The sequence below is a fragment of the Labeo rohita genome, chromosome 17 (assembly GCF_022985175.1).
Source record: "Labeo rohita strain BAU-BD-2019 chromosome 17, IGBB_LRoh.1.0, whole genome shotgun sequence".
NCBI lineage: Eukaryota > Metazoa > Chordata > Actinopteri > Cypriniformes > Cyprinidae > Labeo > Labeo rohita.
The window spans coordinates 8,291,757-8,435,935 of record NC_066885.1 but is presented as its reverse complement, the minus strand read 5'-3'; the positions used below and the strand labels follow the sequence as shown (position 1 = coordinate 8,435,935).

Sequence of the window (144,179 nt, the reverse complement as noted above, 5' to 3'; positions counted from 1 at the left end):
CTGTAGTCATGCAGAACTGTGTACCGAATCAGACTACCTTCACACTGAACCACTGGAGCGTGATTCCTTTAATCATTACTCTTAACCTGGACTGCTGTGAATGCGGAAATAAAACAGCAATGTATTGCCATCTAAAGCCGCTGTTCTATTCAGTGCTTTAATTATCAGAATAAAGTTTTTTGAGTTATGCTCACCAACCTGCTAATATAAACTTCATGAACTGCTGTTTAACACTTCACTTTCTATTACCCATGAGCCTCAGTGTGTGATTCTGCCCCGAAATGGTCTCCAAAAGACGAGGTGTTGGCACACACTTTTGAGGTGTTCTGGCTGAGCATTGTGCTTATACACCGTGAGATAGATTCAAGCTGTGATACTCATGTGCTGAGCAACAGAGCTGCGCAGGAACATTTCACTTGAAAAAAAGGTGCCGCCACACCTCACAGCTGAAACACATGGCAGCTCTCTACAGTAGCTCTTCACTTTCATTAGTTCAACTCACTTTCTGTTTCCCAAACAGATGGTGCCTCTGTCAACACAAGACAACTAATTTCTTGGGAAAGTTACCAATCGTCAGCCGTTTTTTATTCACTACAATAACCACGTTTTACAGACGTTTGATTCCCACCACAAGAGAAGCTGATATAAGCTGATATAGTGATAAAAGCCAACATACTAAAATGCTTTTTAAGCTGCTTCATCTTCTTGTGAGACAAAATTCTGACTTTATCTCCTCCAAGAGTGTTCAAGCTACACCCATCAAACTTGGGTCGGACCTTCAGACTGTTACTCGCTGTCTTTGCTAACTGACTCGGCTTGCGAGACTATCAAAACCATCAAAAAAAAAAAAAAAAAAAAACCTTCTTTCATTGAGGGGGTGAAAACTTTTGTACAGTAAGACTTACAAAGTGTCTAAGTTGTCTATCACTAGCAAAGCTCAGTGACTATTCTAGGAAACCATGCTAGGAACATACTAAAACATGCTAGAAACATGCTAGCAACATGTAAATTGTGTCAGAAATATGTTAGCAACATATTAATATGTTAATCATGTTAGAAACATGCTAATCATACTAGCAACATCCTAATCATGTTAAAAACATGCTGACAACATCTTAGCAACATGTCAGTTATGCTAGAAACATGTTAACAACATGGTAATTGTGCTAAAACATGCTACTCATGTTAAAAACATACTAGCAACGTTAAAAACATGCTAATCATACTAAAAACATACTAGTAACATGTTAATCATGTTAAAAACATGTGAGCAACATGTTAACAACGTTAAATAATGCTAAAACATGTAAGCAAAATGTTAACAGACTAATCATGCTAGAAACATACTAGCAACATGTCAACAACATGCTAACATGTTGACATCTTAGCAATGTTAATCATGTTTCATGTTTTCATGTTTCATGTAACATGTTAACAACATGCTAATCATGTTAGAAACATGCAAGCAACATGCTAATCATGCTAGAAACATGCTATCAACATGTCAACCCCCCTTAAAACATGCTAACAACATAGTAAGTATGCTAAAACATGTTAACATGCTGATCTTGTTAGAAACATGCAAACAAAATGCTAACAATGTTAATCATGCTAAAAACAAAATGTTACAGGCTAATCATGCTAGAAACAACTTAGCAAAATGACAACAACATGCTAATCATAGTAGTAACATGTTAATCATGCTAGAAACATGCTATCAACATGTCAATCCCCCTTAAAACATGTTGACAACATCTTTTGCAACATGTTAATCATGCTAGAAACATGTTAACAACATGGTAATTATGCTAAAACATGTTAACATGCTAATCATACTAGTAACATCCTAATCATGTTAAAAACATGCTGACAACATCTTAGCAACATGTCAGTTATGCTAGAAACATGTTAACAACATGGTAATTGTGCTAAAACATGCTACTCATGTTAAAAACATACTAGCAACGTTAAAAACATGCTAATCATACTAAAAACATACTAGTAACATGTTAGTCATGTTAAAAACATGTGAGCAACATGTTAAAAACGTTAAATAATGCTAAAATATGTAAGCAAAATGTTAACAGACTAATCATGCTAGAAACATACTAGCAACATGTCAACAACATGCTAACATTTTGACATCTTAGCAATGTTAATCATGTTTCATGTTTTCATGTTTCATGTAACATGTTAACAACATGCTAATCATGTTAGAAACATGCAAGCAACATGCTAATCATGCTAGAAACATGCTATCAACATGTCAACCCCCCTTAAAACATGCTAACAACATAGTAAGTATGCTAAAACATGTTAACATGCTGATCTTGTTAGAAACATGCAAACAAAATGCTAACAATGTTAATCATGCTAAAAACAAAATGTTACAGGCTAATCATGCTAGAAACAACTTAGCAAAATGACAACAACATGCTAATCATAGTAGTAACATGTTAATCATGCTAGAAACATGCTATCAACATGTCAATCCCCCTTAAAACATGTTGACAACATCTTTTGCAACATGTTAATCATGCTAGAAACATGTTAACAACATGGTAATTTTGCTAAAACATGTTAACATGCTAATCATACTAGTAACATGCTAATCATGCTAGAAACATGCTATCAACATGTCAATCCCCCCTAAAACATGCTAACAACATGTTAACAACATGCTAATCATGTTGGAAACACACTAGTAACATGCTGTCAATCATGCTATAAACATGCTTGCAACATACTAATCATGTAAGAAACATGTTAACAACATGGTAATCGTGCTAAGAACATGTAAAACATGCTGACAACTTATAAACATGCTAATCATGTTAAAACCATGTTAACAACATGGCAATTCTAAAACATGTTAACATGCTAGCCAAGTTAAAAACATGCTATAAAAACATGCTATCAAAATGCTGCTAACATGTTAACCATGCTAGAAACAGTAGCAACATGTTAATCATGCTTAAAACATGCTAGCCACATGCTCATCATGCCTAAAACACATGCTAGCAACATGTTAGTCGTGTTAAAAACATGTTAGCAACATGCTAATTATGCTTATAACATATTAATCAAGCTTAGACATGCTAGCAGTGTTAATCATGCTATCAAAATGTTAATAATATGCTAATCATGTTACAAACATACTAGGAACATGATAATCATGCTAGAAACATGCTAGCAACATGCTAATCATGTTAAAAACATGTTAAACATGCTAATGACATTAATCATGCTTAAAAACATGCTGACAACATGTTAAATCATTTTAGCAATGAGTTAAATCAAACAAGCAACATGCTATCAACATCTATTCTGTCTACATTTGCTTCAAACTTTCAAGCTAGGCTGTTTTCAAGCCAACTTTAAAGTTTGTTCTCAAACTTTACTTGTCTAGTTTAACTTGATGTACCGAAATAATTAAAAACTTATAGGCTAACTAAAATAAAATCACAATAAAAATATATAAAATTATATATTTAAAGGGGTCATCGGATGCAAACTTCACTTTTTCATGTTGTTTGAACATTAATGTGTGTTGGCAGTGTATGTACAAATCTACCCTATAATGATAAAAATCCATGCAGTGGTTTTTAATTCATCTGTAAAAATAATATCCCTTTTTCAAATCGAGCCATTCTCAGATGCCTGTCGGTGTGGCGTCACACACACAGAGGCCGCTCCCACCATAGTTGATTGACATGAGCGTCTTACCTCAGATCAGCTGTAACAGTCCGACCTCCATTGTTTCGATGCCGGAGCAGGGATGTAAGTTAGACAGGAATATCTCTGATAGAGGGATTGAGGTGTTGTGTTGCTGGATGTAATAATGAACATAGTGGTCGTCATTTACTCTCGACATCTGAGCCGCTGAAGATGCAGTGGATTACGTTTATTTGTGAAGGGAATGCACCTCCCGATCTACATAAATGCGTCTATGTTCACACAAATCATTCGTGATCCAGCTTCACCTACAGCAGGAGTGTAAGTTTTTTTTTTTTTTATGAATCTCTGCAATCACCTTTCCTAATAATGTGCTAGTTAGCAAGTTTTCCGGCTAAACGCACTTAATGCGGCTAAAGAAAACAGGCTCGTCACTCCAGAGAGAGAGGGGCAGGGCAAGCAGAGCTAATTTGCATTTAAAGGAACAATCCATCAGAATGGGATGATTTTTGCAGAACTCATTTTGACAAGATAAATAGGGTGTTGTTTTACACTACCATTGAAAATTTTTAACCAAAGTATATTATAGACTTTTAATTAAGACCCTAAAGAATCATATCAACCTGTGGAAAATGGGCATCCGATGACCCCTTTAAAAAATATATATGACAAATGAATATACTAAATATACTAAATTAACACTGGTAGTTACACCATCTATTTTTCCATCTTCATCCAATAGAAAGAAAGATACTAGCTCTGGTCTTCTTTATACTGTGACACATAATGTTACTGCGATTTAAATTACTCACACCACAATACACAATTTTGGTCCCATACCTGCCAGACTGTCTGTTTTCATTCTCACTAAACGGCATACAAAGCAAGTCAGACGCTCTTTTCTGAAACATGAAAGAAGCGATCAAGGTGTAATCATCTAATCAAAAAAAGCAGGCAATTATACACACAGCATCTTAAAATTACCTCTCTATAGACCAGCAGAAGTCAGCAGATGATCCCAGTAAGTCCAAGACCACGCTAATTAATGCAAGTGTGTGCTGGCAGTCTGATGATTGCAATTACTGGATAAATGGGCATTATTATGTGAGTAATTATGTAGCATTGTTAAGGAGTTTGACTGCTGTGACTGCTGTGAGCTCTGCGAGTTTGAGGGAAGCACGGAAAACACTTCAACCGAATATTCACAAGGGCTCTTTTCACAAACGCAAGACAGGCAGCAGAGACGGTTTATTGCTGAGACTGCATGTGTCCAATAGACGTGTACTGACACGCTTAAAACCTTCACAGTATGCATACAGCAATTAAACCCATTTTACCATGGTTAAGGGCATGATAGTCATGACTCATATGGTGCCCCAGGCCAAATCAAGTATGAGACTCTCAACAACCCGCAAATTGCCTCAAAACCAGCCCCAGGGAAAAAATAAAAGAAGACGACGCGATTACTAAAATAAAATAAATTCAAATAAATCAAAAATAAATTAAGTAAGTGGATGCATAAAGGAAGCTTTAAATTATTTATTTATTCATGATCCAAACTTTTATCCTGTTTCTGTGGTGAGGGAAGGAAAGGGAAGTATATCACTGGGAGCTGTTCAGAAAAGTTAGCCGCTAGGTCACAATTTATTTTCAGTGAGAGTGGCAGGTGGAACGGAGAGTGGGCGGAATCCCATGAAGCTGCTGCGATGAGCGATAGAGAGGCGGACCGCGTGTCTGAGAATTGTATGCTTGGGTGACGGCTGTCTGTATCACCTGTGCCAAAACTCACCAGTGGTTAAGCAGGGTGGTTAGGTAAGTAGAACCACCTTAAGCAAGGTAAAATCACTGTATACAAACCATCTGTTGGCTGACTGCCTCATACATGTTGAAAAGTGTCTCGTATGCTCACCAACTTGAATAAAAAAAAGGAAAAAAGAAAGATAATTATCATTTTAAATAACTGTTTTCTATTATAATATATTTTAAATACATAATTTCTTTCTGTGATGGCATAGCTGATTTTTTAGCAGCCATATTTAGATTATTTATTTTATATGCAGTCTTGAACACAAGATACGTCTTTCAAAAACACAAACTTTTTACCAGTAGTATGTAGATATGTATGATATTGTAAAATTCATGTTTGCATTTTAAATTTGGGTATTTTTAGTTTTAATTTTAAGGTTTCAGTAGTTTTTTGTTTCTATTTCTGTGTAGCTTTATTTTTAATTAAGTTTTAGTGATTTTACCACTTCAGCTTAAACCAGCTTTTCTCTAGTATTTGATATTATTGTTTTATTTTATTTTATTTTTAAATTGCAGTATTTATTTATTTAATTTAAATACAGTCTTGATGATCACAAGATGTAGATGTATGCAGATTATTTGCTTATGTTTATATTTTAAATGTGTATATTTTGTTTCAAATGTTTTGTAGTTTTCTATTTCTGCGTACCTTTGTTTATTTCAATTTTAGCAATTTTACCACTTCATCTTAAACCATGTTCTCTTCTGTTTAAATCTTACCTGTAATATTTTATTTTATTACTATTATTATTATTATTTTATTTCACTTTTAAAGGTATTTATTTATTTATTGCATTATTTGTATGCTATTGACAATTCATGTTTATATTTTAAATGTGTATATTTTTGGTTTTACTTTTAAGCTATACATTTTTTGTAGCTTTATTTTTATTTAAGTTTTAGTAATTTTACCACTTCAGCTTAAACCTATGCTCTTCAGTTTTTTACATTTTACCTCTAATTTGTCTTATTTATTTACACCAAATTTTATGTTTTCAGTGTCACATTTTAGTAGTTCTTCTTTTCTATTTCTGTGTAGCTTTATTTTTATTTCAGTTTCAGTAATTTTACCACTTAAACTGAAACCTATTCTTTTCAGTTTTTTAAATATTATATTTTATTTTCCCAAATTTTTAAGTTTCCTATTTCACATTTTAGTAGTTTTTCTTTTCTATTTCTGTGTAGCTTTATTTTTATTTAAGTTTTAGTAATTTTACCACTTCAGTTTAAACCTATTCTCTTCAGTTTTTTACATTTTACCTCTAATTTTTATTTTTTTATTTACCCATTTTGTTTTAAATGTCACATTTTAGTAGGGTTGGGTACCGAAACCCGGTGCCAATACGGCACCGGTACCCATGTGACCGGTATGTACCGGACCGAATCAGAACGCGAATTTCGGTGCCACTTAAATGCCTGAACTGTCGATTGAAATATTTGTCTTCTGGTGCTATGACACGGATGTAGAAGCATTGATTCATCAACATGCATGATCGCTAGTTAAATTTAAATACTGCATTCATGGGGTTTCAGAATGATCAGAACATTTTTTTACTGAATGAGAAAACTCGGGAAAGTCGGAAAGCTTTGATGATAGAAATCCAAGACATCTTTGTAGTTACTATCCATTTTCACATTTCGAATTAAAAGCACAAATCGTCTGGAAATGCATCCGAGAAGCGCGTGAATGCTGCAACTATCGTTACACTTGCTCTGACTGCAGCAGGTGGTTTGCCGTTAGCTTAGCTACATTAAACGCGTCGAACTTAAAATGCCAAAAACTAAACATTCTGAAGTGTGGCTATATTTCACGAGAAATGATTCAGACACTGCGACGTGCAGCAAATGTTTTACAGCAGTTGCTTGTGAAGGGGAAAACGCGTCAAACCTAATGAAACATTTGATGGTATGTGGAATAAACTTGAAAGCAGAGGGATGCACCGTGTTTGACAGTTTGCAGACATCAGCTGGAGAGGTGTCGTATTTTGCCAGAGACGGCAAATATGTGATGCGATCTAAGAAAACCCAACACATGGTGAAATTTTACCTTTTTTTAGGTTTTAACACCATATGAAAGCTGCGTTCAGGCCCCTTTCCAAAACTTTTATTTTTTACATAAGCTACGTTATGGCTATCTTAGGCTGGCTGATAGCGATGATTTTCAGGAATGGGATTTTGAGAAAAACGGCTTTAAAGTGAGACGGCTTTCACTTTCACTTTACGGGTTTAACGAGAGCTGTCTGTCAAGTTAGGAGCGCTACTGCATCATTAGACAAACAGACAACGTTTGTTTTCCGTTGATCACCCATTTTATGTTTAGTAAATAATGCAGCCTACTTTGTAGTAAAAGCGAGCGCAGCGCAACTGTTCGCGCACTGTGATAAAACAGACTGTCATCGGACGACTCCTCTTTAGTAACTTCATCATCCGATCCTTCATCTCTGGATGTGAAATAGCCCGTAACATCATTTAGGGCACTGACATCACCAAAACTGAGAAGACTGAGACGAGTAAGATCGGTTACGTGAGCAGCTGCAGTACTTTAGACGGCGTTGTTGTGCTCCGCCATCTCACGATATTAAAGTAAGTAAGTAAGTAAGTAAGTAAATAAATAAATAAATAAATTTGCTTGCCGTACTTTACACAGGACTGGTGGAGAATGTGAACTGATACGCCTTTACTAAATATGTTATGTGGTTTATTTTGATAGGTTAACCGTTTGGGAAAGCACCTCCGCAGCGCGTTCTTAACATAGGAGAAAGACAGTCATTTCTGCTTGCTGCAATAAATTGCAATAGATATTTTCAGAGATGATAGACAAGATGTTATAGAATAATAATTTAATGAAAAACGAATTTCCTGAAAACGTCCCACCGCTACATCCGACGGGTTTTCCCAGATCTCATCACATATAGTCATATTTCTGCAAAAGAATTTCTGAAATTTTAAGCTGTTAAATTATTGTAGTTGGGTTAGGTGGCTTAGGTTTTATTGTTGTTGCGTTTTGCATTGACTTAATAATGTATAGTACTACTTCTTTTTTTTTTTTTCTTTTTTTTTTTACTTTTAATACATTGTTCAATTTAAAGAACTTTTTTGTCCAATAAAAATATATTTTTGTGTCATCCACCACTTTGTGGCTTTTTTAAAAGTATCGGTTCAGGCACCGTTTTGGCACCGGTACCGTTTTAAAAGTATCGATTTGGCACCGGTATCGAAAAAACCCCAAACGATACCCAACCCTACATTTTAGTAGTTCTTCTTTTCTATTTCTGTGTAGCTATATTTTTATTTCAGTTTCAGTCATTTTACCACTTAAGATGAAACCTATTCTTTTCATTTTCTTTTATTATTTTACCTCTAATATTATATTTATTTTATTGTCCCAAAATTTTAAGTTTCAAATTTCACATTTTAGCAGTTTTTCTTTTCTACTTCTGTGTAGCTTTATTTTTATTTCAGTTCTCTTCAGTTTTTTAAATCTTAACTTTCTTTTTTTAGTTTATTTTATATTTCAGTTTCAGTTTTTTCTTTTCTATTTCTACCTTTATTTTTACTTCAGTTTTAATAATTTTACCACTTAAGCTGAAACCTATTCTCCACGCTTTTCTTTTTAAATCTTACCTCAAATATTCATTTTTTTGATTTTATTTTATTGTAAATATTTTTTATTTTATTTTTGTGTATTTTATTTCAGTTACCTAAATGTTTTATTTTCTTTTAACAATAACAACACTTACATGGTAGAATGTTATGGTTAATATTTTAATTATATTTAATTTGTTCATGTTTTCGATAAATTGAGAGCCCTAATAAATACACTGCAAGAAACCAAAACCGACATTTGGAAAGCATATCTAAAACACTTGGCTTATCCAAGCAAAAATGACTTCTAGTTAATCGCAGCAAAACATCATTCCCTGCCAAAGTTGTTGTTTATGCACTCTTTTTGGTGACATCTTTTCAACCTGTTACATCACACGCAAAGTGTGACTCAAACACGGCTTCTCACACCACACGGGGTGTCGTGTTTGCAGGCCGGGGTCCGGAAAGCACACGCCCATCAACGTACAACTTCCTCTCTGATGGAACCAGATCAATAAGGGCGTATCAAACATAATGCGACACTAACGCAGGGATTGACGGGCTGCTTTCTCACTGCTCTTTCCCAGTGGAAAGCATTGTCGCTGCTCCTTCCTCTCGGCGCGTCACATGTGTTGCCGGCGCTTTGGAAGCCGTGTGATTTAGACAGATGGCTCTTCTCATTTGAGCTGACTGACAGCTCACAACCTGTCAATCATGCCAGAGAAGATGAATGTGAGAGAAAGGAGGCCAGCGAAGTGAAAGGCATAAACACCTCCCACCTTCTCGCACACGCGGCATGCTGGGATAGATTGTTCCTCAATCTTATGCGTCAGGTATTCTCAAGAGTTTTTTAACCGGTGGACTTCGGTTAAACTGCGCCTCAAGCTTTCTGTAAATGTTTTTGATGAACACCGACTAGATTTTCGCTTGGCAATATGCTAATGGCGGTTGCTCTTACTGTTGTGTTGACCGCAATAAGTCCTGATTACTAATGAGGGAACTTTTTTCATTCACCCAGACCACCCACGTTCATAATGTTACATGTAAACACCGATCTGCCTACGACGGAGTACATTTATTCAGTTTGAGTGGGTTGAGGTGCTGTGAGGACAGGCAGGATGTGTGCCATTAGAGGGGTGTTTTATCCTCAGACAGTTTGGAAGAGTCTTATCGCTCAATCATTTACTCGCCAGTTTTTTCCAGCATGTGAAATAAGCAATCTGAGAATGAAAGAGGCCTCTTCAGGATTCAATATCTAGCTGTCTTCTTCCCTAATGATGTGTGCTTGCGTGTCTCAAGTAAACAATGGTGCTTCTGAGGAAGGCAGACAAACAACTTACCTCATCGATACAATTTTAAAATAACATAAACAAAAAGAATTGATTTGTTCCAGACTCAGGGAGCCCAACAGACTTGTTATATGGGTTGTTTAACATCAACATCACAGTTGACCCTATTTACTTACAGTAAATATGCTTTAGTGTGATATTTTCACTGTGCAATCGATTAACATTTCTTTAAATTCTATAGTTGAAATATAATACTAAAAAAAACTATAAAAACTTAATATAATAAATAGATGTATTTTTAATTTGCTTGTTTGAGTTTTTAATACTCATCATGCAATCCATAAAACATTTATTATTAATTGTATCATTGAAATATAATAACATTTTTAGTTGGTTTCCTTGTTAGTTTACCTATTTAATATTTCAGAAATATTTTTAGTCATGCATGGGAGCAAATGTATGAACATTAGTTATTTTTTGTATTTTATTTTGAATTATTAATATTATTATATTTTGATAATAATATTTTCAGTTCACTTCACCATTAATTTTGTTAATTAAAATAAACATTTTAAATATTTTGTGTTTTCATTTAAATTCCATTGTTTTGGGAGCAAATATATTAGCACTAGATTTTTCATTAGTTTTTTAAATTAATAATATATTTATATTTTGATAGAATTATTTTTTTTAGTTGTAGAGAGCATTATTAAATCTCTCCCTCTCTTTCTCTCTAATATTATATATATATGTATATGTATATATATTTAAGTTTTTAAAGTTTTTTTTAGTTTTTAATTGTACTTTCAATATTTTATAGACAGTTTTAGTCATGCACTGCATCATTTAAACAATAAATTGTTTTGGCAGCAAATGTATAAACATTTTTTTATTATTAATATTATTATATTTTGATAGAAATATTTTTTGTTGTGCATGCATGGCATCATTAAATCAGTACATCACTTTATATATATATATATTTATTTATTTATTTATTTATTTATTAATATTTAATATTTTTAATTTAATTTCATAGGAACATTTTTATTGTACTTTGTTAATTAAAATTAAAATAATTTTAAATATTTTGTGTTTTCATTTAAATCAATAAATTGATTTGGGAGCAAATTCATTAACATTGTTTTTTATTATTAATAGTTTTATTTTTGTATTTTCATTTATTTTTTAATTTTGTTAGCAAATTTATTGACATTTATTTAGTTTAATTTTATTTAAAATATATCACATTTCATAGACATGCAAATGATGCACTGCATCATTTAAATGATACATTTTTATTTTCTGAAAAAAAAAAAAAAGTCTGATTGTTTCGCTAGATAAGACCCTTCTTCCTCGGCTGGGATTGTTTAGAGCCCTTTGAAGCTGCACCAATGAAGTCCATTATATGGATAAAAATCCTGAAATGTTTGCCTCAAAAACCCTAATTTCTTTACGACTGAAGACAGAAAGACATGAACATCTTGGATGACAAGGGGGTGATTAAATTATTTGTAAATTGTTGTTCTGGAAGTGGATTTCTCCTTTAATGCATCTACAGTCACAAACCTTAGTGAGAACTTTAGTTAGTGACTGTTCCTCTATGGCAGACTGAGCATCCTCTGTTTCTGTCCAGTCTCCTCAAATTTTTATAAGTGAGCCTGACGAGTACAGACTTTAATGTGGCGTATGCAGAGATATAATGAGGGGGAGGCATAGAGCGTCAGAGCCCTTGGCATGTTATACTCTGAACTAAGAATGTACTCTGCCTTCACACTGGTTCACGCAGCGAGGTCTCTCTGCTTTCGCACGCACAGAGACGCTTGTTTGTCTCCTTCAAGTTCAGCGGTTTGCATCTACGTCTCCTGCCGGACGCCCACCTACTGAGGGCCACCGGAGGCTGCAGGGAAAATACTCCCGCCTCCACACAATTAAAAAGACACAATTAGAGTAAAGGGAGGTGATGGGGAAAGATACAAATATTTATGATGACAGTATTTCTTGAGATGTCCAAGTAGACCAACTGTCTGCTGTTTCGCCCATAAACATATCCTTATGAATAATATAAGAGTCTTGAACAATTAGGCAGTCAGAGCCGCCTATGCACCATATGCAGCATAAAACAGAAATCAGATAAAACATCAAGAAACGTTAAACGATGTTTCTTAAAAAGGTCATTGTATTCCATCTAGTTGCCTTTTGCTTCAAAGATTAGGTGATTCTGCAACAGAGTAAAGCTCATTTACAACATATAGCATAAAACATATGTATTATGCATGTAGGTTTTCGTAAAAGCATATATTTTATACATTATGTTATTATTATGTGTGTGTGTGTGTGTATATTAAATACATTATGTTACAAAGATTTATATTTCAAATAAATGCTATACCTTTGAGGTTTCTATTCAGCAAAGAATCCTAAAAAAAAAAGTATCAAGGGTTACACAAAAATATTAAGCAACTATAATAAACATTTTTGAGTCCCAAATCTAGTTCTTCATTTTTGTTAAAAAAAAATAAATAAATAAAAAAAGGAACTAAAATAACTAAAACTGAAATTCAACTAAGAATGAATAATAATAAAAAAAATATATGTGTAATTCTCTATTCTCTACATGTTTAAGTTCTCTCAACTATGAGATGTATAAAATAAAATAAAATAAAATAAAATATGAAAAACTCATAATTTCAGCTTTCACCAACATTTTTTTCAATCTAATTTATTTATTAATTTGTAATAGATGTCTATTCTCTACATGTTTAGGTTCTCTCAACTACAAGATAAAATAAAATAATAAAATTAAGTAAAATAAAATATGTTGCCAACATTTTTTCAATCTAATTTAGTTTAACTTGAAAAACTGAAATTAATTAATTAAACTAAAAATGATTTTTTTTTTTTTTAAAAAAAGTGTCATTCTCTATTCTCTACATGTTTAGGTTCTCTCAATTATGAGATAAAATAAAATAAAATAAGATATAGAAAACTCTTTATTTCAGCTTGCTGCCAACATTTCTTCAATCTAATCTAATTTAGTTTAACTTGATGTACTAAAATAACTAAAATTGAAATTGTTTAATTAAACTAAAAATGATTTTTTTTTAAAAAGTGTCATTCTCTATTCTCTACATGTTTAGGTTCTCTCAATTATGAGATAAAATAAAATAAAATAAAATAAAATAAGATATAGAAAACTCTTTATTTCAGCTTGTTGCCAACATTTCTTCAATCTAATTTAGTTTAACTTGATGTACTAAAATAATTAAAACTGAAATTAATTAATCTAAAAATGAACTTAAAAAATTAATTCTCTATTCTCTACATGTTTAGGTTCTCTCAATTACGACATAAAATAAAATAAAATAAAACATGGAAAACTCTTTATTTTAGCTTGTCATCAACATTTTTTCAATTCTAATTTAGTTTAACTAGATGTACTAAAATGACTAAAACTGAAATTAATTAATTAATTAATGAATTAAAAAAAAAAAGCATAATTCTCTATTCGCTACGTTTAGGTTCTCTCAATTACGGCATAAAATAAAATAAAATAAAATAAAATAAAATGAAAACTCTTTATTTCACCTTGCCAATTTTTTTTTTTAATCTAATTTAGTTTAACTTAATGTACTGCACTAAAAACTAAAATTATTACATAGCTAAACTAACTAAAAACATTACATAGCTGATAAATTCAGTCTTACTTAATCAAAGACCAGTGGAGGTTGGAAATAATTTCCTCTTTGTCAATACCTCATGAACATTTCACTCTTATAAATGTGCCCTCACCTGTGAAATGCCGTTATCGTTTTGGCTTCCTTCCTTCACTGTGTTTCATAACAAATTCATTATCTTAATTAAACAAACAAATGAAGGAAGATGCTGTAATAAGATATGGGGAAATATGACTGAGTTATATAAGAAATGTAGCAAACTAGGAGGTTTGCTGCATGCTGGATTGATCTTGTGTGGCGAGTAAGCGTGCAGCTTCTGTCCCAGAGGATTTTCACTACAACAGTGCTACATCACCAGACCAAAGAAACAGCAGGAAAGACTGTGGCGTGAGTGTCCAAAGTGACCCCAAGAGCACTGACGCTTCCTTCCTACTGTCTGCCAGAGCCTACAGGCCATAGGGACAGTCAGACACAAACACACACAACTTTTTCTTCTTTTCTTTACTCAGTCCAAAATAACAGTTTTGATCTAACTTCTCTTCAACGATCAACATCATGCAGCCCTGCATATTTACGCTGGTTAAGTAACATTTCAAGGGCACGTTTACAAGACTACGATTGTACTAAAAGCAGGAAAGCTCTTCCTTTGCGATCTTAAAAAGTTACGTGGCAGTGCACATGCATTCCTATAGACTGGACAGTAACATGCATGTGTTTAATTTGTGTTTTCACAAATTCACATTTTTGTAGATGACAATGATAAGACGGCAATGGTATCTTTTTAAAAAACTTGCACTTTGAAAATGACCATTTTTTAATAGTCCGTTGTCGTGTAAATAAATGGCCATTAAATGTAAATTTTAGTTGAAAACAGTGTTTTGTAAAGGCCCCTTATTGATGAAATGATAAAATACATTTTTGGGCAGTTGCATGACCAACAATATTTTTATACAATAAAATGAAAATATTAAATATTTAAAATTAAATTAAAATTTGAAAAAATGAATTAGTTTGCTCAAAATATGGAACCCCATTTACACCTCTGAAAAAAAATGTTATTGCAACTTTTTTCTCAGAATTGTGTGCTAAAAACTTGAAATTGTGTGAAAAAAAAAAAAGTGAGAACGTCGCAATTACCTTTTTTTTTTTTTCAGTGGTGGAAAAAGGATTCCATTTCCAAAACAAGTTATTGATTTAAATGAATCACACAAAAATATTTACAATTATTTTTATTTAAATTAATGGTGCAGTACATTAATAAAAATGTTTCTATAAAATAAAATTTTAAATATGAAATATTTAAAATACAATAAAATTAAACATTTTTTTTTAATTAAAAGAAATCATTTTTTAATAGTCCGTTGTTGTGCAAATTAATAACTAAAACAAACAAACAAAAAAAAGCTTTTAGTTGAAAACAGTGTTTTGCAAAGGCCCCTTATGATAAAATGATGAAATTAATTTTTTGGGTAGGTGCATGACCAAAAATATTTCTATACGATAAAATCCATAATATTAAATATTTAAAATTAAATGTAGAAAATTTTGCTCAGTTAATATGTTTAATAAAAGTTAATAAATTTGCTCTCTAAACCTGCAATTGCGTAAAAAAAAAAAGTCACAATTTTTTTTTTGTTATACAGTGGTAGAAACAGGCTTTCATACCCAAAACAAGTTATTGATTTAAAAAACACAAAATACTGTAAATTATTTTTATTTAAATGAATGGTGCAGTTCATGAATAAAACTGTTTCTGTAAAATAACACTTTAAACCTGAAATATTTAAAATAAAATAAAAAAGTAAATAAACCATTTTAATAGTCCATTGTGCTGCAAATGAATGGCCAAAAAAAAAAAAAAAAAAAAAAAACACACTTATAATAAAGGCCCCTTATGATGAAATGATTTAATTAATTTTTGGGCAGATGCATGACCAAAAATATTTCTATACAATAAAACAAAAATATAACATTTTTTAAATTAAATTTAAAAGATGGAAGCCCGTTTTTACCACTGAATGAAAAAAAAATGTTATTGCGACTTTTTATCTCACAATTCTATGTTTCCTCAGAATTGTGTGATACAAACTCACAATTCTAACTTTTTTTCTCAGAACTGCGTGATATAAATTCACAATTACAAAAGGTCACAATTACCATTTTTAATTTTTTATTCAGTGGTGGAAACGGAATTCCATACCCAAAACAAGTTACTGATTTAAATGTAAAAAAATTTGATTTAAAAAAAATATTTAAAATAATTTTTATTTGAAATTATCGGTGCAGTACATGAATAAAAATGTTTTAACTTTAACTTTGGGGGGTTACGATTTTTTTAAATCGAAATACAGCGAAAATATTATTACAATTAAAAAACAACTTATTTATAATTTTATAGAGTATAATGTATTTTATTCCCGTGATGAAAAGCAGAATTTTCAGCAGCCATTTCTCTAGAAATAATTCTTATATACTTCATACCTGTCAACACTCCTCTTTTTCCCGGGAGTCTCCCATATTTCACACTCATCTCCCGCCCACTCCTTTTTTGTTATTTCTCCCGGGAAACTCCCATAATTTGTAAGGCCCAAACCTTGTTATACGAAAAATCACATCAATATATTATTACAAGGTTGTCCAGTTGCCAGATCTTGTATAAAACAGATCCTCCTCACACAATCAATACATCATACAAATTTCAACCCATTTGTGACCTCAACCTTGCAACCTACAACCCAGTTGTTCTGTTGATATCTGCACAGGTAGTAGACGTGGGAAGTTAAATCAAGCATCACTTGTAGCATCACAAGCACCATTTACTGTTTATTAAGCATTTAGCCCGCCTCTGGCACCCCCCACTCAGAGGTCTCCTGCATTTTGGTACACACACGTTGACAAGTACAAAATACGGTTAAATAGGTAAATAGGAGGCGATCGCGATTCCCATACGGTTGTCTGATATAAAATCCGAATTCTGCTGTAACCTGTCACATATTACTGTCAGTGCTGTATTTGACAGCATATGCAGTCAGTAATCTTGCTTTCAATCTTTCGTCACTCTTGGACGACACTCTGCATCTTTGATTCCAGCTGGTCAGGCACTGCTTCCGAGAAAAAAAAAAAAAAAAAAAAAAAAAAAAAAAAAAAGAAAAAAAAGGTCGAAGTAGTGCTTCTATTTATTATTTAGTGTATGCTATTAGAAAACTTGCCCTAGTCCTCTCTGTAAATAATTGATGAACTGTTGTATAAGTTACAGTTAGCAGATTACCACCACTGGCATTGCACGGAGAAAGCCATAATGCTTTTATGAAGCTTAATTTCCACTGGATTATACATAAATAGCTTCTTTTTTCACGTAATTGAATTGAAGGATTTAACGGTAGCTCAAACTCCTCATTTCACACGAGTCACTATGCAGATCAGTTAATTGTGGCACAAAGGACAAACAGGGCAAAGCTTCCTTCTAGATTCATGCTCAATTTAATAGAGAATTTTTTCTGTAACTTAAATAAAAAACAAAATTCGCCCATGTCAATCTTGTTTAATTTTTAATGGTAATGTATTAAAAGTAGATTTCCTCCAGACTTACCTGCCCGAGGCGTATGAAATTTTAAATACGCTAATGCATTATGCTTCCAATATCTCCGCTCTCATTAATATCCATGATGCTCTATTGCACACGAACAAAGACGTCGACACTGCTTGGGAAAAGTTAGTCATAACTGAGCTGCAGTGTCACATGCAGAAAGTTAAATGGGAAATGTTACATTTAGAGCCACAGGCTTTGCCGTGAACATCGGAACAAACATCATATTACTCAGTAAATCTGTTATGTTTTGTCTTTACTTAGTAAAAGTGTGCTGATTTATCCTGCACCAACTGAACTCACAGCTGTCCATCAAGATAAATGAGCTTTTCTTTTGCTCTGTTAATAGCAGTTGCATATATATCACAAAATTCCTTGCTATACTCACATTTTAACCATTTACATTACATTTACCATTTATTTTGAATGATTCAAGACCTATGTAGTTTTGAAGGGAAATCTACAGTATTTGCAATGAGAATGGGACAAACAAGGCTTTTTTTGGAGCTCTAAAAAATAAGGCTGTGATGCACTAATTTAAATGTCATGAGTCTATTAACCCTGATGCTTCAGCCCTCCAGACTCGATGGGACATCGTCCCTCCCTGTGACATTTCATTGTCTGTTTGTGTCATGTGCAGGGTGAAATATCACCACCCAAAATAGCCCGAGTGAGAAGTGGACAGCTCTCAATAAGCATGCTCATTTCAAATTCAGCATGATTATCAATGTTTAGGAGGAAAATGCATTGGAAATGCAATTATTAATTGTATTAAAGGAATAGTTCACCCAAAAATGAACATTTGCTGAACATCACCCTCAGGCCATCTAAAATGTAGATGCAAATGTAGTTTGTTTCCTAATTAGAAATTTAGCATTACGTCATTTGCTCACCAATGGATCCTCTGCAGTGAATGGGTGCTGCCAGAATAAGAGTCCAAATGAAAGCTGATAAAAACATCACACAAGCAATCCACATGACTCCAGTCAATCAAGAAAAACAAAACCATTATCACCATGTTTTAAAACCATTCAAACCATTGCTTCTGACCAAAATACGAGTCCATTATCCATAATTACACTTTCTCCAGTGGAAAAAGTCCATCCACTTTTGTCCTCTCACATCCAAAACAAACAAAATCCACCAACATATCTGTTTAGAACTGTTTTGGACTGTAAACGGTGCCCAATCTGTGCATATTTCTCTCCTGATTCCAACAAGATGATTTTTTCACTGGAAAAAAGGTAATATTATGGATTATTGTGATGTTTTTACCAGGTGTTTGGACTCATTCACTGCAGATGATCTATGGAAGCCCATTTCTGCCACTGAATAAAAAATAAAAAAAGCTAATTGTGACTTTTTATCTCACAATTCCAACTTTTTTTTTCTTGCAATTGCAAGTTTACATTGGGTGCTTACATATCACAATTCTGACTTTTTTCTCAGAACTGTGTGATAAAAACTGACGAGTTATAAAGTTAGAATTGCAAGATATAAAAATCACAAATCTGACTTTTTTTCAGAATTTACCTCTCACAATTCTTTACAACATGCAATTCCAAGTTGAGGTCAAAAGCTTACATACACCGTGCAGAATTTGCAAAATGTTAATTGTTTTACCAAAGTAAGAGGGATCATACAAGATGTATGTTATTTTCTATTTAGTTCTGACCTGAATAAGATATTTCAAATAAAAAGACGTTTACAAGAGAAAATAATAGTTGCATTTATATTAGGGTAAACTTACCTTATTTCGTCTTCTGGAAAACATGTATCTTTTGTAGCTTCTGAAGGGCAGTACTAAATGAAAACAAAAAAAAACAAAAACAAAAACAAACAAACAAAAAAAAAATATTTAGGCAAAATAAGAAATATGTACACATCTTCATTCTGTTCAAAAGTTTACACCCCTGGCTCCTAATGCATCATTTTTCCTTCTGGAGCATCAGTGAGCGTTTGAACCTTCTGTAATAGTTGCATATGAGTCCCTCAGTTGCCCTCAGTGTGAAAAGATGGATCTCAAAATCACACAGTCATTGTTGGAAAGGTCTTCAAATACACAAAAATGCTGAAAAAACAATTTGTGGGACCTGAAGGATTTTTCTGAAGAACAGTGGGCGGTTTAACTGTTCGGGAAAAACAAGGAACTCCTGAACTATCAGTAAACAAACCCTCAAGTGTATGTAAACTTTTGAATGGGGTCATTTTTATAAATTCAGCTATTATTTTCTCTCATGGACTATATGTAAATGCATTTTATGTGAAATATCTTGTTCAGATCAGTACTAAATAAAAAATAACATGCATTTTGTATGACCCCTTATATTTTGGTAAAATACTAAAATACAAAATTTTTGAACTCAATAGCATATCTCACAATTCTGAGAAAAGTCAGAACTGCAAGTTTGTATCACACAATTCTGAGAAAAAAAGTCAGAATTGTAAGATTTTTTTTATTTAGTGGTGGAAACAGACTTTCATAGGATCCATTGTTGAGCAAATGATATAGGGCCCTATTTTAACAATCTAAGCTCATGGTCTAAAGCGCACGGTGCAGGTGTACTTGGGGCGTGTCCGAATCCACTCTTGCTATTTTAAGGATGGAAAACAGTCATGGTTTAAAAGGGTTGTCCCTATTCTCTTAATGATGGGCATTAAACCAAAGACTGATCGCTTCTCCAGAGAGCAGGGCCGGCACAAAGAGGGGGCATTCATGGTTTGAGCCCACTTAAATAAGTTACTCAACAATGCACCTGAACACACCTTGTTTTCTGACCAGCACCCCCATGGGCGCACAAACGGGTGCAAATGCTATTTGAACAAATGTGGCGCAGGACGTGAAAATGATAACTCGGGCTGAAACTAGCAAAAATCAATTGCGTTGTGCCTGGCACCGCATTGCACCGAGTGTATGATAGGGCCCAAATGTTAAATTTCTCCAAATCTGTTCTGATGAAGAAACAAACTCATCTTAGATGTCCTGACGGTGAGTACATTTCCAGCAAATTTTCATTTGCTATTCCTTTAAAGTTCTAACGATATGTATTAATTTAGGCCTGCATATAACCTAAGTCATTAGGTTGCCAAAAAATAGCAGATTTTAGTTTTTTAGTTAAGCATTTTCCAACTTCTAAGTTCTCAAAGTTACTTTTTCATGGTGTAATGGTCCTTTTTACCTTCATAGATGTGATATTCTTGTGATATGACCCGTTTCAATGAAGTTCAGTCATCTTATAACTTCCCAACATCATCTTATACAGTAAGTGCTAGGCTAGACACTTTTCTTGGCACAGATAGCTTAACAGTGCTGCCCACACACACACACACACACACACACACACACACACACACACACACAAACAAACTTTCCTCCTATGTTGCCTTTGTAAAGTTATCCGCTCATCGGGGACACAATATTCTCACACAAAGACTAAAATAACCCACTGGCATAACACTTTAGAGCTCGCTCATGGGAAGGACAGTCATGTGTTACTAATTCGGGGTCTTAATATGAGGTCTTGCTGATGATGCTGGAAGGAACTGAAAGCTATAGGGAAATGGTGCGAATGAAACGTTTCCAACTCACTAGCTGAGCAGAACTATAGCTCATTTGCAGTTCTCTGACTATAAGTGATGTGGCTTCAGTATTAGGTGTTTTGAGTAGACAGCTGGTGACTGGGAGAAATTCATGTGTCATGAAGGAAGGAAGAATGAAGAGAATTTATCCCACATGCTTTAGCGCAACAAAAATGTACCCTTATGCCTACATGCAAATGCACCATTGCAGTGAATCAGCACATGTGTGTAGGTTTGATCCTACAAAAGTAAGGTTAAAATACTCTTAAGTACTTCAGTCAATCATGTTCATTAAGTTGCGTACACAAACCGCACTAATCTGACAACTTAATTAAGAGACGTTATTAGCCAAGCATGCCTCTTCCATACAAATTTTACTACAGTGCAAAAACCAAAAGACCTTATCTCCATCCTTCAGACTGTTCTCATTCCCTTTGTGGCTTTCCTCTAATGGAGTATTGCTTGAAAGCTGTCCAAACTTGTACAAATTGATTTTGCTTCAAGTAAGTATAAATGTCTGTATTAAAGGTAGATTATGGAACTCTATGAAGAACTGCAGATGTGCACTATTCAAAGACGTCCTGTAAGTGAATTTAAATAGATTGCTAAAATTGCTGTATTAAACATAAAACCGAATATTATTTAGGTTAAAAACAGCATAGAGCCAGGGCAGCACTCATTTGGCAATAAATCTCACCGATAATGCATTTGGTTCAAACCCAAATGCTGTTCTAATCATTTTAACATACAGCCCTTGTTAGTGACTCCTTATAAGCAGATCCACACAGAATTTGCACCACAGACACTTCAGAGAACTGGAAAATCCATCATTAACAAATTTCTATATACTGTATTGTTGTTTTATTAGATAAAAGTCTACAGACTTCTTGTTAAAGGGGTCCTATTATGCTCTAAAATAAATCAAGTCTTGATTTTGTTTTGGGGGTGTACTAGAACATGCTTGGTGGTTCAAAAAATGCATTATTTTTAACATAATTTACATTATTACAATACATTTCTCCCAGCCTGGCACAAAAGGCTTGATTAGTTTGGGGTTTAATGAAGGCCCGCCTTCCAAAAAATGAAATGTGTTGTGATTGGTCAGCTCTCCCACTGTGTTGCGATTGGCGAACAGCTTAGACAGTGTTTAAGTACTACCACGACTCTTGTGAAAGAAGTAAGTACCGTGTACAACTGTTCAATCTAGATTAAAGTAATTTCTTTCGTTTTAAATATGGATATCTTTCTTACAAAAATGCATCAATTCGCAACAGGAGGCCTTTATTCACCCCTGGAGCCGTGTGAGGCACTTTTTATTATGGATGGATGCATATTATTGGACTTGTTTTGGACTGATGAGGAGAAACACCCGTCCTCACTGCATGCGAAAAACAAACGTTGTAGTCCAAAGGAGCATTCGCTGTAGTTCTTGAAAAGGGATTTTTTAAAAAACGAAATATCTCTTTTTGAAGTGGACTTTGAGATTTGTAACTTTGAAGATCTTTTTTATGCCCAAAGATACACGCCACACACTAAAGTTAAAAAAGTGAAAAAACATCACAGGCCCCCTTTAAAATAATATGATGACACTATCCTTTCTCTTTTCAGACTCAAGTGGCATGTCTACAGACTGTCTGTCTGGCAAGCTTTTTTAAATAAATCAGTCTGCCTGGAGACAAACTTCAGTTTATGCGTGGCCAGCATTTTGAAGAAGAACTGCTCACTGGATTAACCAAAGTTTGTCAGGTTAGTGGCAAATCAGATGGCTGCCCCTACAGTTTATCATAATCAACACTGTTTGCTATTCTCTGTTTCTTTTCAAGGCACCATCATTTATCTTCCCTTTTGTTATTCCTCATTCTGCTGGAGGTTGTCATGGAAATCGAAGCAGACAAAGCTGCCAGTCTGGGGTCCAGTGAGGGATTGTGGGAGTCTGAGGTTGAGCTCAAAGGAAATAAGCATCAGCAACATGTCTGTGAGAGATGAATCTAAGATTTATTCCGGGAATCCCGCTGATGACAGTTGTAATGGGCATAGGAGAAGGTGTGAAGTCTTTTTTTAATGGAAGTATCGATCATTCCAGCATAAATATATGAAATTAAAAAAGACAATAAAATATAGACATATTTACCGGAGTTAGCCTACATTTTTAAAGCAAATTTAGGAATTGGTTAAACGAGTGTGAATTTCAAAATGTTACTACATATATTTTTACATAATATATGTTATAGATCTTTATTCAGATTGTATGTCATATTGCACCTGGGTATGTTGTGATATACCAATACTCACAATAATCATAATATTTCAAAAATGAAATGGTGTTATCATGTTCATTTTTATACTAGTTAATATTTTTCAAGACTTCTTGATATATATTGCGAAATCATCTATTCTATTCAATTCAATTGATTCTATTAATTTCATTCATATTCATTCTATTCTGTTCAGTTCATTTCACTCATCTATCTATGTCTATCTACCTGTCTATCCATCATCTGTCTATCTTTGCATCCATCCATCCATCATCCATCATCTGTCTGCCCGTCCATCTATCTATCTATCTATCTGTCTGTCTATCCATCATCTGTCTATCGATGCATCCATCCATCCATCCATCATGTCTGTCCACCTGTCCATTCATTCAATTCATCTGTCCATTCATTCAATTATCGATCCATCCATCCATCCATCCATCCATCCATCCATCCATCCATCCACCTGTCTATCATCTGTCTGCCCGTCCATCGTCCACCCATCTATCATCTGTCTGTCCATCCCTCTATCTATCGATCTATCTAACGATCTATCTATCATCTGTCTGTCCACCCGTCCTTTCATTCAATTCATCTGTCTGTCCATCCGTCTGTCGATCTATCTACCATCTGTCTGTCCATCCATCCATCCATCCATCCATCCATCCAATTCATCATCTGTCTGTCTGTCCATTCATGAATCCATCTATCATCTGTCTCTCCATCCATCTATCTGTCTATCCATCCATCATCTGTCTGTCCTTCCATCCATCTGTCTATCTATCCATGTAATTATCCATCCATCCATCCGTCTATCAGTCATCCGTCTGCCTATATATCTATATGTCCATCCATCATCCATCTATCTATCCATCCATCCATCTTATCATGAATTATTTTGGCCAACATAACAGTGTAGTGTAAATTCTGATATTGTGACAGCCGTAATAGACATATATGGCACCGACTTGTCTTGAATTGCTAAATCGACTCACATATAAACACAAAGTAACCACATTTTCTGCATATAAAAATATCACATTTTTCATTGCACCACAGGCTACTGCAAATCACAAACAATATTCAGAAGCGGCACTAAAGTGCGTAATCTCCCTTAGATGCCTCAAATGGCTCGGTAAATGTATGGTGAAGCTTGTAATAACAATAATGAACATTTCGAGTCAAAGTGGTCTGGAGTTCTGGTGGATAATAGCACCAGCTGCAAACAGCAGGGATTCTTAGTACAAAGATGGCTGTGATGAGCTTTTTCTACTGCGTCTTGCCTGTATTAGTTGAGTTCTTAGTTGTAATGCAAAAAAGCAATCCATAAATAACTTTTAATTTGAGGAAAATCCAAATCAACACTTCATAACTTATAAAAAAGCTGATGAAGGAATTTAGTAGAACAATAGGGTGCTTAATGGAATTTATAAACAGCTGTCTGAACAAACATTCATAATCCTGTTCTAAACATAAAAAATCTGCAGGTTGAAAAGTGCATCCAAAGATGGCTCGATTGTGGTTACAATGATGTGAAAAACCTGTCCTGTGCTCATGAGGCATATTAAAAGGACTATCATCACAAGTCATTAAGCACTGTTCAGCCACTGCATTAATTTGATATCAATACAAAAACCACCTTTAAAGATCATGCGGTGTGACCCAGGAGTGCTTTTATTTCACTTTATATGAATGCAGATTTGTCCGGGGATGGAAAATTCCCTCACCAATCCATCTCGTTGATCCATGCACATTAATTAGGCACACTTGAGCGCTGACTCCATTCTTCTGCATCTCAACACCTTGTTTTGTAGACCATAACCATAGTGCTGTTCACGCAGCTCCTGAGAGGAAGTTAGTTATTCAAATAAATAATAAACCTTGCATTTAATGATTTACATAATGAAAGGCATTGGTCTTGGAGAAGTAAAAGCTTTGTAGTGCACTACAAGCTCATTTTACGTCACTTTACATCTTACTAAAGCATGTGAGTCTTTCTTTAAATATAAAGCCACATTAAAGAAAGAAGTTCAAATTATTCGCAGCAAAACACCTGTAGTCGTGCTGTTTAAGTCAATTTTAACTAGCCCCTCAGGGGTATGAATTATTTCTAACACTACATTTCTTACTCAGAATTGCACTTATGAACTTATTCATTTAGCAGTCATGGGGTTTAACAGACCTGCGTGATTTAAACTGCAGGTTTGCATACAGTATAAACCTTTCCGCAGGGGGGCTTGTCACAGTGCCAGGAGTACATTTTTAACCCTTTTTCTTTAAATCTGATATAGAAGAGGAATTATAAATATAAAGTTGCTTCCATCCAGTTACAGGTCCTTTCAGGACAACCTGACATACTGTACTTTAACATTCAGAATTATGTGGTTGTTTACAAGGAAATGACTGAAGATGTGGTTTGCATGTCTGCTCTTAACTGTAAGAGGCCTTGTCATTGTTAATCTGCTGTCATAAAGTAATATCATTAAAATTACATTAAGTCCCAGGTGCTTCTTTTAGATCTGTTGTGACATAATGTGATAGAACACAGTTACCATAATTGCTCCTGTATGTTTGATGTATTTTCTGTTTCATGTATTTTTCTTTTCCTAATATATATTTCTGTTCGCCCATCTGTCTGTCTATCATTCTATATCTATCGCTCTATCTATCTGTCTATCTATCATTCAATTAATCCATCCATCGTTCTCGGGCTATCATTCTATATAGTTCTATTTATTGTTCTATCGTTTTATCTGTCATTCTGTATCTATTGTTCTATCACTCTATCCATCCATCCATCCGTCATTCTATATCTATCATTCTATCTATCGTTCAATCGTTCTATCATTCTATTTATTGTTTTACATCATTCTATATCTATATATCTGTCCACTGTTCATTCTATCATTCTTTATCTATTATATATCTATCGTTCTATATCTATCTATTGTTCTATCGCTCTATCAATCTATCTATCCACCTATCAATCGTTCTATCCATTGTTCAGTCATTCTATCTATTGTTCTATCATTCTATTTATCATTTTATATCTAATTTTATATCTAATCTATCCATCCATTGTTCGTTCTATATCTGTCTATTGTTCTATCGCTCTATCATTCTATATCTATCGTTCAATCGTGCTATGTATTGTTCTGTCATTCTATTTATCATTATCTATCTATCTATCTATCATTCAATTAATCCATCCATTGTTCACTCTAACGTTCGCTATTTATCTGTCTATCGATCATTCTATATCGATTAATCATTCAATAGTTCTATCTATTGTTCTGTCATTCTATTTATCGTTATCTATCTATCTATATTATTCATTCTATCCATCCATCCATCGTTCACTATATCGTTCGCTATTTATCTGTCTATCATTCTATATCTATTATTCATTTTATCCTTCCATCCATTGTTCATCTATCTATCTATCTATCTATCTATCTATCTTATACCTATTGATCATTCTATCCATCCATCGATCGTTTAACATCTATCTTTCTATATCTATTATTCGTTCCATCCATCCATCCATCATTCACTATCTATCTACCTGTCTGTCTGTCTGTCATCTTAATGTCTATTACATGTTACACCAATGCTCTCCACCATTCTGAATATAAAACAGAATACAGACTAATTTTAAAACTCCTGCTGCGTTAAAAGACAAAATCAATGATGGGCATTTAAAGACACAGTTTGTTTGTTTTCCCATCTACACTGTAATTAATGTTATGCTCTGTGAATCTCTAATTACTGTGATTTTCTCTGGCAGTGAGGCAGAGAGCACAGAAAATGCTCTGACAGCTATCAGCATAATGCATTTTGGGAGGAAGGAACATTTCTGTCCCAAATCCACAGAACATATATTGCGTACAAAGTTAAAAAGACTGACAACCTCTTTGTCATTGAGTTTTTAATCTATGTGTAGTTCGGAGGGAATGCAGCTTGTTTATTTAAGTGTTACTGGAGTCCTGCTTTGAATGAGTTGTATTGACAGCTAAAGCAGCTGGTTAATTGCCCGTGGATTAGCAATGCCACTCATTCAAAGAACTGGCAGGAAATCTTAGGTATTGAACATAATTACTTACATGCTGCAATAAATCTGTTCTAAGTACTGAGAAATTAAGAAGTTGAGATTATAATATTTATCACATACATTGATAATGAGAAATGTTTCTTGAGCACCAAATCTGCAAATTAGAGTTATTTCTGAAGGATCGTGTGACACTGAAGCCTGGAGTAATGAAAATTCAGCTTTGCATCACATATCTTAAAATATATATTTAAACTGAAAACAGTTCAAACTGTTTAAATCTTAATAATATTTCACAATATTCCTGTTTTTCTGTATTTTTGATTAACTAAATGTGACTTGGGTAAGAAACATCTTAACTTCTGAACAGTTGAGTGCATTATAAAAATTAACAAGCATATATCCCTAAGCATAAATTATATAGGCCTACAGTTATTTTAAACTTCTTTTGAGAAATGTCATTGGGAAAACGGTGCACAGGGGTGAGCTAAACACTAAAAAATGTAGCTTACACATTGTACAATATTCAATCTCCTGTGTGCATTTTCTAATAACTTCCCATGCAGGTGTTACATGCTTTACCTGACAAATCGTCTCCATAACCAGAACATGCAACATGACCTACTTGTATGAGTGGGTCTTTATCAAAGTTAAAGATGTGAATAGGAACTGGATCAAGCCTCTAATGAGGAACCGTGTTTGTTTGCGCCGTCGAGTGGCAATTGTTCACCATCCATCCCAGCCATGTCTTCACCTGCAGTTTCTCCTGCCATTACAGGCCATTAATCTTCAGCAGGAGGTGCAGTGATCTTGAGCTAAATATAGCCGTGAGTCTGTGGGTTTGTGCAGAGCTGCTGAATGACTGATCATTGGTTGTAGGATTATTCCTCTGAAAGCTACACTTCTCTTCCTTTCATTTGGCCCATGGATCAGGCTTCTGTGCAGGGGTTTCCTTATTTTCAAGTACGACACATGGGAAGATACCCTTCATATCTTGTGGGGGGTGATTAAATTAGAATAGTGGGACGTGTGAACGCTTCAGACATGTTTTTATTGCTTTCTTCTAATAATAATATTATGTTTGGCTTTGGTTCGGCATTGAAGATCATCTCCTTTGGAGTTAAAATACGTTGTGATTCAAAGACCTGAGACCTGGAAAATACACATTTTTGGTGAATTTATTTCTATGCAATGCAAATAAAATGTAATGCAGAATTTTGCTATATCCTATACATTTATTTATTAAAAAAAGTTGTATTTAAATGTGACGCACTTTGAGCTGATTTTTTTTTCTATGAACAATGCAAAACATACAATCGCATTATTATAGCAATAGGTAATTAAGATTTTGATTAAGATAAGATTTAAAAATATTTTAAAATGTATTGTAGTATGCTCCTGTATATATTGATATAATTTACAAATTCATTAAATCATTCACTCATTCCTTTTTAGTTGGTTAGCCTTCTAGTTAGTTAATTTCTTTATCTAAAATATTTTTTAATGTTTACATGTGATGCACTGAGCTGAATTTTATCTGTAAGATGTGCAATGCAATGCAAAAAAAAAAGGTTTATTATAGTAATTTGAGACAAAAAGTAATTTTCCTTAAATACTTTTCAAAATATATATATAAAAAATGTAAAACAATTTAAAAATACATCAATCGTTTATGGAATTTTCAATCATCTAGCAAACGTCCTGAACCACCTCTAGCATGCCAGAATACACTGCAGGTCCTATTTTAGGCCCTATTTTAGTCAAGAGCAGTAGCTTGATTCAGTTATTGAAACGTTTGTACAGTTCTAGGAATTTCCACTGAGAGCTGCTTGCTTTTGAACAGACATACAATGTAAAGCTAATGGAAGGGCTATCGGATGTCAGAGGGTTTTAACCTGCCTGCTTCAGTCACCAGGGAACTGATTCTTATATTAATACAAAGCCGATTAAGTCTCCACCTCTGGCCCCTCATGTAAAAACCTGCCTGGATTCAATGGCACCCTGATGTGATAGTATTACAGATGTATGCTGACCAGACCAATGCTGTCTCACTCTCTGTCTCGTTCCTTCTCATTCTCCGTCTTCTGCCAAGGTCAGGCCTGTAGCTTGACACCTCTGCAGATCTTCCCGTCATCCACATGACATAACATGATACAGAAAATCTATTTTTTATGACTAAATCAAAGCACTAGAATATGGAACATGTAATCAGAGGAAAAGCTCTGCGTATAGCAACACTGAACAAACTGGCAAATATATGCATGTATCAGATATCACATAATCTCATTCATAGCATTTAGTTTTGGCACACAGGAAAAATGGCGGAGTAGTTTTTCCAGAGTTAATTTTTTTTCCCTCAAAAATAGTTGTTTTTGCTTTATTTTGAGTGTACAGAGTAAAATTTATCCGTAGAGTGGGAGCAAAATTACAGAGTAACTGTGTCTCCTCCCCAATTTACTCTCATCCCTTCGTTGATCCGCCATTACTGTTAATCACGGGCATCGACTGCTGCTGCTTTGGGTTTAGAAGACGGCACGCTTCTGCTGGATGGTAAAGTAAGTAAAGTTTCAAAGTCTTACTATTTATTTTAATTATATTCGCATTTGCTTTGAGCTCGGATCGTTTTGCCATGTGTTTTGAATGTTTAAGAGATCGCTTGCCTTCTCCTGTCAGCTTGAAAACTAGTTAATGTTAGCCAAAGTTTGAAATCAGATAGCTAACATATATATTTTAAACATTTATTTTGAACGTTAATTGAAATTAGCTAACGTTAGCTGCCTATCAATGTTTGTCCACTAAACTATTGTGATGATAGGCTCGAGTTGTGCACCACATGTACTTGACTCGGAAAAGAGTTAAATTAACGTTAGCCTTAACTGGATTGTTGAAGGCCATTTTGATGTGAATTAGTCCTATTTAGACAGTAAGTTAACTGTTTCTCATGAGAACGAAAGGTATTTTTAACATTTACGAGGGCTAGTCGGTGATTTTATTGCAGAATGTCAGTGTTTCAATTCAAAATTCAATTCGATTGAATCGTTTTTGACCACTGCGGAACACGTACAATAACTTTTGCACTTCATTGTAGTTTGCAAGCATTTTTAATATGTGAACTTTAATTACGGAAATAATGGGAAGAATTTATAAGAACAATATTTCATAAACGCTCCACCTCAGTGACAGAGAAAGAAGGAAAAAAAGTTGGAAATAGGACATACAACCGTGCAATGTTAATACTAGCCTACAATTAGGCCATATACATTAAAGATATAAACCAAGCAATTATTACAAATTAAAAACATATTAGTGAACAAAGATAACTCATGTTGTGTAGTGCACTAATGAATGTTTTTTCATCATCTGACTGAGTGTTATTGCCTTGTGTTTAACTTTGTAACTTTGTCTTTTTGGTTTCTTCAGGATGTAAACCAACAACATTGTCAGAATGAAGTTCAAAGAAATATATTTTTTTCTTCAAAACCTTTTACATTTCAAATGTTTTGGGAACGTGGTAAGAGAAACCTTTAACATTTTTAATATCTTTAATACTTTTCATTAATAATGGTGAAATGGTGAAAATCGTGGTAGCACATTTGACAAATGAACATGGGTAGGTTGTTTATACCGTACTTTGTTAATTGATGTTTATGATATTATTGGTTTTGGTTGCCCTTCCTGTAGTTTAAAGGAAGAATCTGCGAAGAGAATCATCTCCCTATTCCTATGCTTGGTTGACCCCAGGAGTAAGTTTCGTTATGTAAGTAGCTGTTGCAAATATTTTCAATTTATTTTCCAACACTTCTACCCTGATATTTTCGCAAGGGCCTAGTACAGGAGTTGCAGATTTACAGTTAGAAATTGTCTTCATTTAGGACTCTGAATAAAAAAAATAATGTATAAGTGTATGACTTCATTTCAATACTTGTAGAGGTTTCAGCTCAGTTCATCCACACATCTGTAGTCATCAAGACTTGGTTGTGATGAAAAACTAAAAACCTAAAAGAAATTTTTATTTTGTTTCTGTATCTCCAGGTTGGAACAGCAAATTGTCTTCCATTTTGATGCTGGTTCACCTTTTGCCACCCTCTCAAGTCACCGTCACGTAAGACCGGGAAAGATCTCAGCTAGGCAAACGTGATCGTCTTGTGAAATTCATCAAGGTGAAGCTACTAATGAAGCAGATCAAATGACACTAGTTGATAATATTGTATTACTGTATGATCTTGAACGTGCTTATTTCTCAGAAAGGCTCTTAAAGGAATAGTTCACCCCAAAATGAAAATTCTGTCATTTATTACTCACCCTCATGTTGTTTCAAACCCGTAAAACCTTTGTTTTCATCTTCGGAACACAAATGAAGATAATTTTGAAAAAATTTGAGAGATCTTTGAGCTTCATAGACAGCAAGAGTCCTACCACGATCAAGGCCAGAAACTTAGCAAGGACATTGTTAAAATAATCCATGTGACATCAGTGTTTCTACAATAATTTACAATGCTACAAGAATACTTTTTGTGTGCAAAGAAAAATAATATAATTATTCAACAATTCTTCTCTTTCAAGTCACCATCCTCCGCCATAATCGAGAGTACCCTGATGCATACGTGTGATGCTGCTGACACAGGAACACACATGCGCTGCGTTTGTTTACAAAGCATGCGCATACATCATGATACTGTCTTTAATGGTGGAGGACAGTGACTTGGGGGAGAAGAACTGTTGAATAAAGTAGTTATTTTGGTTTTATTGTGCACAAAAAGTATTCTTGTAGCTTTATAAAATTATGGTAGAATCACTGTCACATGGACTATTTTAACAATGTTCTTACTACATTTCTGGGCCTTGAATGTGGCAGTACCCTTGCTGTATATGCAGGGTCAGAAAGCTCTTAGATTTCTTGAAAAATATCTTAATTTGTGTTGCGAAGATGAACAAAGGTCTTACAGGTTTGGAACAACATGAGAGTAATTAATTAATAACAGAATTTTCATTTTTGGGAGAAATCTTTTTAATCACCTGTCCTCTAAATTATTGTTCTTGTGCTGCTATTTTCTACTTCACATATTTAGTAACAATCTGTTGGAATTATGTAAAACATAAACTTTGGTGGAAGACAGACATCTTTATTCATTTGTTTCTTTATTCATGCTGTATATTGACTAACTTTTAAGTCACATTGGCAATAATGTGTTTTCATTCTTTTACAGACTGTTACCAGTATCCAAGGGCAGTTGGATGGCATTCGAGAGAGTCTCCAGCTGTATCTACTTGTTGTTGGGCTGATGAGAAGTAGGGTCCAGTCTTGTTTTATTGTAATTGTCCAATATGCTCTACTCTGTAAGACCTGTCCATTGTGTATAGCTTTCTGCAAAACACTGTCTATGATATAGATGCAGAAACCACCAAATGATCATGATCACAAGTGTAATATTGTAAATGTAAGTGTATTATTTAAATAGGAGATTGAAAAAATAAAATTGTGAGACATGAGTATACAGTTTGTTGTAGACTCTTTTTTTTCAGATTGAAAAGCAAGTTTTTCATTTCTATTTTTAGGGGTTTTTGAGGATAGAATATGAATGATGTAATTTAAAAGATTAACTCTGGATAGAGTTATTTAGTCTTTAATGTTCACTCATAATTGATAAAAAACAACTCTGGAGGAGATGTAAATTTTGGCAGAGTAAATTTGACTTTCCTCTGAACAGAGTTAAAAAGTAGCAGAGTAAATTTCTTGTACCTCTGAACTGAGTAAAATAGTACAAGAGTTAATTTCAAAAAACACTATACAGAGTCAAATGTAACAGGAGAGAGTAAAATATTAACACCAAATTGAGCAAAATTAACTCTGGAAAAACAACTCTATCAAAAGAGTAACTTTTACTCTTTTCAGAGAGGGACCAAATGTTATCTGGCACAGAGTAAAATTTTCTTCAATTTGAGTAAATTTTACTCAGGCAAATTTACTGTGCAGGTGGAAAATTTGAATGCCAAATGTGACGCTTTGTGAACTTGATTCAATTTGACTAGTTACTCGATATAAAAAAAAAAAAAAAAAAAAAAAAAAAATCCTCAATTGCATTTTGCCCGTTTCAAGCAGCCGGCAAAATACTGGAAGTGTATACCACAAACAAGAATCCACGAAATGCATTATTATACCATTTTTAAGGCTGGATGATATATTAAACCCATTTAAAAATCATAAAGCATAATGCTATTGTGAATTCACAAATGCTATGATTCAATTAAATTAGTACTGTCAAACGATTAGCCATGAATAATCGCATCCAAACTAAATGTTTATGTTAACATAATACATGTGTGTGTGCTGTGCAAATGATGGATATGTAAATACACTCACATGCATGGATATATTTAAGAAAAATGTTATGTTTATATATTAATACATTTTCAAATTATATTCAGTATGTGTTTATTAATATATACACAATAAATATACACAGGACATCCACATATATTATGTAAACAAACTTTTATTTTTTAGATGTGATTAATCGATTGACAGCACTGAATTTAATAAATATATGCAATTTAATTATTTACATGCGTTACCTGCATGTCAGAGCTTGGATTTATTATAAGTTCATCTGGGAACGCAACGTGCGCCATTACATCATATTTGTGAGGCAAATCATTCATAAACGTACGCAAACACAGTACATCAGCATCTTTCTCAATATGCTTACTTTTCATTGCGATTTCAAAATAAAAGTTTAAACCCTCGCTCTGAGTTTATTCATAATCACATCCACATATTTAAAAAATGACAATGGGTGTAGCATTAAGATTAAGTGGACGTTTGAATTAAACATTGTTTAGTCAATATCAGAGGTTGCGCTAGACTTTGACATTGTCCGTCATTTTGACGGACAGGGTCATAAAAATTCCTTTTATTGCTTTTATTTTTGTTCACATTTTCATTTTTAATCATCAACCTACAAGACGACACCTTAGTGTTTAAAAACAACAAAATGAGCTCAGTAAAAAAATTAAAATTCAAAAAATAAAAGATTTCTCAAATAGATTCTCATTTTAATGAACCAATATTGATTCTTAAATCACAATCTATCTTTTGGTCTATGCTGTTTTCAGTTGATGAATGAACAGTACATTACATAGCACGTCTTCCTTCCAATAAATAGCAATAGGCTAGGCTTTGTGTCACTTTTGATATGAAACAAAGTGTCAAATTTTAAATTCTGTCAATTTCATCAGAAAAATCAGGCAATAAATACTGTTTTGGCACTCTTTAATGTGGCGTGATAGATCGCTGTAGCTTCTGCGTACTCTCCTGTGCATATGCAAACACATAGGAAAATTTTTATTTTGTATTTTGTGCTCTGGATCTATTTTTATTACCACAAAATAAAAAAAAAAAAAAAATGTTATTATCACCTGATTAATCATCAGAATAATCGACCGATTACTTGATTACCAAAATAATCATTAGTGACAGCCCTAGTGTGAATGCGTGGAAATAGTTTTGGAATGAAACGTTCAGTGAAAGCTAACATTTGAAAAGTAATATTGTAATATTTGCAATATTCTGTCTAGAGTATTCTATCGGTCTATCTATATGACCTATACAATGTCCCGGGCCTGATGACTACAACAACTACCTATTTTGAAAATGGTTGTATTCTTGCCATTGTACAAACTTTTAACCAAGGACCTATTTTGTTAAAACAGCACACAGGCAACTCATAAAGTTAACAGTTAAAGGTGATTTGAGAGACAGCCCACATGGGAAAGCATCTCTTTCCAAAACGCGCCCACTCGCTGGTATAGGACCTTCTTTCACAGTTCATTAACCTACTTTCATATGCACATTCATTCAGAAAAGCAATCTCAGGCCAAGATGGGAGAAAGAATAAAGGCGATTTCTTTGAAGGTCTGCTCTCAGTCTGAAGGTGGATGATTATGCACACGACGCACACATCTCTGTGCTCCAGTGCAGCTGAATTCAATTCTGGAATCAGATGTTTTTATTTGAAACGAGCCTGTGCCCTCTGAAGATAAGAATGGACTTTTTCTTTCTTTCTAGTTCACTAGTCATGTGCACAGAAGATTAAGCTTGGCTGTGTGAACACAATGTTTGTTGTTAAGTTAACATTTAGGGAGTTTGCAAAGAATCAATTAATTTGTTCATGCATTTTTTCTTTAATTTAGCACTTCATTTACGGAAGGAATTATGCAAACCATGCACCAACACAAACACACCCAGAAATTTAGAGCTGGATGCAATTTGCATGGTGCAATTCCCAATCTCACATGAGTTGAAGCATCCAGCAGACTATCACAATCTGCCAGAATGACTGCCAGCATCTCTCCAATGCACAAAAAGTGCACTCGAATACACCATACATCTGGATATATGCCTGGTTATGTTGTCTTCTCCGTCATTTGATCATCATTTGGTAAATGACTCTCACTATAATCACTAGAAAATGTACATAAACATCTCTTCAAAATAAAATCATGTTTACCGCCTGCTTTCCGTGTGCTGTAACAGCATGACATTAATTGCACCAGGACAAAAGCGATGAGTTTTGTGAGTAAGGCTCATTTTATAATGAGCCTAATTTACATATGAGGCGCGTTTGCGCTAAAAAATGACAGTAACTTAAATTAAATATGGTGAAGCAGTTTCAGGGCATTTAGCACCTGGTTAAGTTAGACTGCAGCAGGTTAGTAAACAAGACAAGATTTTTGTGCTAAAAACACTGCATATTAACACCATTTTCAAATAAAAATGGAAATCTTTTTAAACATTTTGGCCATTCATTTACATGGAAACAGAGTTTGGGGGCCTAAAAAAATACAAACTTTTGAAAATGGGTTTCAAAGTGAATGCATATTATGTGTTCAGTCTATAGGAATGTGTATATGTGCAGACAGTGTTTCTTTACAAGGTGACATTGCCAACTGTTGGCATGGCATGAACAATACAGTGCTTTTTAGACCTTTTTGCAGATCTGTGTGAACGTTATCGTCTGTGCGTGAAACTTTTTTTTAAAAGCGCAAAGAAAAAACGTTTCTGTTTTTAGTGCACTGCTGTCATGTATGTGTACACATAGTATTACTATGATATATTATTTAAGTTTTTCATCATTTTTTAAATCAGATTTTTACATTTTCTGTTTTCGTTTTACATTAAAATTTTAGTATTTGTATTATATATATATATATATATATATATATATATATATATATATATATATACACACACCCATTTAATTCATTTTGTTTAATTAATTAATTTCAGTTTTAGTTATTTTAGTACATCAAGTTAAACTAAATTAGACTGAAAATGCTGAAATAAGTGTTTTCCATATTATTATATTTCAGGTAATGCAGTTGGTTTAATTGTTTTAATTTTAGTTTCAGTTTTATTTTTAGTTAACTACAATACCTGGCACACAAATGTGGAGCAGCTGTTAATTTAAATTCATTTTTAGTTTCATTATTTCAGTTTTAGTTATTTCATTTTATTATTTCAGGCAGTGAAACTGTTTGTTAAATTGTTCTGATTTTAGTTGCAGTTTTATTTTTAGTTAACTACAATAAACCTGGCATGCAAATGTGGTGCAGCTGTTAATTTTAATTCATTTTTAGTTTAATTAATTATTTCAGTTTTAGTTATTTTAATTATTTTTTTTTTATTTCAGGTAGTAAAATTCATTTATTCATTATTTTAGTTTTAGTTATTTTAATTTATTTTATTTTATTATTTCAGTTAATGAAACGGTTTGTTTAATTGTTTTAATTTTAGTTTGTTTTATTTTTTAGTTAACTACAATAAACCTGACATGCAAATGTGGTGCAGCTGTTAACTTTAATTTTTAGTTTTAATTATAATTTAATTTAATTATAGTTTTAATAGTTTTAATTATTTCAGTTTTATTTTATTTTAAAATGTGGTGCAGGTGTTAATTTAATTAATAATTTCAGTTTTAGTTATTTTTAAATTTTATTTTATTACATAATAAAACTCTTTGCTTAATTGTTTTATTTTTAGTTTTAATTAACTATTTCAGTTTTAGTTATTTTAGTACATCAAGTTAAACTAAATTACATTGAGAAATGTTAACAAGAAGATGAAATAGTGTTATTTTTATTATTTTATTTTATTTCAGCTGACATTTGTTTTATTTCAGGTGATGAAACCATTGTGTTAATTTTAGTTTTAGTTAACTATAGAAAAATGCTGGGTTAAAAACAACCCAGTGCTGGGTAAATTATGGTCAAACCTAGCGACTGGGTTGTTTTGACCCAGTGGTTTGGTTAAATGTTTAACCCAACCTTCTGGGTAGTTTTATTTAACTCAACTATTGCTAAAAAATATTATATTTATTGCTTAAAATGTACCTAAAATAGGTTGTAAATTAGCAAGTATTAATATGTTCAATAAATGAACATATAATAATACTTTGAAGAAATAGTAATTAAATAATAATTAAACTTTTTTTTAAATTGCTTATTAATAAATACTCACCTTTTGATTAGTGCTGATGCCTCTAGTAATTGTCTGTTTTTTTTTTTGTTTGTTTGTTTGTTTGTTTTTTAATTAACAACCTATTTTAGGTTTATTTTAATTTTAAAACGATAGCTGGGTTAAATAAAACTCCCCCTGAAGGTTGGGTTAAACATTTAACCTAACCGCTGGGTTTGTCCATATATTTATATTAGCTTAATGGGCTTTAATTTAATTTTAAGTTTATTTTTTTACATTTCCGTTTCAGTAAATTTAGTTAAACTAAATTAGATTGAGAAATGTTGGCAACAAGCTGAAATAAAGAGTTTTCTATATTTTTATTTGATTATATTTCAGATGACATTTTTATTTTATTTCAGGTAATGAAACAGTTTGTTCACTTGTTTTAATCTTAGTTTCAGTTTTATTTGTAGTTAACTCCAATAACCCCGCCACACAAATGTGATGCAGCTGTTTCATTAACACATTAACGTTTCCATGTCCGCAAATTAAAGATTGACGACTTGGAAATGCAGTTTGTGCATCTACACAGACAAAAAAAACGTCTGTTTATAAAAGCATCTAAATGAAAGCAAGTAAACCAGAGCAGGTGTATTGATTACCTTTAATTTCTTAGTGTTAGTAGGAACATCTAGGGAAATAAGAAAATTCTTTAATGTGTTCCAGATCAATATGTTAATTATATTCCGTTTGACATTCTATTAGGCAGCAATCACAAGCCTTATGTAATGCACTCTACACTCCTCTAAATGACTGACCTTTCTTTTATGTCATTTATTGATCTCCACAGCTGCACGATGGCCAACAGAATCACATTTTCAGCTCATTTCATTCCCACTCCCACTTATGATGCCTTATTGACATGTTTTGGGTTGAAGAGCCTCAATCAAGTAGTTAGAAACCAGCGTATATTAACCTCAGCATTCACATAATGCACTGTAGCATATGAGCTATACGGCAAAAAAGGACTATTGACAAAGAATGAGAAGATGCAGTTGGTGGCTGAGAGGCCGTTGACAGATGCCATTGATTGATTCCAGCCCTTTATGGCCTCGCGATCAAGTATCCGACCGTGGGTGCGGTACTATGCCGTTAAGTGAGAGCTGCACACCCGATGCTGTTGGAAACGCGACCCTTCGATGGTGCAACACGACCAAAATGAACACAATACCTCTGCGTCCAACACGGCCCGGATCTTTAGAGATTCAATCATGTCTGCTAAAGGGCTGTGAGCGGAATGCACTAGATAAATCACAGAGAACATGATCCTGCAAAGACACACTCAAGGACAGCCGGCCACTTAATTCTGTGCATATCATTTTGTTTTAATGGTAGGCGGCAAAGTGTTTAAACTGTTTGCATTTTAATAGCGTCTGTGTTGGAAGAGAAGATGAGCTGGAATGAATATTAGAGCGGACTATTTTACAGCCCGTTCCTCGGGGGACATCCCCAGCCCAGCGGTATTTGTCACGCTCCGTATGGGAGTTAGGGACTTTAAAATATGGAGCCAACTTCATTTGGGAGGGTTTATCCTTCAGCTGAAATTGAATCATAGCTGCGCGAGGAACATCATGCAGTTCACAGGTGTAAGCAGTATCATCATGCACCAAGCCTGAACAAACAACCTTTTTTAGTAACACTTTATAATATTTGAAATATTCTAATGCTGAAGAGCTCAGAGTAGTCCACTGTTGTTTCCACAGTACTCTACATATCCAATATACATATGAAGCATAATGACATGCTAAACTTAAAAAAATTAGACCCTTGTTATTATTATTATTTCTTAGATTATTGAAACAATTAAGTGCTTATTTCATTCTTTAAAAATATTACTATGATGAAATGAAAATTGTAAATGTAAACCATTAAATTATAAAATATAATTATAAATAAAATAGACATTTTATTAAATTATATTTTATTTAAAAGAAATATTAGATTTTTATTGATTAAAAAATTAAAAACTATTTTTTTTCATACTATAAATAATTAAATTATTATTAGTAGTAGTATTCATTTCATATATTATTAAAGTGTTTATTTCATTCTTTAAAAATATTACCATGATGAAATGAAAATTATGACTATAAAACATAGAATTATTAAATATAATTATATATAAAATATACATTTTATTAAATTACATTTTAAGTAAAATACAATTTTCTTAGACTTTTATTGCTAAAAAAAATATTTTTATACCATCAATAATTATTATTTCATATTATTGAAACAATTATTTCATATTATTGAAACAATTAAGTTTTTATTTCATTCTTTAAAAATATTACCATGATGAAATAAAAATGCTAAATATAAAACAAAATTATATATAAAATATACATTTTATTAAATTATCAATAAATCAATAAATTATCAATAAATATGTTGTTATTATTATTATTATGATGATGATGAGATGAAATGAAATAATGAATATAAAACAGAATTATAAACAACTTTTATATAATAAATACATTTAATTAATTTACATTTAATTAAAATAAATTTTTATTAGATTTGTATTTCTAAAAATAAAACGTTTTTATACAATCAGTAATTAAATTATTATTACTGTCATTATTATATTATTATTATTTCATATAATATTAAAAAATAAATGTAAGTGTTTGAATATAAAAAATAAATATATTATTATTATTATTATTATTATTATTATTATTATTATTAACATTATTTCATATATTATTTAAATAATTATTCAAAGTATTTTATTCTTTAGAAAAAATACCATGATGAAATGAAAATGATAAATATAAAACAAAATTATAAAATGTATTTACGTATAAAATACATTTATTACATTTTATTTAAAGTAAAATTGCATTATATTTATATAGATAAAAATACAAAAGAATCATACTAATCAATAACATTATAATTGTGTTAACAAATGGTAATAAAAATCTATACAAATATTGTAATGCTGAACAGCTTTAAAAATGTTATCATGATTAAATACATTTCTTATTTTTATGAATTTTATTAATTTAATATTAAAAATAATTTTACTAAATATAAAAATTAACAATTTTTTAAATTATTATTCATTGTTCATACTACAGGATTGATAGTGTGAAAAATTAATAATAAAAAAATTATCAACATTATCACAGTGCAGTGTGCAGTGAAATGTGTGATTGGCCTTTGGAGACTTCAAAGATGCATGATAAGACAGAATGCAAATATACTATTAAACTTCATGCATTAAACATGCGGCGCTTTTCTTTAAAAGCTTTTAAAGCATGTCCAGATGATGCTGTGTAAAGAGCAATTACGTAACACTAACCATTAGAGACACCACACTGATATACAAACTGCAGTATGAATACTGCAAGGAGATCATGGCAAAAGTCATTTCAATAGAGCCCATCATTTCCATTATTCAAATACAACACAGCCTCTTCTCATTCACTGTTACATACGTGACCCGTTAGGAATACTGACCTTTATTTTTTCAAGCACTGAATGCAAACTCTTGAAGAATGAAGAAAGAAAGATGTCCTATATCTGATATTAGTATAAACACAAACAGTCTATAGTCAGGAGAAAGAACTATATTGCTTGCAAGTAATAATTTAAGAGGCTGCCGCATCCCAACTTGGTGTTACTGATCCTAGATGCTGCAATCTATCAGGTCAATGACAAATTGCAAATAATTTGCATCAACAACCTGTGCTGTAGAGCAAGAAGCTGGTTATAAGACAACTAAGCTACAGTCACCTATAATTAGGCACTGGCAGCTCCCTTTTTAATGCAGCTGAACTAGTGTTTTTTGAAACGGTGAATAAAAGAATAATTGGACATTGTATAATGAGTCTGTTGTGAAGTGAGTCTGTTAGTAGGTGGATGAGAGTGGGTGTGCAGGGCTTTTGGCTTCCTCTGTTTAAATTGAATAGCTCAACAAACGCAGCACATGGGATCGTTAGAATGAATGGTGCAGATTATATTCGGATTTTAATTGATTCTGGACTCAAATGAGCTGAGCTGTGAGACAAAGAGTCGAGACTGTGTTCACACTGAGGTCGCAATGGTCACATCAAGCTGGGTTTTTTATAGAATCGTTTATTTAGTAATCTGCAATTTGCAATCTATTAAACATGTTAGATAAACTGTTAACATTAACCGAACATGCAAAGTAGCTGGTATATAAACAGATCCTAAAAATAGTCATTTTGTCTTGTCCCACCTGGAAGGTCTTGACAACATTAAAGGGACTCAAAAATGACAATTTTGTCATTAATTACTCACTGAGTTCCAAACCTGTCAGACCTTGTTTATCTTCAGAACACAAATTAAGATATTTTTGATGAACTCCGAGAGCTTTCTGACCCTGCATAGACAGCAACGCAACTACCACGTTGAAAAGATGTTAATAAAGTTATTTTTGTTTTGCGCACAAAACGTATTCTAATAGTTTCGCAAACTTAAGGTTGAACCACCCTTATTGATAGAGTGTAAACATCATAAAAATATCAGTCTATGGACGAGTTTTCTATGTTAAAAAAGGGAAATAATCATGCATTATGGATGTGACAAAACAGGACACCGTTTTTGAGAGACTACATACTAGGATTTCTGCAAATTAAAATGCACAAACCAGACACAGTAATACCCAACAAATAGAGAAGTGATGGCTCTTCACAGAACATAAAACTGTTACTTTATTTTAATTTTGATGTGTCCATTTATGAGGAATATGTACTAATATGGATGTGACAAGCCTGAAAATAGCACTAAAATTTAAAAAAAGTGCTTTAAAGGAGAACTCCACTTCCAGAACAACAATTTACAAATAATTTACTCCCCAAACCCTCTTGTCATCCAAGATGTTCATGTCTTTCTGTCTTCAGTCGTAAAGAAAATATGGTTTTTGAGGAAAACATTTCAGGATTTTTCTTCATATAATGGACTTCAATTGTGTCCCTGATTTTCAACTTCAAAAGTGTAGACTCAAAATGCAGACTCAAAAGGCTCTAAACGATCCCAGCCGAGGAACAAGGGTCTCATCTAGCAAAACGATCTGTCATTTCTTTCGAAAAATAAAAATGTGTATACTTTATAAGCACAAAAGCTCGTGTAGCACAGGCTCTGGAATGCATGTTCTTGAATGATTCGTTCATTTTGAACGAATCTTTAATGTGACTCAGGAAGAACGAGTCGTCTCGGGGAGTGATTCGTTCAGTCGCGCATGTGCAACATCCTATTAGGTTCTGTACTGGAATTAGTTCACCTGTTTCGAGTCTTTGGGTTTTTTGAGTCGTTCGTTCATCTTATGGGGCTCTCACGTGATGAACGAACGACTCAAACCCCCAAAAAACTTGTCAGATAAGAGGTGAGTTGAACTCATCACAGACTAAAGAACCAGGTAAACAATAAATTAATCTTTTCTGTTTATTTATAGCATTATAGTTTTGTCTTGTTTGTAGTGTGATCAACGTTTGTGTAAGCAGTAGATGTGTTAGGGAAGTAACACGTAACATTTTAATCATATTTTCATTTTGCTGAACGAGACTCAAAAGTCAGAGTCGGTAAAATGATCCGAACTCCCCATCACTACTACGAATCACGTCTAAGTTCATCTAAGACCCTGCTTCCTCCAGTGGGATCATTTAGAGCCTTTTGAAGCTGCATTTAAACTACATTTTGGAAGTCCAAAATCGGGGCACCAATGAAGTCCATTATATGAAGAAAAATCCTGAAATGTTTTCCTCAAAAACCATAATTTCTTCACAACTGAAGACAAAAAGACATGAACATCTTGGATGAGAAGGGCGTGAGTAAATTATTTGTAAATTGTTGTTCTGGAAGTGGAGTTCACCTTTAAAAGCTTTAAGAGAGACCTCACATAGGAATTTGAACCACCAAATACTAACATCTAAAAACATTTGGTAAAAACTTTAATTCTTTCATGGTAAGGTTGACATTTGCATAGAATTACCCTAAAACAAAACATTATTAATAAATCAATACATTAAATCGTAAATCATGTACATTAAATATTATTAAATCAATTAAAATGAAATCATTATTTCTAAGATAGAAAATTACAACTTCACAAATAATGGTTTTAAACTATATTTTATAGCAAAATGTAAAAGAACAACTTTTAAAATTGCAAAACTCATAGAAAGTTATAAAGTACATAGAAAGATTAAAGCAGCTTATAAAACTTGTTTTATGAGCTTTTTTGTATGATGGACACTCAGAGTTTCCTAAAGGTTATGCACCTTTTTAACTGAAAATTTGTTGAAAAAGGGAAAATAATTGAAAATGTTTTATTATTTTTAAGAGCTGCAGGCCCAATATTGTTCCATATTCATGTAAAGTGCCAGCTGGCTTGACTGCATTGCTGTACATGTGCCAATCACTGACCGTTCTCCTCCCACACACACACACACACGCACGCACGCACACACTTCACTCACTCAGCTACTCTCACCATGTGCTTAAGTTGCTGACAGTGATAATTAGGCATTCAGAATGCCTACTTGCCAAGATAAAAGCTGTCCTTATTGTAAGAAATGTTATAAAAGAACTGTTTAGCCCCCAAAAAGCTGCTGTTGCTATTCATTATAAAATACTATTTGCATAGGACAGAATGACAAATTCTGAGTGATGATCATTGTTATATTAGTGTCCTTAATAAATCATTTGAACACAGGCTGTATTTTCAGACTGCATGTGATGGATTATGTCTTGAGACACAAATAAGATTATATATCACAGATCAATGCTATTATCTGAAATACAATGAATTAAGACCTGTGTACGGCCTGTTGTGTTCACAGAGCCAAAAACACAAGAGGTGCTATAAGCAATATTTGCTTTGCTACCGTCATTAATAATTCTTGTTTTGATGAAAGTTATTATTATTTCTCAGAGATAAATGTTTCAAAACTGACATATTCCTGCGACTCTGCTTAGTGTAGGTAAATAATCACAGAGGTGCTCTGTCAAATGTCATTGCAGCATTGAGAAGCAACACTGGATATCAATGAGGTGTTTCATCTAAAGGCCAACCATTACACTGTACAAGCTCCTTAAACGTGTCTATTGTTAGAAAGGCTTTGAAAGCAGGCACCATAGATGCTCTACCGAGGGTCACTAACCACATTTAGCCAAGCAGGAGATAGAATCTCCTGTAATATAGACCATGTATATTTATAAGCTCCATTAAGACTAATATATTCAAAACCAGGTTGATATTTTTAGAGCAGGACCCTGGAATTCAAACCCGGGTTATTGCACCGGAGAATGACACCTGTCAGAACGGCGTAATAAGGAAGAGCTTCAATAATTAACGGAGAAAGGTAAAATGTACTTACCCTTCACTGAATGAGTGATGAGCTCCTTTCTTGCCTGTCCTTTCCTGTAGGACAAAGGTATACACATCAATTCAAATATTGGCTTTAATAACATCATTTTGATCATTTTTGCCTCATTATTCTAGCTAACAGCCATGTCTCGTTTTCATGAATTCACAGTTTTATAAAACCATTCAGATTAGTGATGGGAGGTTTAGATCATTTTACCGACTCGGACCTTTGAGTCTCGTTCAGCAAAATGAACGAATCTTTTTGAGTCATTTCGTTCATTTTAGTAAAATATAATTAAAATATTATGTGTTACCTCCCGAACACATCTACTGCTTAAACGTTAATCACACTACAAACAAGACAAAACTATAATGCTTTAAGAAACAAAAAAGATTAATTCATTGTTTACCTGGGTCTTTAGTCTATGAATAGCTCACCTCACCTCTGATCTGACAAGTTTTCAGGTTTGAGTTGTTCGTTCATCTTGTGACAGCCCCATAAGCTTAACCTATGCAGGCTGAGCCAGAAAGAGAATTGATTAGTTTATCTCTCGAGTCTTCAGGTTCAAGTCATTCATTCAACACGTGACAGCCCCATAAGGTGAACGAACGACTCCACAAACCCGAAGACTCAAAACAGGTGAACTAATTCCAGTACAGAACCTAATAGGATGTTGCGCATACGCGACTGAACGAATCACTCCCCGAGATGACTCGTTCGTCCCGAGTCACATTAAAGATTTGTTCAAAATGAACAAATCGTTCAAGAACGACCCATCACTAGTTCAGATAAAGATATCCGCAATACATTTTAGCACTTTGTCATGTATTATGCAAAGACGAAAACAAAAGAGCTAAAATATGATTATAAGATCTAAGATACTAAGATTAAGAACATCATCAGTCAATAAATGTCTGTTTTGAGTTATGATCAATGTCTTCAGATGACAACTCAGAGATTAATGGTTCAGCTAGGGAGGTTTTATATTATTTCCTAATATTAGCACTGCACACAAACAGCTTCTTTCATTTATTGATGTATTTCACGTTCAGCTTGTTTCTGGACTAGTGGTTGGATATGACACTTCTGAACTCCTTTTGTCTCTCCTATAAATGCATTTGCATTTTTTTCTAAAGGAAGAAACAGAATGCATTTAAAACATGCAGAAATAGAATTTCATTCCATTTATTTATTATTTATCAAAACATTCCATTGAAATAAAACATATCATTCTTTTAGATTTTTATCCAGTGTACAGATACTTGCATGACAGCATCAATAGTTCAGTAAGTTTTAATATCATATGCAGTCAGTTCATTCAGAGAAAATGATTAATTAAAAGAACCAGCTCAAATAAGTTAATTAAATGAATTACTCTGCTCTCCTCGAGCTGTGTTTGTTTTTGCGACTACACAACATGCTTTTTTAATCTCATCACTTAAATTCCCAACTCAGGGAGAGTAAAATTTCTTATGCTGTATTGCTGGACACTCAGTGCCACTGGCATAATTGCGATATAAACTCAAAAAGCAGGTCTATATCGGCTAACATATTTCTTTTGGTTTATGCCATTACATCAGCCAACCCCTCAACGTGTAATTTTGATTAATGTTTTCCCTTCTTTTCCATACAACAACAGTTGATAGGGACCACATTTTTATAAAAAAATAAAATAAAAAAAATAAGCCAACAGAAAAGTTTCTGAGGCATTTCCTTCTTAATTCTGGAATCAGCATATAGTTATTGTTTGTTTATATGCATCTCTCTTTTTCCTCTCATATGATGCACTTCAATTATAGGCTGCCTATGACAGTGTTCAACCGAAAAGACTGAAGGTTGGCTCACATTTCACTACTGGTTTAAAAAACAAAATATGTATCACCTTTCTAGATTGAATTTGTATCCTGCAAAGAATCTATCATTTAACCTGAAAGCTTTGGCTGGTGGTGTAAAAGCGGCGCATTAGAATTCACGGCATATTTATTCTGTTTAAATGGATAGCTATTAAATGAACTGTCGGATTCTTCATTTTCGCTCCTCTCGAAAAGTGAATGGGGCCTCATTGTTGCGTTTTGTTTGGTGACAGAACACAAACCATCAAATATTAGCTTGCCAACACTTCTCTTCAGGTACTTTTATCACAAGCAGTAGCATTTAATGAGAGAGGAAAATTTGTTTCAACCGCATGGCAGACATGAGTGATTTAATTTCAGATACTACACAGCTGGGATGCTGCTGTAATCAACACCAAACGCAAACACGGCCAAAGAGCTCAGCATTTAACAGCATTCGAATTCATAGGGTCCCAACAAAGTGTTCACTGCTTCTCACATACTGAGCAGGGCATATCTGTAGACATTCACTTCACTTAAAGTTTGTTCATTTGGAGTGCTGGCAGCACGATAAAACAGACTTTGAGTCAACAGGAGCAATGCCTTTAATATATATATATATATATATATATATATATATATATATATGCTCATTAATGAAGTCATAAATCCCTGTTCTGAGTATAAACATCTATACATTTTTTTATAGATAAAAATTAACAGATTTGCTAGTAATGGGTTTGGGGTTGTTAAGATTTTTTTTTTTAAAGAACATGATTTTAAAGGAAGTTTCTTGTTTGCCTGCAAGTGTCATATTGCGTTTATACAACAGTTTAACGGCGCAAGTGTGTAAATACATCAGAAACAACAACGGAGTGTCTTTAAAAATACTCTTTTGTGCGAACTACTTCCTTCTGCCACGGATTCAAATCTCAAGTGGACAGTTTCAGCAGAGCCCAAGCCTTCATTACTATTTCGAAAATGTCACTTTAAAACTAGTAACGAAGGAAAGTTGAGTTGCTTCATTAAAAGCTTATTGTATTGCTGTATTAAAAGCTAATTTTATTATGTAACTTTAGAGTATTAGGAAAGAGATGGACTGCGAGTGTGATTACTTGAATGTGATAAAGCATTCATTCTTCCAAAATATCTTTGTGGTATCCTTTTATCGGTTAAGGGTGATTTCCGATGACAGAGCTGTTCGGTGCATTTCGTCAGATTGTTGTTAAACAACTTCCGTTTACAACAGCGTTTCCTCTCTTTCAATATAAAAGTCTTTACTGCTGACTCACTCATAAAAACAGTCTTTGTCGCCGTCTAATGGCGGAATAATATATCTTTTTTAAATAAATACTGTAATGAACTACTTTTATTTATATGAAATATTATTTATTAAATAATAATATTGCATAAACAACAACAACAGCCTTCATAAAAGTCCCTAAGCAATTCTGTCAGTACAAAGGCAGCGGTTTGACTTAAAGAATTAACTTAGTTAACGTTACCAAATACAAATAATAGATTAATGTGATCAAAGACTGCCTATTAGATGAATGAATGAATTATGTCTAATGTTTACCCACTGTAGAGACATCAGAGCCAGCGGAAAATTCCAGAAGATCTGGCCGCTGCACTCGGCGGCACATGTCGACGCAAAATTTCAAATACTCGATATCTTTATTAACAAACCTAATATTTAAAGTCTAAAAAGTACATTTTCAGTATTAAACAGTATTATTTATAAAACTATGGTGGATTTGGGCGTCCGCCATGACACTCGCTGTGAAGATTTCCGCACGCGGAGTGATACAAACGGTGAAACGGTTAGAGCTCCGTGATCACTAAAAATAACGCACTTATCTTAGCCAATCAGATTCGAGGACCAGAAAGAATTGTTGTATAAATAAATAAATGAATAATCTTACTGACCCCATGCATTTGAACGGTAGTTATGTGTTCTTTCTTTATATATATATAAAACCATACATGTTTAATTAAGGCAAACCTTGTGTTTTACTGAAAGGAGAAGTCCACTTCCAAAACAAAGACTCACATATAATGTACTCACCCCCTTGTCATCCAAGATGTTCATGTCTTTCTTTCTTCAGTCATAAAGAAACTATGTTTTTTCTCCATATAATGGACTGCTATGGTGCCCCGATTTTGAACTTTCTAAAATGCAGTTTAAATGCGGCTTCAAATGATCCCAAATGCGTTTGTAAACGATCCCAGCCGAGGGAGAAGGGTCTTATCTAGCAAAATGATTGGTTATTTTCATTTTTAAAAAAAATACAATTTTAATACTTTTTAATCTCAAACGCTCATTTTGCCTTTCTCTCCATGAACTCTGTGTATTCTGGCTCAAGACAGTTAGGGTATGTCAAAAAACTTCAATTGTATTTTCTCCCTCAACTTCAAAAATCAGTTCAAAATCATCCTACAGTGCTGCTGAAGTACTGACCCAGTGTTTGGAACGTGAACATGCAGAGATCAAACACCCTTAACAAAAAAGGTAAAACAGCGATAAAACAGCAATATAAACACGATTTTGAAGTTGAGGAAGAACATGAGATGGGAGTTTTTCGACAAACCCTAACTGTCATGAACTGGAACAAAAACAGTCCAAGCAGAGAAAGAAAAGACGAGCGTTTGACATTAAAAAGTATATAAATTGTATTTTTTAAAATGAAAATAACCGATCGCTTTGCTAGTAAGACCCTTCTTCCTCGGCTGGGATCGTTTATAACTGCATTTTGGATGTTCAAAATCGGGGCACCGTATCAGTCCATTATATGGAGAAAAATGCTGAAATGTTTTCCACAAAAAACATATTTTCTTTACGACTGAAGAAAGAAAGACATGAACATTTTGGATGACAAGGGGGTGAATACATTATATGTGAATCTTTGTTTTGGAAGTCGACTTTTTATTTCATTTTATACATTGACTTTTCACAACTTAAATCCTTTCGTTTCAAACCAAGCACACTTGCACAATCTGTCTTTTAGGACCACCTAAATCAACTCACTTTTCAATGACTCATTCATCTCACATATTCATCCACCCAAGAGTGGTTTTTAACTGTTGAATCAGTAAATCTCTATAAGGAGGGATCTTAGCAGCATTTACAAACATTGGCTGTATCTGAAATCTCATACTTATCCCATACTAATTAGTAGGTGAGAAACAGTATGTAAAAAGAGTTATATGTCTGAATTAACAAGGTGCGTCTCAATTCATGTAATTATGCACTATTCTAAGCCGTTTTGTAGTATACACTACCAGTCAAAAGATTTTTAATGTTTTTCACCAAGACTGCATTTATTTGATCCAAAATACAGCAAAAGCAGTAATATTGTAAAATATTTGTATTGTTTAAAATACCCGCTTTTTATTTTGAAGTGTATTTTATTCCTGTGATCAAAGCTAAATTTTCAGCATCATCACTCCAGTCTTCAGTGTCACATAATCCTTCAAAAATCATTCTAATATGCTTATTTCCTGTTCAAGAATCATTTATTATTATTATTACTATTATTATCACTTTTAAAACAGCTGAGTACATTTTTTCAGGATTCTTTGATGAATAGAGAGCTCCAAAGATCAGCAATAAAAAGCTTTTGTAACATTATACACTGTACCATTCAAAATCTTGGAGTCACTGTAATTTTATCTATTTAGTTTTAGAGAAATTAATACTTTTTTTTAGCAAGGATCCTTTAAATTGTTCAAAAGTGATATAAAGACATTTATAATGTTATTAGATAAATGCTGTTCTTCTGAACTTTCTATTCATTCAAGAAACCTGAAAAATTCTACTCAACTATTTTCAACATAATAATATTAAATGTTCTTTGAGCAGCAAATCAGAATATTAGAATGATTTCTGAGGGATCATGATACTGGAGTAATGAAATAAATGACGTTTTAAAATATATTCAAATAGAAAATTATTTTAAATAGTAAAAATATTTTGCTGTACTTTGGATCAAATAAATACAGGCTTGATGAGCAGAAGAGACGTCTAAAAAATCTTACAATTTTTTTTATTATTTGTAAATTGTAGTTCTTTAAGTGGATTTCTCCTTCAAACTTCACTGTCTAATTTTTAAGGCAATATATCAATGTTCACTTGTTCCTGATGCCATTTGAAAAACCTTGGGGCTGAGCGCACTCTCTCTCACTGAAGATGGCCAAACTCCGAAGTCCACAATACAGAACAGATCAGAACGTACCCTAGCCGCTCTTGTTGAATTTGATTTTCCTTTCTTACATTTTTGAAACCTTCCACTCAATAAATACTCATTAAAGTACCATGATGAACACATTTCCGCACATAAAAGTGCATGAGCTACAAGTGAAACACCCATGTGGTGATACATTCTCATTTAACTGGCTGCTAATGGAATATGCAGATGCCCAACTACAGAGAAAATAAAAAGCCTATGTTTGTGAATCGACACCTTTATGCTTTCATTTCAACATATCCTCTTTTAGACTTATTCATACAGCCTATTAAAGTCATTGTTAACGAGGAAGCCGTTTGATGGCAAAAAGTCACATTTAGGTTGGTTTTAGAACAGGACGAATGGACTATTATATTCTTTATAATGGACCTCTGGGGTTCCTTTGAAAGCCATTACACTGGCTGAAACAGCTCAGAGCTCCGAAAGCTTAAGAGAAGGAGTCATTTGCATAATGCACACCTGCAGATCTTTTTTAATGTGTTTCAAAGTGCTTACTAGCCCAAAAACTCAACTTTTTAAATGTAAAAGGGCCTTCCAAATACCTTTACATAAAAGTTTTCTCAGAGCCATTTGAAAGCCAATTATTTATTAATAAGGGTTTTTTTCACAGCATCGCTCTAATGTGAATGGGAGTTTTGGGTTCCCGTCACATCTGATGACGATGGTGTTTGCTACGCAGACACTCCCCTGTCCTTGAAGTTCAGAGAAACACAGAATAAATGATTTCAGGCCACTCAAAAGGATTGTATCTCAAAGACTGCGAGAGAAAGAGACAGATCTATCATAATGAGATGTCCCTCTACAGTAGACTACAGACCAAAATAGTATTCTTCCTGTCTTCTGAGAGCTTCTTTCAGAAAGATGATGGATAGACAAGCCTAATGAAATAAAGCAATTTAATTCATGTTTACGTCACTGAATCCTGCTATTGTTTAGCATGCATGTCATTTGTCCTGTTTTTGCAGTTGAAATGAGTGACTTCAGGACGTACTTCTTGATGAAATCTAATTCATTTTTGTGAACTGGTTCTTTGAAAACGTTTTAATATGCTCAAATGAATGATTCTTTGCTGTGCATGCATGCTGTGGCATATAAAAAAACCATTTGTGGTTAAAAAGTATATCAATTTCTCAGCTGGGATCGTGTAGAGCCCTTTGAAGCTGCATTAAACTGCTATTTCAACCTTCAAGCTTGGTCACCATTGAAGTTCACTATATGGAGAAAAACCTCTTTGTGACTGCAGAAAGACATGAACATCTTGGATGACATGGGGGTGAGTAAATTATCAGGAAATTTTTGTTTTGGAAGTGAACTAATCCTTTAAGGTCAGTTCAGTTTGGCTGTTCTGAACTGTTCAAAGTGAACCTTTTGTGAATCATTTCAACCGGTTTAGTATAAATGATCTTAATGATTCATTACTTAATCGTTCTTCTGCTAATGGACTTTATCAGGTACAAAAATGTCCTATTAAATGATACCTTGTCATATGATACCAGAAATGCCTACTAAAATATTAGATTTACAATGCTAATACTTCACCGGCATCTTCAAAACAAGCAGCCTTTCAACCTTTCATGCTTTAGCACACAAATAAGAGATGTTTAAATGTGCATATTAATCAAAGACTCTGAAACTTGCTTTTATGACTTTTTATTTTAAAACTCTCTAAAATGTACTGTATGCATTTGCATGCATTAGAAGTGCTCTGGGATAAGTATTTCAAAATAATTGATCTTACATAAAACTGATGACTACATCTCTCATAACATGGCACTGATACAGCAGATTAAGGATGGATATGGACTGCCAGAGAGTCATCTGTAACGTCTCCTGAGCTGCATGAGCTTGGGACAGATTGTGCTGAGACTAAACCAAAGTCCAAACCAAACCTCAAACTCAGCACTTAATCTCCATGACTGGAAACACAGCTGGCAGTGTTCAGGTCCTCATCCAGCACATCATGGGACAGCCTGATCTCCTCCCAAAACTGTCTGAGCCCTTTAGTCCTACAAAACAGAGAAGCATCACAAACATAGGACAAACTATATTTTGACCATATTGAAAAAAAAGTAGGTGTGTAGTATAGTTGAAGGCTTTTAACAATGATGAATATATTAGATTATTTAAATAAGCATATAATTATATTTTATTTATTTTATTTTATTTTATTTTATTTTATTATTTTATGTATTTTATTTTATTTTTTCCCAGTGCAACAGCAGTCGTACTAGCATATTACACATTCATTTTCAGTACATGTATATTGTGTTTTATTTTATTTTATTTTATTATTTTTATCCCAGTGTGGTGGCTAATGCACTAGTATTTTGCACATAGTTCACTTGTTTAAAATAATTTAATAATTTTTATGATTTCATGTCATTTCATTTTATTCATTCCAGTGTTGTGACAGCTGTGACCAGAACATTGGACATTTCACATTATTCAGTTATTTTTAATTATTATTTTATATTCCTCTTTTAATAACTATACTTACGTCCAATATTTATTTTATTTTATTTTATTTTATTTTGTTTTATTTTATCCCAGTGTGATGGATAATAATTATTCAATAATTTAATAATTATACTTTTTTATTTTATTTTATTTATCCCAGTGTGGTGGGCAGATGCACCAACTTTACATGTTCATTCATTTTAAATAAGCATATAATTTTTAATATTTAAATTAAATTAATTAAATTTAATTTCAGTGGTGTGGCAGATAGTTGTGAACGGAGCATAGCACAATTTACATTATTAATTTTTTATTAGTATTTTTTATTGTATATTTTTCAATAATACTTTTTAGTTTATTTTTTATTTTATAACTATATATATATATATATATATATAATTATTTTATTATTATTATTATTATTTTTTTTTTTTACATTTATCCCAGTGCAGGCAGGTGCACTAGCAAACTGCACATTATTCAATACATTTTAATATATCATTATTTTATTTTTTCATTCCATCGTGTTAGCTGCACTAGCAACATCCAGATCATGGGTTTAACATAAATAAAAACATTAAAAAGAAAAAAAAAATTGTAAAGCATCTGCCACAGGTGTAAATGCTGCTGGAATCAAAGAGGATATAAAGGAACCATAAATAACCAAGAAAATACTACATTATGCTTTTATCGATTTTTCGCACAGGGCTCAGGTTTTCATTTGGCTGACTTGACTAACATATGTAAGGACAAAGAAACAGCTTTCTTAAGAGTAATGGTCTCGCATTGATCTGTGTATTTGAATGGATTTATCATCTTTCGCTGGTCTCTGAGACGACGCGTTTCTAAAAGACGCGGCGTGTCCATGACGGGCCGTTCCTCTTCATCAAATGTGTATAACTCACAGATAAACCCTGACCCTCAATAAATGCATCTCTCCCCTGTTGAGTGAGAATTGTCTGACTAGAAAAAGGCTGGTGGCGTATGATCGATAGCAGAAGTGGGAAATCAGCGCTGCCTGACTGCATGCTCGAGCTGCATCTGGGGAAGCTGCAGTGACATTGATGGAGAGCGTTTGCTTTTGTAGCCACTCTGATGACTTGCATTGCTCTTCTTCGGCTCTGAGGGAACGTGGAGGAATCTTCACCGAGCGAGCCTTTGATCCGCTCTGGGGTTTGATAAGAGAGTTTGACATTCATTCATGTTGTATGTCTTTAAAGGGCAAGGATGAAACTCTTTCAGTCATGGTCTGTTGGGTTTTCTACAGCAGCTCGAAACATTCCTGTCAATACAGTATTTCATACTGGACCAGCAAACTGCTGTGAAATCAACATAGAAATCTGACCTACTGTATACATTGACGTTGACAAGACCGGACGACAGACACTGAACTAAAACCAACTTATAAAGATAGATGATTACAATGAACTTAATCAAGACACAGGTGATATCAGGTTAACTAATGATGATAAACACAGGAAACGTGAAAAACTAATAAAGGACAGGAAACAGGAACGACCAAATATGGGCAAAGAAGGGAGCAACCAACACAAACAGTCCAATGGGGGTGTGACATTCTTTTTTTTTTTTTTTTGTGGTTTTATATATATTTTTTATTTATTATATATTATATTATATTATATTATATTATATTATTTATTTTATTTTATTTTTATTTTTTTTAATTGCTGAAGTTTAAAGCCTTAACATCATCCAGTCCTTTCTAAATGCAAAATCACATCACAGTATTCAAAATCACAGTATTTCATACTGGATGGCAAACCTGACTTACTTTAAGCCTTTTATTTTATTTTATTTTATTTTATTTTATTTTATTTTATTTTATTTTATTTTATTTCATTTTATTTTATTTCTATTTCATCAAATTATTTGACTTTAAATTTTATTTGTTTTATAATTTTTATACATATATTTTCTTTACATATAATTTTTTGATTATGTGATTTATTTTTTTGTTTGTTTATTTTTATTTATTTTCACAAAATAACAAAATGATCAGCAATAAAAGCATGTAAGTACAGTATTTCAGTATACAGTATTTTCTTTTTTAAAAAATGACCTTTTTTATTATTTTATTTTATCGTATTTTATTTTATCAATTTATTTTATTTATTTTTTTCACATATATTTTCTTTACATATGATCCTACACATAATTAATTAATGAATTAATGAATTAATATTTTATTTTTATTTTGTAAATACAGTAATACATTTTATACTGGGTGGCCAAAAAAAGACTGACTTACTTGAAGTCTTTTTTAGTTCTTTATTTTTTTTATTTTATTTTATTTTATTTTATTTTATTTTATTTTATTTTATTTTATTTTATTTTATTTTTAATTAATTTGCAGAATTTGACAGGCTTGACCACATTCTAACCAGGAGCACCAGTACTAAAACCACATTAAGTAGTGCAGTGTCATTGACAGAAAAATAGCACTGCTCAACGCTGAATCTGCCTCTTCAGCACCTTTACTGAGAACTTCTAACGGCACTGATCAGGCATCTTGAAGTCAAGTAAACAAACAACTAAAGAAGTCTCCTCAGTGAGAGATGCAAATCCTTAAAGTTAACAAACTGCTCTAGTGGTCATAAAATATTAAATATAGTGATGTAATAACCCCAGAAGAGCACTACAGTCTTCGGCTGCATGTGTGTCAGGAGATTCCTCATCAGTTTCCTCACCAGCAGTGTTAATGCCAATCAGTGGGCGTCAGGCTTATGTCAGGATTATTGACAATGTCAATCAAGATTGACAGTATCCAGATGCACTGAAACGCTTCCCCTCCGTTAGACGTGCACATGCATTGTGAATAAAGAACAGTGGCATACTGATACAGTCCGACTCACCGTTGAGATTATGCACATATGATAATGTCACGTGCAGGAATATTAGTCTGCTGCATCTCAAAACATCTATGACTCACCACTCTTCAAGTGAAAGAGCTCAGCTCCCTCCACTTCAATAAAACTAATAACACAACATCAAAATAAACTGCAGGGATCAATATCATTGTTCTCATTTATCACCAGCAGATCCTTTCAGGATTTCAAGTTAAAGAACTTAAAAATGATTTAGTGCTGCTCATTTCTCTCATTTCAGCAGGAGTTTGTACCAAATACAGTCATGGATAGAAAATTGAGTTTGAAAAAGTTCATTCAAAGATATAAATTATTTTATCACAAAGGAGATATCTGGCAAAATATCCAATCCTTTGTTGTTGTTTTGTTGTTAGCTACTTTGTTCTAGTGATCATTTGGCAATGTTGAAATGATTATTATTATTATTATTTTTTTTTTTTCGTTTTCAGACAGGGTTATGATAGGTAATTAAAAGTATTAAAAAAAAAAAGAATGTTTGAATTTTTTACTTGAAATTAAATAGATTTTAGTTATTAATAATTATATAGTTATATATAAATTAGTTTAACTTGATGTACTAAAATAACTAAAATCAAAATGAACATTTGTATAAAAGCGTATATTAAAACAATAACAACAACAACAACAACAACATATTTCAAAAATTATTAAAAAATAGTAATACAAATAAAACAACAACAAACTTTTTTATATTTTAAAATTAAAATATAAAAATAAAAACTAATTAAAAATATTATTATTATTAATAATAATAATAATTATTATTATTATTAATAATAATAATTATTATTAATATTTTTTTCCACATTTACAGTGAGGCTTATAGTAATTAAAAGTAAATTTAAATGATTTTTATTTAATTTTTAACTTAAAATAAAATAAACATTATTATTAATAATTATGTAGTTTATACATTTATTTAATTTGATGTCTAAAATAACTAAAACCAAAATTAACATTTGTATAAAAGCATATATTAAAACAACAACAACAACAACAAACTTTAGCTAAAATTAAAATATAAAAATAAATTATTAAAAATATTAATTAATTAATTAATTAATTTATTTATTTATTAATAATTTCTTCCACATTTACAGTCAGGGTTATGATAGGTGAGTAAATATACATAAAAAAAAGATTTTTACTTGAATTTTGTACTTAAAATAAAAGGAACTTTAATTATTAATAATTATATAGTTATATATGAATTAGTTTGAATTGATGTACTACAGTAACTAAAACAAAATGAACATTTGTATAAAACCCTATATTAAAAAACAAAAAAATAAAAAAATAATAAAAACAACAAACTTTAACTAAAATTAAAATATAAAAATAAAAACAAATTTAATAATAAGAATAATAATAATAATAATTTTCATATATTTTATTTTAGATTTTTATATTGAATAATGCTATGGAATGAACATGGGCCTACCAGTTTTGTTGACTTAAAAAAAAGCATTTTTAAAATATTTTAAAATCTTTTTTTATTTTAAATAATGCTATAGATTGAACAAAGGCCTATTTGTATTTGACCTACTGTACTTTTTTATTTTTAGTAATATGTTTTAATATTTTTTATTTTACGTTCACTTTTTGACTCCCTGTGAACAGAAACTTGATTTGACAATTCCAATATTTCCCTTTACTTTTTGAACTTCCAAACTTTTTGGCCACGACTGCATTCCTGCATTGAGGAACTGCCAGCGCAACACCTCAGATGTCTGGCAGACTTAACGTGGATCCTGTGTGTTCACGCTGAAGGTCTCTTTGAAGCGCAGCGCTCGCTCGCCTTTGATCCTTCCCTGATGTTTGCATCCTCCATTCCCTCCACGCAAGACAGACTACGGCGGAGAAGAATGTGGTTAAATTACGCTCTCCTTAAAGTGCAAATCAATGCTAATGGAGAGGAATCAGACCGCCTACATGTATCCATTCTCATTAGTCTCCCGGTTCTTTGGACACGACACGCCAGACAAATACCAAACTACTTTGCTGAAGTGTGCAAGAGGGGGCTTTTAAACCTCTCAGCCAAAGCTTTAGGGAAAATCATCACACTGCAGCTTCTGGGTTTGAGCTGCACTAATTGAATGATGGCTAAATGGAAAACATTTTTGCCTTTTTCACTTTTTTTTTTCTTTGCTTTCCAAAATGAAGTTTGTTTTTAATCAGAGATTAAAACATGTAAATAACCTTGGCGTATTTGATAAGGTGCACTGGGAGTTTGGTTTGGGCTTCCCAAAAATTCATTAATACTTTTTTTTTCAAGAATTTAAGTTGCCTTTTTAACACAAATCTTGCTTTGTGTTAGTTTCCAGTACTTCATAAATGAAAATAATTAAGAACCAGGGACAAATAACGCTGGGTGTAAGAAATCACCAAGGACACCTTAATTGCTAGAGGTTTTTTTCCCTTCTTTATTAAAGTTAGCAATGCATTCATCCAAGTCTAATAGAAACCCTTTGTTGCTCTTACTAAGCATGTCATTAAAAACTCAAGGACCAGATTTACTAACAGTTGGCGTTAAAAAAACGACTGTCAAGATTTACTAAAGACACGCAGTGGAACATTAGTCATGCATTTAAAGGAGAAGTCTTTCTTTCTTCAGTCGTAAATAAATTATGTTTTTTTCCGAGAAATACATTTCAATGGAAAATATAATGGACTTCAATGGTGCCCCGAAGTTTGAACTTCCAAAATACAGTTTAAATTCAGCTTCAAAAGGCTCTAAATGATTCCTGCCGAGGAAGAAGGGTCTTATCTAGTGAAAAGACCGGTCATTTTCTAAACAAATTGACATTTTATATACTTTTTAACCTCATATGCTCCTCTTGTCTCGTCTCTGTGATGCGCATACGTAGTCTGTGTAATCTGGGTCAATACAGTTAGGGTATGTCGAAAAACTCCCGTCTCGTTTTCTTCTTCAATGTCAAAATCATCCTACATCACTGTTTTACCGTTTGATCTTCTTTGCATATTCACTTTGTAAACACTGCACTGTAAAAAATAAAAAACACAATTTGTTGAGTCATCTTAAAATAATTTGTTACCCTGCTGCCTTAAAATTTTAAGTTCAGTCAACTAAAATAAGTTTAGTCAACTTGAAATGTTAAGTTGTACTAAGTAACAACTTAGACATTTGTGTTTGTTAAACTTAACAGATGGGTAAGTAACCCAGCTGCCTTAAAATTTTAAGTTGATTCAACTCAAATATCTAAGTTGTCACTTAGTATAATTTAACATTTCAAATTGAATAAACTTTTTTGAGTTGACTGAACTTAAAATTTTAAGGCCGCCAGGTTACAAATTAACGTTGACTCAACAAATTGTTACAGTGTGGGTCGGTACTTCTGCAGCGACGAAGGACAGTTTTGAAGTTGGGGAAGAAATAGAGATGGGAGATTTTGGACCTGTCCAAACTGTCTTGACCATATTGAAAACGGAAAAAAAAACATTCACGCACACTAGACAAGACAAACATATGAGGTTAAAACGTATATAAATTGTCCCTTCTTCCTCGGCTGGGATTGTTAAGAGCCATTTGAAGCTGCTTTTAAACTGCATATTGGAAGTTCAAACTTCACTGTAAAAAACAAAAAACACAATTTGTAGAGTCAGCTTAAAATAATTTGTTACCCTGCTGCCTTAAAATTTTAAGTTCAGTCAACTCAAATAAGTTTAGTCAACTTGAAATGTTAAGTTGTACTAAGTGACAACTTAGATATTTATGTTTGTTAAACTTTAAGTTGAATCAACTCAAATATCTAAGTTGTCACTTAGTACAACTTAACATTTCAAGTTGGATAAACTTTTTCTGAGTTGATTAAACTTAAAATTTTAAGGCAGCCAGGTAACAAATTATTTTAAGTTGACTCAACAAATTGTTTTTTACAGTGTTGGGGGCACCATTGAAGTCCACTATATAGAGGATATTCCTGAATTTTTTTCTCAAGAAACATAGTTTCTTATCAGCTGAAGAAAGAAAGACACAAGGCGGTGAGTAAATTATCTGTAAATTTTTGTTCTGGAAATGAACTTCTCCTTTAAAGGCTCAATATTATGATTTATACAGTTTTATTAATAAACATGCGACTACTGGTCGACCAGAAAAATCTTTAGTCAAAGGCAGCCCTACTTTTTTCATAAGATAAGACAGTTAAGATATGACAGGAAGCGAGTGGTGGACAGGATTGGGAAAGGTCCACGAGGCAGGATTCCTGAAGCACAACTGTGCCATAAGTCAGTGCGCTGCCTACACTGTAAAAACAATTTGTTGAGTCAACTTAAAATAATTTGTAACCCATCTGCCTAAAAATTTTAAGTTCAGCCAACTCAAAAAAAAAGTTTATTCAGCTTGAAATGTTAAATTATACTAAGTGACAACTTAGATATTTGAGTTGAATCAACTTAAAAATTTAAGGCAGCTGGGTTACTTACCCATCTGTTGAGTTTAGAAAACAAATATCTAAGTTGTTACTTAGTACAACTTAACATTTCAAGTTGACTAAACTTATTTTAGTTGACTGCACTTAAAATTTTAAGGCAGCAGGGTAACAAATTATTTTAAGCTGACTCAACAAATTGTTTTTTATTTTTTACAGTGTACAAGGTTATTGGTGCCAACCAATTTGCAGTTTCAATGCAGCTTCAAAGGGCTCTACACAATCCCAGCCGAGGGTCTAATCTAGTAAAACGATTGGCTATTTTCTTTTAAAAAAAAAAACAAAAAAAACAAAATGATATGCTTTACCACAAACGCTTGTCTTGCACTAGCTGGACTTCACACATTAAGAAATCACATTTGAAAAGTCACGCTTGACAGATGTGGAAGTACTGACTCAGTGTTTAAAAAGTAAATGTGCAAAGAAAGTTAAATGCCCTCTACATAAAAAGGTAAAATAATGATGTTGGACGATTTTGAGAAGAAAATATGGAATTTTTCATCCTACCTTTTTGAACCAGGTACACAGACGAAGAACCACACGTGAACTTTCAAATGTAAATACACAACGGCAATAGTTACTGACTTCGAACATTTGTGGTTAAAATGTTTATACATTTTTTTTTTTTTTTTTTTAGAAAATTACCGATTGTTTCGCTAATTAATACTCTTCTTCCACGGCGGGGATTGTGTAGAGCCTTTAAAGTTGCATTGAAACCTCAGATTGGACCTTCAGCCTGCTGATTCCCATTGAAGTCCACTATATGGAGAAAAATCCTGGAATTTTTCCTCAAAAACCTTCATTTCTTTTCAACTGAAGAAAGGAAGACATGAACATCTTGGATGACAGGGGGGTGAGTAATTTATTGGGAAATTCTCTAACTGTCATGAAAATATAGTCACAAAGCAACCTTTATTGTTTCTAAAGCATTAAAAGTCAAACCTTCCAATACCACATTTAATGTGTGCATGTACACTTGCATGTGTATGTTTCATTATTCCCCTGTGCACAGATACAGATACAAAGCTCAGAGTGAAATAATATGCATGTGGATTTTAAGGATCCAGATGGCAGAGTTCATCTTCTGTTCAGCAATATAGGACAGATAGATTTAGAGGGTTTCAATCTAGCTCAGAATTTTGTCAATCATTTATCATAAGCCAGATCTCTCTCTCCTCCATTCCTGGTTTAATAAACCATGCTATATTATTTAAGAAACAAAGCAATCTGGCATTTTCCTCTGTATGATTAGACAATTATTTCAGCTTGGCATGTATGCATTAGTGTTTTTGCATGTAGCTGTCTATTTGCCATGTTAAGCCTGGCATATAGACAGAGAGACTGATTTAGATTGTGTTTTGATCCTGTGAAATCTCTAATTTGAGTTTTTTTTTTTTTTTTTTTTTTTGGTTGTGATAAAAAAAAAAAAAAAAAAAAAAAACGAATTGCAGTCTTGACAGAATTTTCAACCTAACATCTGTGATTGAACCAAAATATATATTTTAGTTTTTATGAAAAAAAAAAAGTTTGAAAGTATATGTTGACGTGAGCTAAAAAAAGGCTGCGTCTTGTACTTTTATTTATTTATTGCTTCTTGCTTTTCAAAATTGTGTAGTCAAAGATCAGCATGAAATGTTTTAATGTCGATCAAGCATTAGTTCAAAGACTTTCCATAAATAGGATATATATCAGAATCATACTACAGTATTTTATGTTTCATGCCATATTTTGCACCATAATAGTGGAAATGATTTATTTATAATGTTCCAAGTGCAAACGATTGAATATGTAAGATTATGCTCATCTGACATTGCAAAGCCAACAATAATCATGTCTGATTTCAGAGGAAATGTGAAATAAACAAGTTGTCAAAATTCCAAATCCAGATTTCCAAGCATTATTTCATAAACTCGACAAAAGAAATGAAACATCCCACATCTTCTCAAAACTACTCTGTGGATTATAAAGACATCTGTTGATTTTTAATCTTTGAAGAGCAATCCACATTCAGGATTTTCTTGGTTTAGTGAAATTTACATATTTACATATGCGACAGTGAAATGTGTATATATTTATATTACACATGCATTACATATAATATATAAACAATTTTATTTATTGATTTTTCCCAAAAGTTACATCTTGCGTGTAACACTGGTTATCAAAATGGCATTTTAAATCATATGGCCAAAATCCAAAATGTTTAATTTACAAACAGAAAGTGATATCTTGTGGTGTCCCCCGAGGCTCGATTCTAGGCCCTTTATGTATTTTTAAATCTGCGTTTACTTTCACTAGCTGGTGTAATTAATTGACATGCCATCTGTTACCAGTATGCAGATGATGTGCAGCTCTATTTTTAACTTTTCACTTACATTTACAGTATGTGCAATTTGTAAACAATTTTTTATATTAAGCTGAGTAGTAAAGGACTTATTTCGTATTGTATTCCACTATAAAACAGTGAATTGTACTCATTGTGCCAAAGTTAAGTAAGACATCCCTGTGATTAACGATTGTGCTTTAATTTCCCCCTGCAGACTAGCTGAAGTTCTCTGTGTTCGCCTTTCCTCCTCTCTCTAATGAGCTGACACATGCCGATTAAAGACTCGTGACAGAAAAGTGGAGTGAGGGTTGTAAATGTCAATGCCCTCGGCTAAATCTTGATGGCAGAGACACATGGGTGCTCTGACTTGTGAGACTCTCTATGAGACAATAAAGCTGAAGAAAGACGTAACACCGCTGGACCCGCCAGCCGGAAACCATATGTGGTCAAAGAGATCTTCCTAAAGCTACTTACAATTAAGAGTCTAGGGCTTAAGGGGACCATAGCAAGGGCAATTTTATTTATAGTTTATAGATAAGGGACTGTAACACTTTATATGAATGTGTAAGTTTTGTTTGAGCTTTAAAAAAACTAAACTCCCAGGACATTCATGCTGTTGGTATTCTGAAATTGGTGATTTTTCTATTACTGCTGGATCCAATAGCAGCTTAGGAAGTCTTCAATCTGATACATTTTTTAATCCACTTTGGCTGTAATTTTGAGACCTAAAGGATAACTCTTCATGCCTCATGATAAACTTTAAGATGTTACATTGTGAAAAAGACAAATTTATGATGTCATTGCAAGCATTTTTTTTGCACACGATCCTGACATGTCTATATGCCAGTGTGTAAATGATGTGATGCGTTGTCATTTTAATCATCTTATAATGCAGATGCTTTAATGAATGATGAACCATAGAGAATTAGATTCTGTTACCAAGGTGATTAGCTCACACTGAGAGGATAACAGACTGAAAGCAGCAGGCAGCAACGCTGTACTGTATACAATGTATATATTAATTTTAATGGATAACAATGCTTCAGAAAAATCCAGTTTGTTGGGTACTGTAAGATATCATACTGTACGATAACATAAAAACTACAAATTTAATTTACAGTTTTAAAAAATACTCTAAAAATGTATTTAAGAATGTGGACTTACAGTAAAAATTTTTGAAATATTATTATTGTACAGCAATATGACATTATCAGACATCTGTGTAAATATCTTTTATTTATATGTTTCTTATTTTTGTGATCAATTAAGTATGCAAGTATGTTACATCTGTTAGTTGTTTATGGCATTATTTATTATTTCAGAGGCATTTATTGCTTTTTTGTCTACTTTGTGGTTAATGCAAAGACCAATTTGTAATCATGTGACTTACTTGACCAACAATCAAGCAGGATGATGTCTTTGAATGTACATTACCAGTCAAAAGTTTTTGAACAGTACATTTTTTATTTAATCTAAAGTACAGCAAAAACAAAAAAATTCAGAAATATTTTTGCTATTTAAAATAACTGTTTTTAATTTGAATATATTTTAAAATGTAATTTATTCCTGTGATTTCAAAGCTGATTTTTTAGCATCATTACTCCAGTCACATAATCCTTCAGAAATATATTCTAATATTCTAATTCGCTGCTCAAAAAACATATATTATAATTATTATGTTGAAAACAGCTGAGTAGATTTTTTTCAGGTTTCTTTGATGAATAAAAAGTTTAGAACAACAGCATTTTTGTCTGAAATAGAAATGTTTGGGACATTATAAATGTCTTTATCATCACTCTTAATTAATTTCAGCTAAAGGCTGAAGACTGGAGTAATGATGCTGAAAATTTAGTTTTGATCACAGATAATAAATTACATTTTAAAATATATTTAAATAGAAAGCAGTTATTTTAAATAGTAAAATATTTCACAATTTTACTGCTATTTTTTAAATCAAGTAAATGCAGGCTTGGTGAGCAGAAGAGACTTCTTTAAAAAACATTACAGTTCAAAAACTTTTGACTGGTAGTAATATGACAATAAATATGACACTGAATATATCTGTGAATTGTACAGGTGCCATCCCATAAATTCTGAAACACATGGGCATTATGGGGATTTCAAAGCATTTGTAAATCATCTTTCAAGGCTACGTTCATTACTGTAATTTTTTTTTTAACGTTCATAACGACACAAACGGAATAGTTTTGTTTTTTTTATTATTTTACACAACATAAGAACACAGCAGATGTTGTCTTTCTGTACATGGATTTTCTGTGCCTTAAAACAAAGGCAAAATCAATGTTGTCACTGAAAAGAAAAAGCTTGATTTTTTAAAAAATATCAATTTAATAACAGGTCCCAGTATCAAGTCCTTATATAGTTGTTTTTTTTTTTTAGTAGAAGTTTCTCTATAATATGCAGGAAATGTCATTTCCTCGAATAGAAAGGCTTTTTTGTGAAATCTCTTATGTATCCTTCCATCCGTGTAACTGACACAAAGCTCGTATCCAGAAGGAGCCCCTGGTAAGAGGACACAGGAAGGCACCGATGCTTTCCTCTTACCGTGACGCTCGGCGTGTGCAGTGAAGATGGAGGCGTGTCTCTCTCGGGCGATGGATCTTGCTCAAAGCGGCTCTCACACCTCCCTCAAGGCAAATATCCACATTAATCCATGGGTTTCCAGAAAACATTAATAAAAAGACAGCAGAAAATATGATTTGCAGATGGAAACGAAAGAAATGGTGCAAAACGTGCACATTCATACGACCACACACATCTATATACTATGAGCGCCTATACACACCCATCCAGACACACACACATACACACACACACACACGTACACAATGAGATGCAGGCACTCCATCTAGTCTCCAGCAGTTGTACATTCACACGGTGCTTTCTAGAATCCACTCTGAACTGGAAAAAGCAGTTTTCTCACTGTCTAGATTAGAGTTCGCCATTTGGACTAGCATCCCGTTCACGGACATACTCCGCTTGCAAACCACGTTGCCCAGCTTCTGCGAGCCAATGTAGCAGTGATGTTTCGACAGGTTCTCGTTCAAAGAGTACCTGCGTTTAGCCCGCGCTCCTTCCACGGGCAGTGTCATATACTTGGACGAAGACGGACGAGCCCTCCTTAAAATTGGAGTGTCTTTGAAGCGGGATGGAGGGGGTGGGACGGCCTGCTGAAGAGCGGTGGAGTTGTTGCGGTTGGTGTTTTGCGTCTCTGCGTTGGGCAGCGCCTCTACTTTGGGCTCGGCGGTGGCGGCCGGGACGGGTTTTGGCGCTGGTTTGCGCTTTGGCTTTAGTGACCCTGAAGAGCCGGGAGTTGTCCAGCTTTGGCTAACCAGGGAAGTGGAGGTGGAGCAGTCTGGGATGGAGGTCTCTGAGGTGTGGGTTTGGGAATCTGGAGGCGGAGGAAGAGGTGCGGCGGAGCTCTTTTTACACCCCTCGCCCTCCTCCAAGCTCAAAGCACCTTGTTTGGACGCGGACGGCGTGACGGTACATCCTTGCGAGCCGTTGGTTTGCGAGTGCACGTCGGTGACCGAGGTCCCCTTGGCGGAGTCGCCGCTGTTGCACACCTTGTAGCGGATCATGAGGATGATGATGAAGACGAGGACGGAGGCGACGATTATGCCCCCGATGATGATTATCATGGTGCCGCCCAGAAACTGGGACTGCATGAAGTGGCAGCGCAGATATTCGGATTCGGTGGTGAACTGCACGCAGCCCACAACCCGCGTAGCCGTCAGGGAGGTAATGCCGTCGTCGTAAATGGCCAGCACGCAGAGGTCGTACTGCGTCCCGGCGGCCAGGTTATTCACCAGGAAGTTTTTACTCGTTGGGGGAATCATTCTGTTGGGTGAAGAAATGAAGAGTGTTAGAATAAAACATGACATGTTTCATTCATCATTCATTTATTAAATAGCCTTACACCTTTTTAACAACCTCAAGAGTGGTAGCAGTTCCTGCAAAATTTGAATTTACATCTACCGAGAGCATAATCTTCGCATATGTGCATAAAGAAGGGGGGGGCGCGCGTTTTAGGTAATGTAACTTATCTTTTTTTTTTTTTTTTTACAATATTTGGCTTTTTGTAGCAATTCATTTTTTTTTTAATTCATTCAAAATTCATTATTCAAAAGTGAATAAAAACAGCATGTTTTATATATCATAAAACATTTTGATGCTTTTTAAAAAAAGTGTAATGTTCACTAAAGCTGCATTTGTTTAATCAAAAATACTAAATATTATTCCATTATAAAAAAAACTTTTTATTTTTATTAATTTATGTTTTGCAAAGCTGAATTTTCAGCAGTTTTTTACTCCAGTCTTGAGTGGCACGATTTTTAAAAATTGTTTTGATTTGTTGCTCAAGTTGTTGATAAACTGTTGTGCTGCTTAATATTTCTGTAGAACCCGTGATATATATTTTTGTCAGAACACTATTTATTTTAAAATAAATATTTTTAACATTATAAATGTAATACATCCTTGCAAAAAAAGAAAAATGACCCCAAACTTTTGAACGGAAATGTATATTTAAGCACTTAATTGTATAAATATAGTAGAGATATTGTATAAAGCTACTACCAGCTGAGTGGTGGACACCACAACTGAACAAACAGAAAGAACTATTCAAACTGAACTAAACTAAAAAAAATAAATTATGACTCACGTGAAACAAATACAAATTAAGCAAAACATAATTTAGAAAAAATACTGACATTACTTCAAGGTGTTTAAAAATACATTTTAAAATAAAAAAACACACGCAAGTTTCTCGTGAGCACACCAGTTTCTCGTGAGCATGTGAAAGTTTCTCGTGAGCATGTGAGCTTCTAGTGAGCACGCCATAATTTCTTGTGAACATGTGAAAGTATCTCGTGAGCACGCCATTTTTTCTCGTGAAAATGTGAGTTTCTCATAAGCACACAATTGTTTTCGTGTGAAAATGCGAACGTTTCTCGTGAGCACATTCAAGTTTCTTGTGAGCATGTGAGTTTCTCATAAGCACACCATTGTTTCTCGTGAACATGCCATTGTTTCTTGTGAAATGCGAACATTTCTCGTGAGCATGTGAAAGTTTCTCGTGAGCGTGCCATTGTTTCTTGTAAAAATGCGAACGTTTCTTGTGAGCACAGCATAGTTTCTAATGAGCACATGCAAGTTTCTTGTGAGCATGTGAAAGTTTCTTGTGAGCACACCATTGTTTTCTAATGAGCACATGCAAGTTTCTTGTGAGCGCGTGAAAGTTTCTCGTGAGCACGCCATTGTTTCCTGTGAAAATGAGTTTCTTGTGAACGCATTGTTTATTGTGAAATTGCGAACATTTCTCGTGAGCATGAGAAATGTTTCTCGTGAGCACATGCAAGCTTCTTGTGAGCATGTGAAAGTTTCTCGTGAGCATGCCATTGTTTCTTGTGAAAATGCAAACGTTTCTCGTGAGCACAGCAGTTTCTTGTGAACACGTGAAAGTTTCATGTGAACACGTCATTGTTTCTTGTGAAAATGTTAATGTTTCTCGTGAGCACACCATTGTTTCTTGTGAAAACGCAAACATTTCTCGTGAGCATGTGAATGTTTCTCGTGAGGACAGGCAAGCTTCTTGTGAGCATGTAAAAGTTTCGTGAGCATGCCATAATTTCTCGTGAACACGTGAAAGTTTCTTGTGTTCTTTTTTGACATTACAGTACTTCAAGCGGGCCAGTGGTATGATTCTCATTTTGGTTTCTGTTCTGGAATCAAAACCCCACACCAATATATGATTTTCATAATCTAAGCAGAGAGCAGGATAGAGAAGATTGCACATCGGAGCGCTCTGTACAGGAGCGCACCGGTACTAAGCTATTGATAAATATGCTAATACTGGAGGATTTTTATTTGTGTAGCAGGCTCAGGCACAGAGCATGCAGAGTACGTCTTATACTATTCTGAGCATGTTACAATAAACACGTAAAACAAACTGTGATATCAGGGCTATCTCTTATCTCTACCATGTTTACTCTGCTGCAGGCATGTTTAATCACATAATCTAGAGCGTGTAAGTCTGAAGCGGCGGTAAATCTGCTTCGGTGCTGTATCTACAGGAAGTCCTGCTGTACCTGCAGGAGCCTGGGGTCTGCTATCACTCTCTGAACCGTTCACTTCAGACGTGAACAATGGCATCTCTTATCATCCTTCCCCACGCGCCCCACCTGTCTCCTCTGCAGCCTGGCAAACATTCAGCTCATTCAGCCTGCTGAAAGAAGCGCTCTGTGATTTCCCATGCAAACCGACTGGATTTGGAGCACAAAGGTTCTTAGTAGAAGCGGCCTCGCGCCCCAGCCGGTCAAAGCGTTTCAGTATGCTGGGTGAGTGCGTCCGCCGTCATACACACAAACGAATGAGCCCAGCATTTTAATTGCAGGGTTGTTTGGACTAACTAAAAATGTGTTTAATGGTGTCAAGAGGCTAGTCGCTAGGGTCACGTTTCACAAAATGGCTGAAAATATTTGCATGGTTCCACTGTTTGAGTAAGTACTAATTTTATGCAGTGAGGCTTGAATATATCCTCCTATTTCTGGATGCCTTATTGTTAAATGTAACATCTAATTAGCTCACTGCCTAGAATCTATTAGTGTCACTATGTCTGTGTAGCGTCACTTTCCTCTGTGGAGGAGTTTCTCGATACTAGCAGGCAGTTGGCGCTGTTAACGTGAAGAGGTTGAAAAGTTTACAATGCTTGGCAATGACAACAATTACTGGGTAAAGAAAAAAGAAGAGAGATATTTCTGGTAAGTATGGGTACTATATCAAAGTTGTACATAAAGTATTCAGCCAAATACGAAAGAAAAAGTTTCCCATTTAATTGTACTTAATATTTAATAGTAGCCTAAAGAGCACTGCTTGGCTCTTGAAAAGACTGATGAAATCAGTAGGAGATTTCTCATTAACTTCGATGCTCAAACTCTGCAGAACATTTCTTTTAATCACAGTTTTGTTGATGCTTTAGTTGTTCTTGGACTGATCAGTGATCATCTCAAGCTAGATTTGCTTAGGGTTAGCACCGTTTTAGATCAAAAACTCTACACTGAGGTGACTAAAAAAAAAAAAAAGAACATAAATGACCACAGCTGTAGCTAAATAAATTTTACACTGATTGTTTTTTAGCTTTAAGTTTAAGGAAATGAGATCGGACTTGCTAGCTCAGTAGAACAGACAAAAACATAGCTTATTTTTTAGATTTGTGGCATGATGAGCAGTGAAATGTGTACTCTGTCCTTTGAAGAGTGTACACATAATAAAATTACAAGGATTACAAAGTATTATTTTCTGCCTTTAAAATATAATTGAGTAACAGTCTTCACTTTCAACAGAACTTGAGTAATGTCAAAAGTTCCCATAAAATAATTGAGCACAACTAACTCAAGTATTTTACACCTCTGAGAAATGAACACACATTTTGATGAGTATTATGTGCTGAATTATGTGCTTTGTACTTTGAAGGTCTAAATGAAATTACATGGATTAAAAAGTATGATTTTCTGCCTGAGTAAAAATATTCACTTTCAATTATTCAAGTATTTGTTTTTACCTTTGAAAAATGAAAGCAAGTAAAAGAAAAATCATTTAAGTTTGTTTTTCTTTATTAGAGAAGATACTGGTATTGGTGAAATCAAAATAAACTGTATTTCCTTAGAGGGACAGTTCGCCCAAAAATGAAAATTACCTCATGACTGACTCACCCTCAAGTCAATCTAGGTGTATATGACTTTTTTCTTTCAAACAAACACAACTGGAGTTATATTAAAAATTTCCTGGCTCTTCCAAGCTTTATAATGGCAGTGAACGGGTGTTGAGATGTTGAAGTCCAATAAAGTGTATCCATCCATCATAAAAAGTGCTCCGTGTGGCTCCAGGGGGTTAATAAAGGCCTTCTGAAGTGAATCGATGCATTAGTGTATGAAAAATATCCAGTGTTTCCCCTAGGATTCCAGGTTTGGGGGGGATTACCAACAGTACGGTACTTTTTTCGATACATTACTCTCTGTGTAATAACAAAAACATTTATTTCAGTGAAAAAATAAGTTGAAAAATCTCAGTTTCAACATTTTGAACAATAGGGCCCTACAATCTTTTTCTTTCTTTTTTTCAGAAATTCTTGTGTTTTAATTTTTCTGATAATCAAATACAGGCATTAAATATTTATTTATTTTTAATGAAATGAAAATTAAACCTTTTTATTTGTTGCCAAACAAACAGAGTTTTTCTGTTATTTCTGTTATTATTATAATTTCTGCATTTAATTATTTAATTAAATTTGCCAGAAATAGGAATATTTAAACACCTACATTATACTGTACAAAAATAATACAAGACTAATACATTTCTGTTAAATGTTAACCGTAGTTTTATTTTGACAAGTTCCCGATTAGTTTTTGTGTGTATACACTACGGTATGATGCTAATTTTCATAAATGAAACGGTAAAATTTACATTAAGTGACTCTCACAGCAGCTCTGGAGATTACGTTTATGCGTTTATGTCGTCATATAATGAGACGCAGAGGCAGAAAAAAACCGCGAGCGTCACGTGTGCTTCATTATTTGTATAGTAAACAAAGCCGCATCTCTGCCATTCACTCATACAAGCCAAGTGGAACATGGAGGATTCATATTTAAACCGTCTTGTTGCGTTTTAATATTGTTGCGTTTAACACAGACACTAGTCCATATCATGATCTGAATTAAGTGAGAGACCTACTTTTGATTTCTTAAACCAAAAATTGACGAATTCTGCGGCATCCTGCACTATAGAGTAAATTCCGTTTTTAAGAATGGACTCCGCAATCCTGTCTACATTTTAACGGTGGAGAAATTGTAGACACGTGACCACGTAATGTTAGAGACAGAAATGACATGCCGTTGTGTAAATAAGATAAATCACATAATGCTATTTCACTACTTCGGGCCCTAATATAATGGCAGGGGAAACACTGATATCCATACATTTCTATCCAAAATCTCAACACCCATTCACAGCCATTATAAAGCTTGGAAGAGCCAGAACATGATTGTATTCGTCTAAAAGAACTTGACAGTGAGTAAATCATGGGGTCATTTTAATTTTTAGGTGAACTATCCCTAATGCACCTTCCTGGCCTTATTGTGCATGATCATTGGTGCACCTTATTCCAGAGCAAAAAGCTGTTAGTCCAAAATGTTTCCTCTGTAAAATGACCTTGCTTTTTGAGTCCCCTCATACACCAGACTACTTAACATCCACAATGCAAAATCCAATCAATTTCTCATTGAATATTCTGTATAAGTCAGAAATACATTGTGTTACGAAACTAAAATGTGAGTGACTTAAAGCTCAGGAGTGATAGTCAGAAGCTTTCAGAACTCAAAGAATCAAGATAACAGCCCTCATCACTGTGCCCATGGGCAAGACACTTAACCTAGGACAGGTTTAACAGAGGATTGTCTCCATTATAAGTTTATGCCACTTTTCTGCAGCTTTATTGCAGAAAAAAATTTCACTGGCCTTGTTTTTGTGGCGAAAATTCGATTATAGTCTATGTTTCACTGCGACCGCTCTGTTGCTAAATGTGTTAACTGAGAAGGGAGCACTTGATAACAACACGGGGTATCAGCCAGCTGGTTCTCTAGTAAAAAAAAATAGGTCGAGATGTATCTGTAGTCTTTCTGTGGGCTTCATTCTCAGCATTTGTGAAAAGAGCTTCCCACACAATGTGCTCTGTACACAAATGATGAGGTAATGGCTTTGCTACTGCAGTGTGTCTCATTGAACAAGAACGCTCATGGCCAGTGTGTGTTATTGTAATTAGCCGACTGTGGCTCATTTGCAGCAGCCCATTGAGATAAAGTAAGCCAAAAAATGAATCTCTTTTTGATTCCCCCAAGCGAGTCTGCAAAGAACGTAATTATGAGAATGTATTAACGAGTAGAGAGTATGTGAAAGGAAACACTGTTTGAGATTACACTAAAACAGATTGGCTAACACATACAATGCTTTCTGAATATTATCAACACCATAAACTATAGTGATTATTCAATTTTACACTTTAATTTACTCTAGGTAGACGGTCTTGCGAATTCTAATCAGAGAGGTTCATGGATTTTATTCAGTGTTTAGTCTCCCAAATGCCCAAAACCTCTTTAAACCATCAAACCAGACCAGCTTGGGCAGAAATAGCTGCAATATAGAACAAATGACAAAATATCTAAATAAACAATCCATGTGCCCAAGATTTGCAAACCCCTCCCCCTGTCCGCCATTGGCTAGTTAAACAGATAGTTCCGGTTAGTTCCGGTTGGTCAATGTTGCTATGTCAGAATGCTTAGATAAACAGAGCTGAGTTTTGATATTGCTATTTTGATTTACAAATCAGCCTACAAATATCTTACTAATAGTTGTTTCTGCATATCCTAGCAAAAGCTAATGTATTTTAAAACTGAAAAACTTTAGAAGTATAAAGTTATGTAATACAAACTAAAGGCTACACTTTGAAAAAAGATAAAAAAAAACTCACAGTCTAAAAGCCAGGCTACAAAAACTAATACACAGAAAAACACCAGCATTATTCATTTAAGAGAAAATTAGAAATGGATTTCTATTCTACCATTTCGCATGGACAGAAAGCGGCGCATTGATCCATCCATCCATTAGAACAACACAAACTGGTGATGGATTTTTGTGCTAATGTACTAAATATAAGGTCCTTTTTCTCAACCGGCCCCTTTAACACCTTGCTGTTGACTCAAAGGGCAAAAGTCAGTTCAATCATGCATCTAGACTGATTGTGTTTTTTCAACTGCCCTTTAAACCAAATCGTTCATTCTCCTCTTGCTGGCTAGTCTGAGTCTGTTGCTTCTTAAAATTAAATCAACAAATTACAATCTACAGCTAGTTTCAAACAACATGCTGAAATATCTGTCCATTTTCCAAATTTTTGGACTGTATTATTTACACAATAAAAATGACATCCAAAACTTTACATATTAAGTGGAACGCGATAGTGTTTACTTCACATTGCTATTCTATTCATTATGTACTAAAAGAATTTTCAATTTGAGAATTGTTAATTAGTTTCAATAGCCGTGGCCATTTTGTTTATAGATCTAAAACAACGCACATTCTAATTCAGATCAATTCTAAGTTTTACTCCTTTGTTGTTTAGCTTTCTTTCTAATCTAGTTGTCTAATAAACTTGGCATTATATATGACCCTAGACCACAAAACCAGTCGTAAGTAGCACAGGTATATTTTGTAGCAATAGCCAACAATACATTGTCTGGGTCAAAATTATCTATTTTTCTTTTATGCCAAAAATCATTATGATATTAAGGTTAGATCATGTTCCTTGAAGATATTTTGTACATTTCCTACCGTAAACATATCAAAACGTAATTTTTGATTAGTAATATGCATTGCTAAGAACTTCATTTGGACAACTTCAAAGGCAATTTTCTCAGTATTTAGATTTTTTTGCACCCTCAGATTCCAGCATCAATGGAAAGCTTATTTATTCAGCTTTCAGATTATGTAAAATTGACCCTTATGACTATTTTTGTTGTCCAGGGTCAAATATATTGCGAATATTGTTGGGTTTTTGACAAATTGCTCTTGGTCCTCTTTTGTACTTTTGTACTTTTAGGGGTACAACTGCTTGTCACTGGGTCAGTACCCTCAAAAGGACACAGTTGAATGTTCTTTACCCTTAAAGGTTGCACAGTGCAATAAGAGTATATATTACTATCTTAAAGAATTAGTACACTTTCTAGAATAAAAATTCCTGGTGATTTACTCACTCCATGTCAACTAAGATGATTATGCCTTTTTTCTTCAGTCGAAAAGAAATTAAGGTTTTTGAGGAAAGCATTACAGGATTTTTCGCCATGTAGTGGACTTCAATGGGAGCCAATGGGTTGAAGGTTCAAACTGCAGTTTTAATGCAGCTTCAAAGGGCTCTACACGATCCCAGCCAAGAAATAAGTGTCTTATCTATCTAAAACATAAAAATGTATATACTTTTTAACCACAAATGCTCATCTGGCACTAGCTCTGCACATCTACAACTTCACGCATTAACGTAATCACGTTGGAAAGGTCATGCGTGATTTCAAAATCAAAACCTCAACTTTAAAATCGTCCGACATTATTGTTTAACCTTTTTTGTAAAGGCCGCTTGACTTTCTTTGCACGTTCGCTTTGTAAACACTGGCTCGGTACTTCTGCCTACATTTCAACAGGATTTCATAATGGATGAAGTTGAGCTAGTGCAAGATAAGCATTTGTGGTTAAAAAGTATAAATGACCAATCATTTTGCTAGACAAGACCCTTATTCCTCAGCTGGGATCATGTAGGGCTCTTTAAAACTGCATTGAAACTGCGATTTGGACCTTCAACCTATTGATCCTGGAATGTTTTCCTCAAAAACCTTAATTTCTTTTCAACTGAAGAAAGAAAGACATGAACATCTTGGATGACATCGGGGTGAGTAAATGATCAGGAAATCGTTTTTCTGTAAGTGAACTAATCCTTTAAGAGTACATATTACTACTCTAAGGTACTAATATGCACCCTTTAAGGGTTTTGTAAATGCATAAATGTAAAAAGTAAATATTGCTCACCTGTAAACAAGAGAGTCATCGTAGGTTCCATTATACTGAATCTGAAACATGCGTATTCCAGGTATATTCCTCTGGAAGTTAAACTTGATGAGTGCTGTGGACGATGTGGCTTCTGCCATAACCACCTTCTTATCGGAGCTAGTCTTGGCATCACTTGTGTGGTTGCTGCCGTTTGCTCCCGCCCTTGTCGAAGTAGAGATGTCAGAAGAGCCCGGGTCAGGCTCCTGGATGTTATTGGTGCTGTTGCTAATGTGCGGGAGCTTGATGATGACCAGTTCCACGGTCTGGTGGGCCTCCCCCGGCAGGATTCGAGGAAATGCACGTGAAAGAGCCTGTGTCCTTTACTGTGCTTATCAGGATGTCCAACGTGCCGTTGTTGTAAACCAGTGTGCGTGACGTGTTTGAAACCAACTTCCCATCGGGAGATATCCAGTGGATGGCAGGTTCGGGATCTCCCCTGGCTTTGCATTTCAACGCTACCCGTTGGCCTTCAAGGACCCTCATCTCGTGAGAGTGGCGGGTGATGAGGGGCGGTTCGCAGAGGAACTCCTCCTCCGGGATGGACCAGAAATAGCGTCCAGAGAGGTGCACAGGTGTGGCGCAGGTCTCCAAGTCGTCCTCCCGATTGAGCCGCCGAAGCCACAGCAGCTCACAGTTGCAGTGTAAAGGATTTCCTCCAAAGCTCAGAGCGAAAGAGGAGGGATTCATTACGCCGGACGTGGCCAGAACCTGCGCCCGCTGGAAAAGCGGGTCTGGCGGAAGCTTCTGGAGCTTGTTGGAGGTTACGTCCAAGCGGTTGAGCTTCTGTAGGAGGGAAAAAGTCCCCTCAGGAATGTATTCGATCATGTTGTGGTCCAGACTAAGTGTGTGTAGGCTGGTCATCTTTTGAATGGCCTCCCAGGGGATGGTCTCCAGGTTGTTGTAGGATAAGTCCAGTTCTTCGAGGGCTAGTAGGTCATTAAAGGCTCCCATGTGGATGAGGGTCAGTTGGTTGTTGTTCAGAATCAGGTGATGCAGCTTAGACATGCCACTGAAGGTATCGTTGGCTATTCGCGTCAACCGGTTGTGGTCTAGATGCAAGGCTCGTAGGTTCTCCAAGTCCGCGAAAGCATGTGGAGTGATGTAGCTTATTGTATTCCTCGACAAAGTAAGATCCACCAGCTTGGTCATGTTGGCTAAGTCTTTCCGTTTGACGCTGGTGACAAAGTTATCAGCTAGCCGGAGCTCCACGGTGTGCCTGTCGATGTTGGGCGGTACAAAGAGCAGCCCTTTTTTGGCACAGAGTGTTGCGAGGTTGGGGGATAGAACTTGACAGACGCAGCGCTTCGGACAGATCTGGGCCTTCACTGCCATTCCGATAACCAACAAGCAGACAAGCAGTTTTTCCATTGTAAATCAGGTTTTTACACCTAGGGAAAAAAAGAGAAAAAAAAACATAGAGTGTGATTAATATGCTACTGTCCTATTGAACTACAATTTTCAGGCCTTTATTCAGTTAGAGCATAATTGCGTTTGTAGATGTTTATCAAACACCAGTGCTTAGCGCAGCCAGAATGCATGTGATAACAGCAGGCCATTGGTTATCCTGCAGTCATTTCAGGAAGTGTGATAAACAGTTCATCTTGCACAAACAAAACCCCATGTCAGATGTAAGAAATCAGCAGTTTTGTAACACAGCAGTAACATTCCCAAGCTCAAAAACAGTGTTGCCAGATCTCAAAAGAAAAACAAACAACCTGCTCTGATAAAACAAGTCCAAAATAAGTGACTCACTAAATATATGCAACCCATTTTTTTGGCCAGATCACTCTTTTGCCACATTAATTAACAGCATTTCCCATGCTTGGGACTCCACATCAATATTTTCACAGCTGTAATGTAGCTAAAATAAAATATGTATATATTATTCAATATTTTGACAGCTAGAAGAAGTTTTAGACAGCTGTTTCTGGGTTTTCAGAACAGTGTATCTAGAGTTTTTAGCTTGATTTAAAAGCAGCAACATATTTTCATATATGAAGGCCCACTTATACTGTGTGGATAAAACAAATAAATAAATAAAAGCATAATATAATTAAGGTAACATTTTCCCAAATTAAATTATGGACTTAGGTCATTGTGCTAAACCCAAAACAACTAATAACAATTATTACCTGAAAAATACTCTGTACTATTTTAAGTTATATTTTCTATTTCTTTCTACCCAATATTAGAACATAAAAGAAACATTTTGATGCACTTTTATACACTTGCTAGGTAGGACTGGGTGTCGTTCAAAAATGTTCAATATCAATATTGATACCTTGACTTCGAGACTCTGGTTGAACGATACTTTTTCAGATTCAGTTTTAACAAGATTACATTACACATTACTTCAAAAACATTTTTTCTTAGCTTGGTGATGTTTTTACAGATTGGACAACTCTTGAGCCACTACACAAAGGATCAAAATGTAACCAACATAATAACTAAAGTTCAAATAAAGTTCAAATAGTTTTCAGTTTCCACATCTTTTAGGCTAAAAGATGCGAAAAGATGTCATTTTAAAATGCATAGCTCGCATCATCATCATCATTGGAGGTACTACAGTGATCAAAAGTACAAAATCGCTCGTAACTCCTAAACTGCCAGTCGCAGGCTCAAGTGTCTTATGTCTTATTATCCTTGGCTCACGCCAGACAAAATGCATGGACCTCAGATTCGATTGTGAGCCTTTTCGGGTATTTCGCATTTTTTGAAAAACCTATTTTTGCGAACTAGTTCTAGGTTTCACCCGATTGGAACCAAACCAGTGCAGAAAGATTCTCTGGAGAGTGAATATCAACAATTATCCAAAAAAAGTCGAACTTTCGACTCACTGTTGCAGAGGACCAAAACATTCGAAAGGGGCGGGGCCACTTTTTAAAAAATGCCTATAAGTCCTGAACTGAATGAGATATATCCGCCAAACTCAGAACACTTATGTAATAGCTCAATCTAAGGTCACAGGGGAAAAAACACAGAGCGTGGGCATTTGGTGGTGCTATAAGGAGGAAAAAAACTTGGCTGTAAAAGTGGCTATAACTGCACAACCATTTGTTCTATCAACATGAAAATCGGTGCACGGTCTTGGTCTGAAGTGCCACAAGTGTCTACAAGGACATTTGCGTATCTCTAAAAACATGGCAGACAAAGTTTGGGAACCTGTTAGACAAGGTTAACAGAGGCCGTTTGGAAAGAAAATTGGTGGGCCTGTTCGACTCACAGCCATAAAGATCTGAGAGAAATTAGAAAGAAACTGGCAACTGGGGGGCAATATCATAGTTTTCAAGGGCATAAATGATTGCACGGTTTTCCGCTCATATGCACGAAATTCATATTGTACGATAGAACCTACTTTTGCAAACTAGTCCTAGGTTTTTCACTCAATCTGGAAAAAACACTGCAGTACAATTCTATGGACTCTCCAGGCCAATAATTATCAAACAAATACTGAAATTTACCCTTTGGGAAGCTATAACAGGGTTGTTTAGAAAAGGGGCCTCTCCAAATGTACCCAAAATCCTATTAAGCCTAAAGGAAAACCCAGGAAAACATATCTGATGAAACATGAAGCTAATAAACACAATTACGACAGGACATAATTTGTATACAATTTTCATGAGATTCTGCCTGTGTTCGTAACAGTACAGGGTGTTTACAAGAGAAGTACTAAGTAGGTGTAGTGATCGGCTTCATACAAAAGTCTTTTCTGAAATGCAGCGGAAATGGGAGTACTGAACTCGATACCCAGCCCATAAATACAAACTATTCTTGAATATATGCACACACATACAAAAAAAAAAAATAGGGATGAACATTTGGAAATAAATACGTCTTTCACAAAACTATATTCATATTTACTTTCTTCTTATTACTGTAAAAATATACATTAATTTCACAGATCACGCAGCACCACTTGAAGATCCCTGGGGGTCATAAAGTGCAGTTTGAACAGCAGGTGGGGAAATTTCACAGCTGTGATTAGTGGTTAGTCACGCTTTGTGATATGGCAGCTAATTACTAGCTAGTCCAAATACACAACTGGAAATAAGCCCAAAAATGCAACCACTTGCTCATATTTATAAGCAACTTTATGGAAAAAAAAACAGCTTAAAAAAAAGTAGCTTATAATAAGTGCTCATGGCAACACTGCTCAAAATAGATTGATGCAGTCTCTAAAGGAGTGTGGGTTTATTTCAGGCAAAACACATGGCTAACAAACGTCATGCACACTACAGGAACTATTTTAACACTTTAACAGTTTATTAGCAGCAAATTAAGAACAATATTAGTTCATTCTAAACCCAATATGTTCTTTTCATCTTCGATTTCAAGGGTTTTAACACAACACATTCATTGTCTCACTTTCTCACACTTCTCTCGAAGGTGTGACTCATTCTTTCCTACTGTAGAGTCCTTCAGTCTCCATTAGAAAAGTGTGGGTGCACAGAAGAGCTGTTTCATAATGACCATGTGTGTGAACAGGGAGCGCTTTTGCAAGACCCTGACCCAGTGGGGGCAACTGTATTATATTTAATTATATAATTATACTGAGTTGAGTATGTAATGACACAATACAGGGTCTAACAACTCTGCACTCATAGAGAGTACTGCATTAAAAACAGCCATCATTAAATGGTAAGAGAAGCTGACATCAGACTAGGAAATCATGAGGAGACGCACTGAGCATTAGACCTGAAATTACCCACAGAAGCATGATCACTGACTGATTATGTCATCTTGTTGATGGTGATGGTCCTAATAGGATAGTATACCTTAAATATTAGACTCATTCGCTACATTCATAGCCTCAAAGTCCCTCTTCCATCGAAATCAGGACATCTGGACATCAGGACATTTTAGGAAATCTGGACATCTGGACATTCAGGAAATCAGGACACTCAGGACATTTTAGTTTAACTTTCAATACTTGCTTTAGTAAACGTGCATTTGTCAATTTTATTCATTTTTTAACCTTTCTGTTTAGTGTTTACTTTTATTTTGGTTTTAGTCTCTAGTAATTTTAGTAACTTATTTTATATTAGTTATTTTGTGACTTTCTAGTTTCATTTCTACTTACATTTTTTTTAAGTTTAAGTTTTTCATCAATATTAATATTTTATGCCAGCTTTTCAGTTAACCAAAATTTTTTAATAGTTTCAGTTTTATATATAGCTGCAGGCAGCAATTAAGGGGCAAGCACAACAGAGGTATAATAAAGACCTAAGGAGCTGTCTTTAATTACTCACCAACCCTGCTTCTGGAGAGCTACCAACCTGCAAACTTAAATTCCAACCCTGCTTCAACACACCTGTCTGTAATTAAGTGGCCCTGAACACCTTGATTAGGTGGTTCAGGTCTGTTTGATCAGGGTTGAAACTGAACTATGGTAGCTCTCCTGGAGCAGGGTTGGAGAACCCTGTTTAAATACATTTGTTGATACAGAATTTTACTGCAAAACTCAAAATGGTCCACACCCAAAAAGGCCGACATAAGAAAATTAGGTATCTAACAAGACCAAATTATAAGCAGACATGTCCATTTTTTATATATATTTTGACCAGTAGGTGGTGCTGTGCCGAATTTTAGGAAGAGATTAATTCAGAACCGATCTGCTGCGTGGTTAGGCTAGATGTGTGCATTTGAACTGTCATAGCCTATTGATCCTGCAGGACACAAGTTAGCATACATTTGCTGCATGTCCCATTAAACGTTCAAAAATGTCAATATCTGGGATTAAGAGAAGAGCAGACATGGATAAATTTAAGGACGCAAGAGAGAACTCACTTCAGTCCGGTTTTCTGAGCGCCTTTCACACAGCACATGAGTATTCTTTCGCATCTCATGAACGGAGAAATACACAAAAAAATTATGTCGAATTGTCCGTTTTGACGAGTATTCATGAAAACACACTCGGTTACGTGTTGTGTCTATCATGATAAACCTTAATATGAAACCTATAAAATGAGTTTGGTAATTTTAGAGAAATGCTTAATTAATGCATTTAAACAAATAAACCTATTAGATTTTAAGGAACTACATGTACTGTAGAGTCTAGTAAAACTAGATTAAAAGATTAAAACTAAAAACAATTCAGATGACTAAAATAGCTAAAACTAAATGGCATTTTAGGCAAAAGACTATGATGAAAACTAAATCAAAATTTGCTGTCAAAATGAACACTGGTCAGAATGCCCTAAGGCATTGTGGAAATATAGCTTCATGTCCATTTTTGCACAAACTTAAATATTAAAATAAACATTAAATATATTAATGCGCTTTATGAAAATGGTATTGTATGTCAAAAAGCTTTTGATAACCTTTTGCCAGAATGCTCTGAAGATAATCTGAGTTCATTTTGGTTGAAATCAAACTGTCAGGATGAGTTAAAAAAAAAGTAGATTTTTTTCAGAAATTTTAAAATTGCGAAAATCTTGACTGTAGAAATCGAACTTCTGGTATGCATTCGACCCGATATGAGCCAAGGAATCAAAGGGAAAAAAGGCATTTTGCTTTTAGACCTTACAGTTCAAAAGTTATTAACAGAAACATGAGTGCAAATTTGACCTGTTGGTGGCGCTAGAGAGTTTGAGTTAGGAACTCAAATTTGCTGTGGTTAATAATGAGACTGTCCTCTATCTGTGGGCCAAATTTCATAACTTTCCCGCAAGCGATTCTATAAGATTCATAATAACTCACTAAAACGTTACAATGTAGTAAAATACAGCATTTTACTACAAAATCAGAAATGGTCCACACTCAAAATGACTGACATACGAAAGTGCCGATCACTCTTATGATTTTTGGTCAAACTGGTCAGAAATGATAAACAAAAATGACAAATCTTTTTACCAGTAGGTGGCACTGTTCCGAAACTACTCATGTGCCCTCAGGTCATGCTTGGTATGACACGTAACAAGTTGAATCCGCTAAAGTGGTACAAATATATAGCCTCATGTCAATTTTTGCGCAAATTTCATTCGTTAATGCACTTTACGAAAACAGTTTGGTATATTACAAAGCTTTTTATAAATTCTGACCAGCACTGTCTAAAAATGATCTGAGCCAATTTTGGTGAAAATCGGGCAAACCGTCTAGGACGAGTTCATAAAAGTAGACTCATAGACTCAAAAGTTGACCCACAGAAATGAAAATTTTGGTATGCATTCGACTTTGCATGAGGCAAAAAAAAATCAGAGGAAAAAAGCTGGTGAAATAAGTTCTCTGCTTCTAGACCTTACGGTTTTAAAGGTATTAGCAGAAATATGAGTGCAAATTTGGCCTATTAGTGGCACTAGAGAGTTTGAGACAGAGACTCTAAATTGAAAAATACAGCATTTTACTACAAAATTTGAGATCAAAATGCTGACATAGGAAAATTTTGTATCATTTGATTCAGGATGCTGATCAGTCTTACGATTTTTGGTCAAACTGGTCAGAAACTGGTCACAAGTGGTTCTATGAGCTGGCATAAAATCGCAAAGCAGAAGAAGAATAAGAAAACTAACGGATAAAAAAGGTACCTAAGCACTTTCGTTGCTAGGCCCCTAATTAACAATAACATCATTTTTTGTTTCTTGGAAGAAAGATAATCACCCAGATTAGAAACAACATGAGGGTGAGTCTATTTTTGACCATTCCTTTGAGTCAAAAAGATGATGGAAAGATGACTTTTGAACAAGGTTGGACAAGATCAAATTCTCCCTCTCATGTGGACGACTCATCCGGTGAAATCTTAAGCACAAACTCGCAAACTCACAAGAGTACCACAAACCCAATGCTGCCATCCAGTCACACAGCAAATGCAAAGATCATGTTCTTTCCCACACTGCAAGTCTTGACTATTGATTTTTATTCTACCCTGCGGACGGGACGGAGCAGCGAGATCTGAGTGAGCGAGAGAGAAAAGGAAGGAAAAAGGAAAGAGCGAGAGAGACAGAGAAATATGATGCCGTAATGGAGACTGATGTGTTGTGCATAAGAACAACAGGGAATAGTATGTAGAGTGTATGATTCATGCCAGTGGATCTGATTCACGAGCCCTGACTCTTCACCAGTGCAGTAAAGCATAAGAGGCCTTGGCAGATGTGCATTATGTTTTGCCTCGAGACGAACTGAATAATGTGTTCAAGCCACATGGTTATGCAAGGACCTAGTGGTGTACAAAGACTAATTTTTTTGTACTACTTTATGTTAAGTATGGTTTAAAAACTTAAACTAGGGTATCACAGATTGTATAGAAATCGAAAGCAAGGTTGGGAAGGTACATGCTTAGATAATTCCCAGTAGTTAACAGCAATTATCCAAGCCGCTGTTTCCCTCACTAAAGGTGACAATTCCGCTGTTTTTTCCGGCATTACCTGTGACAATGTCCTTATCGCGGATGTTGATTAAACCTGTTGCGAGAAATATGCATAAAGAACCCCACAGACTAGCTAAAATGTGTTCATTTTTGATCCAAGCATACAACACTCTTTCATCATCCTTCTTTATCATTTATGTATGCAAATTTGAGAATTACCAGATTTGCATTTCCCAATTCTTTTACAAACTTAAATAGAGACAAACTACTGAACAATAGGCCTAATTATTCTGCATATTTCATGCTTCATTAGGGGCATCTAAGTGATAAATATATTCAAAAAAAGCATTGTTTTCGACTAAATACTACCAAAAACACTACATTAAAGGAGAAGTCGACTTCCAAAACAAAGATTCACATATAATGTATTCACCCCCTTGTCATCCAAGATGTTCATGGAGTTTTTTGACATACCCTAACTGTCTTGAGTCAGAATACACAGAGTTTAGAGAGAGCAAGGCAAGACGAGCGTTTGATATTAAGAAGTATTTAAATTGTATTTTTTTAAATGAAAATAACCGATCGTATCGCTAGATAAGACCCTTCGCATTTGGGATTGTTTAAAGCCGCATTTTAACTGCCTTTTGGAAGTTCAAAATGGGGCACCATATCAGTCCATTATATGAAGAAAAATGCAGAAATGTTTTCCTCAAAAAACATAATTTCTTTACATCTTGGATGACAAGGGGGTGAGTACATTATATGCGAATCTTTGTTTTGGAAGTGGACTTCTCCTTTAATACTTGACTCTTCTTCCAGTCCAATTTGAATTCACGACGTTAGCATTTTCATTTTATACATTCTGACATTTCACAACTTAAATCCTTTCAATTTAAAAATTTGTTTCAAACCAAGCACACTTGCACAATCTGTCTTTTAGGACCACCTAAATCAACTCACTTTTCATTGACTCATTCATCTCACATATTCATCCACCCAAGAGTGGTTTTCAACTGTTGAATCAGTAAATCTCAATAAGGAGGGATCTTAGCAGCATTTACAAACATTGGATGTATCTGAAATCTCATACTTCCATACTAATTAGTAGGTGAGAAACAGTATGTGAAAAGAGTTACACGTCTGAATTAACAAGGTGCGTCCCAATTCATGTAATTATGCGCTATTCTAAGCCGTTTTGTAGTATACACTACCAGTCAAAAGTTTTTGAACAGTAAGATTTTTCACCAAGCCTGCATTTATTTGATCCAAAATACAGCAAAAGCAGTAATATTGTGAAATATTTGTATTATTTAAAATACCTGCTTTTTAAATATATTTTAAAGTGTATTTTATTCCTGTGATCAAAGCTGAATTTTTAGCATCATCACTCCAGTCTTCAGTGTCACATGATACTTCAAAAATCATTCTAATATGCTGATTTCCAGTTCAAGAATCATTTATTATTATTATTACTATTATTATCACTTTTTAAAACAGTTGATTACATTTTTTCAGGATTCTTTGATGAATAGAGAGCTCCAAAGATCAGCATTTATCTTAAATAAAAAGCTTTTGTAACATTATACACTATACCATTCAAATCTTGGAATCGCTAGAATTTCAACTATTTATTTTTAGAGAAATTAATACTTTTTTATTTAGCAAGGATCCTTTAAAATGTTCAAAAGTGATATAAAGACATTTATAATGTTATTAGATAAATGCTGTTATTCTGAACTTTCTATTCATCAAAGAAACCTGAAAAATTCTACTCAACTGTTTTCAACATATTAATAATATTAAATGTTTTTTGAGCAGCAAATCAGAATATTAGAATGATTTCTGAAGGATCATGTGACTGGAGTAATGATGCTAAAAATAAATGACATTTTAAAATATATTCAAATAGAAAACAATTATTTTAAATAGTAAAAATATTTCAAAATTTTACTGTATTGCTGTACTTTGGATCAAATAAATACAGGCTTGGTGAGCAGAAGAGACATCTTAAAAAAACATAAAAAATCTTACTGTTCAAAAACTTTTGACTGGTAGTGCAAATAGTGTTCACACTAAAAGTTCAGTAAGGGAAGCTACCTGTGCGATGCACTTAAATAACTGAAGAAAAAAAACACGAATTGATTAATGTTGCATTGATGTTGGTGCCAACTATAAGTAGTGCATACTGTATAGTGCGTCATTTGGGACACAGCAGTCATCATAAAACAGTACATGAAAAGTACCAGGATTACCTACTATTTCCAGTCAGATTCTGAAGTGTGCATCTGATGGACACTTTACTATTCTATGAGGACAGAAGAGGATTTGTGAATGGCAGTGAAGTGACGCATCTGACTGTAGCAGACTGACACTATGACGGATGTAGTATGTCCGGATTAAATTCATACTACACACACACACACATTCACTTTTATTAACGGTCACAAATGAATTACTGACTCAAAGGAAGTACCTTCACATCTTGTATAGACTGATGGCTTCTATTTAGGAATCGATTTCAGGCTTATAAACAGAATACTGCCATGCTGCATACCACTGCAATATGCATACTGTGCACAGTATGCACATTTTCTGTATGCATAGAATACCCAGGTGTCCCATTACATTTGCAACTGTGAGGAATACTGCATCCCACAATGCATCAGCGTAATGGATGAATCAGTGGTAATATCAGATGTGATGCATGTCTTTCTTGACTCATTCTATAAGACTGCCAAATGATAAGACATGTTTACTTAAAAATCAAAATGCAAATGAACTGTTTATCACTTACAAGAATTCAACATGAAACAGAGCTAACAATATAGAATTCTAAGAATATGGAATTGTAAGCTTGAACATTATTTGAAGATGTGAATTAATCTGTTTGAGCTTGTACATACAATCTTACATAATCTTCAATTTATTGAAACAACATCAGCAATTCCTTCCAAAACGCAAGCTTCTGACCCAACCACATAATGATGTAAAAATATCACTGCTCCTATTAAAACGCCCTCTAGTCTGTTTAAACACACCAGGCAAAAAAGCCACTTTGTATTATTATAAATGACAAGTGACCACAGTGAATATCAAGTAGATAATGCACAACAAACACTCATGAAAAGCATAATGATAGCTACTGTAACGAGGAAGCTGAGAAGTGCTGTCAGTCACTTTGACAGGAAGCAATTGCCGTGCACTTCACTGTGAAGAGCAGCCCCAAGACAAACACTCGCTAATCAAGCATGTCTGAAAGAGTATGGATGTTTCACCCCACCACAGACCTTAATGAAGTGAGGCGCTCGGTTAAACCATAACACGTACGCCATGCAGCTCCTCTGTGGTTCTTTAGGCAGGGGTGTGAATCCGCCTCAGCCCTGAGATGGGAAACTTCATAAATAATGTTTTCTGGATGTTATATAGCTAACTGCAGTCATTCATATTGCACATGAAGTCTAAATTATTCATGACTTAATAATTTAATTAGGGGTTTAAGTACATAGAGTTGAAAACCTATTGCAATTGTAAGGATTTTTATTATAATTTTTTCGCTGTAAAACTGATCATGCAGACCAAACCGTAAAGCCTAGAGACTGGAAACTTGACCAGATGGTAGAGCTCACTTTGGGAAGAGACTGGCAAAGACTTGCCCCAGTCGACCACTAGGGGGGCGCTACAGCGATCAGAAACGTGAAATATCTAATAACTCTTGAACCATTTGATTCAAGTGTCTTATATTATTGGATTCAATTTTATTTCCACAAAGAAAAAAATACATTTTCGAATTTTGTCCAAAACCTACTTTTGCAAACTAGTTGTAGGTCTTTCACCCAATCAAAACCAACCCAGTGCAGAAATATTTTCTGGACAGTGAATATAAATAATTATCAAAAAACTTTGAAATTTCGTCCAAAGTGGCACAAGGGTCTATAAGGAAATTTGTGTATCTCAAAAAACATGGCTGCCATTGACCAATGATTGTTGAAACTTGGCAGGCATGTTCGACTCATTGCCCTAAAGATCTGTAAGAATTTTGAAAGAAGTCAGCCACTGGGGGACAATATCGTATTTTTTAAGTGTATACATTATTCTACACTGCACGATTTTTTCACACATCCACACAATATTCATATAATTTGATAGATCTCCTCATACTGAGCACCATTAATTATTCTCAATTATATTAAAAACCTACTTGAAAAAAAAAAAAAAAAACACTTCGGTACAATTCTCTGGATGCTCTAGATCAATAATTATCAACAAAATGTTGAATTTTGTCCTTAGGGTAGCTATAACAGGGTTTTCTAGAAAAGGGGCGTGGTCAAGTGCATGCAAAAGCCTATATTTCCAAAATGAAAACTCAAAACTTCACGAAACTAGATGAGCACATGAAACGTGATTCTAATCAAGCATGCAAAGTTTCATAGAGACCATAGGTGGCGCTATAACAATTAAAAAGGTGTCAAAAACATAATATTTTTATTGTAAATGACCTTAAATTGCAATAAAATGTTCATATATTCACTCTAGGACCACTGCTGTCAATCAAACTGTTCTTTAAATATTTGAGATGATTTAAAAAAACAACTTTTGTGAACTAGTCCTAGGTTTTAAATAGAAACTTGGTAGGTTCATAAAAGTTCATAAAAGTTCACATGTGTCGTCCTATGATTGTAGACAAGCATGCAAAGTGCAAAATTTATGGAGCTCGGACATTAGTTGCCTCTATAACAGTTAAAATAGTGAAAAACAACACATTTAAATGTCAAAATCCCTGGAATTTCCATTATAACCACTAGATGGCAGCTGAGGACCACTAACTGGCTCACTCTGCTCATTAATATAGCTCTTTTTACATGTCTTCCATTTGTATTCATGTCTATAAATTAGTCACTATGATAACATCCAATATCACATTTTGTCAAAGTTTACCACTTAATTTACATTGAGAAATCACATTTTGCAATTATGCCACATTATGATTACAGGGAGACCTGAAAACAGCATTATAAAGAGAACAGCATTACAAAGCAGTAAGCATTTTGTTTCCCATCATTTACTTTCAATATCTATATCTACAACAAAATATGTGTTTGCATGTGTGTGTGTGTGTAAGCATGCTTACTTTTTATAAAGTATTATACTTAACCTCTTTCATTTCAGGTTGAGTATGTGTGTGTTGCAATATTCTTCATCATGGATGTGTTGTGATGTCAGTCCAACATGTCAGGTGGGCCTAGAACATAACAGCTTAGATGCAATAAAGGCCTTAAAGTGCTTGAACCCCATAATTGCTGCTTGCAGCTATATTTATATATTATAATTTCTATGTAATAAAAAAATAAAAAAAAACAAAATGTATTTAATTCATTTGTAAATTAAACATGCAAGGCTTCCAGTGTCATTGGCTTACAATTATTTTTAGCTGTACAAAAAATCATTATGTTGCTTAATGTGGTATTGAAGTGGTATTTCTTATCACAACATTTTAATGTATTGTTGAATTAAAAAAAAAAAAAATCAAAAAAAGGTAATTGTGACTCATCTTAAAATTCTGACCTTTTCTTTCAACTGTGAGTTTACGTCTCACATTTCAGACTTTTTTTTTTTTTGCACAATTGTGAGTTTATATTAAGGAAAAGCATATTTTAGCAGCTTACACATTAGAGCACAATTTAGCTCATTTTTCATAATTCTGCATTTATATCTCACGATTCTTAGTAAAAGTCTAAATTTAAAATCTAAAACTTAAAGTCAGATTGAGAAAAAAATGTCTGAATTATCAGATAAAAAGTCAAAATGACCTTATATACTGTATATATATACAGCATGGGAGAAATGAGCTTCCATACTATACAAAATGTCCAGCATACAGGGCATAAAATGTATTATGATAAAAACAAAAAAGTTTTTTTCATTTGTTTTTCACAATTCAATGACAGTATCTTTTAATAATACAAATTGTACAAATGTTTTTCAGATAAAAATATGGACCGTTTTAAAAAACTCTGATTTGAAGTGGATTGTATACTGACCAAAAAAAAAAAAAAATCCCACAGATGGCTACTCAGTATGTTCTTAATTGTGTAAAAACATCTAAAAGTTACCCTAACAACATAACTTCTTCCATGAAACTAAAAATGGTGGAGAATGCAGGATGTCGAATTGGTTACAAATGCATGTGTATTGTGTTTGTACCAACTGTGTGTTGACCTAAAAGAGAGACAGAAAGATTGAGAAAGAGATGATGTACAGAATTCTATGATTATCATGCATCATTTATATGATAAAAAAATAAAAACTGCTCCATTATTCACATTGGTCATATTTTACACACAATGCACACATGAATTTTTAAACGCCCTAAAAGGAGATGTTTTCCTCGCTGAAAATATTATCATAAATATTTAAGACATGTCAACACAGCAGAGATACGGAGCAGGATAAGGGGGGAAAAGGAGTGAGAAAAAGAGAAAGCAGTAAAAAATCATTTTGCAAAACTCACAGATTGACATTTGGTGCTATGAGGTTGTCAGGTTTTAACTAGTCATCTCTGACAGTGAATCCCTGCCGGCAGATGACATATCTGCAGTCAAGAAGCATGCTTCTTCACAGACAGCCATTCAAAAGTAATGTTTTTATAAAATGTTTCCATAAAGAACTTATGAATCACAAAAATTTCAGTGTCCATTTATTTCTCAATTAAGAAGGTCTTTAACATCTTCACAAAGGTATAATAGACCTCTTTGATTGAATCCAAAGCTACAGTGTGATTACGGATGGACTAATGGATGGTATCAAATTCTTACAATATATTTGTAGTTATCTGAATTGGTTTTTCAAAACACAGTAAAACCTAATTAAATGGACCATTCATTTAAAAATGAATCATTTACTCACCCTCAAGTTATTCTAAACCTGTAAAAGCTTCTTTCTTCTGTGGAACATAGTTCTAGAAGATATTTTGAAAAATGTGGGTAACAACAGTTGCTAGTCCCCATTGACTTCCATAGTGTTTTTCTCATAGTATGGAAGTCAATGGGTCCAGCAACTGTTTGGATGGAAATTCATATAGGTTTGGAACAACTTAAGGGATTTAGATTTTTAAGTGAACTAGGCTAACCCTTTAGATATCAGATTGTCTATTTAGAAGCAAATTGTCTATTAAGTGCAAATGGCCCACCTTGTTGGCAGAGGCTATTTACACTAACCCACCAACGTGCAAGGGCTAGTCAACATAAACCTAAGACAGGTGTCAGTCATCAGCTCCAGTGGCGTAGATGATAAAGCGTGACATTGTCTTTTTGAAGCGACTGACCCAAGTTCGAATCCTTTTAGAGAACTTATTTCTCCCTTTTCAAATCTCATATCACATCAGAAAAGCATTTATTTTCAATAAAAATGAAGGAAATAATCAAAAAGTTGAAAACAGAGTTAAGGTAGGTGTAGGGAGTGTTTTATTGTCCCAATAAGGTGGCATTCATTTAGTAATTTGAATTTAAATTATAATTTACACTCAATACGTTATTATTGCATACTGTTTTATAATGTACTACAATACTGAGGTGCAGATAACTGCCACTATTTGGAATAAGTAGTATAAATAGCAGAAAATCCTGCTATTTTAACAGTGTAAATAGAATCTGTAGCTATCTGCACTTAGTGTAAATAGCATATTGCTAAAAAAAAAAAAATACTGCTATTTTCACTTAGTGTAAATAGAATTGATTGCTTTTTACACTTAGAGTAAATAACATCTATCACTAAGAAAATATGCTATTTTCAAAACTTGTTTGTATACAATTAAATGATGTAAAACAGGCATTGTCAGGCATTACTGATCAACATCTTCCATATGTATTCTGCCACTTTTTCGTAGGTATAAAATGGTGTGACTGCTCATTCCAGCTATATTTATAGATTCACTTGCACAGGATGAAGATCTTAAAAAAAAACAAAAAAAAACAAAACTGAGCCATTTGGACATTTACTGTATTTCCAACACCACTAACCAAAATGTGGCACATTGTGAAATCCCATTTCTGGCCCATTTGCACTACGAACAGTGATGCACTGCAGATGTCAGCCTAAAGATGTTTTTGTAGAAAAATGTGCAGACTTTTGCTCTGACGGCTGGGAGGGAGACTGACTTGTTCTGGAGGATGTAGATTCAGACTTCAACAGGAAGAGAAATGGAGCTGCATTTTTTCCTCACGCTAAGTGATGGCAGCAGCATTTTTCAGGCTGCTTATTCGAGATTAATCAGCACCTAATGGCAAAACAGAGTGCTAAAATCTCCATAAAAGTGAGAGGGGTACAGACTAAGAGAGATGGATTGAAATACAGAAAGAGGGGGAAAAAAAGAAACATCAACACATTCGCAGTAGTTGCCTGGAGCAATGACCAGCCTCAGCATCACTCCCACTGACACACACGCACAGGAACACAATAAGACAGAATCCATACTAAACATCTCTCCTTACTGCATTTCCTCCATCCTATTCTACAATTTCCTTCTGTCTAGCCTTTTCCCCTCGGCTCATCTATTGCCTTCCCTAACTTTCTGCTTCCTCCCCCACAGGAAAACAAAAAACACAAATGAGATCTTTTGAATGTCTCAGGTATACACATCAAATAAAGGCTTTTGCTGATCTAGTACAACGCAGATCTTTTCTTTGACATAAAGACTCTAGTAATCTCTCTAAACTAGGAAGTCAGAATATATTTGAATAATCACACAGTAAGGAGAAATCATAATCATTTTCCTTATTTTCTCAATTAATTCTCCTAGATGGCAATAAGATAACTGAGATAACTCAGTAATGTCATGTCTCAAGAGTTTCAGAAAAGATCTCTACAATCCCACGCAAATCATAAATGATTTTAATATAGGAAGTTATCAATATCTACATTTTTCATTCCAGAAGTTATGGAAGCATGTTTCTGCCTCAAAATGAAAAATAAAATAAAATGAAATTAAATGAAATTAAAAAAAAAAAAAGCTATTTTTTATTTCAAAGGTTTTGTATTTATTTATTTATTAGAATTACAAGTTTGTATTTCACAATTCTGTTAATATCTAGAAATATTGACCCTTCTTCTCAGAACTTCAAGAAACTAAGTCTGAACTGAGAGATATAAACTCCAAATAGTAAGAAAATAGTCAGGATTGTAGGTAATTTCAGTAATCTCACATCTCAAGAATTTCAGAAAAGATCTCTACAATCCCAACGCAAATCACAAATGATTTTAATATAGAAAGTTATCAATATCTACATTTTTTATTCCAGAAGTTACGGAAGCATGTTTCTGCCTCAGAAAACTAAACTAAACTAAAATAAAATAAAATAGCTATTTTTATTTCACACTTCCTTGCCATTTCGATTTTTTTTCACAATTTGGAGTTTATATCTCTCAGTTTAGCTTTTGTTTTTTAAAGTTCTTAGAAAAAAACGGATCAAAATTGCTAGATATAAACAGAATTGTGAAATACAAACTTGTAATTCTAATAAATAAATAAATAAATACAAAACCTTTGAAGAATTCTAAAAAAAAAATGTTTTGCAATTCTAACGTTTCTTTATTAGAATTACAAGTTTGTATTTCACAATTCTGTTTATATCTAGAAAGTTTGACCATTCTTCTCGGAACTTCAAGAAACTAAGTCTGAACTGAGAGATATGAACTCCGAAATTTCAGAAAAAAGTTAGAATTGTGAGATAAAGTCACAAATTACCTATTTTTTTATTTCGAGGCGGAAATTTCAAAGGATTGCAATGAAATAACTCTTTTTCATTAATTTGCAATTTGGAACAAACTACATAGCTATTAAAAAGTTTAACAATTTTAGTCTACTTTACTACTAACAAAAAGAGCTCAGTAATTTCTGTAATTTTATAAATTGTGCTCATATTTAATCTAAGCCACTAATAACTTTAATTAACATTTCTCATTAAATTCTTCCACTTACAATTTCCACATACATTTTACAGGCAATACTCAGAAATACTACAAGTTAATGATTGTCTCATTTGTGTCTACTTTTCTCCCTTCTAAGAGTTACAGGAGAAAGATATGTATACTTCAACAAAACATAAGTCTACTGAGATACAAAGAGCATTCTCTAAGTAACAAAGTGCTCCTTTGAGTGATTTAGCAAGTGCCCCACTTTTTTTTTTACTTCCTCTTTTTCTCTCTTTTGCCATTGTATAAAAGGATGTCAAAATAAAGCAATATTTTACACCTCTTCCTGCTCTGCCAACTTTCCCCAATTTTCTGGAGTTACGCTTTAGAGGACCAGAGTGCAGCAATCATGTGAAATCTGTGCTCTGGAAAGATAACCTATTGTTCAGCACTGATCAAACCTGAGCGGGAAGAGACTGTGTGACTGTGTGTGCGCGTGTCTGAGACGGGAACAACAGCTCGACAGAAAGAGAGCTGGCACGCAGGTCACTTAATTGGATGAGAAAATGAATTCGGCGTTGCGTACGATGGGATGAATTTTAATAAAGCACATGAAGCTTGTGACACAGGACAGATCCTATCAGGCGAATCTCATTTCTCTTTTGGTTCCTGTGCAATCCCCGGCGTCTGAGCATGAGCAGATGCATCTATGCCCACTGAACCTTTTGATGCCGCTTTAGCAGTTCATTATAAATAGGTGTCAATACCAGCAGACAGTATGAACAGAAATACTTTATGTCTGTCAGAGGCATTGTGGCTATATAATGATGGCCACAGCAACATAACAATGTTCTGTGATTTAAATATTCTATTAAAAATAACAATTACAAAACATTCTTAAAAGTAATTTAGCTTTCCGTTATAAGAAACAAATGAAATGCTACAAATATGAAGAAAAACTCACCAATGACTCACAGATTAGAAATACTGCTCCTAATTTTACATTCCTGTGATATAATTATGTAGTTCATTAGCCAAACTGTAGGATGTTTATGGTTGCTGAGCAACAAACCAGCTTGGCTCTTTTCTACAGAAATTAACTGATGTGCAGTCACAGGTGTGCATACTGTATATCAGCTAATGAAAACAGCTTCAAACCTGGCTGATTCAATCAAAATTTAGAGCCAGAACTATAATAAAATGGTTTTCTGTTATAATATTATAAAATGTGAATAGCTATGAAGCTGTAAGGACCAAACAATGAGAAATATTGGATTACTAGGGAAGTATTTTCACATTAGTGTATCCTATTTATTGGAAATAAAAACCACGAGTGATATCTTGTTCATATATAATCATCATACTGAAAAAAAGACCCTCACATGTCTCCTCTAGAGTTCTCAGATGAGATCTCAACAGTATCAAAAGCTGTTAAGATCTGCAAAGATGCCAAAGTCTACAGTCTAAAGAAAGAAAGAAAGAAATGTGTGTTTTGCACATTTAGTTTCAAATGGGTTTTCATAGTGATGCAATAGAAAAAGCAGTGAAGAACTTTTCAGTGAACAGCTATTGAAAGCAACTTGCAATGGAAAGAAAGAATGGAATGGAAAGAAACTGCAATGGAAGGTTCCAAAATCTTAAAAACAAGGTTCTAAAAGAAGGTTTTCACAGTGATGCCATAGAAGAACAATTTTTGGTTCCTTAAAGAACGTTCCATTTTTTCTTACCATAAAAAAACATATTACGATCTAACAAACCTCTTTGTGGAATTTTTGTGGAATGAAAATGTTTTCGGATACATTTAAAGAATTAGTTCACTTCCAGAATCAAATTTCCTGATAATTTATTCATCCCCATGTCATGCAAGATGTTCATGCCTTTCTGTCCTCAGTCGAAAAGAAATTAAGGTTTTTGATAAAAACGTTCCAGGATTTTTTCTTCATATAGTGGACTTTAAAGGGATCATCGGATGCCCATTTTCCACAAGTTGATATGATTCTTTAGGGTCTTAATGAAAAGTCTCTAATATACTTTGATGAAAAACTATCAATGGTTTTGTAAAACAACACCTTGCCAAAATCAGCTCTGCAAAAATCATCTCATTCTAAGGGTCTGTTCCTTTAAATGCAAATGAGCTCTGCTCACCCCACCCCTCTCTTCTCTCTGTGGAAAGACGGTCTTGTTTACATTAGCCGCATTTAGCCGCGTTTAGCCGCTAAACTTCCTAACTACCACGTTATAAGGAAAGGCGATCGCAAAGATTCATGAAAAAACGCTTATACTCACTTCTGCTGTAAGTGAAGCTGGATCATGAATGATTCGCGCGAACATAGACGGATATATGTAGATCGGGAGGCACATTCCATTCACAAACAAAGGTAATCTACTGCATCTTCAGCAGCTCAGATGTCGGGGGTAAATGACGACCACTATGTTCATTATTACATCCAGCAACACAACACCTCAATTGCTCAATCTGAGATATTCTTGTCTAACTTACATCCCTGCTCTGGCATCAAAACATGGAAAGTTACTGGACTGTGACAGTTGGTCTAAGGTAAGAGCTCATGTCAATCAACTATTGTGGGAGCGGCCTCTGTCGGTGTGACGCCACAACGGCAGGCATCTGAGAACAGCTCGATTTGAAAAAGGGGATATTATTTTTACAGATTAATTAAAAACCACTGCATGGATCTTTATCATTATAGGGTAGATTTGTACATACACTGCCAACATTAATGTTCAAACAACATGAAAAAGTGAACTTAGCATCCGATGACCCCTTTAATGGAAGCCAACAGGTTGAAGGTCCAAATTGCAGTTTCAGTGCAGCTTCAAAGGGCTCTACACAATCCCAGCTGAGGAATAAATGTCTTATCTAGTGAAACGACTGGTCATTTTCTACAAAAAATAAAGATTTTATACTTTTGAACCACAAATGCTAATCTTGCAATAACTTTGAGATGCGCACCTGTGACTTCAGGGATTACGTAACCTCGTTGGAAAGGTAACGATCGATTAGTGCTTTGTCTGTGTACTCCGGTTCAAAAAAGTAGGGTAGGGTGAAAAACTCCATCTCATTTTCTCCTCCAACTTCAAATTCGTTGTTTTACCTTTTTTTGTAAAGGACGGGTTTGACTTTTTGCATGTATGTTTTGTAAACGCTGGGTCAATACTTTTGCCTGCATTTGATTTTTTTTGGAAATGAGCGAGCGTTCCACTAGATAAGTCTCTTATTCCTCAAACTGGATTACTTGTGATGTATTTTCACATTAGTAAAAACCGCAAGAGATTTCTCATTCAAATATAATCATCACACTGAGAAAAAGACACTCACATGTCTCCTCTAAAGTTCTTAGAAGAGATCTCAAAAGTATCTAAAACTTAAGATCTGCCAAGATGCCAAAGTCTACAATCTAAAATCAAAAAGAATAAAAAAGAAAAAAAGAAAGAAAGAGAACAAATTTTCCCATTAGTTTTATAGTTAAGTATTATGTTTGTCAGACATTACGTAATCTAGTTGGAAAGGTAAGGAGCGATAAGTGCTTTTTCTGTGTACTCCGGTTCAAAAAGGTAGGGTAGGGTAAAAAAAAAAATCTAATTTTCTTCTCCAACTTTAAAATCGTTGTTTTACCGTTTTTTTTTTGTAAAGGGCATTTGACTTTTTTATGTTTGCTTTGTAAACACTGGGTCGATACTTCTGCCTACATTTTTTTTGTTGTTTGTTTTAGGAAACAACCGATCGTTCCACTAGATAAGACCCTTATTCCTCAGATGGGACCATGTAGAGCCCTTTGAAGCCTGCAATTTGGACTTTAAACTGTTGGCTCCCATTGAAGTCCACTATTACCCCTTTTCAACCAACACAGTCTGAGTGCTGGTTTGGAGCCAGAGCTTAGTTTCAAATTGTTTTTTTTTGTCTGTCAACAACCAAAGCACCAGCTCTGAACCAGGAAAAGTGGTTCATAAGTAGCACCAAAACATTGCTGGTCTAGAAGTAGGGATCGCTTGCATTTGAAGGTGGGGTTACTGTGACCAATAAGATGAACAGAAACTTTTAACAGCCATTTTTGAAATAGCAGCTATACACAAACGTGTTTGGATGCCAATGTAGGTTCGCAAAGTAATGAACATCAATAGCAATGCAATGTCCGCCATTGTTTGTAGTAGGCTTGTTTGGGATGTGTCGGTGCTGTGCAGACCGGACAATGGGTAGCACTGAAGTACCTCCAAACCGGCAATAGCACTGGCTCTGAACTAGCCCCCGGTTCATGCTGGTGGAAAAGGGGTATATATAAGAAAAATCCTGGAATGTTTTCCTTAAAAACCTTCAACTTGAAACTGTAGAAAGAAAGATGTGAACACCTTGGATGACATGGGGGTCAGTAAATTATCAGGAAATGTTTATTCTGGAAGTAAACTAATCCTTTAAAGGTTCTTTATGGAACCATAGATGCCAATAAAGGACATTTATTTTTTAAATATGTATGAGAAACAAAGTTGATACCTCAATTAAACTTAATGAAGATGGCAACCAAATCTCCTAAGCTTTGAAAGAGCGACTTCACAGCAGTTGATTTAAATTGGAAATTGCATCTAACCACTTAGAAGCAAACAAGATTTGAGCCAACACTGTATGCCAAGCAACCTGAGACTCATCTTGACATGACGACAAGCGTGTGCATGTGCACGCTGGCATATGTTAATAAGGTCTCCATGTGGGATCATGTGTCTGATGACTGAAACTCAGCGGGAGCTGTTCTGTTCTGTCTGGCTGTCAGTGTGTTTGACCCAGTGCATCCGCACACACTCACAAACACACACAACCCGAGCCCTTTTCTGGTGACTCTCACGGCCCCCCGTAGCCTGCCTCTCACAGCTCGTTAGAAGATCCTTCACCTCCCGCTGGGCTTCCGCCCACCTTGGCCGCCGATCACAACCGATGGAGAAAGCCAGCATCATCGGCTCAAGCTGGGAGACGGGAGAGTAGTCGGCGTGTGTGGACAGAGAGAAAGGCCTCCAGATACTTATGCTGGACTGCCACCACAACCTCATCGCTTTTGAAGCAGAGGACCCAGAACTCTTTGATCTGTAACAGAGCATCTGTAGCACCTCTGCTGGGAAATGAGTGTGAAAAGATTGGTAACCAGAAGGTGATAGGTTGAAATCCCTCTTCACCTTATTACCGTGACACTAGACTCAGCCTCACTGACCGCCCACAGTCTGTTCACTGACCGCCTGATGCATATTGCACACATAAATGGCAAAATCTCAAGCTCACTATTAATTGGCTGGCTTCCGTAAACAGTCATGTTTACAAAACACAAAACTCACTTTTGAGGAAAAACTATCCACCGGATTTGCCAAAGTTTTAGTGGTTCCAAATTTTGTAGACTACATACCCATGAACAGAATTGATCTTTCACAAAGACCTGCCTCCTTCGTAGTCTAACAAGCCAAAACGCTCTCAAGCAACACATCTGTGAACAATACATTGCGGAGTAAAGCGGAAACAAGACAGAGGTTACTTTCAGTATGAAAAAAAGTTTCAGCTATCAAATTTTGTCATTTTTAAATGACATCTTTAATGTGATGTGACAGATCGCTGTCAATCATATTCAATCACGGGCTCAATAAATTATGCTCTTGGGCACAATAAGCAAGCTAACATGCAGTAAAATCTTTATCTTTCACTTGATCTAAATATAAATGCATTTTAATCTATGTTTTTTTCCGCCGTTTTTAAATAGTGCGCATAAATGCCTAAGGGAACCCCGGAGTATCAAACCTGATGAATCAAACATCAAATAGAGTGAAAAGTTAGGGAACAAAAATGAGTAAATTAGTCAACAGGTGCCAAGTTCAATATAGCTGCATTTTAGGGATCTCTAATCAGTTAAATAACATAAGTTATTACTCGGTGACGTCATTAACAATGGCCCTACATTGTTGAACTAATGTGGTTTAAACGACGGAGATGCCACCATGTTCGGGAAACTGTTGGACTAGCTAGTTCGTTTCCACAACAATGCATCGTACTATGGAGGTTAATCAGCGATTTACATCGTTGTATGGGAAACGCACCCCTGTCTGATTTGTTTGACAGACTAAAATAGCAGATTCGGCGTTATGATTGGTTAGATCACCTGTCAATCAAACTTGCTGCGAAGAGTCAATTGTATCCTTTTCTCTATCTCTATTTGTCTATCTATCTACACACAGTGGTCCCAAAAACTACCTGAACACTAATTAAAAGTAAACGTATTTGCAGTTAATTACAAAATATCAACACAAGTGACATTTAAAGAAATCTAGCAGACTTCTAAATGAAAATATTTGTTAGGTGTCAAAATATGAAACAATACATTGTTCAAAATGAAGATCAAAAGTCATCAAAATTCATGGAAAATGTTTATCAATAACCAACTTGTTGAAATTATTTATTATTTATTAAGCAGCTCAAAAAAATGAGAAAAGCTCTAGCATCATATGTTTGCAAATATGTTTTTCCACTTTGGTTTATTTTTTTTTGTCTAATGCAATGAAATGAAATTCAGATGTTTTTGGGTGTGAACTTAAGACCTATATATCTATACATACAACAATATATATTATAAGCTTAAACAGCATGTAAACTGGTTGGTTGCTTTACAGTGGGGGAAAAAAATGTAGTGTAGAAACAATTTTTACTGAGAAATTGCTAGTAAATTTCACAAATAATTCCTGGGGCCCTATGAAATCCGTCGTATTTTTTTTCCCAAATTCTTTTTCCCAAATATGTTTCATAAATACTATGTTGTGTATTTACATAAATTCTGGTAAATAATGTCTCTGGTAAATATTCCTTAAAAAAAAAAAAATGTTTTAATAATAATTTTATTGGTAGTAGTAGTAGTATTATCATTACATTTAGTAATATATTTCTGTCACAGTTTCTTCAAGTTTTTTTTTTTTTTTTTTACTTTTATTTTGATGGGTTGCTGTGAAGTCCTTTATGATGTTTTTATTAGTTTTTCTCAAAAGAACTGGTAAAATTTTTTGAGATTGAAAAGTATTTAAATTGTATTTTTTTTAATGAAAATAACCATCGTTACCCTAGATAAGACCCTTCTTCCTTGGCTGGGATCGTTTACAACTGCATTTGGGATCGTTTGAAGCCGCATTTAAACTGCATTTTGAAAGTTCAAAATCGGGGCACCATACCAGTCCATTATACGAAGAAAAATGCAGAAATGTTTTCCTCAAAAAACATAATTTCTTTACGACTGAAGAAAGAAAGACATGGACATCTTGGATGACAAGGGGGTGAGTACATCATATGTGAATCTTTGTTTTGGAAGTCGACTTCTCACATCTCACAACATAAATGCTAATCGTTTAGTGTTATTAGTGTTATTCAGATACTTTCACTAGTTCTTCAGATACTTTCACTATTAACAAAGTAGCTATAATAAGTAAACCGCTGGATCTCCTGTGCTCATACGCAGTACAATCAGATATACGGCAGCCCTCACCATCATCAAAGGCAAAACGGAAATGGTAGATAAGATGAAAAGCGTTTGTGATGTGCGCTTTCCAACATACCGCCCAGGGCTGAAATACTCTCTCTGCCATTCGGTGTGTGATTACGGGGTGAGGCCTTCATTCTTTCCACCTGAGCTGTCCATCAGAAGCATGGCACCAGGGCTTAGCAGCGTGGATATCTCTCTTTCCCAGAACTCAAAGTAATTGATCCAGATTTGGGTCTTTATATATTTATTTTTTTACAGACAATTCTTTTTTGAGAGCTTTAAGCCATGAGCGCACCAGATACCGTTCAATGTTATAATGCACAATGGCTTAAATTTTCATCTATCTGTACACGTCATTGTGTCGCAACAGTGATTTTATGTAAAGGTTTCTGCTAATGTTATATAAATGACTAATACACAAAGAGCACTCGCTATTGAAAACGCTTTGTGTCACCATAACCTCTGTTAAACCTGTCAAGCAGATGTATTTCAAATCCATTATAGGTATACTCACAACTAAGAACCAAAATAGGCTCAGTGCCAATGAACCAAAAGGCCTATAAAACGTCATAACTGTCTAAGTAAATGAGTCAAAAAATAAAATCCTGTGGAACTGAGAAAAAAAAGTCAACATTGTAAAGTGTGTCAGAAATACACTTCTAGGTCTTTCTATATCCAAACAAGCTTTGCTTTTGTAATGTTTACGGGTGGGTGTGCTTGTTTGGTGTTTCGCTTGAATGTACTTGCCATTAAAGTGTCTCTAAGTATGTAAAGTGAAGCAAGCATCTTATCTCTGAGCTGAGAGCTGGCATTCACAGCTGGGAAAGCTAGGCTTTATGAAGATCAATAGTCCTCTCCCTTTCTCGCTCTCTCTCTTTGGCTTTACTCAGTCTCAAAGTGAAGAAAAAGAAAACACACCCTGTGAGGTGATTACCTCATGCATGAAGTTCACATCACCCTTTCAGCCAAGCAAAGCTTTATGGGATTACAGGAAAATACCAGTGGAAAACAGGAGGATGAGTACAGGATAACTGTCTGTGCACCTCAAAGGAGAGGTTAAAGATGAGGGAATCGTCTTATGTCGCCGGTGACATTTGAGTTAATGCCGTCACGAGCATCCTTGCAAATATTTGTAAATATTATACCTTGGTCCAATCCATCTGAGAATGTGGGAACTCTAACAAGCCATTGCAAAAGGTTAAGAATCAGGATACAAATGCTTAAAGCGGTTTATTTAAAGAGGGATATCAAAGTAACTGCTCAGCTGGAGTAATGGTGAACAGGTCAAAAGGGTGATCTGGTTATGTGATATTACAAAAAAGTACTAATGTGGTGCAGTAGGGCTTAGTTTTTGCAAGGCACCCATATCTACAGACTGCCCACAGACTGTACGATGCAAAGTGTGCACAAAAATAGCAAAAGGTTATGAAAAAAAATCAATTGGCTGGCTCCTATACAACTTTTGAAGAGTATGTGTACACCCTGAATGCAGGGGAGTTTCCTCTGGAGGCAAGGGAGGCAGAGCCTCCTCAAAATATTGAATGAGAAAAAACTGTAGTACAAAAATAAAACAGTATTACAAAATACAACATTAGAAAGTGTATAAATCAATTGTTTTTCTAAAGAAACACTGCCCAACAGCGACACCAGGAAAACGCTATGTCTGTGATCAATATTTACCGAGTTTTGATGACTGACAATCTGAAAAATGTAAAAAAAAATAAAATAAAAAATTATAAAAGAATAGCTGACCATAAGTTTACAAATAAAATATATATGACCCTGGGTCACAAAACCAGTCATAAGTCGCACGGGTATATTTGTATTATTGTAAATGATCAATTTTTCTTTTATCCCAAAAATCATTTGGATATTTAATAAATATCATGTTCCATGAAGATATTTTGTAAATTTCCTACCGTAGATATATCAAAACTTAATTTTTGATTAGTAATATGCATTGCTAAGAACTTCATTTGGACAACTTTAAAGGTGCTTTTCTCAATATTTTGATTTTTTTGCACCCTCAGATTCCAGATTTTTAAATAGTTGTATCTCAGACAGATATTGTCCTATCCTAACAAACCATACATCAATGGTCATATTTATTCTCAGTTAAAAAAAAAAAGACCCATATGGCTGGTTTTGTCATCCAGGGTCACATATTGTTTTTAAATTGTTACTGCCTTGAGTTATTGTTTTGGAATAAATGTAAAATGCTTAAAAACACACAGTTTATGAGATTTATACTTGGCTTTAATAAATAGAATATTGATTACATTGCATATATGTATGTAACTAAATATTGCATGAGACCACTTTTATTATTTTTTTATTATTATTTCCATTGGATTTCAGATTTAACTAGCCAGTGATTAGGTTAGAAGCTAACATTAAATGAAGCACATATATGGCTGTCAAACGATTAATCACGATTAACTGCATGCAAAATAAAAGTCTGTGTTTACATAAAATATGTGTGTGAACTGTGTATATTTATTATGTACATATAAAAACACACACATGCATGGATATATTAAAGAACAATATGTTATGTTTAGATATTAAATATAGTAATATATAACATTAATTATATCAATAAAAACATACATGCAAATACATGCAAATATTTTTAAAAATGTATTTATATATACATAATAAATATACACAGTACACACACATATATTATGTAAACAAAAACTTATTTTGGATGCGATTAATCACAATTAATCATTGAACAACACTAATATTTAAGAAAAATATGTTATATTTGTATACAAAATATTTATACGTACATATAATCTTATATATAAATATAAATATATATATACATACACATATTTAAAAAAACATTCCTGTATGTGTATTAATATAAACATAATTAATATACACAGTATACACACATATTTTATGTAAACACAAACTCTTATTTTGCACACGATTAATCACGATTAATCATTTGACAGCCCTAACAACAATATTTACTGAAAGAAATTGAAAATAAATGCAACAGAATGAAAGATTAAGTATATTTAAATAAATACATTTAGAATGCAATGAAATTTATTTGTTTACTGAGAAATCTAACAAAATGCTTAAAAATTGCAATGGGCTAGGAAAAAATTTGCTTAATATCATTTTGTAAACGTAAAATAGGACAAAAACGCATATACACTGCAATCCTGTACATACTTAGCAATTTATAATAAGTGATTCTGTGGAAAAACTAGCTGACAGAATTTCATAAAGATATTAATGAGTTTTGTTTCATTCTGACCACAAAGTCTACACACAATTTCCACTTGCTGATTGTACATTACTCTGTTATTGCGGTATCATTGATTTTAGATTTACTTGTCCCTAAATCTCAAAGCAAACAGTAGTTGGTCATTTCCAGCAATCATCTGTGCGTACGCTGTGTTTATCTTGGCCCAGATAAGCCACAATGTGGAGCAGACTTCATGTCAACAGTCAAAAGTCTGGCTTTGGCTAGATCAAGCAGCTCTGTACTCTCTAATTGTTTCTCCTGACCTTCACCCTTTGAAATGTAAATAAGCAGGATCCTAATCATAATCCGAACCCAAAGGAACTTCTCAAGATGTGCCAGACCTCAAAAAACAAACAAAACCTTACACGCCTTACATAGACACACTACGAGCTACTAAACCAGACCAAATGCTCATGCTGCACAACATTAAAGAAATAAATGAGTCAAATCCAAAAAAGCAACCACAAGTGAAAGTAGTACTTGGTGGGATTTTATATTTCCTTAAGTATAAATAAATTACACTGCTGAGAATGCAAAGAGGCAGGTGTTTACATCGTTACGCACATGCATAGACACAGGTGCACTGTGAATAAATCTGGTTTCACAGTATGAAGCAGATGAGGATAGCTAAATGTTAACAGACCAACATTTTTCCCGTCGTGCATTTGTTTGTTTGTTTGATTTGAGTTTGATCTCTAAATCCTCCTGTCTCACAAATGAGCGTTTGCAATGCAGGGGTCACACGGTTCCTCGCGGATATGAGGGCAGCTTAACCCTAAATGTCTCCGTGGAGTTGATCATTGCCATCTGTGTGAGAGCTGGCGGTTTGATGCACACCCTTCGGCTATCCGCACCAGCCGCGAATAGACATTAAAACCACAACAGATGGACACGCCGCAGCTCTGTCAAACAGAGGACAAACACACACACACACAAACTCACGGCTCGGAGATATAAGCGTAAATAAGCGCATAATGCAGCACGCAACGTATGACAACACCGGCGTCTTTCTGCGAGCTCATTACTTCTTGATACGCCTCGGTGACTTGTCCTGCAATTGAAAATCACACAAGTCTACAAAGCTATTGTCCTATACTCTCAATACTCATTTGTATTTACGACAGTATAAAAAGGCTCTCAAGCAGTCTGTCTCGGAAGACGTCTTTAGATGTCTCCTTGTTTTCTCTGAAGAGGCTAGAACAGAACTTGGGGGAGAAAATGAACGAATATCTGGTGGGATCATGACTGGCACCGGCGTGTGTTTTTTCAGTGACTGTTCCTCCCTATCCTTCTCTCCAGCAGGGCTCTGATCTCATTTGCCTCTCGGTATTGATTTTGCATTTAAGGATTAATGCAGAGTCTAATGGACAATCAGTCGGAATAGCACCCCACCTCCCTCTCAGTCTTCTCGGCATCAGGAGGAAGGGACCGCCGAGATCTATAATCAATTTGTTTTGCAGCAATGCTCGCTGTTGTTTTTGGCAAATTATTGGCTTGTCTTTATTGCTTAAGAGCTGAAATTTAAAGATGCTCCTCAAGCACATCATTCTCATCTGAACTGGTGCCTGGAAGCAAAATAACATCTTGAAATATCAGAGCAATACTATATACAATAAGGCAGAGGTCAACCATAAATAAACCTTCTGCCCAATGTTATTTTCAGTTTTCGTTTTGGTTTTAGTAAGTTTTTTATTAATTTTGTTATGCACTTTTGTCATTTTTATTGATAATTCTATATAGCTTTGTTAATCTTTATTTCAGTTTTAGTCATTTTAGCACTTAGACAACATTTCTAATTTAAAAGAATCTTGTTTAAATGAAATCTAATTATATATTTTTAAATTTAAATTGATCTAATATTTATATTTTATTTCAGCTTTATTTAAATGACCAAAAACAATTTTAAGTTTGAATACAAAGAAATGGGTCATGCGTTGTATAAAACCCTCGATTAAGATATTTTTTAAAAATATTTATTTAACTAATTTTAATCTTCTTAATTTAATAGTTTCCAAGACAACATTTCTACTTTTATAAAAATCTAATATATATAAAAGTCTTTTTTTTTTGTTTAAATTGATCTAATATTTATATTTTATTTCAGCTTTTTTTTTTTCTTTAAGTTAAAAATAACAGCACTGGTTCTGTCATTATTTACTGCATTCCATGATTCTTTCTTCTAATTATTATTTTTATCCATTGGATAAACTGTCAGATTTCACTTTCTAGTGATAAAGTTAGAAGTTAAAATTTAATTTATTAATTTAACAGATATATAAACTATATTCACGGAAATAAATAAATGTTTAAATACAGTGAAATGGATCATGCACTGTATAAAAACCTTGATTATATTTATTTATTTAATTTTAATTAAATTTAATTAAATTTAATAAAATCTAATTTAAAAGAAATCTACTTTAAATAAAACTTTTTTTAAGGTTAAATTCTAATATCCATATTTTAATTCAGCTTTATTTAAATGATCAAAAACTATTTAAAAATTAATTAAGTTAAAAATAACAGCACTGGTTCTGTCAGTATTTACTTTATTTTCTTTTTTTTCTACAGAAGAAAAACAGAGATGCAAAATGGCCAAAATTCATTTATATATGTATGTATATATATATATATATATATATATATATATATATATAAATATATATATATAAAATTATTTTTTTATTGTACATTTTTACATTTTTGTTAAAGTTTTAATAAGTTTTTGTTATATTTCTTAGTTAAATACATCTCTATAGTTTTTAATTTTAATTAGTTTTTACTTTTTAATTATTTTTCATTTTAATTTCAGCTTAAATGTAGTTATAATGAAACTGATTTTTATAGTTTTATTTTAGTTTTAGGTCACCATAATTGCATTATGTTTTATATATGTGGTAAACAGATAGTTGTAGTCCATAATTTAATTTAATTTAATTTAATTTAATTTTAGTTTAGTTTAGTTTAGTTTAGTTTAGTTTAGTGTATTTTGCCCTTCAGTAGGAAAGTCATCCACTTGCACAGATGTAAGATTTTTGCATTTTGGTCAGTTATTCTCACCACAGGTATTGTATAAGATATTGTAATCTCCAAATTAAATTTTGCATGACACATTTGCATTGTTTTTTGCAAAGTCTAGGAGCTTGACAATCCAGTTTCTTCGTACAAAAGCCGAAGCTTGAACATACTGCCTAAGATCTCTTATTGTGTTTCCGTGAGGAATGATGTGGGAATGACGTGAGCAAACGGTGACAAAATGTTCATTTTTGTCTGTCTATTCCCGGAGAGATCCAGGAAATGTTTAGCTCAATACTCGCTAAAAAGAGAGCATTATAAATGGATTTAGGGAGAAGCATAAAAACGATCCACTCTGCACTTTGGAGCTGATGATTTTGTCCATGCAGCTTTGCACTTGTCATTTGTGCATTGTGGGTTTTTTGATTTCTTTTTTTTTTTTTAGACACAGGTCTGGTTGAGCCGGCTGTCTCAGCTCCTCTGGGTTCTCCAGCACCTGTGTCTGCTGCACCTGGGGTCTTTGCAGATGGAGTTTCTCTCTCCTCTCCCTGGTGGGGCTTCATCCTTGCGACTCTCCAGCTTGAATCTAAATCGCACTGCCCGTGGCTATGTCTGGCTCCTGTGACTCAAACATTCCCCACTGTTTCCCCTCTAGTTCCTCATCAGCAAAGTTTGGCTTCGAGGCACAAGGTCGAGGCCTCTCTTATCAATGCTGCACGGAATGAGGGCGCTATTTCACTTTAAACCTGCCTGTGGCGTTCACACATACATGCACTAACACACACACACCTAACGCCAACTGTGCCGGTGGTGCAGCTCAGGTCGTGCTCCCTCCTGCGATCCAAACTAAATGATGCATATCCCATTATTCAGAGAAGTAGGTCACAGTTTATATACCACTGGCTCGCACAATATCGCCCATATCTGGGACATCGAGAGAGACAAAAACTATTTGTTTAGGATTTCAAGCTTACATTTGGCCTCTCAGAAGATTGAGAGGTCTGGCCAGGACAGGTCTCTAAGATGTCGCTCTCAATTATGTCACAATGTCTGTCTCAGTGGTCCTGTTGTGAGAGCCACCAGTCACCATCCCACACATTGACTAAGGGCTCGTTCAGATCACTTGTAAGGCCCATTAGGGCCACTTGCCAAAAGCAAATTCACTGGCTGATTGTTCACCTAGCGGTCTGAAAGCTCTAACACATTCAAGGAGTGCATCTCTGCCTACAAATGGCTAGCTTTCTTGAAAGAGAAGGGCAGAATGCAACAGCATTAGTCCACAACAACAAGAATTCATGCTGACTCACCACGCTCTCAGAATAAAAAGTACAAAAGCTGTTACTGAGGTAATACCTTTTTAAAAGCTACACATTTGCACCTTATTTACCCCTAAAGGCTGCATATTAGAACCTTAAAGATACATATTAGCTCCTAAAGTGTACATATTACTGCCTAAATGGTACATTTACTACCTTTTGAAAGGGTATAGCCACAGTGAACACTGTCGTACCTTTTTTCTAAGGGCCCTGATACACTTCCATTTCCATAATCAGTCCTTTAAGTGTGAATTGTTCATAGTCTGAAAACTTTAGCATGATGTGAGGTAATAGCTACCTTATATCTTTACTCTTTCCTTTCATTCTTTTCATGGCTTTTGAAAGCTTGTCTCAGGTGTTTCTCTACGTCGCTTTTTGCATAACCCCGGGTCGTCGACACCAAGCTTCGTTGCAGTTTCTTTCTAGGAATTGAATACCTTCTTTGAATCTTTAAAGTCTCTCCGTTAGCAATCATACAGGTGTTGATACATTTGTACCAGCTCAGCTATTCGACACTACAGTGTATTCACGTTGCTAATGAATTGGTGATGTTGTTCTCCTGCCTGACCTCCGTTGAATGAGAAACGAACCGGGAAAAACAAAAAATGGCACGTCGAAGAAGCTGGAGTTTCAGAACCCACAGATTTCATAATTACCACGGATCAATGGTAGCTCAAAGGTGTTTAGGATGCAAAACAAACTCCCCCAGAAAGTTCGCTTTGGTGAGCAAAACTTAGTTTCAGCCTGATTTTGTTCAAAATTATGTCATATCAGTTTGTTCGTCAATTTTGTTTGAAGCATATCGGGGTCTTTAGAGTACAACTGCTTGATTCTGCTCTTTATATGTTTATATGTTTATATGTTATCTGCTCTTTGCTTGTTGTCTTGATAAGTGTTTTTTTTTTTTTTGTTCGCTTGCTTTGTTTTGTTTTTTGATGCCAAGCACACCATTCCTAAAAGAAAAAAATCGAGATAGTATTATAGTTTTGATTTTTGAAATAGCTTTCATTTTTGCTATTTTTTATATATTTCCATATACATTATATGCATTTTTATTTCAGTTTTAGTTTTTGTTAAATAAAATTTAACTAAACGTCTTATTTTATATATATATATATATATATATATATATATATATATATATGTATACACACAAATAAGAAAAAAATCAATCATAATTAATATAGTAAAACCAAAGCTAATGAATAAATAAATTAATTAATGTATATATCTTATGGCTGATAAAACTATAAAAAAAAAAAAGTGTTTTTGCTTCTTATTATATTACTTGGGCCTATATCCAAATTTCCAGTTTTGGTTTTTGTTAAATTAAATTATTTCAAAACATTTATTTGTTTAATTATTATTATTATTATTATTAAGCTTTGGTTAACTTTAATAATCCTGATTTGAGCTGCCAAAACTACACAAAATGTGTTTTACTTCTTGTTATATTACTTGGGCCTATATCTAAATTCTATTTTATATTTTTACATTAACAATGTAATCAATATTCTATTTATTAAAGTCAAGTATGAATCTCATTAAGTAAGTGTTTTTAAGCATTTTACATTTATTCCAAAATATTAACTAAAGGCAATAACAATTTAAATAATATATTTTATTTGTATATTTTATTTACGTTCAGCTTTTTAAAAGTTAAAAGCTTGGTAAATATTGGTCACAGACACAGATTTACTACACATTTTTACCAAGCCCACTAAAAACTCCCACAGATCATGTTTTCGTGCCATTTTAAGTCTTATTTTGATGTAACCAAGTGGTTATATCTAAGTGTGGGAGTTGTTTACTAGGTTTTTTTAAATTAGTCTTCCCACTAACACCATTATGTTTGGTTATTCAGACTGATTTGCGAACACAGAACGCGCACAAGCACAAGAGGTGGGATTTAATCACATGAACCAATCACAGCTGAACATAACTAGTCATGTCCAATCATATCGCGATGGAGGCATTGCCTTCTCTCACATGACTTACAGGAGAAGTCCACTTCCAGAACAATAATTTACAGATAATGTACTCACCCCCTTGTCATCCAAGATGTTCATGTCTCATTTACAGCCACATTTGGGACTGTTTGAAGCCACATTTAAACTGTATTTTGAAAGTTCAAACTTGGGGCACCATAATATCAGTCTATTATATGGAGAAAAATCCTGAAATGTTTTCCTCAAAAAGCATAATTTCTTTACGACTGAAGAAAGAAAGACATGAACATCTTGGATGACAAGAGGGTGAGTACATTATTTGTAAATTGTTGTTCTGAAAGTGGGCTTCTGTTTTAAGTTTACCTCCATTCATCCATTCATTCTCCTTAGCAAACTCAACACACGCTTTAGGGGGTCTGTTAAAACTCAGTGAGCTCAGGAGAGGCGAGAAAGATATATATATACAAAATGAATCATAAAATAAATGAAATGTAAAAATAAAAATTTCCACCAGCACTCTACCACCTTTATGTGGACTCCAGTTTGAAAAGCCCTGGTCTTGATTCTTTCACTGAAGAGTTACAATAACAATAAAGTAGCTGCTAGCCTAGACCTAGCACCTCAAAACTCATTTCAAATAGTGACCGTAAAGAAAAACCAGGACAAGTCGCTCAAAAATCACACGGTGTACCGATCAGGCTCATAGCGCACTCATCCAAGCACTGTTCTCAGCCTTTCCACGGTCGTATTTTTGACTCTGAATAGGCCACTCTGCTATGAAGTGCTGTCCATGATTAATACTGAAACTGTATTAAATAGCCCCTGGTCTGAGATGATGAACGACGCACATTCAGCTCACTTACCGTCCCTGAATATGTATGAAAAGCCATAAAATTTAATGACGCTTTACCTTTCCCAAATGCAGTACACACTGGGATGCCTGTCTGAGAGACTACAACAATCCGCCCCTTTGTAAATCCTATAAAACATAGATTATGCTATGCATACTGACCACATGTGGACAGTATTGCGGCTGTATTTCATGAAGAATGGGTCCGTGTGGATTTCAGCCACTGCGTGCGGAAATGCTGACGACCCGAAAAGCTAGAACCATTAGACGGAGCAAATCACAGAGGTATGTTTTTAAGAAGGCAAAACAAACAAATGCTGCTTAAGGGGCTTCCTCCTGTCGCTTTGTGCATTGCGGCTTCTTGATTATCACAGTCTCTGAGTTTCTTGTGTAAAAGCTGACGGCTTACAGGGTAGACACATCTCAGTAATTATATGCATTGGTGTAGGTGTTTGTGTGTGTTGTGTGGGTGTCCCGTCTGAAGAAAAGCTCTGTCACTCTGGTAAGTCATGCATAACAGTCAGGCAGACATGAAGAGCTAAAAGCATTCGCTCCCACTGTGATGTTTTCCATCATAGCATGTAACAAGCGCTCTAGTTTCGAATCATCACACATATACATGTATGTACACACATGTGGGACAAGGAAGGTGTCAAAGGACACAGAATAAAGAAAAGCCTTGATCATCAATACACTGTAGCATCGTAATGATTTGCTTCCTCTGAAGGTCAAGACAACAAGCTGCAAATTAGGGGTGATTGAGCCAACAACGCACAATATGGAGAGCGAATGGAGATGAATGCACTCTAGGTTTATCCAATAAATGCAAGGAGATAATTACAGGGTCATTAGGATTTAATGATAATGATGATTTCGCCTGTACTCGTGCATGATAAAACACATGGGGCCAGGAGAGATGACACTGTGGTGTATCGCTGACCTAGGAACAATTCTGGTAAAAATAATAAATAAAATAAAATAAAATAAAATAATAAAAATTACTAAAATAAAATAATGCAAAATAAAAAATTTTTAGAACTTAAAAAAAGATTTTAAAATAGAATTAAAAATTAAAAGAAAAAAATTGTTTAATAAAACATGAAAAAGTGACATATATAAACCAAAAAAAAAAATTAAATGTACAAATAGGCAGCATATATTTTACAAAAACAGATTTAAATAAAAAAAGGTAATAAATTAAGAAATAAAAATAGTTATATATTTGGAAAATGTATTTGGATACTTAAGCCAAATACAAAATGTATGAATATCACTGTACTGTAAAAAGTCCTAGGAACAAATTTGGTGAAAAAATAAAATAAAATTTTGATTTGATTTAAGCTATACTGATGTGCAGTGATGCCAACACTTTAGTGACAACTAAATATGAAAAAAGGTTTATTTTAAAGAAAAAGTACACTTTAAAAAAAATGCAAAAAATAATTTTGTTTGAACAGATTAAAACAATACAGATTAAAATACATAAATGGTAATAAATGAATACATAAAAATTGATATATATTTGGAAAATGAATTAATGCAAAATGAATATTCGCTGTATTGAATAAAATGTCAAAGTAGTCAAATTAAAAGGCATTTATTTTTAGGAAAAATAGCACACTTTTCAAAATTTCACAAAAAGATTGATAAAAAGCAAAGGACAAAACTAGATATAGTTTTTTTTTTGTACGTTTAAATAAATAAGACATTTGTTTAAAAAAAGGTATACTTTTCATTCTGAATTAAAAAAAAAAAAAAAGAATTAAAATGCAATTAATCCATTCCATGTCATGCAATCCAAATGCATTGCAATTTGCTTAATTTATGAACAACACACGTTTCCATTTTAGATAAACAGGCATGTGTGATTGTGCGTGTGTTTTACTGAAACATCTGAAGTGGGCAGACGTTCTGTGATTTTCAAGACAGTTTCCACAGTAACCATGGCAGTAGCCATGAAGAGCAAAACCTTGAGAGGATTTCAATGAAACTTAACACTGCTTTTGCACAGATGAAAGTCTTTGCTGCTTCTATTATGACAGAATCGTTCTAACCTTGATTTTATTCTCCAAAGGTGAAGTCACACAGCAGTCCACTATCTTTATCAATAACTTATTTAAATCAGCTATAAAACACAGCGTAAAATCTGTATGTAAAGTATCTGAAGCTGACGGAAAAGAAAAAGTTGTATAAGCCTATGAGGCAATACAAGCACTATAATAAAGCAATCAAGAAATAAGGTAATCAGCTGAGCAATGTGGAAAGTGGATCAAAGAGAGAATAAAAATGCAGAGAGAGTAAAATATAAGAGAGAAAGAAAGCCTGGGAAGAGACGAGAAAAGAACCAGGAGCCTTAAAACAATGAATACATTATGGCACACCTCAGACGGGAAGTGTGACATCAAAGCTATGCTAATGCACATAAACAGCTCAAAGTAATGAGACCGTCACATGCGATCTCTGTCACATACCACCAGAAAACACAGCAATCAAAAGCAAACACTTCAGTACCTGGCTGCCATATTGCACCGAGATATTTCACATGTTTAGCTAAACATTTGGATACGTCTTGACTTAATTCTCAATACAATATCGAACCGCTCGATACGACATCCACGGTTCAATACGCTCTTGTGGACTGCAGCTTTTTGGTTTTGCATTTAAATAACTTCCTTGTTTTATTTCTCTCGGAATTAGCTGTATGTGTGCCTGCAATTTCACGTGCTGAAATGAGGAAACGCTTCCCCATTTATATTTGAAAAAGCAACACACGCAGAGCATCTTCCCTTCTACTGACATGCAATGATAAGCCTTTCTAAACCTGCTGTCCAACAAAAGAGTTATGAAAATAAAAGTTATAAAAAACATTATAACTTGTGTTCAAGTCACAACATCAGTCGACTGTTTGAAATAACTTCCTTATGTGATCTGATGTGGATTCTTATCACAGAATGAGAGAGACAATAAATTTTATACTCATATTCTATGTATGTCGATTAGCAATTTCTTATGAAAATACACAAGATGCTTGAAGAACACTGATAAACCATATGTTATTGCAGACAAGTCCTTGTCCTTACATTTCATCATTTTTTTTATTTCATCATCTTGTTTTTATTCAGCAATTTCGATGTCTTTATTATTATTTATTTATTTATTTATTTTTTTTTTAGCAAAGCCTTTATCCATATTAGAGAAGATGGAACGGAATGTCATCACTGATACTTCTTTGACCCATATGTGGATTTTCTGCACGAGGGCGCCCTCTGGTGTCCAGTATGAATGAAACCCAAAAATAATACCTTTCTCAACAGAAGAATTAAGCAGACATATACTAAACCATGCTTTTCCAGTGTACAGAGGTTTACGGGAGTATTTTGTTAAATTGTTGCAAAAAAACACACTGAAGTGGCAAGATATCAGAACCAAACTGAAAACCGTGATTAAAAACCGAGGTACGTATTGAACCGTGGACTAACTGTATTGTTGCATCCCTAATCTTGACATCTAAGAAAAATGCAGAAACCAAGCAAATAAAATGTTTTTAGCTCTGGGGGGAGAAATAAACCGCAACACACAGTTGCCACTCACTACTCCTCACCTCAATGGTTTCTGGTATGATTCGTGCATAATAAACAGCACATCTTCATGCGTGAAAGTAATTACGATGCTTTGAATTCTTCGCTTCTTTTTAATTGTTATTTCACAGTTACTGGACCAAGATTAATCACTAGTCTCAGGACCGCCTACAGCGCGTCTTATGCTTATTGCACACAAAACAATGGCATGATATGTAAACAATAGCCAGATCTGATCTGATTGGCTGGCTTTATGCAATTTCAGGTAATCACAGGAAACAAATTAGTGTTTAGAAAGGCACCAGGTTGCAATGCTTATGGTGTGTGTAAATGTACGAATATCATTAGTTTAACAAAATATGAAAAAGTGGCATTACTAATTGGCATTTTATAGAAAACAGTACAGTTTGCAATAAAAAAAATTGTAAATATAAAAATAAATTTTAGTATATCTGATACTCTGCACATCACTGATATAGATTATAAACAGTTTTGGACCCAAGACCGATCCTTGTGGTACACCACAAGTTATATTCATGCATGTAGATCTATGTTCACCAATTTCTACAAATTCTTGCCTGTTGCTTAGATAAACAAACCAATCGAACCCCTCTTACACTCTTAAAAAGGGATATTTTTGTACCAGTGTCACAAAAGAAACATTTACGGTTCCCCAAAGAACCTTTCAGTGAACAGTTCTTAAATAACCCATTTTGAAGAACATTTTAAAAAATCTATAGACCCTTTTTCCACTAAAAATAACATTTTACTCATCTGAAAGGTTCCATGGATGTTCAAAGTACTTCATGGAACCATCAATGCTAATAAAGAATCTTTTTTTAAGAGTGTAATGCCATACCTTTCTAGTTAGTGTAATAAAATATAGTGATTCATGGTGTCAAATGCAATATTTAAATCTCTGAAAATTCCCATTACATTGTCGCCTTAGAATTCTAAGGTTCTGTCTGCATTCTGAGCAGTTTTGAGACATTAAGCTTAAAAGTTTTTGCATTTCATAGACTTCTGTAGATAAAACCATTTTTATTTTCTAATAAAAGGCCAAAAATGTACACAGCTTACAAAAGAAACATCACATAATGCAAATAAGTTGTCACCGAATAAGAATATGTGAATAACTCAATTTTGACAAAAATGTCAGATAGAACCTTATAATTCTAATACATGTTTTTTCTTATCTATACCATTTGTAATGTCCTCAATTAATTCTATTAGTGCTAAAGTTGTTGATCTGTTTGTCCGATATCAATATTGACTATTAACTAGACGGTTGTGTGTTTCATTGAAATGATCTTTTTGTAAAAAGTGTTTCAAAGATTTTAGATAACTAAGGGAGTATAGAAACAGGCCTATAATTTGTAAAATGGTGTCTGAATGAATGAATGAATACATAAATACATAAAAATTGTTCTATCGTAGTTGTATAATAGTATCATCACAGTATTATAGTATTGTATTGTAGATGCAACTTAAATAGGTTTATTGGAAATAGGGCTGGGCGATATGGCAAAAATTTAAGACGTCAATTTTTTTTTTCAGAATGTTTGACAGATTCTCAATTTTTTACGATTTTTAACTGGTCAGCTTGAAAATTTAACTACTACATGATTCAAGTAACTTTTTCTTTATTAACTCTCTAGTTAAAAAAAACTCTATTTCAAGTGCACCCCACAACATGATGTAAATGTTAAACAAATCACTTGTTAAATATCTTTGCAGAAAAGATGCATGAACTACAACTACATCTTGTACTAACTTGACTGAACATATGCAGAAAATGCTTTTTAAAAAATATCAAAAATCAAGGTAATTCAAATTCAAATACTATCAAAGTGTCTAATTCTAACGATTGGTAATATTTGTATTCTAACTCGTGATTCCTCGATTTCTAAAAAAATAAAATCATGGCAAAACATTACATTCGAAAAGATAAATTTGGAAAAATCGCTCAGCCCATATTTCTCAAAGACGTACTCAACTCTCAAAGAAAGTAATTATGACTTTATGGTAGGATTCACATGCGTTCAACACATAAATACGATGTTTCATGACCTGAATGCACCATTATGACTTCTATGAGTTCTAACCACAAAGTTAAACTTTTCCAGACTTGTACAACTATTCATGGAGACATTATTGAATGAGTTACAACTCAAGTAGCAAGTTGATCTACTAGAGTAGAATCAGGTTTAGATTTTCCACATAAAATACAAACTACGACTTCACATCACTCCGTCAGCGTGTACCAGTTTAAATGTATGATTCTTTTCCCAAATAAGCTGCAAACTAACCCAGACTTTATGCATATAGTCAGAAATCTGTCTCTGTACGATCAATCATTACTCAGTTACTGTCTAATCAATTGTCATTAGCGATCAAGGTGCTGATGGGAAAAATGAGGCCCTCAATCTATAAGTGCTGTAGGGTCTTTTAATTCACACCTGCTTGGTTGATTAGAAATTCCCCCTCACTCATATTCCCTGAGCCCTAACAAAAAGCCTCGTTAGCAGGGTTTAATTAGTGCCAGAACAAACTGGGTTCGGATCTGGCACCTTTCTTTTCAGATTTCTCTGGAAAAAAGTATGCTACTACTGTTATTACTGCTTGCAGTGTCAATTGGGTTTTAATAGCAGATCCATCAGCAGTCTTTATTCTACAACCTCATCATTTACAAATTAAGCACAGCTCGTTAGCATGCGATAGCTATTTTATCTTCTAACAGAGCCTGGCTAACCTCTGCTTGTGCTTTGACAGACACATTTTAGGATCTCAAAATCCTCCCAGGTGCTCATTGTGCTCTGCGGCATCTCTAGAGACGGTGAGTGGCACCTCTGGAGTGACAGACGGCCTTTGCTCAGCTCATGAGTCTGCCTGCGCTGGGACATAAACTCACGGTGACAGCCTCCATTCAGGCCTCCCAGGTGTTTCCTCTAAAACAGCTATTCAACCTTTCAGCTTCTTAATGAGAATCAACAAAGCATCAAAGCCTTTCTAAACTCCTGCTTCCTGTCTTTCACGAAATGTTTCTCTCTTTTTGCTGTACAAAGGGAATAAACGTCACACAACGCAAACCATTCACTCTTTATTGTGTTTGTGTAGTAACTTGTCATTTCAAGTGTCCTGCAGTGTGACTTGTTATACTTTCCTAAAATGATTAGGCTTGTCACAATATCATAATTCTCACACTGCTGCAGTATTTGCATTCAAAATGACTACACTAGTAATACCACTAGTAGGTGGTGCTATAAAGTAACTGTTGTTGCGCAATAACGCAAAGTAGTTTGAATATTATTTCTTAATCCAGTGGTTCTCAAAGTGTGGTTCCAGTACCACTAGTGGTACTCAGGCTCCCTCAAGTGGTACACAGAGGAATCACTAAATTAAATATAAATTAATGTTAAAACACAATTTAATTTAATTTCTATTTGAGTAAAGTTTTTATTTTTTACACATTTTTTTTTACATTTACACGTACAGTAAAGTTTTTATTGAAATTTTAGGTACAACACATTTTCATTTAATCATTATTTAAGTTTTTTTATTCACCTGTTTGTAAGCATTGTGCAGTGTTAATGTTTAAACTGTGTATTTACAATGATAAAGTGGCTGAGAACAATAAATATTCCTATTAGGAATAAAACTGCCTCGCTTTTGAACTGTGTAAAGCTGTAGTTGAATAGTTAGGCCTACTACGCTATTGTATTTCAATGCTGGTCATTATGGTGGTACTTGGAGAGCCAAATATTTTCTGAGGTGGTACTTGATATGAAAAGTTTTAGAACCACTTTTTCTTAAATTTTAAATTTTATTATATAGCATTTTAAGTAGGTCATGTTGGTGTAAGTTTCTTGTACCAAAATGTATTTTTATATGTAGTTTCATTTTATTTTCACACTTTATTAAATAAATAAATAAATAAATGTAAATACAATAATAGAAAATGAAAATTCTAGTATTTTTTTTTCTATACAAATGACCAAACCTGTTTTACTGACCTGAATAAATTTACCCCAAAATTTAAATTCTGTCACTTTTTTTATTCTTGTGGTGCTCCAAACCAAATGTGGTTTTCTTTCAAGAAACGAAAAAAGAGAATTTTTACACGGTTATTACAATAGGAACCAAAGCTTTCAGGCTTCAAAAAGGACAAAAAAGCAGTATAAATTTGTTATTAGCCGGGTTTCCATCCAAAGTTGCAAATTTAACTTGTGTGCAAAATTGGAATATCACAATGGAATATAAAACATTTGCAAATAAGCACTGTTTCCATCCAACAAGACAAAGAGATCAAAATCAGCACTTCCTGATAAACTGACACTATATATTACTAAGAAAAGTAGGAGAAGCCACTGAATATAGTAATTTTTATATATAATAAATTACTTGTGCCTCAGAACGAGCAGATGAAACGCAATAAATGTGTTGTTTTGGGATCGCAGTCGTGTAAGACAGTTCTGTGAGGCGATTATACAGAAATACTTTGACAACAGGTCTTGCTCAGGCATTTCAGAATGACCATAACAACATTTCAGATGCTGTGGAATGAGATTCGTCCACTGGTTAGATAGCACAAAATCACATGACTTTTTGATGCGTATGGAGGAATTTATTCGGCAAATGCATTTCCATCTCCCATTATTCACATTAACCCTTTTTTTCACAAGTCAAAAACCACCTCAAGTAAGCGTAAAAAAAAATTTGCAAATAAAGGGATTTTTATTCTAAATGTGGCGTGTTTCCATCACTTGTTTCTGATGAGATTCTTCAAAATGTGCATGAAAACAGGGTGATGGAAACATAGCTATTGACAGAAAATCTTAGAATTAACTTTAAAATCAACCAAGGCCAAATTAGCTCTTCTCAGACATTTAGGAAACATATATCATTAGCTGTTGTCTCATGCCATGGTTCCTATTCCCTAGCTTGCACTTTGACCAATAGTTTGTATTTTTTTTTCAGATAAATAAGTAAGTAAAAGTCCCTGATCCACACAGGTCACAACAACAGTGCTGTCGCCCCCATTAAACACGAGCCTGAAATAGTTTGTGGTGTGTGATAAATCACTGGCTAATGAGAGAGAGCGGGGTGGTAGTGCATTTGTATTCCGCCCAGCTGTTGGCAGACTTCTATCTGCTTTGAGCCTCTCATGGCCATAGAGGGAGGGAGAGAGACTGCATTAAGCCATTATAGTCTGCCGTTCACCCTGAATACAGATGTGCGCGCAGCCATTTCAGTCCATCATTTAGTGTCAATATGCACAGGAGACAGAGGCCAGAGGAGGTAATCATATACGCAATAAACGCACCTACCGAATCTTTATCTTCATCAGCCGGGCCAAGTGAAGTGCAATTAGGGTCTCCTGGCGTAGGACACATCGCCTAGCTGCTCTTTACAGTTTGTGCTTGTGTATGCCTGTAGATAAGCAGCCATTTCCATTACCAGAAACCGGTGCAAGGATACAGCAAGAGCTTTAATGTGCTCTTTACCACTTAAGCGAGTATATCAAGCATGCCGGGTGGCACTGTCTCATTTTATAGCTGCTGCAGTCCTCTTTTATGACTCAATATCTGCTTACTTTGGTAAGATCTGCTTACTGCAAGCCAAACCTGGCCAGCCATGTTTGCAGCAGGGGAGCTGTATCAGATGCCACCTACTGTATCAGAAGGTTTGCTCAGCTTTACTCTCTCAGATCAGCTCATCAAAGTCACTGAAGTGGTCTGCAGTTTCAAAAGGCAAGGAAACTTTATCAGGCGGTGAGCACGAATAGTAATAAACTGGAACGAGAGTAGTAGGGCTAGTGATGGGCGCTTTACAAACACTGCTTTGTGAAGCTTTGAAACCTTTGTGAATCATCTGTTTTGAACTAGTGACTCAACACGTATCAAACGGCCAAAGTCGCATGATTTCAGCAAACGAGGCTTTGTTATGTCACAACTGTTTCAAAATGTTTCCAAATTCAATGGTTCAATCTTTGTAAACCCATGAATCGCTGTCTGTATGGTTTTTATCAGATCTAGGATCAAATTTGTAGGCATTCAATGACACATTTGTATAATAAAATGAAAGATTTGTAGTTATTAGTATCTTACTGGACTGATAAACCAAGTGATACTTTATATTCAATGGCATTAGAGGATTTGTTAATTGCATTTAACATATTTTCAATAAAACATTTGCAACTGGTTTGTTAAAAGGTGTTTTTATGCATTTTTGAGCTGAGTTTTCATTGCATGTATACCGTTTTTGACTAGAATTTCCCACCAGCATATGGTGTTTTGAGCGCTTCGAAAAAGTGAATCATTCTGTGACACAAAGTTTTGAAAACCTTAATTTCTCCTATCAGTAGGGCCCCATGATCATTTGTATTTTAATAATGATCACAATTTATGCTATAAGTTTTATACGCAATTTCACCCGCTGATTATTTACCATGAAAACCTTTTTTTGACATTTTGCATTATTAGTAACAAGCCTTCACAAGCTACCATGTAAGCGGTTGCCAGATATCAAGAGTTTAAATCCCCCAATCAGAACTTTTCTTTTTAATGGATACCTATCTGCCCAGTGTTTACATAATCTTCTCAACCTGGCAACAATGCAACTTTTAATAGTAACAAGCCTTCACAAGCTATCATGCAAGCGGTTGCCATATATCAAAAGTTAAAATCGCCTAATCAGGACATAGAAAAAGTGAATCATTCTGTGACACAATTTGTTCAAAGTTTTGAAAACCTTAATTTCTCCTATCAGTAGGGCCACATGAACATTTGAAATTTATTAATGATCACAATTTATGCTATGAGTTTCATCTGCAATTTCGCCCACTGATTATTTATCCTGAAAACTTTTCTCTTTTTTTTTTTGACATTTGCGTTATTAGTAACAAGCCTTCACAAGCTGTCATGCAAGGGGTTGCCATATATCAAGATTTTAAATCCCCCTAATCAGAACTTTCCTTTTAAATTTATACCTATCTGCCCAGTGTTTACATAATCTTCTCAACCTGGCAACAATGTGACTTTTATTAGCAACAAGCCTTCACAAGCTATCATGCAAGTGGTTGCCAGATATCAAGAATTACAATCGCCTAGTCAGGACTTCGAAAAAGTGAATCATTCTGTGACACAATTGGTTCAAAGTTTTGAACACCTTAATTTTTTACATCAGTAGGGCCACATGCTCTACTGATGTGATGACAATTTATGCTTTGAGCTTCATGTGCAATTTCGACCACTAACTATTAATTCTGAGTACTTTTTTTTATTTAACACTTCCGTTATTGGCAAGCAAGCCTTCAACATGTTATCACATGCCCACTGATTATTTATTAGTAACAAGCCTTCATGTAACTGGTTGCCAGATATCAGAGAGTTAAAATCCTCTAATCATAACTTTTCTTTTAAATGGATACCTATCTGCCCAGTGTTTACATACCTGGCAACAACTTGTGCACTCTCTGCACTAAGGCAAAAAATGCTGATGATATGAAAACTCCAGCAAACAAGTTGGAGCTTAGTGATCTAGATCTACACTGCAATATTATGCCCAAACTAAACTGTAATACAGCCAGTCTGTTTTCTTTCACACAGCCATTTGTGCTGTTTGCTAACCTGAAATGTAATAAATCGTAACATTATTCTGGCCTATATTGTTTGACTGTGAAATAAATGCCCTTACGTTGTTTTTTTTTATAGAAAAATATTACTGATATAGATTTTGAGAGAAGCTTCTTATTTTACCACTTTTCATGAAAAGTTTATTTTTATAATAAACATAATACATTATTAATATACATTAACATAATACACACTAGATGAGGTTTGAGTTGACATTCTCTTGATTTGTGCTTAGGTAAAAGGGCAATAATTCCGATGAAGTCTAAAAAAAAACACTAAAATGACAATTGATCAGTAATCATGATTATAGTTTTTGAATAAAATAATCATGATAATCAGTTCTGTGCAGCCCTATTGAGTAGTATCAAATACACACTGATACTGAGTAACGTTGTTTTGCTTATATATGCAGAGCCGAGTAAACACCTAGGATGTGATAGTAGGGCTTACACTGCTTTGTCATGTGAACCTAAGCATTCATTTGATAGATTGCATAAGCATGCGGCACCCTGGACCAGATTAAGGCCATCCGTGTTGTGAAGGCTCTTCCTCTATGTCTGTAATCTGATCAGTTCAGATAAAATCAGGCCTAACGCTCTGATGCACTCACCAAAACAAAACACTTCCTTTCTCTCAACACAACACAAATATTTATCCCATTTTCACCTTGCGAATACAAGACTAATATTTGCAAACCGATTAGACAGGGATTGGCACTGCTGAAAGACCCTGTAATAGAGATCAGAAAAAACAAATACGAAATGTTTTAATATGCATGTGTATATAAATCATTCCGAGTTAGTTCTGTTGAGATGATGAGGCTTAAATAAGTGCAGTATGGATGCATGGGCTACTTTAAAGAGATAACTTTGGTTTGCTAAGCTCTATTAATCTTGTTATGGATGACACAGGCTTTACTCCATACAGAGGAAAGCAGAAGGTAGTGGTGATATGCTAATGCAGATGACAGCTAATGCACGTTGATGATTTATTTCTAGATCAGAGGGGCCTGATGAAGCTTCAGTCACCACAGAATTTCAGCGGCACTGCAGTAAGAAACAACTGCACAGAATATCAACGCTCCTATAATCTTCTATGACTCCATCAGAGTTTTGAGTCACAATGCTCATTTTATGGTCTACTCCACCACATTCATTAGAAGTGTTAACTGAGTCCAAAAACGTGGGCGAAAATCACAAAATTGTCAAGAATATGCCGAAAGATAATATTTTACAGCATCTTTAAAATATTACACTCCTATATAAAAGCAAAAACAATATTAATAATTAATAATTAGTTAATATTACTTACCTACATTAGTTAACATTAACAAAGAACAACCAATACAGCTACAGCATTATTAATCTTAATATTAATTTCAGCATTTACTAATGCATTATTAAAATCACAAGTCATGTTTGTGAACATTAGTTTATGCACTGTGAACTAACATGAACTAACAATGAATGACTGTATTTTTATTAACTTTATTAATTATCTAATGTTAACAAATACCTTATTGTAAAGTGTTACCCATATTTACATTTTGCATAAAAAGATTCTATTTTAAGAGAAACTGCATTGAAGTTATAATGCACAAATATTTGCAAAGCAGTTAAACCCACCACACTCATTAATGCAATGTGAAAAAATAATGAAACATTAAATAAAATTATTTTGTACGGTGGCCGGCGAATACCACGTGGGAAAATATATATATATATATTGTGGCTACAAATTAAGAATTTGCTTTCTTAATTTTTTAGTAAATAGTGGCAATTTGTTTCCTCGTTTTAGTAAACCGTGGCCACATTGTACTAATTTGTTGTTCCTTTGTTTGACTTAATTCAACAAATTAGTACAAAATAGCCATGATTTATTGAAATGAGGGATCTAAATTAATATTTCATGGTAAGTTTCATGATTTAGGTTAAATAATGATGAAACGATTTCTTAATTTGTGAAAACATTATTTTTAATTTATGGCCACAATAAATATATTATTTATATAGTATTGTATCACATTATTATATTAATATAATGTCATATTATTACATAACATTCACGTATAATATATTGTTTTTTTTTTTTTTATTTATTCTAATTTTATTTATTATTATTATTATTATTATTATTATTTTACAGTAATGAAATTTAAAGAATAATGTGTTTAACTGTTAAAAATGTCAAAGTGCAAAATAAATAAATAAATTAATTAATTAAAAATATTCAAATTTGGTCATCATATAGTCATCCTTATACATATAGTTCCAAACCTGTATCACTTTCTTCTGTGGAACATAAAAGAATGCTGTTTAAAAAATAAAAAGTAATACAGGTTTGTAATTGATAAATATATAATGACAAAATTGGTATTTTTGGTTAACTTTAATGTTCCTAAAAATAGCAAGGTTTCCTAATATATGCACTGTTACTGTATATTCACATAATTTGGGAGTGAAATTTGACACAATTTTCTTACACATGTAGGCATGGTGCATGTTTTTAAAATTGAATATATTACCAAATGCTCTTGAACATCATTAAAATTATGCTTTGATAAAGTCCGTATGTTACATTGGATCTGGAGCGCTTGGAAATGGTAGGGAATTCACTAGAGTATTGATAGTGCTATTATGATGTTATTAGATTATATAACTCATCTTTTGTCAGTTCCTCTTTCTTCAAGTGATTTATTCCCTATTTTTACCCTTGATGGCCTCTAATTCATGATCATTTTTCTATGTTCAAGTCTCAGTAGACCACATCAACCACCATCCGGTACAACAGTGCTGCAGACACATTCACTGTGAACACAGAAGAAAGCCTCCATTCCCCGACACATACACATAACTAATGGAATTATAGCCTCATTGGCCTTTGTACACAGAATCTATTTCTATTCACAGCTGTCAGTTTTCTCTTGCTTAAAGCAGCAGGGTGGCAAGATCAAAACAAGGCACCGGTGCCTCAGTGACAGCTCATTATCACAGACAAACACCCCCTAAAGTGACTCCCACTCGAACCTCTGCCATTTTACCTCGCCGCCTCTCCTGTCACTCTGACAACAACCGCACTCTCCCCGTCTCCGAACGCCAGCACTCCCGAAACATTCAGAACATTTAGAGCTGATCATGACCTCACCGTGGCTGTGTTGTGATTTTATGCAGCTTCAAAATCTGGCTGTTTGGACTGGAATTGTTTCAGTTTACGTCTCTCGCCAAATGTTTTCTGAACGGCTGCCCGAAAGCTTTTTACATCCCAGTGACTCTGTCCTCAGCGACTCAAAAATAGCTTCCAGAACATTCAGGTGGTGCCTCACAGCATCTGCAGAAACACTGCAGGGTTGTTTTAACCTGTGTGGATCTGTGACAAAAGAGAAACCTGGGGGGTCTGAGGTGTAACTTTTTAGCGACAGCATTGGCAAACATCTTGAGTGGTCATCTGCTATGCATCTCAAAGTTGGATATAAGGTCAAAAAGTGCACTGAAGGTTGAGTTTGGACCTCATATCCAGTATCTAATCTATTTTGGGTTTAATTCTATTGTTTTAGCTGACTGGACAAGCCAGGCAACAGCTGGCCATCCAGGCCTGCAAATGCTCCATACAGAGCAGATATAAAGTACAAATCTTCCACAGAAAATAACATGGATGATAGACTGATAGAGATGATTTAACCTTGTAGTTCATGACATCAGTCACAAAAGCTAAAAGAAATAAATATAGGATTGTTTTTTACTCAACCAAACACATATACACTACCAGTTTGGAATAAATATATTTTTTTTTATATATATATATTTTCTTATGCTCACCAAGGCTGCATTTATTTGATTAGAAATGCAGTAAAAACAGTTATATTGTGACAAGTTATTACAATTTAAAATAACTGCTTTCTATTTAAAAATCTTTTAAAATGCAACTTATTAATGTGATGCAACACTCAATTTTCAGCATCCATTACTCCAGTCTTCAATGTCACATGATTCTTCTAATATGCTGATTTGGTGCTCAATTATTATCAATTATTTCTGCATCAGAACAGCATTTATTTGAAATAGAAATGGTTTATAATATTATAGATTTGCTGTAACATCATCCTTGCAAGTTATTTATTTTCAAAAGAAAAAAAAAACATACTTACACTATACTTCTTAATGGTACTGTATTACAGTTTACACAAATATATTAAGCAGCAAAAACTGTTTTCAACAAAATATAATAATAAGAAATGTTTCCAAATCAGCATAAGTGACCCTTTTTCTTTTATGACAAAAATAATTAGGATATTAGGTAAAGATCATGTTCCATGAAGACGTTTACTACTGTAAATATATTCAAACTCAATTTTTGATTAGTAATTAACATTTCTAAGAACTTCATTTGGACAACTTTAAAGGCGATTTTTTCAATATTTTGAAAAAATATTATACCCTCAGACTTTTTTTAAATACACAGGTGCTTCACAATGCCGTAGAAGAACCTTTTTTGTCTAAATGGTACCATAAAGAACCTTGGACATCTGAAGAACCTTTCTGTTTTACAAAAGGTTCTTTGTGGCAAAAGAAGGTTCTTCAGATTATAAAAAGTTAAAAAAAAAGAGATGTTTCTTTAAAGAACCTTAGACTGAAAGTTTTTTTTGTGGAACCAAAAATGGTTCTTCTATGGCATCACTGTGAAGAACCTTTTAAAGCACATTTATTTTTAAGAGTGTAGGTGTATCAAATATTTTCCTATCCTAACAAACCATACCTCAATGGAAAGCATATTTACTCAGCTTTCAGATGATGTATATATCTCAATTTCAAAAAAATGACCCTTGTGACTGGTTTTGTGGTCCAGAGTCACATATTATTTTTGAAAGACCATGTGAGACTGAATACTGAAATAATGGTTGCTGAAAATCCATCTTTGCCATCACAGGAATAATAATATTCCACAATTTTCCCATTTATTTTTGATCAAATAAATGCAGCCTTGTTAAGCATAAAAAAAAACTTATTTTGACCGGTAGTGTACATTGCTTTCAGGTTTCTCTCAGTTCTATATTTGGATCCAGAAACGCAGAGGAACAAACCAGAGACAGGGCTGCTTCTCCAGACATCCGTAAACAGCAGCATATTACGTTTCACCATCTCAGCACAGCTAACATGTCTCCTAATTACTCACATGCAAAAAGCAACCGTATGACTAAAACTATCTTAACAACATCTGTCTCAAACATGCAGCTTACAGCTTACTCTACCACTATAACTCACCTACAACTTACCAAGTCTGCTGTGATTCCGGCCTGCTAGTTGCATCATTTCAAGCCAAGCTCAGTTTTACTCTGAACTGGAAAAATAACTCAATGAGTGTGATAATCCTTTTTACCCTTTCCAATTCTTTACTCAAACAATCACGCAAGCTGTGGGAATCATTGCACTCTTGCTGGCTTCTTGGCTCCATCTCATCATATCATGGGTCTAAGCTCAGCAAGAGTAATTAAACAAGTCTGAAGGACTTTCTGGCATCCTGGCACCACATTCAACACAACAGACAGCTACAGGAGTTTTAGGATCGGTCCATGGTGTTGGAAAACATACCAATTTCAATGTTATGTAAAGAAGGGGAATCAATGCTACACATTTCACATGTTAAAATAATTGGATACAGTCAACCATTAAGGTCTACATACAAACAGTTCCATTAAAATATATTACACATTAAATATGCAGTTTGTTAGAAGTACTGTAACATGAAAACCCTACTATAAAGTATATGTCTTGTCAGCATGATGAAACCATAGTTTCCCACACCCCTATCCACAGTGCACTCAGCCCTCAGAGCTGCTGTGTGAGCCATAAATTGAATTATAGCACCACCAGCCAGTGGAAGAGGTGCTGCAGTTCAGTTACCCATCTACTCTGTGTGAAAACTCTAACATTGTGGCCAAATATATGAAGCAGCTTCATATCAAACTGTATATTTTGTATGATGGTGTTTTTTGAACTTAAGAACAACTGTATACTATAGCAAATTGCATTTCATTTCAAGCAATTCGAAACAAACTGTCAAAGTTCTGTCAAAGTAACTGATGGAATTTGACTCTGCTTGAAATAAAAATAAATATTTATGGTGTATTATTCCGAATTTAGATATAAAACATAATTTTGGAACATATATGATAGTTTAAATATATAAAGTAATATAATATATTCTAAATTAAATACATTCTAAATGCTCAAGAGAATCACAAAAAAAAGCATGCAAAGATAGATTTACATTATTGTTTTGTTAATTTTACTTTTTTGGTAACAGAAAGGCTAATGAAGACTGATGAAGGCGTTTCATGTCGCTGTGCATGTTTCAGGTGCATGGCAAATGACGATAAACCCTTAACAGCAATGACAAGAATCTGTCTAAATAGCCCTTAATCTCATCGTAGCTAAATAAACCCAAAGACCACTGCAAAATGCTCTTTAATTTCTTCTCTCCTACAGCCCTTAATTTTAATCCTGCCTTATTGAAATTCATAACTAAAACCGTTGAAAGATGAAACTACGAATTCAACTCCTGCCACTCAAAAATCACAATATTTTATGCAAGTTCCAACGCTGCTATCTTCCTGTAGTAAATAAAAAATATCACTTTAATCGGAAAAATTGCATGAAATCCAAGTGCACATATGACTGGGATACGCCTCCTATATCATCGACTGGATCTGTGCCAATGCTGAAGACTATTACTTCATAGCTTCTGCTAGTCAATATATCACCAAAAAACCCTCATGACACATAAAATGACATTCTTAATGTCACCATAACTTAGAATAGAGTAGATTACGGATGTGGATGCACATAAAAGAATTGATTTCAATCTAGTCTTTCAACACAACCCCCTCCACCGCCCAACAAGCACACAAACACACACACAAACCCATCCATCCCATTATCTCAACTATACAAGCACTCAGACCAAACCATGCCTGTATCTTTTATGCATGAAGCTGATGTTCAACAATATGCAATTATGAAGCATTTCAATGCAGTTATGTGTCATTTCTGAGAGCAAAATAAAATATTCTACTCCTTAAGATACATATTGACCTTGCCTAAAAACCAAAGCCCCGCCAGATACTCTGAAAAGAGATTCGGACTCTCGGCACCGATTCTTCAAGGAGGTCGAGAAGGGACAGTTCAATGTGAAAAGCCATTCGATATTCAGACAGAAAAGTTTACCTAGCAGAAGGAACGCCAGTCCGGCTTGAAGCACCGAGGGTCAGAGGAACCGAATCTTCTCACTTGTCATATTTTCCCATGTTGTGCTCCACTGGATTCACACTAAATTCAAAGGTGAGCGCGATATGAAGGCATCCAACTCCCCAAAGCCCATATCCAAAACCACTAAAATCCAATGGGTTTTTTCCTTTCGACGTAATGGATAGATATCCCCAAAAACGTACTCTGAGGGACAGTCAAATTCCTGCGCAATGTGCCCGACGCCCCTCAAGAAAGCCAAGTACTTGTTTTCCCCTCAGAAGCGCGGAAGCTCGTTCCATTCTCCTCCCGCCCGTCGACGCACCTCGCTCGAGTGCGAGCTTTCGTCCGCATTAAACCCGGGAAGTCAAATCAAATCTCAGCAGGGAGACCTTCGCACCGCCGCACCTTTACAAGTACTTCCTCCCCGCTTAATCCACACAGTCACTGACCAACTGCCTTCCGCGGCGACCCTCCATCCAAAAGGTATGAAAAGTGTCTTCTCCTCAGGCAGCGTACGCTCTCCACACGCGACTGGAGATGGATTAATAACTCGAAATGTCTCCGACAAGTCGATGCAACACACATAGGATGCTTAAAATGTAAAGAGAGGTCTAATTAACTGCCCGTGAAGAGGGAAGAGAGAGCAAATTCCTCATCATAACGGTCGAGCTGTTTAAACAAACTAGTTTTGCACCAGCCACTGCCTGGGATCATCCGTATAACGGCTGTTCTCTCTCCCCTGCTGCTTGGATTGGGAGAGAGAACGCAGGACGTCATCACGGATTGGCTCAGACTGACGCTCGCAATACTTGATACGTGTGTCACTCTGCGCCTCTCAGTGAGAAGTGTTGTTGATTTAGTGCTCGAAGACGACGAAAAAGGTAAAGAAAACCGCGGACTATGGCAAGCCGCTTTAGCGTTTATTTTTTAACTAGTAACTTATCCAGTATTACAACTAAGCAGGGTTGCCAGGTTTTCACGACAAAACCCGCCCAGTTACGTTTCCCATGGTAAAAATCACGTTCTGGGGTAGAATACACGTTTTATGGATGAGTTCCCCTGGTAAAATTCGCATTCCATGGGCTAAATATCAGGTTTGTAGAGTCGTTTCAACCCATGGACATGAAAAACATCCGCGGCAACAGTGTTAAAATAGCCCAATTCCACGGGAAAATAGTGGACTTGGCAACACTGCAACTTTTCAATAGACTTTTCATTAGACACTATCCACCTTTTTCTTCTCTAAGAGTGGGCGTGGCCATTTGTAAATTTTATGGGTGTGGCTTCCAGTCTCATCGGCATCCAGCTATTTTTAGCTGTACAAAACAGTTCGTTTTGCTGATTGATATTGCAAATTGGTGTGTCTTACCATATTATTTTAACATATTATCTTAATTATGAGCACAGTGGTTTGTAGTACAAACGGTTTTACTGTTTAATAAACGTTGTTATTCTTCTCGCTATTTCCCTATAGCGGAAAATGAACCGGAAGGCTCACCCATATAGGCTTACTTCTGCATTGAAGAAAAAGGTGGGTAAGACATGGTCACATTTATGTTGTTTGGTGAAATTTCCCAGATGAAATCCAGTCATTCCAATAAAGAGTGATATGTAGTTTTGTGTGAAGGCGATTTTTATTTATTTTTTCTGCAGATTTCGCTCATGTTCAAGTTGGTCTAGCAAATTCGCTACTCTGAACAACAGAACGAAAACTGAATGTATGAAAACAACTGGCTTAAATAACCACAAAGTCAACAAGAATGAAATAGGAGCATGTGGTTTATCCGTCACTTAGATAGGTGTGAAAATTGCTTATTAGTATAGGAACAGTAAGCTTATTTAACATTTTCTTTCAAAATCATAATTGGTCCAGTTCATTTTTACACTATGTGTATACCAAATGTAATGCATCTCATGTTACTAGTAACTTATTAAATGCTCTCTCACAAACAATTTGTATGTATTTTATGAGGTGGCTAATTTGTACGAATTTTGTACGATTTGTCTATACCCAAGTTGCGGATAGGATTAGGGGCAGGGTTAGGGGTAGGTAATTCGTACAAATCCATACGAATTGGGGAACACGTAAAATACGTAAGATTTAGTAAAACTGAAGTTGTACGAATTTGTACGAAATAGCCACCTAGTAAAAAATGTACAAATTGCCATAAAATCGGGTTGACCAATCATGATACTAGTAACTTATCTCACTAATTAAAATCGCTTTATACTTGGCGTAGTGATATGTCAAAATGGCTACTATAGTTAAATGAATTTTTTTACTAGAAGTTATTGGTATAAAGGCTACAGCAGTGAACAGCTTGGGACAGTTACTTAAACTATAAGTGCCTAAATGACATGTACTAGTAAAACTAGAGCACATACTTTAACTAGTCGACATCACAGATCAACAGCACAGATCAACAACACTATACAAAAACAAAGTGAATTTCAGTAGAATTCGTTACTTGTCACTCCTAGGATAGATCAAGTAACAAGACAATAGCTTTTTACTGACTAATTTAATAGAACTAGAAAATGAGTATAGTTGGTTTAAAGGAATAAACGTTCATCCGGCTTGCCATACTTGGACAGGTTGTTGTCTGTCACTGACTACCGTTCAACGCAAAACCCTCAGCCCCGTCCACGGAAATCCAGCAGATGGTCGGGATTAAGAACGAACCTTACGTGGTCCGTGTGCAGGAATGTTCCACGCGGTGAATGGAGCTGCAGCTGATTAAGCTATAAAGGTTTGAGGTGCTCCGCTGAAATACAGCTTCCACACCTCGTGTTGTGTTGTGTGGGGCAGGAGATCGATTACTGACGATCATACCAATAAAAGCGTCAACGCTGCATTTACTTCTGCTTCAAGAGTTCACTCATTACATATTGCTTGACATTTCAGCTGTCGATATCGATGCAACTCTTGCATTCTATGCCGTAATTTAAAACACTCTGAGTTAATGGCCATCAAAAGCTGTGTAATCAGGCGAATCAGTTTTACTACAGGCGAATTTGTGTATACAGGTTTAACTGCTGCTACAAACATAAATACACACCACAAACCAGTTCAGGAGGGTTTAAGGATTTAATTATGGCGATTCAGCACCATGGACAGCGATCTCGACAGTTTATGCACTGTTTTGGTTCGTATGTGTGGGGGAAAATGTTGTATTTTCTAATATGCAGCACCATGGACAGCGATCTCGCCAGCCTGCGCACTAGTATGTTTGGAAAAAAGTATTATTTTCTAAGAATAATAATATAATACTAATAATGTGTGTGTGTGTGTGTGTGTGTTTACCTGGTATTTATCAGGTTATGGGGACCAAACAAGGATAGTAATACCAGTAAATTTGGACATTTTTTAGGTCCCCATGGGGAAACAGACTTATAAATCATGCAGAATGTTTTTTTGAGAAAGTAAAAGTGCGCACAGTCTCCTGTGAGGGCTAGGTTTAGGTATAGGGTAGGTGTAGGGTGATAGAAAATACAGTTTGTATAGTATAAAAAACATTACGCCTATGGAATGTCCCCATAAAACATGGAAACACGTGTGTGTGTAAAAATACTATAATAAAAAAATACATAAAATTAAAAAAGTAACAATTAATATTAATAATAATTCTACGTTTATGTAATTTCTTACTGTATTGATGTAATATTTCATGTTGTAGTAATGTAAAATAATATTTTTATTGTTATATATATATATATATATATATAATATGTGGACCACAGAACCAGTCATAAGTAGCATGGGCATATTTGTAGCCATAGGCAAAAATACATTGTATAGGTCAAAATTATTATATTTTTCTTTTATGCCAAAATCATTAGGATATTATATTCATGTTCCATGAAGATATTTTGTAAATTTCCTACCATAAATATATCAAAGCTTAATTTTTGATTAGTAATATGCATTGCTAAGAGCTCAATTTGGACAACTTTAAAGGCGATTTTCTCAGTATTTAGATTTTCTTTTTTTTGCATTCCAGATTTTCAAATAGTTGTATCTTGGCCAAATATTGTCCTATCCTATCAAACCATACATCAATGGAAAGCTTATTTACTTGGCTTTCAGATTCAGATGTGACTGCCTTATGATTGTGATTGCCTTATGATATGTTTTGTGGTCCAGGTTCACATATAATATGTAAAATATACTAAAACATACAAGTAATATTAAAACGTGCATACTGTAAATACTGTAAGTGGCTGATATCACAAATCAACAGCATTATATAGAAAAATAGAAAAATTTAGTTACTTATAAAAAATAGTTACTTGTCAGGATACACCAGTAGCAATGGAATAAGCAGCATAATTGTATGTAATGTATATACCATAAACCAGTTTTAGGTTACCAAATATACAGCATCTGATGTAACTGGAATTCAGACTTGCCCCCTCTAACTGCCAAAGTGTTGTCTGCAGTCGTGTTTGAACTTTTCCTTTGACGCAACAGTTCAAAGTAACCTCACACTGAGGTCCTCGTGGAACAGTCTATGAATCGTAAATGATCCACCCACTTCTTTTACATAAGACCACCATGCGTTCATTAAAACCATTTGTACACGCTTGAAAAGAGTTTGACAGGTATTTGACTTTTTCCACTCGGTTGATTGCCAGGGCCATTTACTATTCGTTTTGTCATCCGCTCGCTCCATAAAATAAAGACCGGTCATTTTCTTTCGCTCAGTGTAACTGCATGCAAGTAGAACATATCATTAAAATGGCTTTATGTGCTGGATCAATTTATTCCGAAGCACAGCGTGCATGCAAGAGGTCTGTTAAGATGGGGGAGCTGTTGCACTGAACACTATATTGCTATGGATTATTCAGTCCAGCACTTCCACTACAGACATTTATATGAAGCAAGGCAAAACACGTTATGCTTTCTCTACAGGGTGAATTGCAAAATGGCCATGAAATCTCCTTATTTGTACTCTTTTTATTACCTTTCATTGTGGGTGTTCTCCTTCCAGTGTAAACACTTCCACTCAGCATTAACCAGCCCATCAGCATCCACCCTGCAAAATAAAATGCCCCCCTTGCTGATCATCCCATAATCAAGCTCTTGTTCAGCTGAATTAGCACTTACTTTATTTCACACTGAAAGCCGTTAGGAGGATTTTGATTTGCCAATGCAAGGCCACGTTTGCACACACATATCATTTAAAACCTTGAAATTGTAAGAGCTAAATTTCATTTCAAACTATTTTAGATATAGCAGTAAATGGATATGGATTTGTATGAAGATATGGACTGATTAACCTTCTTATTGTGTTTTGGTCCTTTTGACTACACTGTAAAAAATAAAAAACAATTTGTTAAGTTGTCACTTAGTATAATTTAACATTTCAACTTTTTTTGAGTTGACTGAACTTAACATTTTAACAAATTGTTTTTTTTATAGTGTGGGAGGGGATTTTCTTTTTCCTGAAAATGATAGTTAGAGTATTCAGAATAAAAATTTCCTGATAATTTATTCACCCCCATGTCATCCGAGATGTTCATGTCTTTCATTCTTCAGTTGCAAAGAAATCAAGGTTTTTGAGAAAAACATTCCAGAATTTTTCTCCATGTAGTGGACTTCAATGGGGATCAGAGGGTTGAAGGTCCAAATTGCAGTTTCAATGAATAGCCGAGGAATAAGGGTCCTATCTAGTGAAATGATTAATCAAAAAAATAAAAATAAAGTCATATAATTTTTAAACACAAATGCTTGCCTTGGCTGGAATTGTGTAGAGCCTTTTGAAGCTACAATGAATTTGGACCTTCAAACTATTGGTTCCTGCTGAAGTCCACTCTATATAGAAAAATCCTGGAATGTTTTCCTCAAAAACCCTAATTTCTTTTCAATTAAAGAAAGAAAGACATGAACACCTTGAATGACATGGGCGTGAATAAATTATGAGGAGATGTTTATTCTGGAAGTGAACTAATTCTTTAATGTTTTCGCACTGGACTAAAAACTACTATTATTGCTTACACAGGTTATAACAACTTCCGAAGACCGTTTTAGGATTTTTCCCCCACCTTGTTACACACAAGGTATTCCTGGTCAAAAATTACCAGCCTGCAAAAAATTGCTTAGAAATTATTAGCAAATAGCATATTCAATCTTTTTATCCGATGTCTTTCAAATGGCACTTTTTTTTTTGGAACTCATTGATCGTGGGCCTCATTGATCTGAGCTTGTGCACTTCCATTTTGGAGTGATTTGGATAATTTTGGCAGCGTTCACTCAAAAACTGAGGTGCGTCAGATCAATGAGGTCCACGATCAATCAGTTCCAAAAAGAAATACAAGACCTGTGCTAATTGGAAGAAAACAAGCTGACAATTAAAGCTCCAAGCAGTGATGAAAGGGCCCTCGCACCCGTGCTCCCCGCCAATTGGTTGCTTTATGAAAACAACAAATGGTGAGCAATATGTATTTAATGTGGTAAATATAGGAGGAATATGTCAAAGTCATTTATATGTGCTAAACATCCTGCTGCCAGCTGGTGGCGCTATAACTGTAACTGAATATTGGCATTTAGACGTCTGCAGGCCAGGACTTTTATCAAACATCTGAAGGTTGGTGCAGATTGAACATGTTTGAGTTAGTGTAAAGCAGTGGTTCCCAAACTTTTTCTGCCGGGCCCCTGTTTTGCAGAATTAAAAAAATTCAAGCCGTTGTCCAGTACAGCAGTACTACAGCATGTAACAGCACAGTATGCAACGCTATTGCAAACAGGAACAAGTATACATAGACATTTTCTGTCAGTGCGTTATTTGAGCGGACTTTGCTTTTCTGTTGAGCATAAGCGGTACACGAGTGAAGCATTCATATGGGCTGTGAGCAACTCAACAGAATGCACATTCATAGAGCGGAATATTGAGCGGAGCGTCGCACATTGAACAGTGCGTGCTGAATACTGCTGGGCAGCGCAGCAGATATTTTCGGCTGTTTATCTCTTTTGAATCTCTATAAATATCGGCTAACTGTACACTAGCCTTGCTGCACCCCCCCAGGGGTCGCGCCCCCCAGTTTGGGAACCACTGGTGTAAAGCATGATGTATCTTGTTGCTAACAGGTGGCGCTATGAACTGAATATTGGTCTTTAGATGTTTTCAGGCAAGGACTCTTACCAAACATGACGACATTCAACAAAAACTCAAGATCTTTGCAATTTAACATCACAAAGTGTAGACTGACCAAACATAATGTTGATGTCATTAAATCTCTTAAACTGACCAAATTTGGTGTTAATCTGAAAACATCTCTAGGATGAGTTTGTTTAAATACAATGCCTGAAAATGGCAAAAACCACACAAAACTTGCTGTGAAAATTAAAAATAACAAACTTCCTGTTGGGTTTCGGAATTTGTACCGGGGGACTTTTTTGCAGGTACTGGTGTGTTACATGTGTCTATCGAATTTCGTACATGCATGTAAAACAGCTTGTGGGGCAATTGTTGAAATTTTATTGGTGGCGCTATCAAGCCATTTTGCCATACCCACTTCTAAAACCCATATCAGCTATAAATTTTAACCATTTTTGACATGTCCAAAGTTTCATGAGTTTTCAAGCATGTTTAGGCCCTCAGAAACTTTGGAGAAGAAGAAGAGCAGTCGGCGCCAGTAGCCTTGTGGTTAGTGCGCCGACATATAGAACACAATCCCGTCTCGAGGTCCTTTGCCGATCCCACTTCCCTCTCTCCGCCCAGTACTTTCCTGTCCATTCAAGGCACAAAAAAGCCTAAAAATATAACTTAAAAAAATAAAGTAGAGTAATTTCAGTAAGGTCCTTGCACCACTGGTGCTCTGGCCCTAAAAAGACTGAATCCAATGTTTGCTAATAATATAGTGTAATAAGAGATTTACAAGCAATTTTTAAAAGGCCAGTAATTTATTACCACAATTAGGTAATTTCAGCATAGCAATAGGGTTCAAATGTTAGGGATAGATTACTTTGCTGTCACTGCCTAACACTTTTGTATGTAATGGTGAAAACACTACTCTCATTTATTTAGCAGCTCTCTACAGAGTATAAACATACTGATAAATATTATCCCTGTATTCCCAGGTGTCTTCTGCTGGGAATCTGTCATCTGTCAGAAGCAAACTAGAGTAATTGATGCAACTGACAAATCAGACAGACCTAGTGGACAGAAAAAAGTTGTGAAAGGCCGCCTTCACTAGAAGGGAAAGACTCAGTAACTGTTTGATTTCCCTCGAGACAATGTTTCTTTTTTAAATGACTAATATGATAATTAAAACACTCTGTTTTTTTTTCCCCCTTCATCCAAAAACAGATGTGAGACATCCCCTATGTAACACCCATGTGCTTGTGCTTACACACGCATGACCTGCACTCTTTTGTGCTGTATCTTTCACATCATCAGAGGGAATGAAACACCTTTGCTGTAGCCCCTGAGGGACACTTTCACGCTGCTGATTTGAGCTTCTGTTCTCCTGAGACTGCCTCTCTTGTAATCATGCTATGCGTCTGCACAGTACAATATTCTGTTTTTAGAAAGACAGGCAGAGGATGCTAATGACTCTGATGGAGTGTAACTAGCTGTAATTTTATGCAGTATGAATAGAACAAAAAAAGTACACAGTCTGAGTTGAGCTTTTCTTTCTTTATATGTTAGGGGTGCTCGTTCTGTAGATACATGGATGCTCCTGGATTTAAAGGTTTTCCTTGTAATTTTTTCCACCCTCATGTTACTCCAAAGCCATATGCTACTGCTGTTGTTGTTGTTGTTGTTTCCCCAGGATGAACCTTCACACAGCATTTTTTTTAAATGTAACACTACATGCCAGTAATTTCCCAAGAGCATTTGTGTTTAAAAGGGGAAAAACACCATACAGGATTGGAAAGACATCAATGAGTTTACATTTAGTAAATAATATTCTAATATATATATATAGACAGATAGATAGATAGATAGATTTAATTATTTTACTTAAAAAATATATATGGATATACATATGCATATTAAATAAAATATATAATTAATAAAAATAAAAAATGATAGATATACATATAAAAAAATAATAAAAAATATAAATAGATAGATAAAGAATTATTTTACTTTAAAGTTATAAATGGATATACGTATAAAAAAAATAATTAATGAAAATACAAAAATGATAGATATACATATTTAAAAAAATTAATAAATAATTTAGATAGATAGATAGATAGATAGATAGATAGATAGATAGATAGATAGATATGAATGGATATACATATGCATATTAAAAATAATAATTAATAGAAAGATAGATAGATATACATATTTAAAAAATAATTAATAAAAAATGATGATAGATTGATAGATAGATAGATAGATAAATAGATAGACAGATAGACAGATAGATAGATAGATAGGGAAATAGAGAGAAAAGGGTGGATACACAGACATTTATAGATAGACAGACAGACAGACAGGTAGATACACAAACATTTCTAGACAGATAGATGGATGGATGGATAGATAGATAGATAAAGAATTATTTTATTTTAAAATTAAAAATGGATATACGTGTAAAAAATAATTCATGAAAATAAAAAAAATGATAGATATACACATTAAAAAAATTATAGATAGATAGATAGATAGATAGATAGATAGATAGATAGATAGATAGATAGATAGACAGATAGATAGACAGATGATAGATTTTAGATTGATACTAAAAAAAAATATATATTTATTTCATATTTCATTTACACACAGTATATCAACGCTGCTTATGGATGAGGGTGTCGCTGCGTATGAAATGTCAGTGGTATGACTGCATTACTATAGCATCAGCTGCAGGGCTAAAAAGGGGTTTTATGTCATAAGTACAGACATATCGGGTATGCGTGTTTGTGTATGTTCAGGTTCAGTGTATGTGACAGGTCACATGCTTTCTGATTGAGAGTGCTATTTGCTCACTGTGACACAGAAACTATTTTGTTCTATTTCCTCCATGTGCAGGAAAATTTCTCCAAGCCTCGGCCCACCTGCTGGTTACCTTCCCCTTCACGCAGCCTGCAGTGAGCAACCAGGCAGAAATCTCCCTGAGTCACATCATCTCCTCCTCAGCCCTCCGGCACCACAACTATCCAACACAAGCAGAAAAAAGATTTCAGGCAAAACGAGTAAGGACCTCAGGATTGATTTTTTTTGGCAGCGGTCTCATTTATACTCTGTGCTGTGTCATGTTGATTGTGTCCTGCAGACCAAACGTCTTCAGCAGAGTCTAATTATTGGCCACAAGTGGTAAGGTATGGCAGGTATTTGCATACTGATGAGTAAGCGAATATGACACATGCACACACATTTGAACATTAGCAGCAGTATTACTTAATTGGAATAGAAGCAGACAATAATGCGCTTCTGTTAAGGTAGTCGACTACACATCATTTCACTCAAAGAGTGAACAGCAAATAAAAGCCAAATTGTCTGGAATAAAAAATGGATTCTGCACTCATCATTAAATTGCTGTGAACTGAAAAATAAAAACACAGAGATAAACAATCTCAGCCAAGCCAAATGAAGAGCCAATATGATTTTAGCAATGATTTTATGAGTGCACTTGTCCAGCAATAACAATCTTTAAGGACAACTGTACACTAAAAAAAAGGTGTAAATACAATTATCACAAACAAATACAAAGAAATCTTAAGTAACACACTGAACTAAAAGTTTTACTTTTGTAAAATTGTTCCAAAAGTCTTTGAAATCTATCTATCTATCTATCTATGACAAAATTATATAAGCTTTAAAATTCTTAATAGTGATTTATATTACATTGATGAAGGGGGGGTGGGGGGGTGGGGGGGTTGGCCTGCACAATTAAACAACGTATTACAGCTGTCGCAATTAATTGGTCAATTCGTGGAATTTCATATTCACTCACACTGCACCAGACTGCATTTACGTGCTGTTTTGAGCAGGGTTGAGCCTTATAACCAATCAAACGCATTTCTGTTGAACTTAAGAATGCACTGGCCAATCAGAGGCGCTTAGATTAGTCAGCGCTGAAAATGCACCAATCAGAGGCGCTGTTTAGCTGTTGATGAGTGCACTAGAGCTGCACAATTCTCATTTCAAAATGACCTCCGAATTCTCCGGGTCTATTAAACTTTCGAAAAAATCTTACCAGAACATCTGTTACAGAGAGCAGACAGTTAACATGTTTAAAGGGGTGCTATTATGCTCTTTTACAAAGTCTAGATTTTGTTTTGGGGGTGTACTAGAACATGTTTCAGTACTGCCACGCCTCTTGTCAAAGAAGCAAGTTCTGTGTACAACTGTTAGAGCAAGCTAGATTAAAGTGATTCTTACGTTTTAAATATTGATATTTTTCTTACAAAAACGCATCGATTCACTACAGGAGGCCTTTATTAACCCCCCGGAGCCATGTGAGGCACTTTTATATTTTGGATGGATGCATATTATTGGACTTGTTTTGGACTGATGAGGAGAAACACCTGTCTATGCCATTCTAAATCTTGGGAGTGCCAGGATAAATTTTAATATAACTCCGATTGCATTCGTCTGAAAGAAGTCATATACACCTAGGATGCATGTAAAAATAAGATACAATTTTAAACAGTCTTTTGTTATTGACAACAGTTTAAAATATTGATTAAAGTAATTGGGTAAATGTAAGTATTTGACATAATAATAAAATATAATATAATATAACTATTTAAATTAATTATTATATATATATAAATACACATCAATTAAAGCATATATTTAAGAGAAATATGTTATGTACAAAATATTTTTATTTACATATATAATATAAATTCTATAAAAAATTATAATAAATATATATACTTGCAAATATTTCTTAAATATACACGTGTTTGTATTTATATATACATAATAATTACACACAGTACACACACATGTATTAGGCAAACTCAAACTTTTATTTTATATGCAAGTAATCGCGATTAATCGTTTGACAGCCCTAAATATAATATAATATAATATAATATAATATAATAATATAATATATTTTTATAATAATAAAATAAGAAATGTCCTTACAAATATAAAAAATGGCACTGGAAATCAATTCCAGGGGAAAAATATTGCCCCTTAATGGAAAAGTTTTTTTGACCATGACGGTCAGAACTGAGGGATAAATTTACAGGAAATGTCCGTTTTTAGTCTTACAACCAGAATTTGTTGTTCCCCTTATATATAACCCTTGTTATTCATCTATCATTTAGTTCTGATTCTACAGATAAAGTATGGGTATGTTTAGGTTTGGGAGCTGCCTGTCTGGGGTAGTTACTAAGAAGTGCTGCATTTCCATAAGCAACCATCAGAACTATGTGTTGCATTACTTCACATACTGCTCAGGACTGCTCGTGGCAGAGGGTCTTATCATTTTGTCTGGTTAGCAGGGGGCAGCTGATATTACCATGCAGATGAGCACTGGCAGGATGGAGGCAATCTGTTCGCCCTCAGTCAAAGAGGAGTCTCAACACCTGCTTGAGTTTCCTGCTCCTCCTCCCTATCTGCTGTTCGCCGCGTGTCATGTCTGGGGTTCTTCACCGCCCCTTTATAATTGGATCTTGCTCTGTAACTTTCTCCCCCTGCAACCATTATTTTGTAGGAGCTGTGTGAAAAAATGTAAAAAGAATTTACCGCTTGGAAAGTACAAGAGAAAAATGAGATGTTCTCTCAGGCTCTGTATTTCCCGCTTTTCGAGTTTTCCCTCACTGGGTGTACTGGAGGGATTTGTGTAAAGAGAGCAAGCTCAGTAGTTCTTAAGAAATAAAGAGACAGGCATCTGGTTGTGGTAGAATGATTCCCGTGGGGCTTTAAGGATCATGTAGTGAGTGTCTCTGCTGTCTGGACAGCTTCTTCTGGGACTGTTTATGTCGTTTCAGGTGGGTGGACATCAGCCTCAGCCTTAGATTGGTATTACAACCATATGATGTATACTGCAAACAAAATTGGCAATCGCTTTCGGAATTTGGAAAGCTCAAATCTGATTGGCTGACTTTACACAACACAGATTAGCACGGTGCTTTTTCATCAGTCTGTCCAGAAACAAAACACATAAACCGATTCAAACAATGCTTTATCAAGCCAAGACTCTATTTTGAACTGGAATTACAAGAGAAACTTGACCCCAAACTTCAATTCTGAATATTTTTAACATAATCTCACCTTAAACAACTAACAAACAGAACAAGCTGTGGCATTCAGATGGTCTATTCTGCATGCATACAAGCTGTGTTGTGGACTAGACCTTATACTAGAAGAACATTTCAATATATGATGATGACATTATCTTAAGTCCCAGATGTAATTCAAAAGCCAGTACTTAGACTGCTGCACAGAA

The 144,179-nt window shown here is 34.4% G+C and overlaps 1 protein-coding gene and 2 long non-coding RNA genes across 3 annotated transcripts; 2 read left to right on the top strand and 1 right to left on the bottom strand.

Annotated features, from left to right (window-relative positions):
- Nucleotides 1–29,999: 29,999 nt before the first annotated feature.
- Nucleotides 30,000–31,011, top strand: LOC127180164 (uncharacterized). The gene is made up of 2 exons (XR_007829590.1): nucleotides 30,000–30,055; nucleotides 30,921–31,011. It is a non-coding gene; the product is annotated as an uncharacterized LOC127180164 (long non-coding RNA).
- A 179-nt stretch (nucleotides 31,012–31,190) lies between these two features.
- On the top strand, nucleotides 31,191–32,993 carry LOC127180165 (uncharacterized). The gene is made up of 3 exons (XR_007829591.1): nucleotides 31,191–31,257; nucleotides 31,533–31,660; nucleotides 32,708–32,993. It is a non-coding gene; the product is annotated as an uncharacterized LOC127180165 (long non-coding RNA).
- Nucleotides 32,994–65,777: 32,784 nt separating this feature from the next.
- On the bottom strand, nucleotides 65,778–128,859 carry lrfn5a (leucine rich repeat and fibronectin type III domain containing 5a). The gene is given in 4 exon segments (XM_051134131.1): nucleotides 65,778–67,436; nucleotides 76,221–76,519; nucleotides 76,521–77,629; nucleotides 128,840–128,859. Coding segments are annotated over 3 exon segments (2,358 nt in total). The 5' UTR covers nucleotides 77,610–77,629; nucleotides 128,840–128,859; the 3' UTR covers nucleotides 65,778–66,466.
- Between the last annotated feature and the right edge of the window lie 15,320 nt (nucleotides 128,860–144,179).